Source organism: Numenius arquata, chromosome Z, assembly GCF_964106895.1.
Source record: "Numenius arquata chromosome Z, bNumArq3.hap1.1, whole genome shotgun sequence".
Taxonomy (NCBI): domain Eukaryota; kingdom Metazoa; phylum Chordata; class Aves; order Charadriiformes; family Scolopacidae; genus Numenius; species Numenius arquata.
In genome coordinates this window covers 34385965-34530143 of record NC_133616.1, presented here as the reverse complement: position 1 = coordinate 34530143, position 144179 = coordinate 34385965, and the positions used below count along the sequence as shown (strand labels likewise).

Genomic DNA, 144179 nt, shown 5'->3' with positions numbered 1-144179 from the left:
AATATGTCATTTTCATTCTTGCTTTCAGGAATGCAGGATGTCACTAACGGTAAACACTGCAAAGGGGAGTTTATATCTGCGTGGAGTGCAGCAGTACAGACTCTCCCAGCACTCTGCACACAATACAGAAAAGGAGCACCTACTGGCTTTTTGGTGCTTGCCAGGAGATGCTAGTGCCAACAAGTGACTTTCGGTGTAAAAATGCACTGGAAGGTGTACACAATATATCTATAACACAAATTGCCAGACCCTTTTGATTCAACATCTGCTAACATAAGCATGAGAAAATTAAAAATTTTAATGTGAGGAAAGAAAGGGACAAATAAGCTGACAGATTTTTATACTAAAACCAGATGTTAGGAAGAATCTGTAAATCAAAGGGGACAATTTTTCTCAAGCAGAAAGTAATTCATTGGAAGGCAGCATTGTCTGTGATAAGTTCACACAACTTTGGAAAAGGAAATTTTTTTATTCCTTTAGACTATACAGACCAAGTAAGGACAATGAAGGACTCCATGTGTTTGTGTCATCATCTTAATTTAGAGTGTGTGGTGAAGGGCCATGTTTATGTGTGAAATATACACATGGGACCTGCAAGACTGCCTGCGTGTTAGGGCAGATGCAAGTTTTGAGTGGAAAACATTAATTTTTTCAATACAGCTATTTCTGAAAACGGTCACAATGGCTTAACAATGCTTAAAAATGAGAACGGACTGAGCTTTTACTGCTCTGAGCTGTTTCACTCCCCTGTCTCTCATTCCACTGTATCTTTCCCTCCTGCCTTTTTCACTCACATGGCATATTAGTTCATGAAAGTAAATTATATAGGTTAAAAAAATCTATTGGATACTTATCTGAAAATATTCTTGAGGTGATATATATACATATCTATGTCTATATATCTGTAGATACACAGATAGACAGACAGACAGACCGTGTGCATCAGACAATGCAGCCTGGTTGGCCATTTAAATACAACTTAAAATGTTTATGAGTCAGGGCTAGATCAAAAAATAATTCCATGGAAATGAACACAGAAAATCTAGGTTTCTGCTGGGATGACTCAAATGCAGGAGATTTTCCTGCAGATTATATTGCAACAGCAGTTGCATGTAAATTTGTTTGATCTTAATGAACCTTCTTTTGATTAATTCTGACTTGGTAATTTTATACCAAACCTTAAAAAAAACAGTGAACGTTGGCAATAGGTACTGCAGGAAGATTTACCAGCTCTCATTAGCATAAATGTGACTTGATGAAAAAAAGAACCATTTTTCAGAATAGCTCAGGAAAAAAGACTGTTAAGATATGGGAAAGAAGTGGATATATGGATTGAGCTGAAAAATAACAGTATCTTAAGAACAGTGGTACATGGGCTTGGTGAATAAACGGGATCAAGGTAAACATTTGGTTTGAATTTCTCATTTCATGAACATGAGTTTGTTTGTTTTGTTCTTCTTTTCATTTCATCCCTGTGTTTGAAGTCCACTTTAGACTACATCAAAGTTAGTGCAAAAAGCTGACATACATTCCATAAAATGATCTGATGTCACTCAAACTGAAAACTTTGCTTGTAAACACTCATAAAAAATGCTTCCATGGGAAGTATAGTGCTTAATACTGCCCTTTTATGGCAGGCTTTACTAATTGTGCATCAGGTGATTTGTCACTGGAATGAAGGTTTCAAGGGGATGGAACCAAAATGAACAGCGGAGATCAAAACATGGGAGGGATGTTTAAGCAATATGAATGAAAGGAAAACCAGGTAATTTTAAAAAATTTCTTTTAATGAAGTTAGAATTACTCCATTAAAACCAGATTTTCTACTTAAGGGGAATACTGTCAGGTCCTAATCAATTTGTTGATAGAGTCCATTTAATGTCTGACATTGCCTATAAAAGGAATGCAACAAAGTTGTCTAGGTTAGGCACTGTCAGCAATTTAATCAATTCTATTTCCTTTTCTCTCATACAAAGAAAAATTACAGTGCATCTGACATAAAAAGGAAAGATGTGTTTTGACTTTTGGCTATTTGTATACTCAGAATAGATGGGTTTCTTAGTTTTGAAAAAACTATTTAAAGCCCCGGCTCTGACTTTTCTCTTCAACCGAGCACTGAAGCAAATACTTTAAAACAACAATGGTCTGTTGAATTTACAGGAGTTTAGGACAGCTACTTTTAAGTCTCTACTGAACAGAACTGTCTTTTAATTAGATCAGTGTTGTGGATAGTTTGCATAGTTTGTTTCCATCATAAACATAATGGACACGCTTGGGTCTCCAAGGGACAGAAGCTCTCTAATATCTTTTGACCATGGAGTGTGGCGAGTGATGGTCTGGGGAAGACACATGCATGGGTCAAGTGGGGGTGCAAATGGATGGTTCAAGTGGTTGAAATGCACTACATCTGCCTACAAGTGAAAGAACTGGAAGGCAAATAGGTGGGGCAAGAGCCCCATGAAATGGCAAGCAGACAAATTGCTGTCATGCATTCATTTAGCCCCTGAGCAGCTGTGCTCACCAACAGGGTGCGGGTGGGTGTTTCTTCTTCATGCTATTTGTTCTGCCACCAGATAGATAGCATGCCCCCCTGAGTTGTTTTGTTTTGTTTCCATTTTTCTCTAAAACTGGTGTGAATGCCATTGACCTCACTCATTTTGATGGGACTGTTTTACACCATAACATTCTCTGAACTGAGAGGCCAGAATGCTGGAATTTTTCCCATTTGTTTTTATAGGTCCTTTCTATCACTCTGTAATTTTTTTAAGATACCTGATAGATAAATTATGCTTTTAAAGTTGCCTGGCCTGAATTTTAAAAATATTTGGAAAGGATTACAAGGCAGTAAACAGTCTCCATTACTTCGAACATGCTAAAGATTGGTTTGAAATTTATGAGGTTTTAAATTTTTTAATTTTTTTTCCCCTAGTGCTTTTCTGTATTAGTGTTTTGAAACAGACAGTTCAACGACTGCAATAGCAGGAAGATCTGTTGGTTCACTTTTTTTTAAATAGCAATTGACCATGAAATGTTAGAACAGCAATATTAAAGAGATGAGAAAAAAGAAGAACGAGCAACTTTCAGGTTTTTATTATGTAATTTCAGAACAGTTCACATATACCTACTTCCTCAATACCATTGCATTTTATGTGCATTTTTTGCATATTAATTGCACAGAATATACTGTTGTGTGCATTTTTCTTCTCAAACTCTGATAATAGAAGCAGCTTCTCACATTTTTGAAAAGTTAAATAGCACATGTGAAAGCCTGAAGCATCTTAATTAGGGTCTTTTTTTTGCTGGATGGGAGAACCTTGTTAACATGAGTCCAGAACTTTTTATGCTCACTAAGTCAGAGACAAAGGTTTAACAAGCAAAACCTTCTTGTCCACCATATTCTCACTATCATAAGTTTTCTAGCTTCCTCTAAGTTGTTTTTTTTTTTGAGCCAGGTTGATTTACATACCTTTTTCTTTTTAAATAAAGTTTTCTGTAAATTAATGTCAGGTGTAACTGAAACCTAGTTATTCTTAATAATTTTATAATTACATCTGTGCCAGAGTAAGGCAAGCATGCCAGGATGAATCTTACAAAAGTGCAGAAACAAGCATAAAATAAAAATAAACTCAAATTTAAATAGTTTGCTTGCAGTAAAATGACAACATTTAATTTTGGTGTGACTTTACTGGACAAAAAGTAACAGATCATATGACTAGTTTTAAAAAAACCCCGAACATCTGTGTCAGATACTGACTGCAAATTCTCTGGTGATCAGCCAGGTAGCAAGACATACAAAGCAAATTTGGCTTAAACACTGTCTTCACCATAAGGTGGATCATTTCAAACTAGGAAAAATGAAATCGTTGGTAATTTAATTGTTAAAAAAAAAAAGAAAAAAGAAAAACAGGAAAATTTGATTTCCAGAAATATTTGCATCAGATGAACCATTTTGACTGCAAGACAAGCTACTACAGGACTCCATCTCAGCTTCCTTTGCCTCATTATTGCATGCCAAAATCCAAACTAATTCTTGATTGTGCACAGATTTCATTGCCCTAGCTACCTGCAGCTGTTGATTGTGACTGTAAGGCACTGAGGCTGCTGGCTGCAGCAATTTGTTTGTTGTGCGGCCACTGTGAGCAGTGGCTGCTCAGCCTCCTATCTCACTCAGAGTGCACCAATGATAAGACAGCTGCCAAATAATCTCCTGTGTACTTTGGACAGAAATCTCAGTCTGAAAGTGTTTCTCAGTGCCTCATTTCTGTTTGTCTTGTCACTACGGCAACAGGGAATTGTATTTTTACAGTTCTATTATGTATCATGTCTTTTCCTGCTGATGACCTTGTGTCCTGCTGATGACCTTGAGCTTGTAAATTTTTGGTTGCAGTCAGGCGTAACGGAACACAGACACCTGTTTCACTGAAAATAATAGATTATTTTCTCACATTAAAAAAAATAATTACTTGGCTTAAAAAAAAAAGAAGCTCTATATGGGACAAAAAGAGAATGGAGAAATGAGCTTTGATTTGTATCTCAGGTATGTCATCTTTACCTCTGATACAACGTTCTTAAAGACAGGATTTCTCAGGATTTACAAAATTATCAGGTTTTTAAATATTTTTAAACAGAGCAAATAGCTAGTCTGCAAATGATCCCTTTTCTGAAACATCTGTTAGCAGATTGGGTTCACAGAAATTATATTTTACCATTAATGAGTTAAGAAGTTATTCACTAGCCAGTGTCCCATGGTTCAGGTGAGGGAGTTGTGGTGGTATTACTCTCTCTGATTTATAAAAACCTCTATTACTGCAGATCTGTGGAAAATGAGAACACTGTTATGCTAGGGCTCTGCTCTGTATGAAAGCCCTGATGATAGAAAACCAAGGAAGACTCCAGCTACTCTACTGAACACATTCGTTTACGCATGAAAATACAAACAAGCTTCTGAAATACATTCAAAGAAGAATGGACATTTAAGTGCTAGGCTGTAGACTACAAAATCAAAACAAAAGGAAAATCGGGTAGATGAACTAAATCATAGAATCATAGAATGGTTAGAGTTGGAAGGGACCTTAAAGATCATCTAGTTCCAACCCCGCTGCCATGGGCAGGGACACCTCCCACTAGACCAGGTTGCTCAAAGCCCCATCCAACCTGGCCTTGAACACTTCCAGGGAGGGGGCATCCACAACTTCCCTGGGCAACCTGTTCCAGTGCCTCACCACCCTCACAGTAAAGAATTTCTTCCTAATATCTAATCTAAATCTCCCCTCTTCCAATTTAAAACCATTACCCCTTGTCCTGTCACTACATTTCCTGACAAAGAGTCCCTCTCCAGCTCTCCTGTAGGCTCCCTTCAGATATTGGAAGGCTGCTATGAGGTCTCCCCGGAGCCTTCTCTTCTCCAGGCTGAACAACCCCAGCTCTCTCAGCCTGTCTTCATAGGGGAGGTGCTCCATCCCTCTGATCATCTTCGTGGCCCTATGATGGACCTGTTCCACCAGGTCCATGTCCTTCCTGTGTTGAGGACTCCAGAGCTGGACACAGTACTCCACGTGGGGTCTCACAAGCGCAGAGTAGAGGGGCAGAATCACCTCCCGTGACCTGCTGGCCACACTTGTCTTGATGCAGCCCAGGATGCGGTTGGCTTTCTGGGCTGCCAGTGGACATTGACGGGTCATGTTGAGCTTCTCATCCACCAACGCCCCCAAGTCCTTCTCCTCAGGGCTGCTCTCTAGCCATTCTCTGCCCAACCTGTATTTGTGCCTGGGATTGCCACGTCCCAGGTGCAGGACTCTGCACTTGGCCTGGTTAAACTTCATGCGGTTTGCATGAGCCCACCTCTCAGACCTGTCCAGGTCCCTCTCAATGGCATCCCTTCCCTCCAGCATGTCGACCACGCCACCGAGCTTGGTGTTGTCAGCAAACTTGCTGAGGGTGCACTCTATCACTGTCCATGTCTCCGACAAAGATGTTGAACAGCACTGGTACCAGTACTGACCCCTGAGGAACACCGCTCGTCATTGGCCGCCAACTGGACATTGAACCATTGACCACAACCCTTTGAGTGCGGCCATTCAGCCAGTTCCTATCCACCAAGTGGTCCATCCATCGAAGCCAGGACTTCCCAATTTTGAGACCGGGATGTCATGCGAGACAGTGTTAAACGCTTTGCATATATCTAGGTAGATGATGTCTGTTGTTCTGCCCTTGTCCACCAAGTCTGTGGCAGTATTGTAAAAGGCCACCAAATTTGTCAGGCATGATTTGCCAGGCACGATATTTTAAACTAAATAATCAACTTCAAAGCTTTCTGCAGGTTGCAATTAAAAACTTTGTATGTGAAATAACAAAATCAGTACAAATTTCAGTCTGCAAGGATGAAAATGCTATGGGGGCATCTCATTTCTTCTGGCCTTCCCAGACAATGTCTGCTGTGTGGGTGAAGAGCTACTAGAGAAAAGAGCATGTGCTCCAGCTGGATGTGAGGGGGCTGCACAAATACCAAGGCTGTTTTACTGCTGATATTTCAGTTGCAATATTGTATGAAGTACAATGCTGCTTTGCACAGCAAGACATGCTGACAAGCTCAGAAATTGCCACCGCATTGTCTGAATCAGATCCTCTTCTAATATGTGCACACTGATTTCTGTGAGACAACAATAACCTCTTATTTTCTTCCTTTGTATATGATGCAAATTTTATGGTAAAGGAGATGATACAGTGAGGATATTTAACATTGGGTTTTAATGCATCAGTACAGCAGCATTGAAACATATATGCAATTTCATATGAAAACCATATAAATAGGCAAACTGTAGTCAGTAACCTCTGGCTGTGAAGGTTTGGCCTGTGTATGAGAAACAATTTCACTGCTGTTAAAGGTAGAGTGCATGCTACACATTAGCTAATTTACTTTATTACTTAATTCCTATGACAGAGCTAAACCACTAAAAACATACTGCTGTCCTTGCAAATTAAAAAGAAGGAATTCAGGTGACCAGTATCTGCTGCTGATGCAGTGCTGCTGTGGGAAGACCTGATCTCAATGTTTTAAGTTAATACATCTGTAATTCAAGTTTTGTTAACAGGCTTAGTACAGTGTTATTGCCAATGTGCTATGGTTAAATCTGGAGCTATTGTTAGCTCTACATTTCACACTTCATTGTAGCAGCTATTCCACAAATAATAGATTACTAGGGTAAGACTGAACATGGTGTTCAATCTTGTGACTTTATGGTAATTTTTTACTTGCTCTTGTGAAACTGTTAGGCACAATCCTTTCATAGGCATTTTGGCTTCATGATCTACTTAAAAAAAAAAAAGCTAAAGTTTTAATGTAATTAACAACAGGTCTACCAAGTGAGCTGTAGAGTACAGCTGTCCTTTTCCAGCAAACCTCTTCACACAGATAGAAGAGCAGCACAGCCTGTGCTGAGATTACCTTTGGGTTCAGACTATTAACATGCCATAAGTACCGTACTGTAATATCCACATGGGACTATCTTCCCAGCCTACAGAGGAGTAGAGGACAAAAAGCAGCTCCAAAGTTTGGAGTGGGTTAATGCCATACATGCGAGATAGTCGGTTGCTCTGCAAGGAGACAATGTAGAAAAGCTGTAGTGAAAGAGACTGAACCTGCAGTGGCTGCTGCCTTTCAGGTTAAAGACATTTCTCCAGGGAAAGTTTGCCAAGGTTTAGTTCCCACTGGTGAATACGGGTAATCTGTATGAAAAGGAGTGAAAATCTTCCTATGCACGAGACTCATTTCCATGCCAAATGAAGGCAGAATTATTAGCATGTGGTTAATAACTCTTCTCTTTTTATAAATGCTAATGTTGATTTACTGGGAGAAGCAGAATGGCAGAAGAGCATTTTTTCCTTGTTTTTCCCATAGATTTCCCCTGAGTGAAGTCTGGTATTTAATAAATGTGAAATGTATTTTCCAGGTTGATTAGACTGTGTGGTGAAGTAAAAGCTTTTCAATTTTTTCAAATGTTATTTCTTTATAACCTTTATCTCCCTTTGTGAGTGCATCAGGGACCTCTTCTAAAAAATAATAGAAGAAAAGTTTGAAAATAATGATCCCTCACAGCCATGTGGCGTAACCTTTGAATGAAGAGGCATTTGAGAAGAGTTGGGATTGGTATTCAGTACAGGCTGCAGAAAGAGTAGGAAATTTCAACAGGCCCAAAGGCATGGTTTAAAGCCCCCCTGAATAGTAAAAACATAATGTAATACAGAATTATATCTATTTTCTGCCACTGTCTGTTGGACTCAGGAGCTGGACTTGGGATGAATAGATGGATGATCCTGTTACCTGTGAGTGGACTCCCTGTGTCCTGTTTTCTGTATGATGAGCTACAGAATCGGGGCTTATAAAGTACATTCAGCTTTTTGGCATAATGAGATAGGAACTTAAAGACATTCTTAGTGTTTCAAATTTCCATCTTATTGCTTTGGGCTGACAGCCAATGTAGTGAGGGCATTTATACACTGTGTAGCCTGCTCTGTGAAGTACTGAACTTCACTCTCCCTCTCCTTTTTAAACATATCACAATCTCTAAGCAAGGCACAAATGCATCCATAACATCTCTTGAGCATTGGTCTTTGCCAAAGAAGTAAAATACACAGCACCTCTCTTCAATAACTAAAGAACATTAGGTAAAAGTGAATAATTCCTTCTACACTGAGTACAAGGTAAGATAAACACCTGTACATCGCACATACACAAAACAGCTAGATAGAAAACCCCCTTCTGTGACTTGAGCGGAACTGTTACCAGGAGGACAGCAGCAACAGACTGTGGTGAAATATACTCCGACAATCTTTTCTCTTCCCAGTCTTCCTTCTACATCTAAGTCATGACAAAAGATAGCAAACAAAGTATGTTCTTTGCATCAGTTGCTATTAGAGAAATAACCTTATTTTCCTGATAGTGGTTAGGTCACCTGTTTGACCTGCCAGTATGTTGCAGAGATTTCTAATGGTAGCTGTCTCCCTACTGATGGTGTGGGAAAGATGAGGAATGTTTTCACTAAAAATGGGGAAATTATTTTAAGCAACTGACCATGCTGTGATATTACTAAACACCTGTGTGCTGCAAGTGACAGCACTCATTACTGTCAGCAGCAGTAGGGAGTTGAGGACTGAAGAATCCTGAATTCAGCCCAGGGTATGAAATGTGGGTTCTCATCTGTGATGTTTCTGCCACCAGCATTTTCTGTTTGTCCTCATCCTCTTTGGCTGCTAATGCTGTCCAAAGAGAGCAATTTGTTCAGATGCTTGCCCTCATCTGGCTCTTTTGCTCCTCTGAACTTTGTCAAAGCTGCTGTTTCTTCCTCTTCTTTGATCCTTGTGCGTTAATGGGGGTCACAGTAACAACACAGATAATTTTAACTACTGATTTAATGCAGAGGAGCTGATTAGAGGCTCCACTTTCAGCTGTCAAAGTTGGCCTAGGTATTTACTGCAGTTTCAAGCACTCTGTCCTCTCACCTATAAAGTAGTGATGTTACTCACATTCTAAGCATTACCAGACAAAGACACACGTTTTGCTAACGTATGAGAAAGCATCCATCATATCTGAGGATTTTTCATTTTTGGTTCCTCTAGACATAAGAACATGGCTGACTTGAGTAAAGAAGACATTTTGTTAGCAATAGGGATATTTCTTTCTTTGTTATCAGTGTTGTGTTACTACACCATTGTTTTTGGAGGGCTATTTCCCTTTGGGGTAGGAACTCACTAGCCATCAGAACTACTGCAAAAGGGAAAAGAAAGTTGCAGCTGCTGGCTGTATTTCTAAATTACACAGGAATTTTCATGGGCTGTCAAAATGTGAATTTTGGTCTTGCCAATAACACATGAGTACATATTTTTCAAAGATGGCAAGTTAATGTGTTCCTGGAGAGGGAGAGAGAAAGGCTAGGGGTGGGGGGAAAGGGATGTGGTAGCACACATGGCCACTTCATAAGGTGCTGAGGATTGGCAAAAACCAGTGAGAATTTTGTTTGTTGTGGGGTGGGAAGGGTTTAGGATCTCTCCTGGGACAGGAAAAAGGATGTGTGGTGGGTTGACCCTGGCTTGTTGCCAGGAGATCACCAAAGCTTCTCTATCGCTCACCCTCTTAAGCTGGACAGGTAGAGAAAATATAATGAAAGGCTTGAGGGTTGAGATAAGGGCAGGGAGAGACCACTCACCAATTACTATCATGGACAAAAAAGACTTGACTTGGGAAAATTAGTTTAATTTATTACAAATCAAAAATCAGAGTAGGATAGTAGAAATAAAAACTAAATCTTAAAACACCTTCCACCCACCCTTCCCTTCTTCCCAGGCTCAACTTTGCTCCTGATTTCTCTACCTCCTCCCCTCCAGCAGCACAGGGGGATGGTGAATGAGGATTGCGGTCAGTTCATCATACATTGTATCTGCCCCTCCTTCCTCCTCAGGGGAAGGACTCCTCACACTCTTGCCCTGCTCCAACATGGGGTCCCTCTCATGGGAGATAGTCTTCCATGAACTTCTTCAATGTGAATCCTTCCTTCAGGCTACAATTCTTCACAAACTGCTCCAGCTTATGTCCCTTCCATGGAGCGCAGTCCTTCAGAAACAGACTGCTCCAGCCCTATCTCCTGTCTCCATGGGGCCACAGGTCTTGCCAGGAGCCTACTCCAGCACAGGCTTCCCACGGGGTCACAGCATCCTTCAGGCATCCACCTGCTCCAGTGTGGGGGCATCCACAAGATGCAGGTGGATATCTGCTCTGCCATTTACTCCATGGGCTGCAGAACAACCTGCTTCACCATAGTCTTCTCCACAGGCTGCAAGGGAATTTCTGCTATGATGCCTGGAGCACCTGCTCCCCCTCCTTCTTCACTGACCTTGGCATCTTTGGAGTTATCTCACATGCTCTTACTCTTCTCTTCGGCTGCGGTTTCTGTTGCGCAGCAACATTTTCCACTTCTTAAATATGTTATCACAGTGGCACTACCACTGTCACTTATGAGCTTCACTGTAGCCAGTGGCAGTTTCTTCTTGGAGCTGGCTGGCACTGGCTCTATGGGACCTGGAGGAAGCGTCTAGCAGCTTCTCACAGAAGACAACCCTGTAGCCCCTCCCTACAAAAAACCTTGTCATGTAACCTCAACGAAGGATGATAGCTCCCTCTTCCACCACCTCTAGTAGGTCCTATTAGGCTATCTGTCCCATGAGTGAGGAGAGACAGGGGAGGCTGCTCCTGCTATGGGAGAGTCAGAAAAAGGCCAAGCAGGATCAGTGAGCTGCAGGGGACCCACACCATCCCCTAGACTTGCTGCTTTTGCCAAAGGTAGAGACTTCTGTTGCTGGAAGAGTTCTCTGTCTCCCACCCCACTGCCAACCTCCGTGGCCAGGTCTATGTCAGAGAGGGTCAACCATTTGGGAAGCTGGAATTTCTCAACTGGTGGCTCTCTCTGTGCCCAGTCCCCATTTCTGTTCCAAGACAGGCAACAGCAGGGCCAATGCCACCTCTCTTCTCTCACTAATTTGTCAGCAAGACTATTTATCCAGCTTTTATAAATCACAGCCTTTCCTGAGCAGCTTTCGAGCTTTTCCTTAGTCTAGATGACTACTATACAAAAGTTAAGAATGTGGGGGGATGTTTGACTTCAGATACAGTCCTGTGGCTGAACCTGATGACCAAAGGAGGTCAGTATGCAACATGTTCAGGAGCACTTGCTCTGCTGACAGTGACTTCTTAAGAAGTTACTTAGGTTTGTGTTTGACCTGAAATGTTGGGTCTGCATTTGATGTATGTGGCTTCCATAGCAAGATGAAGAAACTCTGCAAGGAACTGTGATTGTTCACAAGGCTCAGGTATGAGAACTGGATTGCAAGCCACGGGATGAAGGGTGTCTGAATTCAAATGCAGCTACAACCGCAACATGCTGCTCACATCTCTTCACCAGTTTCTGGTTCTGGTTCACTTGAGAAGAGTCTCACTGAAAGAGCAGTGCTGTTGACTTCATAAGACTTCTGATGAAAATGAAGGCTTGTGTTTGATCTCAGCTCACTTTTCCATCAGCCGGTAGTAAATTGGGTTTAATTCATGAAATCAGATGCGCAGTTTAAAAGTTGCCTTCAAGTGATTATCTTCAGATTACCCCTGAGCACACAACTGGGTTTGCAGTTGTCCTAAAGTGGCCCTGAGTTGGGATCTGGGGCTTTGCTTTGCAGATCATCTTTTTGCAAGGAATTATGACTTTGATCACAGTCTTTGAATTCCTGTGCAGTAAACTCTGCCTGTATGTGGTGCCATAGATCCTTGGACAGCAAAGCTGGAACACTGTTAGCACTCAGATAACCCCTGAATGCTGGTGAAGAATGAAAGACCTATAACATGTTTTTCAGAAGTGGGTGGTGTTTTTTTTTTCCCACTGCTGGTACCCTGTGTCCTGCTATTCATGACTCCAGATGAATCCTTTGAGCTCTGAGCATGTTGCCTCCAAGTATAGGGAAAATAACACAGTTTCACTCCATTATTACCTAAACAGCAAATTGGTCATGGCTTTTACCTTATATGACCTGACTTCTGTAAATTTTGACTGTAAAACTTCTCTTCACTAGTAAATATCTACCTGGTTTTGTTTTTGAGATCAAATCGCAGAGAGCATATTTATTTAATAATGATCTATGCAGCAACATATGGGCAGCTCATTAAAAGGGGTTCTCATTATCTAATTATAACTAGTAATCTGTTTGCCTTTCCACACAGTGAATTAATGCTTGGCTCACAGCTCTGCTTCTGAGCTCCTCTGGGAGCTTCAGTTCAAAACTGGGCTAAAACTTAAAACTGACCCAAGGTGATCCATTTCCAGCACATTCTGCCTCTCAGCCGTCAAATGACTGCCTCTTCCCAAGTAGCCTTGAACTTTGGCCAGCTGCCTGAGGAGTGCACGGTGTCTGTTTCCCCTCTGAGGGTCCTCCAGAGCAACCTGCTGGGTGTCTATTTGACCACGGACAAGCCCATTGTCTGCAGAAGCAGGGAGGGAAGGAAAGGAGGACATGGCAGATAGCTGCCCCCAGGAGCATGGAAGGCTACCCCGTCGTGTTGATACACACTATATCGCACTGTACTTGCTTTCTGCAAAATGTTCTGCAAACTGTTTCTTTCTAGTGGTCTTGGTGGCATTGTTCTGGACAAACATCCTTCAGAAACTTATCATTGTGCCACTGCCAAACAGTGTTTTGATTTTATTTTGCACAAATTGTCAGTCTTCCACTAGCAAAGAAAGCAGCTAGAATGACGTGAAAAAGTGGATACAATACAATTTTAAATGTGGACCTAAATTCAATCTACAATTAAACTGTAAAGGATTCAGACCTAAAATTTAAAGCTCTTTCTAACATTCGTGCTTTTTCACTTGCTTCTGGAAAAGCTTGTCTTACGCTTTTCATTTTTCATAACCCTTAATTTATTATGGTTTGTTTGAGTATCTGTCATACAGAACAGCAGTCTTATAATTTAAAACTTGGAAATACTGGTTTAATGTCTGTATCCAACAGAATTGAATAGGACCAAAGCTACAGTAATTAAAGCCTAATCATTGAAGAGAATAAAGTTTACATTACAGAACTACTATACGTTAAACTCCCTTTCATGTCTCAGTCACGGAAAATTTGTGTCAAATTCTCCTTATAGTTGGACTGCAAATCTCATCTAGAAAAATGAGGAATTCTAAAGCTTTAAAATATTTTTCCAGAATATCTTGCTAATGTTACTTAAAGAATTAAGAAAAAAACAAAAACACCCAAGATTTTTTTTCCCTTCAAACACTAAATTAAAATAATGTCATCTGCCATACAAATGATGAATTGATATTCCTCCTGGCTTTTGAAGAAAATATAAAAGGGTGTATAAAATTCTTGGCAATTTCTCACAGTTAAAGTATGTATTTGCTCTTAAGTTTTCAGTGTGGAGGTTCCTTTTTTCAGTGGCATATATAATGCCTATTATTTGTTAAATCTAAAGGCAGTCTTGTCTTTTTTTGAACAATTAAGAAAGATTATTGCAGGATCCTCAGATTTATGTACACTGCCATGAGTGAGCAGTTATTTCACTCCATAAGCACATAACAGACTCATTTATCTCTCAGTGATGGGAGACAGCAACATGCAGTATAGAAAATATGATCATGTAAGTTTATGTGAACACACGTTATACATTAATTTTCAGGTATTCAATTTTGGTATAGTTCTCTCTGTCTGTATTTAAGGAACTACAGAGGAACAAGTGCTTTGAGCTTGGTGCTCATATCCAGGGATGGTACCATAATGGTGTCCCAGGAGGACAATGGCTATGTGGAACAATGATGAGAGCATTCTCCAAAACAGTCGGCATCTGGGAGTTGGTGGCTTCAGTAGCGTACTTTGCTCCTGTTTCTCAGTGCTGTGTACACCTGATAGTTCCCAGGCCTAACCTCTGCCAAAAGGTTTGTTTTAATGTTCTCAGACACAGTTGATTAGTGGTCTGTGTAATTATTATTTTTTTCAGCTCACCAACCACCACTATCTCTCTTTCATCTCACGTTTAAATGAGGTGTGGGGTTTTTTTTGTTTTGCTTACGCTGAAGCCAGTATTGCCCTTCTTTGTCCTAACTGCTACAGGACAGTTGAAATCTGTACGAGGTCTGGCTGGGATGGCATTAACCTTCTTCATAGCAGTATGGTGTTATTTTTTTGATCTGTGACTAAAACAATCTTGATAATACACCAGTGTTTTGGCTGTAGCTGACAAGTGCGTGCGCAACTCTGAGGCTTTCTTTTTCTCCCACTCTGCCACATCAGTGAGTAGGCTGAGGATGAGCAAGATATTGTGAGAGGGCACAGCCAGAAGAGTTGACCCAAATTGACCAAAGGAACATCTCATACCATATAATGCTGTGCTCACCAATAAAAGCTGGTGGAAACAGGAAGAAGGGTGGAACATTCATGGTTATGGCATATTTCTTCCCAAGACATCGTTACACATGATGAAGCCCTGCTTTCCAGGAAGTGGCTAAACACCTGCCTGTCAGTGCAAAATAATGAATTAATTCCTTATTGTGCTTTGCTTGCATGCATAGGTCTTTCTTCATCTATTTAACTGTCTTGATCTTGATTCACAAGTCTTCTTGCCTTCTTTCTGTGAGGTGCTGTGTGTGTACTTGGCCATTGACCAGGGTAAGCCCACAAGAAAATTATAGCTTTATATTTTTCATAGATAAGTGACAGGGGCAAAGATTTTTCAGTATGACTCTGCTTTGTGGCTTACTGCTCCAAAGGAAGAGCATGCTGTTCCTAGTCCTAGTTATTGGTGATTGCCCAGTGATCAGATTTATCACTAGACAAGGAGTAAGGAAAAGACCTACAACATTACCCTGTTCTGCTAAAGTAAAAGTTTGGTAACTTATTTTCCTACCTAAAACCAGAGTTACAAAAGAATAACACGTGGTTTCTAAACAAGGCAGTTTCTGAATAGTTTGTGGATCAGAACTTTCTTCCCATCATGTTGTATTAATGCAGACGATGGGGACAGTTCCTTTCCCCTACAGAGCACCACATTTCTGCAAGGAGGTTCCTAGATGATGATTGATATACTGTCTTTTTTTTTTTTTTTAGTATATAGTCTAAATATGACATAGTTAGGTGAATCAGGGATAGAAAAGCTCAGAATACTTTGCTGTATTCAGCATGTAGTTCAGATGGTGAACTGGTTAGCTTTTGGGATCTCCTGGCCCAGGGGCTGTCAGAAGTCTACCTTCTCTGGTATCTTAATTCAGGCTGATGGACTCCCATAAACTGCTCATGTATTGCTGGCTTCTATTTTATCTCCTTAGTCATACTGAAAAAATGTTGTAAAAGCACTCACTGTCTTCAGAATTACTCTTCTAGGTTACTGTTGCAATTCTTAACTAAACCTGTGTTTCTGAGATTTCATTTCTAGACAGCAATTTTTATTTTATCTTTTTAGATAACACATTCTGGGGTGGATAAGCAAGGCAAAACTCATTGACAAAATCTTTTTCTGACACATTTTGTAATAGTATCATAGCATGCTAAGTTATGCAAATACGTTGTAAAAACACACTAAGGATTCATGCTCAAACTGGCTCAGTAGACATCTGAGTCCTGAAAAGTTGTTCTACAGTCTGAGAACAAGTTGCTTCAGCTTTACTCAAAACACATTGTAACTTGCTCATTACTCTGTTTCAGTTTCTCAAAGCAGTAGCTTCTGCAAGGCTGAATGGCACTGGCGATAAAGATGGACTCATAGAGCAATCAGGGACAACATAAACAGCTTCAGGCTATCTGTGCATGAATGGACTTTCCCAGGTTTGGGCAGAATCCCTTTGCCAATTGACCCAGTCAATCATGAAATGATCTTCTGTTGCTTAAAAGAATCTGGGAGGTGTTCTCCGCTTCCTCTAGAACAGAAGAAATGCTAGGCATGCTCCTAAGACAGGGCAGAGCTGAGACAACCCCAGAGAGTCCACAACAAAACTCCAAAGGGCGGAGGTATAAGAGTTTTGCTCTAAAGAACCGACTTTGGAAACTCAGTGGCTTTCAGTTAGATAAGGGAGGTGCTATGTACGTACCCTGGAGCTATTTAATTTGAATACCTATGTATATCAAAACTGAAACAAATACAACTCATCGGGACACTAATATTTAGCTTGAACTGACTTGAAATAACTTGTATATGTTTTTAATGTGCTTTTTTCATGCCTAGAATGCCAAGCTGTCAGTTGACTTATTAAACTACAAAGCCAGATGTTTCTTCTGGGTTCGTTGTAGGTGGGATAATTAGACTAGGAGATCAAAGAGACAGATATTTAAATATGAACTTTTCATATATTGCCTTGTATCAATGGATGTCTCCACCAAAAGTCCTATGTATTTTTCATTCTGCACACAGCAGAATTAATGTTTTTTGGGGTATAATCAAGCTAACATTATAATTTAGATAGAGTTAAGAGTAAAGGTATGCATATTCCTTTAGCTAGCATGTGATGAAATATAACTACCATATACTGGAGGTAATACAAGAAGGCATTAAATATGCAAGTAGTTCTACTTGTTTCAGTGGGGTTAGTTACATGCCTAAAGACAGAAGATGATATGAATATATTATTGGCCTGGGGTTACTGTTATTACACACCTGAGACTGCAGGAAATGCAGAATGTGTTTTTCTCAGGTTGACAATATTCCTTTTCCAGTGTTTATGATGAAGTGGAACATTTTTGATATAACTGGGATGGGACAAAGGGTATGTACAAAAAGAAAGCTAAGTTTGCCAGAGATTTATATTTGTTCTTTTGTATCTCCATTTTCTCTGTTCATTCTCAAATGTGAACATATTATGGTTCATTTACTCTGATGAGATTGAAAAAGCTTGCACTGAACTACAAACAGTGACTGAAGCAACAAATTGAAAGCATATGGTTTGTTCAAATTTCTTCCAAATCCATTCATCGCCCAACTTTATGGAATAGAGATTCTAATTCTTCCTCTCCTTAAGCACAGGAGATAAATGACATTGAACTAGTCAGCATACAGGTCAATGAAGAAAGCAGTATTATTCAGGATTTTTTACTGTATACATCTAGTCTTTGAAAAAATGGATCAAAAAGGAATATTGTGGAGCACTCCAGCAAGAGGAACAAAATGGGGAAAACAGGGGAAGGAATATTTTGGCATTCTAAGTTTTTCTGTGCTGTTACTTAAGGAGTCCTGTAATGTAGTAACAACCAGGCTAACACTGAATTTAGACTTATGCCACAAAGGTTCCATGCACCAACATTATGACAACGTTCTGATACTGGAAACTTTCTGCTCTAAATCAAATTGTCACTTAAACATGAGTTAGAATCTTATTTGATCTTACTTTTCCTTCCTTTTTTTTTTTACAGATATTAGAAAGCGAGTTTTTACAGTAAATATTGCTGAGAAAATGAAAAGAGCATGAATGAAAAGAACTAGAGGCTTTAGGCATCATGTTTTTACTTATGAAAGATGGAAATTCTCAGTTGTGAAATAGATTTGATTCTGTCACTGGGACATAATAAATAGGCCCTGTGTAAGATGAATTTGTTTTCTTCTTTGTGTGCTTAAGAGTGAAACACTACAGTTTAAAACTAATCTCTGTGTTTGGATTCTGCAAGTTAATTGTGGAAAGTAGGTTAAAGAACCACCTGTAGGAGAGGCAGTAAACTAAGTTCACAAACTATCTCAAGTAAAGAGAGCTGTACAAGGAAGAACTACACTTCTGTTTTCCAAGCTAGCCAGAGCATTCTTTAATTTTAATTCCTGGTTCCTACAGGAAAACAGCTGAACACCAGGTAAACTGTAAGGCTTAACGCCAAATTGGATGATAACCTAAGATATTGGCAGGTATAACCATTTAAGAAGTCATCTCTCATTTATGCTCTTGACAACCTTTAAATGGGATTTTGCCAGTCAGATCACACCTAGTGAAAGATCTGGGGAAACAACCAGATTTCAGAGGCCGAACAAATCTCTTTGGCCAGGTAAACTTCAGGCATTTGTGTGAATTTGTATTAACTGCATCCGTATGGGATTTAGTTTAAATTTACATTGACGTAACCCATAGCAGAAATTGGGTCAAATGCCCAACATGAGTAAACAAAGTCATTGCCTTTTGATGGAGAAGGCGTTGTCCAACATTTACCTTGAGCAATCAGTGAATATTATATTGCCTTACATCGGTTGCTTGTCCCTTTTTTTGGGTGCTTATTGTCAGTGTAGGAGTTACTATAATTATTTAAATACCTGTAACTTCCATGGAACTTCCAGTGACTGTACACCCTACTGCAGAAGGGAATTTGAAATCTGTTGCTGGCTATGAAATCAGAGAAAATCTTAAAGTTTGAGAATGTTCTGAGTTTTCATTAAACATATCTGAGGCCTAGAACAAGAAAAACTTGAGAGTTCTAATTCAATTCCACTCTAGAGGCTTAATTCATGTCATGATGATGCCAGTAATGTATCAGTAATGGTGTAGACCAGTCCTGCTTACAGGCAGAACCACAAGTTTAGCACTTTGGACACTACTTGCCGTTAGGTTTGTGAGCAGATGTCTCGCTGTGGTTTACTTCTCTATAAAACAAACTTGATACATATTTCTTATGAGGAAAATAAAAATGTGTGCAAAGTCTGAAAGGCTGAAATCCATTTCTTGTTAGTGGCCTTACTGATAGGGAATGGCTACTTAGGCTGCAATCCTCAACTGCTCATGACTGTGATCCTCCTCTTATTTTGAGTAGGCTTAACTGAGCTCTGGCTGTTTCAGATTTAATCTTCCATTAGGAGCAGCTGATGACTTTTCTTCCTTCTTTTTAGAGAATTTCAAGCCCAGAAGTCTTCTGTCTCTCTAGATGGTAAGTTGAATTCTTCTTTCCCTCGTCTCTGGCCCAACTTCAGCTTTTTTAAGGGGGTGGTAAGGAAATGACTGTCATCTGCTTAAGCATCAGTAAACAAATGAATTCATGCTAATGCAATCAGAACCTGGTTATACAAGACTCAAAAAGAAAAATAAGAGTTTTACTCACATTGGACCAGCAGTTTATTCCACATGTCCTTCAGACACATCTTCTCACATAAGCTTTCTTTTCTACAGTTACAATGAACTTGAGTAAAAATTATGTGACCAAGCAATTTCTGCCTAGAAAAGCATGAATTCTTCTTCATCCTATGCTCTCCAACAATTCTCCCCTCCTTGCCATACTGGATCTTCAAGAAGTAAATTAATACTGGTTAATAGCCACTCATTACTAAAATAATGGAAGTAGAATAGCATGATAACTCTTTTGTGCAGGACTGAACATACATGTCTTCACTCTATACATAGCCTTTGGAAGGTATGTGTTCAACAAGCTTTCCACAGATTAGCACTCTCTCCTGCCCACCACATAATCAAAATTTGAAAGGGGAAGGGTGAGATATTTCCTCTGTCATTTACTGCTCTATTATTTAAAAAGGTATCTTGTGTAATGATCAGAGAGCGAATGACTAGGATTCATTAAAATTGTTGAGGAGGATGTTCAGAGAACATGTCTCTGTTTCAGAACTGAGGCCCTAAATAGGTGTTTTATGTAAATTCATTATATGTTGATAGATAGACAGCAGATAAACAGATAGACAGACTGAGACAGACAGTCTGCCTGATGTCACCAATGCTGCACATAAGTAAATATATGCATGCATAGATATGTGCCTATCTGTTTATCTGGTTTTGGATATCTAGAGATACAGGTGTAGGTAAAGAGATAGATAGATAGATAGATAGATAGATAGATAGATAGATAGATAGATGGACAGACAGACAGACAAACAGACAAACAGACAGACAGGTGGATAATGACATAAATTTATAGGGCCAAAACATAAATCAGGTCAGCTAGCTCATTTTTCAACACAAACTCTTAGAAGTAGAAGAAACATTTTCACTAATGTAGGTTTTCACACATTCATGCAAAACGTCAGAGAAGCATGTAAAGTTTTAACCTTTCCGTTTGCCAAAATGAACCTATGATGGCAAAGGTGATGCTGCCTTGGAAGTCCAGCATATGCTTTGCCCCTAGATTGGTCTATCCACTCGTAAGTTATAGCCTCAGAACTGGGTACAATTAATGTTAGCAGTCTAGCCACAGATTAGCCTTACAGTGAGACAATTAGGCAAGAGTGTAGCTATATGGCCTGAAAAATACGGACAATGACTCATTTTATGTTGAATGAAAATTGTGTACTCTGCAATGAAGAAGTGCTTTACATAGTTTCAGATCAGAGTATCAATAAACAGTGCAAAGCCTCCTATCTTCTAAAAAGTTGACTTTTTGTGAGCTATGTATATGCACCCTTGCTGGCTTTCAAGGTTTCCTGACACATCCCTGAAAGAAAGGGAGAGCTGTAATTAAGATTTAGTATAAATTTTACTGCAGAGGCATTCAGTCACTTTGAAGGCTTGAAAAAAGGCTTTACATTTCGAAGGTCAGGAGAACTATCAAAATCTATCCTCCCGTGACTTTTCTCTTTTATATAGTGCAATTTGAGAAACAAAATGAAGTATCTTGTTGTCTGTTCTTGTGAGTCTTTCTGTGTGATAACTTCTCTTCAGTGTATGTTCTCTGTTCTCAGTAATACGGTGCCAGCACATTAGGCTTCTGAAGGGGGGGAAGGCAGTCAGCAGGTGGTTCTGGAGGGAAGAGATTGATTACACCCTGATAATGACACAAATGATTCAGAGGTCTGAAGTAATGAGAACTTGAGGGCTGATGCTAAGAAAGCATGTTGGGGAAGTCCTCAAGAAAAGCTTATATTTCACAACTTTCTCACCCACTGATAAAGTAAGCTGAATATCTCTTTTAATCTGGTAGAGAGACTCTCCCACTTTGTCCACCTAGAGTTTCCTGTAGCTCCAAAGAATGTCACAGGGCAGTTTTATTTTTAAAGCCAAAAAAAGGGCAGATATCAATCTAGAGACTGTTAGCTAACTCTTTCAACAAAATTACCTGGGTAGTGACCTAGCCCTCAAGTGACATACCTCAATAAGATACAGGGAAGAAAATCAAAAAGAGCTTGACCATTAATTCTGTGGGGTTTGATAATTCTGTTGCCAGAACTTGTCTTTCATCTCAGTCAATAGGTTACACTAAGAGTTATGAGGAAGACGATTGTTGAAGAAGCCCATCAATTAATTTCTTGCAACCTCTGAAAAGTTACATATTAGGAATTTTCACACCTTGATTCCTAAAAATGTTTTCTGGGTTATCACAGAATCACAGAATCTTCATGGTTGGAAGGGACCTTTGAGATCATCGAGTCCAACCACAAAAAAAATTAATAAAAAAACCAAACCAAAAAAACGCACCCACAACCACACCCCACACCCACCCACAAACAGACACAAACCAACAATCTCGGGCACTAGAGCATGCCCTGAAGTGCCATGTCTACACGTTTCTTAAATACCTCCAGGAATGGAGACTCCACCACCTCCCTGGGCAGGCTGTTCCAGTGCCTGACCACTCTCTCAGTAAAGTAATTCTTCCTAATATCTAATCAAATCCTCCCCTGCCACAACTTTAGACCATGACAGTGAAGATTAAAGAGTTACTGGAATGTCTGTTTGTCTATCTGACAGGAGTGACGGGATGTGTCTTAGTGCCTCCCAAGTGCACGTGGTCAGTTTGGTATCTTCATACTCATTCTAAGCACAAAAGACACCAAGATGAAAGGAACATCATCAGATTGTCTTGAAAAATAATTCAAATTACTGAGGTAGTATTCTATATAACAGTTTATGAGTCACTGAAATCGGTACAGACATCAGTAAATTAGACTATATTCATTGTAGGAAAGTGGTTAATGGGAGGGAATACTTCTTGGATAAATAATTTTATATTCCTCCCCCAACCCCATTAGGCAGGTTTACCTTTTGAAGTAAATCCTTGTAAAATCTAAAAAAAAAACCTATGAGTGACAGCAGATGATGGACCAGTTGTGACAGTGGATCATTCACAAGTGAGTTCGTAGGAAGGAAGTGGGGACATTCCAGCAAGATTACAAATTCATCTGATTACCAGAAAATTCATTTTTATCTGAAATGTCTGTTGTTACCGTTGGCTTGTGGTCTATCCTACAGGTTTTCTTTTCCAATAACTTGTCCTGTACTACATTATCTGTCAGTATCAAGGGAAAAGTCAGCTAAGAGGGTCATTTATGTTACAAGAGTTCTTGCAAGAGCCAATGACCTCCTGTCTGCTGATCTCATAGTCAGCATTTGTTTCCTAAAGCACTTCCAATGACAAAAGAGCTCGACAGTAAATATCAAGAAAGTGCTTACTAAAAGTATGTGTTCCTAGAAAAATCAAAGTACTGTAAAACATGGATGTGTGGTGCCCTGGTCCTGTTAGCATCTTTGTTGTGTGTTCAAGGCTGATGCTGCTGGCCAGGCACCTCAGTGCTCGAGTAACATTATCTGAAGATACAAGGATCATGTCTTCCACCTTGATTATGGTTTTCCAATATTTCTAGTGTATGCCTTTTTAGGGCAGCCATGAAAAGATGCTCATAACTTAGGTAAATTCCAATACTGTTTGTCAAGCACTTGTGTGTAAACTAATATATTCAAGTCTTGATCTATGAGTAACTGTTTTCCTAGTGGTTTTTTCATTAAGGTTTTTCATGTGTTTTGGTGTTAGAAGACATTGACTTAAAAAATCAAACCTTTCCAGAACACAGGGAGTTTCAGCAGTGAAGTTTAGCTGGAAGAACATAGTCAACACTTTGAGAGCACAAGCCCAGATAAATAAACCATTGTCCTTCCTACTGAGTCGATCAAAGGCATCCTCTCTGCATATATTATGACTATCAGCTACTTACAATTTGTATTTCTTTCTATCAATTCTATTTCTTGCTTTGCTTCTTGTGTTCCAAAGTCCGTATGTAAGACTCTAATTGTTGACATGTTTTCCTTGTCTGCAGCTGAAATATCCTCAGGGCATTTTTTTATTTTTTTCCTTCTAATTTTCTGGAAAATATGTTTGCTAATCTAAAAATGTTTTAGCTGGCAATTGTCACTAGTCTTTTAAATAAAACCTTGTAAAAATGGAATAATTTTCAAAACATTTTCCATACATCATGCTGAAAGTGTTTATATTTTTATGTTAATACAGCTCTTCTATATACTGACAGAAAAAGAGGATCTCCCACTCAGTCTGTTCTCTATCTGTCAATATGATTTTATAAATTGACTGGAGCTGTTCTGCCTTATTTTGGGAGTAATATATTAAACCTTTGCTTTTCATTGGATCTTTGCCACTTTATTTTATTTCTTGACACCAAACAATCACTTTTGTTATGGAAATGAGATCATAACTGGGCAGAACTTATTTCACACTCATCCAAAGTTCAGAGGAAAAAAAAATTTGAGCCCCTATGTCTAGGTGTTTTTAACTGTTGAAAAACTGGAAGCTGAATGTTACTTAAGCTATCGTAGGTTACTTTAAGGATAGGTGCATCAGGAGGAGAAACTGTCAGACGCAGACCTTCCGATGGAGCACAACTTCTATGTACTGAGACCTATGTCTCAAAGCTGACCTGTAAAGGGACTTTAGACCTGTGTTTGTTGCTATTTTGGAACATTTCCAGGATGACAAGATACTCTCAGTGATACCAAACCTTGAGATCTTGTTGTTGTTTGGAGATAATCACCAAGTTTAGCACTTCCTGGGACTGATTTATCTCAGGCTGGTATGACCAGGATCCTGAATGTGACATTTGCCAATGACTACACTAGGAATCTATCCAGGTAGTTACCGTCCTTTTAGACAGCTGGAGTTGGGTGGGATCAACTCCACCCCTAGTGCAAAGTGCTGGGTCTAAGAAATCCAACCACAGGTAATTGGGATGTCAATGAGGAGAACTCAATACTAACCCCTGGGGTATGAGTTGTAAGTTATTAGTGTACTTAAGCCCTATATTAATATATGATTATGTTTCCATATAGCCAGGGCTAAGCTAAGGGGAAATAAATGTGTCATTAATGCAGAGAAAAGACAGACTGGGCAGTAAAAAGTAAGTGCTAAAACAGAAAACAACTGGCATCCTCCCTGAATACCTCGGTGCCTGCTGCTTCATTTATCTTTGCTGTTATGTACAAACTGAATCTGGAAGAGAGAGTGACATCAGTGAAGGTACCGTAGATCAACCTGCAGCCTACATTTAGCTTTGTGAAAAATAAACTATTTGCTGTAATTTGACAGAAAACTGGGTTTAAGAGTCCTAAAAGATTGATAAGCATCTTACATGATTCTGGGGCTTTATATGTTGCCAGTTTAAGTTAAAGAAAGACGGGATTTGGTGCTAGAGATGCAGGTCCTGGTATTTGGGTCAACACAGGGGTCTGTTTGACTGTAGATATTCAGATTCAAAATGTTCAGTATTTTCAGTAAAAAATTATAATCTGGTGGTGAGTTCATTGTGGGTATCTAAAGGAAAGCCTCTCCTTCGTACATTCTGCTTGGTAATCATGGAGTTAAAGAAATGACGAGATAATTTTGGACAGTCATTGTGTTTTAGTTGGGAATGCATGTCATAAACAATCCAGTGAGTGTGGCCTTCACTGTCTGATACAAAATTATAGAGCTGCTTTTTATTGGTGCTGGAAGAAACATTTGTGTTCATAAAGGGCGAAGGCGAGTTGTAGTGTTGACTTCAGGGAATCTGTTTGACCCCATATTTTTTCCTTGTAAACGTCATCCGACTCTTGTTACTTTTATGGTTGTTGACATCATTCAGCCTTTGACTTGCTTAGAAAGGTCAGCCTTAACTGGACAGCATCAAGAGGTGTCTCTGCTGCTGCAGTGCTTGCTTGCAGGCACAGATGTGGTGTCAGTCATGCTAGCAGGGACGATGCTGAAAATATTTTCATAGCAGCTGTCCTCCTCTCTGCAAATGGCTGAACACTGTTCCCACACTGCAAAGAGCTATAAGTCAGTCTTGCAGAAAAACAGAGCTGCTTACTTTCACAGGCCAGTCTTAATGAAGTTTGTCATCAAAAAATATCAACCCTTGCCACTAGCTACATGGAGGGTTGCAAATGTCAGAGAGACCTACTTAAAAGGAAAACTGGTAAGCAAGTTACTTGCTTGTACTTTGTGAGCTTCAAGAAACTCCCAGAGAAGCAATTAAGCACAAATTTCCTGGGGAGTTTGAGGATATGTCCAAGAGAGGTATATCCTGATGTCTAAGGGATATATCCATGCAACTGACAGCAATTCTACTCTGCTGCAGCAAGGCTGACATCTCTTAAAGTTAGGAGTTTCTACACTGAACAGCACAGTTCTCAGGAGAAGTACATCAGAAAGATTCAGCATGTTGCTCTGTTTCATCTTGCACATTTCATGATTTAGCTAGAAAAGGAAAAAAAAAAAAAAAGAAGACCCAGGGAACTATAGGCCAGTCAGCCTCATCTCTGTGCCTGGCAAGATCATGGAGCAGATCCTCCTGGAATCTCTGCTAAGGCACATGGAAAATAATGAGGTGATTGGAGACAGCCAACAGGGCTTCACCAAGGGCAAATCGTGCCTGACAAATTTGGTGGCCTTTTACAATACTGCCACAGACTTGGTGGACAAGGGCAGAACAACAGACATCATCTACCTAGATATATGCAAAGCGTTTAACACTGTCTCGCATGACATCCCGGTCTCAAAATTGGGAAGTCCTGGCTTCGATGGATGGACCACTTGGTGGATAGGAACTGGCTGAATGGCCGCACTCAAAGGGTTGTGGTCAATGGTTCAATGTCCAGTTGGCGGCCAATGACGAGCGGTGTTCCTCAGGGGTCGGTACTGGTACCAGTGCTGTTCAACATCTTTGTCGGAGACATGGACAGTGATAGAGTGCACCCTCAGCAAGTTTGCTGACAACACCAAGCTCGGTGGCGTGGTCGACATGCTGGAGGGAAGGGATGCCATTGAGAGGGACCTGGACAGGTCTGAGAGGTGGGCTCATGCAAACCGCATGAAGTTTAACCAGGCCAAGTGCAGAGTCCTGCACCTGGGACGTGGCAATCCCAGGCACAAATACAGGTTGGGCAGAGAATGGCTAGAGAGCAGCCCTGAGGAGAAGGACTTGGGGGCGTTGGTGGATGAGAAGCTCAACATGACCCGTCAATGTCCACTGGCAGCCCAGAAAGCCAACCGCATCCTGGGCTGCATCAAGACAAGTGTGGCCAGCAGGTCACGGGAGGTGATTCTGCCCCTCTACTCTGCGCTTGTGAGACCCCACGTGGAGTACTGTGTCCAGCTCTGGAGTCCTCAACACAGGAAGGACATGGACCTGGTGGAACAGGTCCATCATAGGGCCACGAAGATGATCAGAGGGATGGAGCACCTCCCCTATGAAGACAGGCTGAGAGAGCTGGGGTTGTTCAGCCTGGAGAAGAGAAGGCTCCGGGGAGACCTCATAGCAGCCTTCCAATATCTGAAGGGAGCCTACAGGAGAGCTGGAGAGGGACTCTTTGTCAGGAAATGTAGTGACAGGACAAGGGGTAATGGTTTTAAATTGGAAGAGGGGAGATTTAGATTAGATATTAGGAAGAAATTCTTTACTGTGAGGGTGGTGAGGCACTGGAACAGGTTGCCCAGGGAAGTTGTGGATGCCCCCTCCCTGGAAGTGTTCAAGGCCAGGTTGGATGGGGCTTTGAGCAACCTGGTCTAGTGGGAGGTGTCCCTGCCCATGGCAGCGGGGTTGGAACTAGATGATCTTTAAGGTCCCTTCCAACTCTAACCATTCTATGATTCTATGAAAAGCTGATGGGCTCGTTTGAGCAAAAAGGCTATCCCAACATAGTGGTAAGTGAGAGAGGGAAGAGAAAGTAAGTAACAGCATGTGCTCAGGCTTTAATATGAATGAGAGTGTCTCCTTTACATCTTTAACTCATTATGTGTCATATATATAAATAAAAACAAATAAATAAGGATTTTTTATTGTGTGTATATATACATACATACATATTATAAAAAAGGAAAGGGACTTCAAATGAATCTGCTCCTTCCACCATTCTGGAGAAAATACATTTCCAAACATATAAAGAACTTCTTAGTAGAGTCAATGAGACTCTTTAGAAACATATTGAACCAAGCATATAGATCATCTGAAAAAGCAAGATCTTGACATATTATATATACTCTGCTCATTTAAGGAAATCTGATTTCATTTCACTGTAGGACACTGGCAGAAGGAAAAGTTAATCACAGATAATATAACTCAGCCTTCTTAACTCCCAAATTGTAAACACAAAACATGGTCAAAGTGTACTTATTTCTTCCAAAGCTGAGGAAATCAGCAAGAGCATTAAAGAGGGAGCAAAAGACATGTTGTTTTTGGTGAGCCATCTAAACATATGACTTCAGCCTATGCTAAACAACATTATCAAAACACTGACTACAATTATCCCAGGTCCGGGTAAACTGCTAGATCACCAGCCCATCTCTCCCCCCTGCCAAATCTACAACATTTCCTTATTTACATTTACAAATTTTTTAGTCTTAACAGTATTCAATGGTCATGTTAAGCAAGTCTTCCCTTCACATTTAAACCTGGTTTCTTTAAGTATAAGATTGTTGTAATATCATAAATTAACATTAAATTCTTAAATATCTGGTCAAGTACTATTTTAAATGGTCCCATGAATGATCTTCAATGTTTCATAGATAAAGGACTCAAAAATGTTCAGCCCCAAGCTGAAATGCCTCAACTCTTCAGTAAAGAATCACTTCCGACCTGTGCTGCCATACTGCACAATTATGGGACCATTTTCCTACAAAGCTGGCTTGTAAAGTACTATACATTGAATAGCAGGTGAAGAACACCACAGGCTATTTCATGTGGACAGAACAAATTTAGCGGGAATGGAAAGTAAAGCACTTTAATAATCATTACTTTTAACAACTTGCTAATCATATCTAGAAAGAGTAAATAATTCAGGAGGAAGCCATGTAGGAAATATTCACCCTTGGTCATATTTTACAAAGGAGCAGCTTACCAAGAGGGTAACAGAAAAAGGACTGAAGGTTAGACAACATCACCCATCTCCCAGCCTGATCAGAAGCTCTGACTTATGCTGAACTCAAACCAGGTTAGGCCTCTTGGTGAGCATGAATAGAATAAACAAAGACTTCCTCCACTTCCATGAGAAAATTAATTTGGCTGTCAGTTGCTACTTCAGCTATAATGTTGAAAACCACAGAGATAAGGGAAGTGTAAGGAAGAACAAAAGGAGTGTAATGGGAAGTACAAGTGTTCACGCCTAGGGATGTGGTCCACCGAACCATGAGTCACTGAAAAAATACTTTAAAAGACACCTATTGCTTTAAGGATAAAAGTTCAATTTTCAACTGAACCAACAATTCAAACCTTTAACGAACTGACAGTATCAGTTTTTTGTGTTAAATCCCTTCAAACTTCTTCCAGCACTGGCTTTGGAGGAAATTTAATGTAAGTCTTCACCTCCACACTGTTTCCTACTGCCAGCCTTCCTGAGGAACATAGTGGGCAGCCGAGAGGAAAAGGAACACGAGGATACAGTCCCACTTATACACTGTAAGTGTATAAGCATATAAATAATGATATGTAATGAAAATATAATGTATTATGCACATCTATCTATCTATCTATCTATCTATCTATCTACCTGCCTGTCTGTCTGTCCATCTATCTATAATGTCCTTTAAGGAAAAAAAAAGAGGAATGTGGTTGCTCCAAATAAAATCGGGTCTGAGGGAAGATGTAGCTCATTATCTTCTTTTTGAAGCAGTTCCTTCTATGCTGAGCTCCACATTTTCAAAGCAACAGAGATACTATTAATCAGACTATTCCACAACAGATCACCTTCAGATGTTAAATGAACTGTTGGGAGAAAAAAAGAAAAGAATATAAACTACCATTGTTTAAATGTTTATTGATTATGCACAGACTTTCCACATCACCTAGAAGAGATCTAATAAATAGAGCTCCAAGACAGCTGAAAAACACTGATAAATGCTAACATTAGCTCTCCTATTTCACCAAACTGAAATCTATATAAATGAGACCAAACCAGAAAACAAGGTTGTGTCACTATTGCCAAGGGTTCTGGTATAAATAACACTGCAGAAGATAGAAATACAGAAACATGAGGAATAGAATAACTGTTCTGCATGTACAGAACTCTTACTCCTATATGAACTTCTGCAAAAGTTGCATAATTTGGTACTGAACATGAAACTGTAAGCTAGATAGCATCCGTTACTCTGAGGATCTTAAAACCAGAATTCTGTAAAAAGGGTTAAATGATAAAACTGCAAAACTGCAGTGCAATGTAGACATACACCCACTGCTTTTTCTTACTATACCTAGCAAACAAATACAACTTGCATACACCTGTGTTACGCACTTCTAAAGCTGATTGAAATCAAGGAAAGGATTTTGTTTTTTCTCTTTCTCCAACATGGTCAGCATGGCTATCATGCAGTTAAATGAGGTCATGAATATCTCAATGAACAGAAATGTTAATTTTGGTTCCAGATGCTTCATTGTGAAAGAGATGCTAGCAGACTGAATGGCAACAGTGAAGAGAAACACTGGCAAAAGTCATTTGAAAGCAAAGGTGGACAGTTTCATTTACGTGCATCATACTGAAGTGAAGAATAAAAAGAATGTAAAAGTAGATACAGATTAAAATCTCCAGTTTGGACTACCTTTTCATTGCCAGAAAATGCAGATAACCTTTTTTTTTTCATCCATGGAACCTTTGCTCCTTCCTCTGCACATCTTCCTGGCACAATCAGGTCCTTAGAGACAATTACATTCCATGCTGTTATGACTTAGAGCATGAGGGAAAGGAGAAAAGATTTTAATTTATAGTGTTTTCTTCCCCAAAACTACATAAAAACTCTCTTATATTCAGGAGATTTTCTCTGACTAAATTGCATTTCACATAACTTTTATACTCCTCCCTTATACTCTGTTTGGTTTTGGCTGTCAAGAATAGCTATCAATTACAATTTTACATACATATTGTTAATGCTCTAAGAAATGGTATTAGAAAGGTATTTTTTTTATTTTTGAAAATGAAAAGCCTTCATGTTGAGAGTAATATGATTTTCCTAGCTTTCATGTATTTCAATACTTATTTTTTCTTCTTGGATTAGAAATATTTTCAAGGTCATTATGGAAAGTCTATTAGCAGAACTTCTATTAGTTCTTCTATTAGCAGAACTTCCTCTGCTTTAGCAGGGGATTTGGATTAGATGATCTCTAGAGGTCCCTTCCAACTCTGACAATTCCGTGATTCCGTGATTTTTCAATGAAGTCAAGGTATTGGTAAGAACAGGCAGAAACAATGAAACTGATGATTCTGATGAATATCTGATCACAGAAATTCCATTTCTGCAATGAGAAAGGAATATTATTTCATTAGCCATCTTTGTTAAATGTAAAAACTGAGAAAGCAAAACAAAACCATTTTTAATAGATTCCCTGGGAAAAATTGAACTTTAGTAAGTCTAATAATGATAGCTGTAAATATCAGTATGAAAAGTTAGTAAGAGCAATTATTGAAGTCCACTTAAAGCCCTAAATCTCTTCTAATTATAATACAAAACTGTTGGTGTTCATGTAACAAATATGTTTTGGGCATCCACCAACATGCCCAGCTAGCTTCATTTTTTATCATATTTTTCAGGGGACTGCTAATTGTCCAAAAGTCTGAATGTTTTGTGCCCCATCAGATCCTCCTCCTCCCTCTCCTAACTCCAAATATAGGACACCTATCCACAAATACAAAGGATAGGCTGATCTTACCTTGTTACAATCTTTCCAGTGTGCCAAGAACTAAAATGATTTATGAATCAGAAGCTTGTGGGCAAGTTAATAAGACAGTGTCTAGCTCTCAAAAGTTACTGAAGTTTCTTTAAGCAGAACAAATATTTTTCGCAGATTTGATACTGCCTGCCATTTTCCCCACTGTAACGTAGATACCTTGGGGACTGTGGCAAGCTGAGGAATACTGCAGGCACTTCACAGCTGCACGGCAGCAAAGTATGCTGGTTTTGTGCAATATGGTGTAGTCATCTACTAAAGAAGAAGATCTCTGAGGAAAAAAGGAATGCATTCTGTCGGGCTGAAAGGCTCCCCTGCAATACTGCAATTTGCTTGTTAAAAGGATGGCTGTGTAATAAGACAGTTCTGAAATCTTCATAGTGTGTTAGCATAAGTTTGTCTTTCATCTGTGTAGTGCAGATATGCATGTGCATGTATAGCGTAATATCAGCTCCCCTATTTATGAAACTGAAGCAAAATATTAAGCCAGTCCAATTTGTGTGCCCTCATAGTACCTGACACAAGATACCTTCAAAGAATATCTCCTGTTTTGATTATGTACTCCAGTGATCTGTTTGCTCTGCTGCACATCCTTTCTGCTCTGTTTATAGCTTCAGTGATGCACGTTAACCTGGAAAGCATCAACAGTCAAAATACAGAACACAGAAAAGGTCAAATACATTGTAGAAGGCCATCAGTGTCTGCAGATTCATTGTCATGGAGAACTCTGTAATGAGACAAAATGTTAAGAGTGACTAATCTGTGATGAACTTGCTGGCAAAAAAACCTCTATTTCATAAAAGAAGAACAAGTAGTGACGAATTTAGTTAAATACTCGAAAAAGTTTTTGTGGGTATGTGCAGAAATCAGTGTAGTTGAAGGAACTGAATACAATAGTTTGTTGCAACCCAAAATAAATACAATAAACCAGTATCAATTATCATTTGCTAACTGGGTGGTTCCTGACTTCATAGGTGGTGGTTTTAGCATGTACATACTGTGAAAATATCTCTATATCATAATCTCTTTATGTTCACTCTTAACAATAAAATCAGAGGTATCTTAACAGGATGACCTATTAAGACTGATTTTTTTTTAGTGCTAAAGATCCTTGTATTAGGCCAAGACAGCCCAGAGTGCTGTATTAGTTAGTGCTCTTGGACTTGGTGGTTCTGTGGATGAGAAAGTAGTCCAGATAAATTCAAAATTTCACAGAATTTATTTTTTTTTAAAATCACAGAAATCTCCCTGGTTCACCAGGGTCTACTGCCCTTTATCCAACATTAATGTTTCATTCTACAAGAAGAATGTATAGTAGAAAATGGAGAGAAACATCTATGTTCAGCAGCATTAAAATTAATTGGTTTCGTGAACAAAGAATCAAGATTTCTTTGAGGATGTTTATTGCAGAGAACCTTTAGAGCTTATTTAGACCTTGCCTCTACCCAGACATTTGAGTCTATGTTTGTCCTTCACTACTGACTCACATGGAGGCAAAGCATTTCATCCACATCAGTGCTCTTTCAGCACAGTAATTGCTGCGTCCTAGATTCCGGTTCTGCTACTTTCAATGAATGCCCCACTTTTTCTTTTTTTTTTTTTTTTTAAAGAATGTTAGAAGAAAAGCTCTTTCATAATAGATGCAAAACTTTGTCTTTTGCCTTTAGTTTTCCAGCTGTGACAGTTGAATATTCTAATCACCCCAAAGGGGAAACAGGACTCGGGCATGTTGTCCTCTTTACCCCTTTTAAGTGATTTTTATTCTGACCTCAGTGATTAGTTTTATGCCACAGAACAGTGAATGCTCTGCAGACGAATTGTATATGTAGCTATAATTTTAACTACAATAATTAAAAGTTCACTTAATGGTGTTTGATTCCTTAAGCCCAGAATAGACAACTACATAAGAAAAGTTAGAGAAGACATTTCTGCATATGAATATTAATAAAAGGGTGTTTATTAATGCATATTACTTGTGGAAATTAGAAAGAAACACACAAGATGAAGGCTGTATTTTCAAACTGCTGTACAAAGTATGAGGTCACAATACATGGGTCTTACTCAATATACTTATTAGAGGATTAGATGCTTCCCACATGTCTTCACCTGAGTTCACCCTAAAGGCTTTCACTCACCAGCTGTCAGGCAGAAAAGCATGATTATTGTGCTCTTTGCTGCAGCACAGAAAGCCAGGCCATCCGTGGCAGCTGCCCAACTATGTTGCTAGCGCCTCTCCTGCTTCATGCTCTTCAAATCTGAATAAACCATCCTACACTTTCCCACAACATCATGGTCACTTATCAGGTCTCTGAAGCCATGGCATTTCAGCTTCTTTTTCTTTGTTTCTTAAATCAAAGGGTATTTTATTGTTTTGTGAGCCCCAAACAACTCCTTCAGCTCTGGTTTCAGCTCAGTGCAATAACAAAATACCCTGCTGTGTGCAACCACAGACTAAGCTAATTTTTTTAGACCGACAACCTTGAGTGACAAAAATGAAAGTTTCCTTAGTTTACTCCTTTATTTCCTCCTAATGCTTTCCCCTTTCTCAGACACTGGCGATATTTCTTTCACAGCTTTAGACTACTTTCTGAGCTATCTTGAAAGTTTGCCTCTCTGTTCCAGATTTTCAATAATTAGGGAAACTTGAGATCTCTGGCACATGCTACATTATAAAAAATACTCATAAAATTCAGGCTTCTCTCAAAGTGATGGAGAAACCAACTATGTCACATACACATCACTTGCAGACTGCAAAAATGTCTTTCTATGTGGAAAATTACAGATTTTCCTCTCATGTAAACTGAGGAATTTGAAATTTAATCTGCTCAGGAGACATAGATGTGCCAAAGAACTGGAAAAGAAAAGGGGAAAAAGCGAAAAGTTAGGAACCTTCCATGGTCTAATTTATTTCACATACATCCCTACAGCTTTGACTGCTGTTTTGAGAAGTCTGGCATCAAAATGGTTCTGTTTCCCTTCTATCTGCAAATCTCTTTGACAAACCAGTCAGACAGACACTGTAAAACTCATGATGGATAAGCTTCTTCAGCAGTGGCATTTCTGGTATTTCAGTGTTTATATAGAGAGGAGTTTCAGTCCATGTGATTCAATGGAAAGTGTACCGAGGCCGTGTGCTTTTCAGACTTCCAGTTTCCTGCAGTGAAGTGTGAGTTTTAGGTATCTAAAGGCAAAGTATGAAGACAGAAACAACGCATTTATCCTAATGACACAAGTTTTTTTCCTGTTACATTGTCAAGCCATGAGGCTGGTGCACCTCCAAACAACTAAATACAGCAGTGCTTTGAAAGAGTCTTTAAAAGAGACATTTGGTGAAGATTTACCTTTCTAACACTTGCTCAGTCCTTCTGAATACCATCTGCATTACCACGTTTTGTGGAACGGTGTGCAGCTGTGGGGCTACCATCAGCAAGGGAGAAAAAGAGAAGTAAATTTGCAAAAAGTGCATGTGAGAGCTCCTTGAAGTCACTGTTTTTGAAACACTTCATGGTGCAGCGGTAAGAGGATGGGCTTCATGGGGCTGCAAAGGGAAGTTACTACATGGTTTTGTCTTCAGGGAGGGCTTTTTCATTCATAAATTTAAAAGTAGTTTCAAAACGAAAGGAAACTTTTGATGCTTTACTTTTTTTCAATCCTTACTCAGTAATTAAAGGCCATGCCTACCAGGCACTTAAATACTCAAAGATGTATCTAAGTGGATAGTGACATTTTTTAGAGCATGCAGCCTATCTTCATGAAGGTGTTCAAGATTAACTTGATCTTAATGTGGTCCTTCATTTCACTGGAATCTCTTAGAAATGCATACCAAGATGCTTCTCAAAATCTGACTGGGGACCTGTAAGAATTTGCAAATACCTACATCCATTTTAAACATGTAAATAAGTCTACCTGTCTAAGTATTACCTTCCTTTCTTTCATATTTTTAAAGGTACCAACCATGTGTCAATGAACTAATCTACCAGCAGTAATCCATCTGGATTCCCTGTGCAATGACAACAGCCTTCAACCACAAGAATCCCATAATCTTTGCCACTGTCTTCTGAAATCAGGGTGGCCAAACCTGAAGAAAAACAGAGAAACAGAAAAGATTGAAAAAAATTAATACTAAAAAAATTTCATTAAGTTTAAAGACTCAGTTTGAATCATAATATGGAAACTAAAACCTTGTCATTTTCACATACAGAGCTACATCTACATGTACAATAATGAGTTCTGAAAGAAATAACTTTTTCAATGGGAGATTATCTATTTTTTCCTGATTATATATTTGATTCTGAAGGGAATATTCAGTTATTCTTGTCTAGAGGCTTCCTGGGTGGGCTGATGTGGGGCATTAGCAGTAGCAACTGCAAGAGCCGCCTAGAAGTTCACAAGTTACTGAGGAAACAAATTAAATTCTGGAGTATTTTAAAGCTAGGTGTTTTGCTGGAGTTTACAGATAAAGAGTAGTTTGCGTTCCACAGGTATTGTATTTATTAAAAGAGACAAAACACAATATGCATATATGTTAATAATTCTTGGCAGGACTAGAAAGCAGTAAAACTGTGTCTGAAACTCAGTTAGTGCTTTATAGCATTAGTAGTTAAGACAGTCATCAATTTTCAGTTGCTTTGGTCAATTTGTTTTCTTCTAGCTCTCCTCCAACCCGTTACTTTCAGAATCAAAATTACAAAATCATCCTCATGCATACTATTACCCATTTTAGATGGAGAAAAAATGGAAGTGATGTTTGACAAATACCAAACTTCATGGGTTACAAAAGTGAAAATGAGATAAGAATACAACTTGCTGCTTACAAGTCTGAATTCACAAAACCTGTATCGCTACAAAAAGAAAATAGTCATCTTTTGCATGAAAAAACAGCCCAACGATCTTTCCTTGAGACTGAAATTACATTTACAAGAAGGATCTCTGTCCTAAACCAGGATTTTTTTATCACAGCCGAAACGTAGTCTGTGGTTTCTTTTTTAAAGACACTTGACTCAAATCATGGAATCATGGAATCACGGAATTGTCGGAGTTGGAAGGGACCTCTAGAGATCATCTAGTCCAACTCCCTGCTAAAGCAGGATTGCCTAGAGCACATTACCCAAGACTGCATCCAGGCGGGTCTTGAAGATCTCCAGAGAAGGGGACTCCATAACCTCCCTGGGCAGCGTGTTCCAGTGCTCTGTCACCCTCACCGTAAAGAAGTTCTTCCTCATATTTGAATGGAACTTCCTATGTTCCAGCTTGTGCCTGTTGCTCCTCATCCTGTCACTGGGAACTGCTGAAAAGAGTCTGGCTCCATCCTCCTTCAACCCACTCTTTAGATACTTGTAAACATTAATAAGGTCTCCCCTCAACCTTCTCTTCTCCAGGTTAAAGAGAACCAGCTCTCTCAGCCTTTCCTCATAAGGGAGATTAATCCCTTAATCATCTTTGTTGCCCTACGCTGGACTCTTTCCAGTAGTTCCCTGTCTCTCTTGAACTGGGGAGCCCAGAACCGGACACAGTATTCCAGTTGTGGCTCACTAGTGCAGAGTAGAGGGGGAGAATGACCCCCCTCGACCTACTGGTCACACTCTTCCCTATGTAGCCCAGGATTCCAATGGCCCTCTTGGTGACAAGGGCACATTGCTGGCTCATGGATAGTTTACTATCTACCAGGACCCCCAGATCCTTCTCCTCAGAACTGCTTTCCAGCAGGTCCACCCCTAACCTATATTGGTGTCTGGCATTCTTCCTACCCAGGTGCAGGACCCTACATTTGCCCTTGTTGAACCTCATTAGGTTCTTCTCTGCCCAGCTCTCCAGCCTATCCAGGTCACTCTGGATGGCAGCACAAGGTACATTGTATTGAACTATTGCTGATGTATTGCTAAGGTACATGTTAAGGTATCTTATTCATCCTGTGGCGGAGAATTGTGAGGCCACGTTTTCATACTACCATTGACTCATCTGATTTCTGGGTCTAGTGACCCAGGATTCATGATTTAAGAAACTGCAAATAGCAGAAACTAGTAAGAAAGAAGGTTATATAAAAGCTTGGTAAACAGGAAAACAACTCTGTCTTTCCTTGAGGTGGCTTTCCTACTTTTAAAGCAAAAGTTTTAATTTTCTCTTAAAGAGAGAAAATAGTTACTGGCAGATAATGGAGAAAAAATCTGGGCTCTTCAGGTTATCATGCATGAATTTCAGAAGTGAGGATTAACACGCAGGTGGGCATCCAAGATTTTGTTTCAACCTGTAATAAAGTAACCTCAAAGCATGAGGGTTCACAGTTTCTCTTTTGTCTTGATTTAAACAGCCACAGCAAACCAGTGCAGGGGAGCAAGGTGGGGTGGGAGGCACTGGAGGGAGGAGGAAGGAAGAAAGAGAGGAAAGGAAGGAAGGACACTCACTTAGCAGCATGTTCTGTCTCTGGCATTCTCTCCGTTAAACGTTCCTAAGCATTATTCCTCAGGGTATGAACAGTCCCATTTTTTTTTTCAGGGCTGCTGTAGTTTGCATTGAAGCAGGTAAACACACAGTGACCATTCTGGTGGTATGTTTAATGAATTTTAAAATTATAATGATTTCACATTTTTGGGGTTTCTTGCAGATAAAACCAAACCAAAACAAAAAGTCAGGCAAAAGATCTATCAAGTCTAAATTGCCTTTACTACCTACATCTGTTTAGATGTCATCTGATTGACACAGATCAACAGTAGTCCTTTTAACCAGTTATGCCAATTCACAGTGTAATGCTGTTTACATGAGAAAGTTTTAGTGAATCACAAATACAGTAAGGACAATAGAACAGTAGGGTGCAAGCAAGGAAATAGAACAAAGACTAACTAATAAGGTTAGATACCATTTATTATCTATTTTGATATCCCCAATCCTTCACCAAGAACTAAGATTTATATGACTATTCTCTGCCAATGAAAATCACAATACTTCAGTAGCCCCGTCCTGTTTACAAGTGGCTAGTAACTCTTTAACTGAAGTTAAGTGGAAGAATTTTGGGATGGAGGTTGTAACATTCAGGCCAGTGTGTACATTCTGACAAACACAAATACCATTTCTAAGAAAGTTTCAGAAAAAATTTCTTTATAATTTTATTTAAGTTCCATTAGGGAAAGCTTCTATTTCCTCAAGAAATGAAGAGTTTGTCTTCTAAAATAACTTTAATTTATGGTTCTGTCTTTATTGCAAAGTGCACAGCACTCAGGATTCTTCCAGGGTCATCTTTCTTTTTTTTCTTATTTTGGGATGTGGAGGGATAAGATATGTAGCATAATCTCAGTGTATGGTTGACTTTAAAATCCTCATGTCACCTAGGTGTGTACCACGAGAAACATAAGGTAAGATGAACCACAGATATGAGTGTAATGTTGACCTCGTCCAGAAGTTTACAGTACTTTGGTCTCCAGGGATTCTGATGGTGACAGAGCTAACATGCTCAAAACACTTCAGTGTGGAAAGGGAAGAAAGACCTAAATTCATATTATTATATAATAACAGGATCATTTATTAAGATGAGGCTTTGTTCTTAGTGTTGAGCTAGCAAAAAATGAAACCACTATGCAAATTTGTAAAGATCATCTCTAAAAATGTACCTTTTCCTGCCAGTAGAGCACCGACCACAGAAGAAGCTGTGTATGAGAGTATGGCTGCTTCCTTTCTTCTCTTCTTAAGCTGTTGTTGAAGAAAGCATTGTAATAACTGATAAATAGTACAAGAAATGGAATTTCCCCTGTTCCTTTATTAGATGGATATCAAGGAAAAGCATTTATATCAATAAATGACTTTTGATTCTCCGCTGAGTTAAGATGAATGGCTTCCATAAAATGTCCTCTAAAAAAATTCCTTATCTGATCCTAAGTATGTTGATTAAACTCAGAACAAATTGGCAGCAAAATTTTTGTTGTTACTTGCCAATGTGTTGGCAGGAAACAGAAACATTTGTCAATATGGAAGCCAAAGGAGCTGTTAAAATGAAGAATTATTTCTATATTGTTTATCATCTCACTCTGCATAAGACCTTTTTTTTTTTTTTTTAATGGAGGGAGAGACAAGTAAACATGACATCAAACCAATTAAGAGAAACACAGAGAAAAGATAAACCTTGAAACAAGAAACAGAACTGCATTGAGTACCTTTATGTCCCCTCCCTGATCTAAAGTAACCTTGCTTAAAATCATGACTTTCATAAGATTGAAAAACCTCTGGCTAGGAACCTGGAATGCAATGCACCTGATTTATTTAGCTCCTTCACCAGCCACTAGGATGCCAACTTTTGATAATTATACTTTTTAATTGGAGGAAACGTCTTCCTTATTCTCCCTGATAAACAGCTGTGATAGCAGCTTCATGAGACCACTGTTATCTGTCAGTCCTTCCTTTCTGTTGTCTATGTTCAGGTTTGTAGGTAAAGATCTGGTCTACTGACTTGAGTAATTGTGCCTTCAATTGCACATATCAAAGCAATTTATAAGCAACAGTTCAGTAATAAGGAACAAATGAATAGGGAATTAAGTATTTCAGTTTACTATTTTTCAGTTTACTATTCAGTTTACGTTCTTATTACCAATTTGGAATGTTAAGCCATCACCAAGCACACCTAAAGCCACTGTCAAATAGAAATACAGTGTTCATTCACTATAGATGTTATTCATTCTTTCATTTTCCACCACAAAATTTAAATTATCTACAGACCCAAAACCAACACATTTTAACAGCAATTCAGTAATTATTACTTGTTTGGAACATTTTACTGTCTTCTAGTCCAGACTGTTACAAAGAGTAAATCTTGCAACATAAACATACAAAAAAGGATTAGGAACACAAACTTTCAGATAAAGGAGGAGATATAATTTTTTATATATGCCTTGGCTATAAACTATTGTTTTTCAGAACATTCTTATTTCTCTTTCAATTGAGTAACTTAGAAAGACCATCTGAAAACAGAAACAAAAAAAAAATCTATGAAAAATTGATTTATCAAGATTAGTTGTCTAAATGATCTGTATTTGTACAAAACATCCACAACATCAGTAGCTGAAGGAAGCTATTACAGAGTAGCATCTTAGTCTTCCCAGCACTTGAGATCTTTATGGTCTCTAGGATTTCTACTGATAAACAGAAAATCTCTAACACGTTATATAGAAGCTATTCTTGTAACAACAATGGAGGGTTGTTTAATATCAAAAATGTCTTAATTGTGAAGCAAGGACTTACAATAAATCCTCCTGAAAACCACTCAGGAGCCTAAGGCTGTTCAAAAGGTTAACATATAACAAGAAGATATCTATTGCTGGAGAAATGAATAGCAGTTTGGGATGGACACAAACCCTGGGATACAACACTACTGCTACTACAAAAATCATGTTTGTCAAAGTTCAGAGCAGCTTTTGCACAATTTCACCTCCATTATCTCTGCTTTGGGGAATACAAGATTGAATGATTTGAGAGCTAATTCTTAGGGTTGTTCTCCAGTCCAAGACAGCAAAGCCCATGGAATGTCTTAGTACCTGTAATAATTTCATATAACTTGACCAGTCTCTTCTAAAATTAGGATATGCCTACTAGGTAACATGCAATAAGCAAAGCACTCAGTATCTATGTCATACCTTCAGTTTTAACTTGTAGATGTCACAAACAGCACTGTGCATGGCAAAGATGTGTAGGACTTCTGGCCTGTCACGTTCCGTTTTCTAAGTAATCTCACACCAAAAGTAAAGAAATCTCAGCCACAGGCACTGAACAGCTTGAGCTCTGAAGCACAATCTGAAACTTTCCCAGTCCACATAGGAGAAACTAAGTTCTGAGCAACTGCATAACACCAGTGGTTTTTGCACTTAAAGCATCATTTCTATTTGAATTATAGTGTATCTTTTGAAAACACAGTTTGTATCGATTTAGTAGTTTCAGGTGGCACAAAAACAACAGTTAATACAGTGCTTTATTTTTAGTTTGCATTCATCTCCACCAGTTTCCTTCTCTTGATCTCTTTATGCTTTTTTTTTTTTTCCCTGTTAAAATCCATAAATCTCTCCTATATAGATATTTTGAAAATGAGATCAAGCCATAGGCTAACCTCCTGTTGGATTATTTGAGGGATTAATACCTTAAATCTTCCCGGTAGAAGGGTTTTAAATCTCACCCTATATACTCTATTATTCAGACTTCAGGCCATCTCAGTAGACCTTTTCCAATTTTATATATTACATTTAAATATGTCTGTCAGACACATTAATAACCTCACTGATGCTATAAAGGGTAAGAGCATTTTTCCCCTCCTAATATTTTCTGACTGCTCTGTTCTTGGGCCATATCTGAGATGTGTTTCTCAAGCTTCTTTTTAAACCAAAGGACACCTTTTTTAAAAAAGGTGGAGCTTTTAAGAAAGCATGCCATCCTTGGATGAAAATTTCCCATTTATCTTTTCAACTGAGTTTGTCCATTCAATAGAGGCTATACTGACTGTATGGTATGTTTTTAAAATGAGAACATGTGAACTGAGCCAAAAATGTTCTTGGTCTGACTCCTTCTACAGTGAAGATACCATCCTACTCTGCAGCACTGTTTTAAGTATTAAAAAATAAGTTCTTTAGGCTATAAAGGACCACAGTGTTACTCAGTAGCACTTTCCTATCAAGTGGGCTATAAATATTTACACCTGGAGTACTGTGTTCAGCTCTGGAGTCCTCAGGACAGAAAGGACATGGACCTGTTGGAATGGGTCCAGCAGAGGGCCACAAAGGTGATCAGAGGGCTGGAACACCTCTCCTATGAAGACAGGCCGAGAGAGCTGGGATTGTTCAGCCTGGAGAAGGCTCCTGGGAGACCTTATAGCAGCCTTCCAGTACCTAAAGGGGTCTACAGGACAGATGGGGAGGGACTCTTTATCAGGAAGTAGAGTGATAGGACAAGGGGTAATTGCTTTAAACTGAATGAGGGGACATTTAAATTAGATATTAGGAAGACATCCTTTACAGTGAGGGTGGTGAAGCACTGGAACAGGTTGCCCAGAGGAGTTGTGGATGCCCCGTCCCTGGAGGTGTTCAAGGCCAGGCTGGATGGGGCTTTGAGCAACCTGGTCTAGTGGGAGGTGTCCCTGCCCATGGCAGGGGGATTGGAACTAGATGATCTTTAAGGTTGCTTCCAATCCAAACTATTCTATTTCTGCAACTCCAGACTCATGTGAGCCACAGAAAGGGAGATGCAATAGTGTTCATATTAGAGCTTTACTGAATACATAGGGGTTGCTCCATTGAGGTTAGAAATGAAAACTGTCCAATCAGGCCTCACATTGCTATTCAACCAACCAGGAAAAACAAAACACTGCATGTCAGTAAACATACGTGGTGTACCTGTTCCCTCAAACATCTTTTCTCTCAGTGTGCTAAGAGAAACACAGGAGTTGAAACCACAAAGCACTGGGCCTGAAATTTTGCACACTGCACTATCATAGTTGAGGGTGACAGAGCACTGGAATAGGCTGCCCAGGGAGGTTGCGGGGTCCCCTTCTCTGGAGATCTTCAAGCCTGCCTGGATGCAGTCCTGAGTAATGTGCTCTGGGCAATCCTGCTTTGGCAGGGGAGTTGGACTAGATGATCTCTAGAGGTCCCTTCCAACTCCGACAATTCCGTGATTCCATGATAGTTGAAACACCATGGAAACCAGTTTGCACTTCCCTTTCCTCTGAAAACGAAAGCAGACCAAAACAAACCCCATCATTCATGGGTGGGAAGAGGGAGGGGGGTTAAAAAAATAAGACGTGGTTGTGCTTGCACTATGGTGCTGTATGGGACTGAGTAAGAGCTTGCTCCCTCTGCCTATCAGACCAAAACCTTTCCTTAATGCACTGGTACGTTGCATCCTCCAAGAGGCAGTGCCTCACTGCACACCTAGGACAATACTGAAACAAGTACAGGGTGGTTTTTTTGAGGCCAAGAAGAGAGAAAGCAAAGAGAAAATCTGTACAGAAATAGAACAAAAAGTGCATATTGAATTTTACCTAAGCGCGCTTTAAAGATAAGCAGTCTTATACATGAATCACCACACTGAAGTTCTGGAAATGGAACTACTTGTTCAAGATCTTACAAAAAGTTAAGAACAGAGCTATTTACGCAAGTATTCACACGTTGGGACTTTCCTTTAGGAGATATCAGCAGGACTGTAAATTACTCAGATTTAATTCCTTAGGAAACAGACTTTTGCTATGGGATATTTGAAAAAGCATCTAACACATTTTGAGAAAATAGTCATTACGATTAGATTCTACAGCAAACACTCTAAAGTCTATGACATGCAGTACAGCATGCCAACCATTTCTCAATAACTGTGGGGAACTCAGTAAAATAATTTTGAATTATATAGCTCTGATTTAAAGAAGAATAGGTATGAATCTTTCACAGCAGAATTCCTGAACTGAAGTCTACATGTCTTGAGATTTTCCTGCACAATGATTGAACTTCCCCTGCTCTGATGCATTTTAGAATCAAATGCACAAAAGTATGTTTTAATGTTGTCTATTATTAGGTCTGCTGAAACATTTATCTTCTGTTGGAAAACACTTATTTCTTGAACCTGAAATGTTTTGGTTCTGTGAATTCTTGCTGAGCAAACAACAGGGCTTCATTTACCTGTTTTCTGTACTAGACTTTAAAGTCACCTTGTTCCCAGCTACACACCACAGTTGCAGCCCAGACCACTGGGCTCTTTCAAAGGAACTAAACAAGATGCCAGGGACCTGTTAGGATGTTTTTGTGTCTCCATAAGGTTTTGCAGGATTGGTGGACTTTGAAAAACTCTGCTTCTAGACTGTCGTCAGAATGGAATTCCTGAAGTATCTCTTGAAAAAAGAGAACATGTGAGATGATAGGATGAAATAATATACAGCAGTTTGCTGCCCCGTAAGGGAGAACTCAGACTTTTCCACTAAATATGAAGGCATGGAATACTTTCAACAATGTATGTATGTAGTGTGTATGTACTAATAACATCGTAAAATGTAACTGGCTATGAGTAATGTCTTTCCAGGAAAGAAATCTTCACTTTCCTGAAGTCCTTTTTGACACGTTATAGGTTTTGGGCAATATCCATGGCATCTCAGATCAAATTCCATGTTAGCAGTTAAGGAGACATTTCAGAACTACAGTTTTTAGAGGTATCACTTTTAATTTCCAAGGCTTTATCTTTCTCTTTTTCTTTCCTTAAAATAAATAAATAAAAAAAACCCCAAAACACAAAAAACAAACCCCTGTGTCCAATAAATCTACACTTCAAAAATGTAACTTTAAAAGAGCACCCTTTCCTTTTATTTCCTGATGAGAACCATTTGGTATGTTCTTTGTTGATTAAGTAAGCCTCTAAAACATTTAGGGGCACATTTCTCCATCTTATTTGTAATACAGTGTCAAATAAAATATTATTTCCTCTTCAGAATTTAGACACCCATCTCATCAGTGGTCCTCCATTGACAAGAAAGTGAAATCCAGACCTGTACTTAATAAAACTGACGCCTTCCCACATTTCAAGTATAGCCATATAAACCATCTCTCATTCCTTAAGAAATAACAAGTCTTTCCACGGTTATTATTCATCTAGAAAGTCTCTGCAAGTACTGTTATTAAACTTCTTTAGATGCTTGCTCAGAATAGCTCAGAGTAGTGATTTTGCATTGCTCCTGCCTCCTTTTTCACCAACACAATGATTACAGAGTAAATACTTTGAAACAAGCCTTGGAATTAATGTTCCTATGGGCAAATTAAACCTTTTTGTAACATTACTGTGCATTCTACATATGAACAATTCCCATTGGGAACAATCCTCTGTAATAGAAATTAAAGCTTCATTCTTGCATTTTCCAGGACATGTTTTTCAACTGTTTCGTTATTTTATTTTAACGAAATCATATTACCCATTCACTCCAATGATTTAAATTTCTATAAGAGTTACTTAGGACAAGGACTCCCAGTTCATTAATACAATGCAGTGGTTAGGGTCCAACCATGGCAAACCCAGATTTCCTGTTAGTCATAGCTTCAGCCTTTTGTGCCCTAGTTTTGTATTTGCATTAGGACAGTAATAATGACAAGTTAATTAAATTTGAAGTTCTGAGGTTCTCATATGCAAAAATAATATCTACATATAAATTATCAAGGTAGAGTGCTTTGACACAGTTATGCCTCTAAGTTCCAAAGTCATTTTACTAATCTGAATTCTCTTTTTACCAGCTATCACAGGAAGGAACTTGGACAGAAAAAGATATCTGGCAGTACATACTCAGACTTCGCTAGCAGTTATAGTAAAAATTTTAATATAAAAGTAATGCTTTAAGTGGCAAGATAGTCAGCAACGGGGAGAAGGTGGTGGACACAAAAGAGATCCACCTTAAATTTTGTCTCATTTAACTTGCTCATGGATGAAGCAAAAACAATGAGAAAGGAATGTAAATGAGATTTACATATTATAAGGTTTGGTGTGGTAAAAGAAGAACGCTAAAGCCAGAAGAGGCATGAGAAAGGTTAGACTTGGGCAGGAAATAAGAAAATGAAGTCCAATCTGGAAAATATTCATGCTTTTGCATCTAAGGGAAAAGCAACTGGAGACACAGATATTTATACACAGCAGAGGGATTCAGCTAAAATCCCTCAGGGTGACACCAGACAGAAAATTATAAGGGAGCTTGCAAAGGAATGCAGCAACAAAAATGCCAGTGTAAATTTAGGCTGTACATGTAGAGGCATAATACTGTGGACTAGGGAGAAGATAGCTCCAGTTTGTGTAGTATAAAGGAGACCACACCATAGACACTGCTTATGGTAACAAGCACCTCTGTGCCAAAAAATTTCAGCAAGCTGGAGGGAGTTCAGAGAAACCAATAGAAATAAACATGTGGTTGTAAGGATTAATTTATGAGGAAAGCTCAAATGAAATAAATACCTTGCTTTGGCTAAATAGTTACTAGGAGGGGATACGATTACATTCTTCAAACACTTCAGGACTGTTATCATCAAGGAAGAAGATAAATAGGATGCATAGAAGATCCGGCTCTACATCTACTTTCATAATGTCCATATGCTTGAAAAAAACCTTCTGTGTTGTCTTCCAGATGACCTCTTTCATCTTACTTCAAATCCCTCTCAAAAATGGATGTGTTAGTATAGAGGTCAAATTAAAAAACCAACCAACCAAACAAAAAAGTTTTAGGTCAAATTAAACATTTTATCCAGCTTGAATTATTGTTTTAATTTTACTTCCTTTTGAGCTTGGTTTAGAGAAGAGTGCCCTTAGAAGAAGGTGAGGAGGTCCTCTGTGTGAGTCCTTCAATTTCTCCTGATGATATAGTGCCATTTTGTACAAAATACATATTTATGTATTAACAGCAGGACCAAAATTCAGATGTGTCAGTTTCCCAGGGACTGGTTTAACCTATAAACCATGTCACTCAACAGGAAGTATCTAGAGGCAAAGGAATTTGAATCAGGGGTAGAATGGACCTGAATCAGTATTTTCACATCTGAATGGTAGGCTGAATAATGGTCTTCAAGAAGAAAAAGTCTGTTGGAAGAACTTCCATCTTATTCATTCAGAAGATAGGGTTTTGGTCCCCTTTCTGAGGCTGGCTTGGAAACTTGAAACAGTATGTTCACAAAAAGTGGAAATGAACATTCTTGAGATCTCCACAACAATTGTCCTTTTAGTTCAACCTAAACCATTAACTGAATTAGGGCTAGATTTATAAATAGCTTTAATGTGGCAAAGTTGGCATTTGTCAGCAAAGACAACTATAAAACAAGCCAAAAAACAAAAATAGATCTCTACCATAGAACTCATTTAGGCTGTAAATACTTCCTGAGCAGATCTATTTATCCGAGTCATATCCACAGCTTAACTGATGCTCATAAAGTCCAAGTCAATTTTGAATTTGATGGAGTTAAATCATTAAAGTAGCTGTTCAGTCATGTGCATGATTAATTGATTAATATGAAGTTAATGGGCATACAGAACTTAGCTTCACCACTGGGGACTTAGGGTTGGTAAAATTAATCTTTCTTAATGGAAAGATCTTCAATCTGGGTATGAGTCATGCAACTAGCCAGAGATAAATAAGTAGCCAGAGTCATATTGGTAGGACTCCTAATGAACACAGTTGAGCCAAAATCTTCAAGTTAACTGGGAAGAACAGTAATTTTGGCCTAGAATTCAAGGACTTTACTACATGCACCTCATTTGTGCACTCGCTACACATTTCCAGACACAGGGAACTTAAAATGTTAGTACCTTTCTTCTCCAATGATGGGAATACTATCTGCTAAGTAAAAAGTATAACTGTGATGACCACGTAGTTTCACATTGCTGCTCAGTGCTTTGGGAAGCTGGACCAATTCCTTGCATTCCTAAATGTGGATTTATTTGCTGACAATACAGTTTTAAGCTGTATTTTAGGATAATTTTTTCAAGTCAAAGGTAAACTCTCACTCGATTCGATAAAAATAGTTAAACTGTGTCTCATAATATTGGAAAGAACATCCATATTCATCCATTTCTGTTGACAGAGGAAGTCAATCAACCATATAAGAGATTCACATTGAAAAACAATTGACTGTTATTGCATACTCTTTTGAAAGCACCAGGCTGCATACTTCCTGTAGAGAAAACATAAATATGAACCCCACACAGAGAAATATCTCCAAAAAGCAGTAAAAAAATATCAAGGACATTGCTATGCCAGATTTTTTGAGAAGAGGGTATGATAGTTTTTTTTTCTCTTTTTTTTTTTTTGCCAATCAAATTGTCTTTTGTCCAGTTATGTCGATACTGTTTATGATTTAGTCCTACACTTCTGTAAGATGCCAGCCCAAAATATTCTTGTGTTCTTCCTCAATGATCTGGAAGCTTTTCCTGTGTAATCAGCATGGAATCCCCTGGAGCCATTTTACTTTTCAGAGTGAAGTGAGTCTACATTGACAGTTTTGTTCTAATGTAATTACAGACATTCCCACTCCTGTCAGACTAGATCAGGCCCTTGTAAACATTTAGACAATTCTGAAAGAAATTATGCCACCCTTATTTTTTGCCACAAAGACATTATCATATTTTGACAAGAATAACTGTCCCTGTACTGCTTCTCCCTCTCAGTGAAAGCAACAATCAGATCAGATAATAATTCCAAGGGGTTTTTTACTGTTATTGGCCTCCAGTGCCTAGCAATACTTCAAATGCTCAAACACTTGTATGTGCTTATATGCTTATACCCTGAGGATGCAATCTACTGTAATCATTCTTTTTTCAACAGCCATTGATTCCTTCTGCACTGGTCAATACCTATTTAATTCCACAGCCTATTATAAAGTTTTCTTAGTTCTTGCATTGTATTTGGTATAATCCATTAAATGTCATCCAACTGACCATTTGTCTAAATGTCCTTGAGCTTCACAGTGAATCAAACAAGGATTCCTTAAACAAACTAGCATTTCCATGGAAAACAATATAGATGAAGATCCTGGTAAGTACGAATCACCTTTTTAATTAAAATATAAATTAGGATTAAATATCCTTGCAAGATAGTTTTTCATTTGAAATAAAACAACCAAGGCATAATAGAAATTGTTTTTATCTGTAAAATGAGAGGTTTGGTCTCCTTTCTCTTTTGTAAGAAGGCTGGCAGCTCCAAGTCTACCAACACCTTCTGGATTTACAGTAACTAAGTGATTATACTCTCAGATTAAGGTTTGATTTCCCCTATTAGGTCTATGATTTTTAGAGGGCGTAACACACACATGTGAGGAGAAGATAGCGTAACAGATAGGAAACAACAAATTACACTGATCACACTGTGTGGGACTAAGCTTTGGTATACTGTGTGCTGTTTACAGTCACACACCAGCCATTTTATCAAAGTCCCCAGGTCTATTTGGTTAAATAAATCCAAGACAGTGTGTAGCTTTTGGCAGAAAGAGGGTTAGACCTCAAGCATTTTTGAAGGTTGTACTCATACTAAGACCTTATTGTCATACTTTATTTTAAACGCCAGCTATTTCTATACATTTCTGCTTCCCCATCCCTAGAACTACCAAGTCTACCTATTTTCTGCTTATGGGGTCTGTGAGAAAGCATGAAGGTAGTTAAAACATATTTTACTTTTTCTTCTCATTTTAAGAGAAAAAAGGGATCTCCTTTTGTTAATCCATACCCAGTGCCGGTCACATTGTGTGAATAGTCCAATAACATGTCTGAAATCCTTGATCACAAGACACATATCGACCTCCACAGTGATACTGCTTCTCTTGTATAGCTCTAATTAGAAGGATACCTTCTGCTGCATTTCTCTCCTTTTGTCTGTGATAATCTCACAGATTTAAGTCTTTCTCCTACGGCTTCTTAGAAGACACAAAAAAAAAAAAAAAAGAGAAGAGAAAAGGCTTTTGTTGCTTGTTTTGTGCAACAATGGAACTCCAGCAGTAAAAGAAATATTAGCCAAAAAAACCCCAAAACCAACAAAACCCCCACCATTGTCTACAGTCCAACCTAAGTCACTACCAGTTGACAATTCACAGAATTAATGTATCAGCAAAAGTATAATCGGGACCAAGCAACGATATCCATACAGATACGCATTTAGCCTTCCTTCTGCTCTCACTTTTCTGGATTTTAATAACACATGTAATGTCTTCAGGCACAACCCTACAGTATGTTAGCACACAATTCACAGGAGTACATACTAGCACTGCTCTTTGGTGAAAGAACTGAGAAGTGCAGTTTTACTTAGTATGATGAAACAGTTTCCTTTATTCTTTAAAGAACGAGAAAAAGAAAGCCATTGATGGTTCATTTTTTTCATGGACTAATTTGAAGATATCTGGCAAGCTTACAAAGAAAGTAGAAATTTTAAACATCTTAAGCAGGTGCCATGACATAAAGCAGTACTGATTTAGCTATGGCTGAATGATTAGCATTTTCCCCTACTCCTGGCCTGATGCATATTTTCCATTTTTTTTCAGAAAGACTAACTGAAGAGTTGGCCTACACTTTCACACCCCTTAAAACAGGTACTGGCTCTTAAAAAAGAAAACTAACTCATAGTCTGACTAATAAGCCCCCTACTTTTTGCCTGAACCCTGGCATGGTCACACTTTCAATGACAGTGTTATCAGAGAATACTGCTACATGATGATCTCTGTAAAGATTAAGAAGGAAACAACTGAAAGTTGAACTGTCTTCCAGTAATGTGATTACAGAGGCTTTCAGAGGCAGTGAGAACAATAGACTGTGGATACCAAGTGAAGGCTGTTTGGCAAAGTTTCATTTGGAAAGATTCAGTGCCTGCACAAGAGTTGGCTCTGTGAAAGCTGAAAGGATAACCAAGAAGATTTAGTCCCTGATTCAGCCAGGCATTTGAGGACATGAATAGTCCCATTGAAGTCAATGAGATTACTCACTTACTTGAAGTTAACCACATACTTAAGTATCTTTCTGAAATGGACGCCTACACTTGCAGAACCCTAGTAGGAAACTGGTTTGCCAGGGACTGGCTATGAATCAGCTTTGTAGTGTTTGTTTGGAAAGTTTGTCAGAGCTTTCCCATGAAAAGGTATGTTTCTCCACCCGATTGAACTGTCAGGATAGCTAGGGGCAAGTAGGTAAAACAGACAAAATAGTCCTTTACCTTGTTCTTTAAGAAGATTATGCTGGGGCATAGAGTAAGCTTTTTCCACTTTGCCTTGTGTGTCAAGAGACCCAGTTTTTTTCTGGACTTGATTTTCTCATATTTGAATCTTAATGAGTGTGCTTATTACTGTAGCAAATCCTCCTCCTGGGAAGCACTTCTAAACTGAAATTAAAGAACAAGTGCTGATTGATTTGCAAGATTTGCAAAATGTTATTCATGTTGCTTGTTTTTCAAAAAGTCCAAAATATCCCAACAGAATCATTACAGCAGTTTGGAAGGAAGTTCCCCATCTCCGTCAATGATCAGCATTCTTAGCTGAAAAGAAATTGAAGCTGAAAGGGCAGATGGTACAACTGTTCCTTTTAACTTCAATTAGAGCAACAAAAGAGAGAAACCAATGTCCATGCTTTAGCTTTATGAAAACTAGATGCTCCAAAAAGATAGACAAGTCATTCATTTAAAATAATTTTAAACACCAAAATGACAATGAGCCTGCACACAGAACAAGAACCTGCCTGATTTCCAAAATTAGGTTAACTGTCCAAGAAATGACTATGACTTGTTCATCTGAAAAAAAAAAAGTAATAAGAAAATTCTACACATAAAGGACAAAATACTTGCAAAACATGAAGATTTATACAGTACATCACTTTTTTTCCCTTAGAAGATGAAAGCCATAACCCATGTTAGAGAATGAGATACCTGTAGCAGAGAACAGTGTTTTGTCAATAGGAAAAGGTAGTCTTGATAAAGTTATATGTGGCTTCGGGTACTCTGGGCTTTATTCCAAACTGTACCTTGAACTTTCCTCCGTATCAGGGAAAAGTGACAAACCTTTGTACCTTATTGCTCCATATCAAAACCATAGGTAATTATTTTCTTTTTTTTTTTTCTTCCTTTTTTTAAAATTTCTTCATGGCAAAGCCAAATCTTTCTTACCTGCTCTTGTGATGTTTTGTCACAATAAAACCCTATTTTCTGTACAAGCCGCTGACACATAAACAGAATATAGACTGTCACTGAATTAAGGAATTACCAAACCTATAAGTTTTGTCCCCTCACCACCACTTTTTGGCTAATAAAGCTCTGTTTACTGTACTGGTTAACAGCAGCTGTCAAAACCTGCAGTGCAATTCTGAGAGGGGAAGGTGGGCTGAGTAGTGGCCACTTCTCTCGCTGCTAGGATTCCTTCCCTGACTGTTAAAACTTACAGGTTGGGGTTTCTTCCAGGCTCCCCCCAAGGTGAAAAAGGAAAATGGTTTGGGACAAGAGGTAGCATTTTAAGGCGTTCATGAAATTATCCCCTATATGTGTAGAAATAGCCAGTGAAAAGGAATGATGGCTTGTGATTGCCTTACAAGTACATAGGCATGAGATCTGCAATGGTGGAAAGGAGACTGGACAAACAAGAAGCTTTTGCTGGTTCTTGTCTTTCGTGACTGATCCTGAGGTGTGCTCTTGGTTGTCAACCAATGTCTGGAACCCACACGACACCAGAATCTTTTGTCTTTGGCTGTGTTATAATCCTTTTCCCCTCTCTCTCCTACTCCTAATCTTTCTCCCTAAACAGTTCTCTTCAGTATCATACACATGCCATCAGCCTCTGAAGTTTTGCATCAAGTAATCTGGCACTGAGGGAAAAGCGTGTTTCTTTTCCAGGCCTGTTTGTGAGAAAACGCAGCAAAGCAAGCTGTTGAGTTTATATCTGACAACATGGCTTCCGTCCAATAACATGCCAAGTTTGTCAAAAGTGTCTGACTGAAGCCCTTTATTATCACACACTGGTGAAGTGATTTGCCTGAAGGGGAAACAGAGCATTAATAAATTGAATGAATTGCACATTGTTCATGACAGACTGTAATGGTATAGTCTTCTGTGTACTGTATATTCCAGATACCACCCCAGGTCCTATCTGATTAATATTCATCTGTATAAAAGCATAAGAATCAACTTGGGATTGGTAGCACAAATCAGCCATTCCTAGGATGACTCACTGAAAGCATTTCCCAGGCTAGATCATATGCCACTTAATCTTAAACCATGGCAATATATCATATTTACATTGTCAATGGTTCATCAGCCTGGGGACATGGCAAAACTGGCAATTCAGGCTTTAAATATTCCTGTCATAATATCAAGATTAACATTCACTTAGAAATGTGGAGTAAACTAAATTTGTACTTTCTATTGACCTAATTGCCATAGTAAAGGATCTAAGCACATGGATGTTGCCTTGTAAGTCCTATACAATTTTTGAACTCCTTGAGAAAAAATACAGTAAATTTCTCTGTCTTTCTAAATTATTCTTACATCTTTATGAAATAACAAGAGCTTAACAGTCTTGCTAGAATTTTCTTGGCCCGAATGACAAAAACAAGAAGAAAAAAGCTCTATAATTTCTTGTATTATGGATTTATTATAATTCGGAAAAGAGAGCTACAAAAATCCAAGAATTCACATTGTGCAGAAATGTATGGAAACCTTGGTACAAGAATGACTTCCTCAGTTAACCTGCTTCAAGTTGATTTTCTTCTGAGGAAATTCAAGTATATACTAAATTGGTTCATGTGTGCTTATTTAAAGGCATGGACATGTCAGCATTTTAAGAGAAAATCCAACTCCAGTCATTGTATTACAGATTAGCATTATTCAGTGAATGCCTTATTGGCTTTGATAGCCAAACACTTGAAAACACAGACAGAAAAAAGGAAGGTACTTGATTTCCTAAACCGTAGATTGGTAGCAATGTAAGGTTTTTACCTTACCATTCAGTATGAAAAAAACCCCCAAAAATACCACAACAAAAGAACAAAAAAAGCCCCCTCAACCCTAATCCTCAAACCCACAGCCACCAAACCTTTACCCAGAAGGGAGTCACCACAAATTCCCTGTCCTTTCTAAGGTTCACCTCTGGAAATCCATTCAGATTTTAATTAGCTTCCAAAACCATTGCTAGTGTGTACTTCACTAGGCTCAGTGGCCTACTCTGTTTATTCAAATTATTCTCTCCATATTCACACACTCCCTTATCTGTGTGTTTGAGTTCACCAAGAAAACACACTGCCTGGAGAGCTTATTTTCTCTCTCTTGCTAAAAAAAAAATAAAAAGTAAGTAGTAAGTGTATTGCCCTTCAGAAAATCCATGGTTATATTCTAAATTTTAATTAATTTCAGAGCAAAAAGTATCATGATAGTATTTTCATAACATTTTTGGTCGTATCTTTCTTTTTTACTTATGCTTCTGCATAAAAGGTCACCAATAAATCACAGTTTTCCTGTTACAACTGAAACTCACCCTTCAGCTTTCTTCAGTTGCCAGAGTAATTTAAGCTACAGTATAACAAGTGAAATGATAACACTGATAGGCTTACATTATTTTTTTAAAAATATTATCTAAAATTATTTTTAAAATATTGTCTAAAACCCTTTCTCAACTCTGCCTTTCCTGATGATGGTGTTCTGAAGAAGCAATTTGTTTTATGCTAAATTTAAAGCAAGTTGGTAGCTTCCCATGCAGCACTATGACTCATTTTGGAAATCTCTGCACTGATATGAACATGTTGAATACCAGAAAGAAAGTGACCCAGCAATGACTTTGGGTAGCTTCATGGACCGAAGCAAATATTTACATTACTACAGGCAATGGGGAGGTGGGGTGGCACAATGAAAGCCACATTTGTCCTAAGAATTATGTCACTGTTCCAAACACAGCCTCTCTGTGCAAAAAGCAAGGAGCATTTTAACTACCCTTCTCCTCCCTCATCATCAAAATATTTTTAGGATTACTTGACTGTACAAACTATGTGATAGCCAGTTGTCAGGAAACAAAGGGCATTGTATTCCTGAGGGAAAGAGATGGTTTTCTGAGCAATCAAAATTCTCAGAGATGCACAGACGGTGAATAGGTTCTCCCTAACTTGATCATTTCTGATATCAGCCAGGCAGTTAATAACTTTGTGTGAAGAATTTGATTGCAAAATATATAAATATTGGAAAGTCCTCTCATGTTCACAGGAAAAACCTGCATTTTAGAAAAAATGGTACCAACCAAGAGTAAGATATGGCTCCCAAAAAATGGACAGGGGAAAAGAAATACCAGTTACACCTGTTAAATAGTTTTGTTTTTTTTTTTTTTAATTCATATACTGCTTTAAGAGAACTGTAGCACTTTGTCTTCAAACATTTGAGCAGTCCCCTAGAAATCAGTGTGTCTTAGGGCTAGGACGAGCAATCTAGGAAGCCAGACTACCAAATGCTAGACTTACATTTTTTTCCCCTTGGTTTAATAAACACTTTTTTGTAGAGTTCAGAAAATGATTTGCAATGGAAAATGCAGGGGAGGTATTCAGATTTATTTTCGATGTGTAAAACATTCATGCTGCCTCCTGCAAGCTTGGTCGTAGGGTCAGATCTGTCCTTAACATATTGAGATCCACCATCATTTGGATGCACACAGGACTGGGTGCATTGATAACTACTCTGTTATTGTCTCTCTTCCTTCACTTCCTAGAGAAATGTTTTTGTTTGTTTGTTTGTTGTTTGTTTGTTTGTTTGTTTTTCCTAAAAAGGCAGCACAATCACTTTATTACAAGTACCACTTTATGCTGTATTGGTTAATTCTGGTTTGCCTGATAAGTCATACAGTATTGTTTGGACACTCATCCGGTGTAATGATGGGAACATTTCTGACAGTAAAACTTGAACAAAGATTTAACAAAGTAATTTTCTACAAATAATCTCACATGTAGCATTTGATGTTCTCTTTCTGTAGTGTTGGTCCTTGGAATTTGACTTGGAATGCAAATAAAAATGAAGTTGGGAGTCAAAAATGAGATTTTTTTCTTTAAAATAAAAGTAGTAGCTATAGCCATATTGCCCAACAATAAATAGTTAGTTTTCAGTTAAAATTTCTAAAGTTTTAACACAGTATTTTAGTGCATTCTTTTAAATAAGAGACTACAACTGTTTGCTCTTACAACAACTTTGAACAGTTGTGACAAAACTTCACATAATACCATCTGAAAAAAGTAAACTGCTTTTTATTTTCCAGTGGTGTAAAAAACATTAAAGAGAAACATGTATCCAACATGGAAGAGAAACACAGTTTACTACAAGACAGATGTAACACAAAAGATTTTTAATTTTTCCTTTTAGTTCATAGTTCATAGACCAGAATTTATGCTGTTCTAACAACATTTTCCTTCACCAAATCAAAGCAGTATCCTTTATCCTCGTATTAAAAAGGTTTCAGAGGTCTCACAGGTTTCCAGAAGACGATCGATACAATGACCAGATTAAAGAGTTTGAATGTATTATAATATTATTGCTGTTACTATAAAATTTTGGACCCAGCAATGCTGACAAGTTTGCACTGAGGATAAGTGTGCTGTATGTCCACAGGGAAAAGTTTGATTTCAGACCTTGGGCTCTGCTGCTTTCTCGCTGTATGGATGACAAAAATGGGGTTAAAAAATGGGGTTAATTGTTCAGGAATACCAACATAGTTTCCGCAGCCAGTTTTTTGAAAATAGATAAATAAATAAAAAATTGTGTTACTGACAATTATTTTCAGACATTTGTATGATGTGGTCCCCTAACAGTAACTAAAAGACATATCTTTTCAAACATGTTTCTTTCAGGCCCAAGCCAACAAAACTGAACAAGACTAATGGAAGAGCATACCTTTAAAAAGACTTCATGAAGACTGTTTGCCTTCTTAGCAGTATGCTATAGCATAGAAAATTCCATGTGAGAAAAAAGAAACTGTTTTACTTTCATGCTAGATATACTTACTACAGAAATGTAACCACTGACCAATTGAAAGGTCAAGTGCAGGCAGCATTAATCTCTTTTAAATTTATGTATGGGAAAAGCCTCCATTTGTTTTAGGGCAGGATGCTCTTGTACTGTTTCTATAGTAAATTCATAGCTATTCTGGGAAAGACAAACTTGCTGTAACAGGGCACTTTTAAAGTGAAACAAAGCGTCCTTTGCTGTAAGGTGATGGATGCTTTCTACTGATCTCATGTTTATTGGGTATATGTTAATTCTTCATATCAGAGACACATCTTCTAGGCTTGGTTCAGAAGACGTGTTGGCAACATGAAAAATACTAGCACAGTCTTTTTAGACAGCTTACTAACTGCTTAAGATTACTAAACAAAACCCCTACAGTTTCTCAGTGGATTATATAGGGTTATATGAGATACAGCTACATCGTGTAACCAGACATTTTTTCAGACTGCACTTCACCCACCTTGACTAAACAGTTCTCTATTTCAAAGGAAAATGTGGAAAAAAAATTCTGAAACGTAAAGCTTTTAAACATTTTGACAGTACTTCTAGCATTTTAGCACCCCCTTCAAAAATCAGGGCTCATTTTAACAAGATACACCAGATTTCTACCTTTTTTTATCATCCCGTTTCAATTCTAAGGATAATGGTAGAGTGCCTTCCAAAGGCAGAGGTGCTGTCCTGTCTTCAGTGTCTTAGTAGATTTCTGGTCTAGTGATGGATCTAAGAGCTCCTGCTTGGTTCTTCATCCTCTCGTGGCACTTGCGGAGACACGCACAGTCATGCAATCTTGAGATCAATACTAGAACTGGCAGCTGGCAGAGAGATTTCAAAGAATTTTAATTGTTTTTTTGAAAGCGCAACAAAACTTCACAGCTAGACTGCCTTAGCAGAATCTTTAAAGCACTAGGGTTTTCAGATGTGAAAGTTTGAGCTTCCTCCCCCTCTCCCCCCTGCCTTCAATAGCTTATTTGTGAACCAGAGCACATCCATTTACTAGCTGGTTCCTATTATCAGCCAGAAACAGTTATTTTAAAACAGAAAGCACAATGAAACTTTTTTTGACTGTCCCTTATTGTGTCTCAATTACACAGCTTACATAGTGGAACGTCTTTCAAAGACATTGAGATGCTTGAGCAGGTCCAGAGAAGGGCAATGACGCCGGTGAGGGGTCTGAAGAATAAGTCTTATGAGGACAGGCTGAGGGAGCTGGGGTTGTTCAGCCTAGAGAAAAGGAGGCTGAGGGAGACCTTATCGGTCTCCACAACTACCTGAAAGGATGTTGTAGGGAGGCGGGGGTCTGTCTCTTCTCCCAAGTCACAGGCGATAGGACAAGAGGAAATGGCCTCAAGTTGTGCCAGGGGAAGTTCAGATTGGATATTAGGAAAAATTTTTACACTGAAAGGGTTATTAAGCATTGGAATAGGCTGCCCAGGGAAGTGGTCAAGGCACCATCCCTAGAGGTATTTAAAAGACAGGTAGACATAGTGCTTAGAGACATTGTTTAGTGATGGTTTTTATCAGTTACGTTCATAGTTGGACTAGATGACCTGAAAGGTCCCTTCCAATCTAGACAATTCTATGATTCTATGACAAAACTTCAGCAGTATGGAAATAAGAATTGACTGGGTGTTGCTCATGGTCCATGATTTCACAAATTGTCTTGAAATTGTTTGTCATGCCTGGAAGCAAGTTAAGTGACAGAAGAACCAAGATGATAAAAAATGACAGTGAATAAATGAATTATATTTGCTATTTTTCCACCTTTTTTTTTTATTTATTTAATTCTATTGCTTTTATCCATTTGAAACTGACATAGCTTTGTAAAGTACTTTCAGGTACTCAGCATTATACTACTGAATATTGTTTTTTAGTTCTGTAAATCAGAAAAAAAATTACAAGGAAACTCAAGGGAAAGAAGAACCCAGCTCTGCAAAATGCTAGAAGAGGGCATCCAGATCTCTTTTTACCGGACAAAGATTTTGCAAGACAAGGTCAACCAAGTCAAGAGGAAGCTGGAAGAGATATGTAAACTGTTTAAAAGCAAAATTAATTACTCAAAAGAAATTTTTTTTTAAGGAGCATTGAACATTTTCCATTGTCTAAATAGTGAAGTTGCACTTCAATTGTAAGTTATTGGATTCATTTTAGGAGATAATAAAATTTCACGGTCTGTCTTAAGTGGGAAGTCAGAGTAAATTACTATGTTTTGGCTATGAAGTCCTATTAATGCAATTAAGGAAGCTAAGTCAAACCTAAATCTTTGAAGTTTTTATGTTTCAAAAATAAAAGCCAAGGTGTTTGTGTACCTTGAGATGAGAAAAAAAAAAACACCTGGAAATTCTTGCTTCCCTCTACCAGTCTCCTGGCATCTCTATTTTGTCATTTGTACTCTTTCTCCATTTCCAATCAAGAGACATATAGGAATAGAACCTTCTGATCACACATGATTTTTATTTCACCTCTTCTAGTAGTAGGCTTTTTTTCTGCGAGCTTTGATTTCTATTTAAATGAACTTTTTAATCACAATATGATAGATCTATCACTAATGTAATTATGCTTTACTTACTATTATAGCTGTGAGTGGGTGGATGACAGCTACAGCCTGTATTTTCCTTGAAGCAATTTCAGCATAACTCTAGGGGATATTTGAGAAGGTATGTTAAGAATATTTTTGAATTTCCTTCCTAGTAGAAAAAATTTATGTGCGTGTTGACCTACTGCCCAAAATCTCATTTGGAGAAGAAAAAGCTGTATATATTGCACATTCATTACATTAAGAGTGAGTATACATTCTGATGTTTAACTTCCACACCAAAGGTAGAAAAATTTTCAGGAGAGTCACAGTTTTAGACCATGAAGATAGTTCTATTCACTAGATGCAAATAATTTAAAGTATAAAAACAATTTTGAATTCACAGTTGATGTTCTATTTAACGATACTCTGAGAAATAATTTTTTCCAAGATTCTTTCTTCAAACTATGTCGAGCAGTCATAAACTGGGGAAGGAATTAAAATCTAAAAAAAATCTAAAAAATCTAAAAATGTGAAGTCAGCACAGCATTGTCATTTGAGGGCTTGCCTCTGTTTTCCTTCAAGCTATCTGCAATACCGTGGTTGATCTCAGAAGTTGAACTGAGAAGCCTCATGCTTGGCAATGACACATTTCTTCACTCTCATTCTATTTGAGCAAATCAAGTCCAAAGCAGAATATATGTATCTTGTTTTTTAATTTTGAGGACACAGACATCTATTGTATTGAGAAATAATGGAGCTAACCACAAAACATAGACTACCACTTTCAGTTTCTTGAGTTTTTACTTTTTCTCCACATTTGATGTTGATCAAGGCTGGACAAGACAGATCCACGGGAACATGGCTTGGAAGAGCAGAACCTTATTGGACTATTTATCTCAAAATGAACCAAACCAACATATATTGACTGCTGCATATACTAGTTTTAATCCTTCAGAATGTGTAAAATAAATAGGGAACCTGTACTATACCTGGCAAACATTAGTTTCTTCGGTAAGGGAATTTCATGCTTTACTGGCAGTAGGAACACAGACATGGCAAGATGGGACACTTCTATATGATATGCAAGTATCAATATGTCTTTCACTATCTGTAAACTGGAATTACATGTTCATTAATCTGTTAAAGTGTCCAGTTCAATTCCATTTCTTTTATTCTTATTTGTTCTTTACTGCAGAAGTATAAAATTTTGTTTCTTTATGTTACTGAAGCAATTAAAAGGAAAATCTGTCTCCTAATCTTCTGCACAAAAGCATGGGCCAGGGGACTCGCAAAGCCAGAAGCTTTCCACACAGCAGTTTGGTTTTGTTCTTGTTTTTCTTCTTAGATGCTTCCAATATGAATAACTAGTTGTAGCTCTCAACTGTACCAGTAGGTACAAAAATGTTAAAGCATCCTCTTACTTGTACAACAGGAAACAAAGAGACAGTAGGGAAACACTTTCTCTTAGTAATAATATTTGTAAAACCAAACTAAATGTTAAGGATGAGGTTGTGCATACAAAAGCAAACAAGGCACGCCTTCTAGCATGTTGCTTGCTGTAAAATGTTTCACCAGTGCCCTCTAAATCCCTCAAAATTTCAAGATAAAAACTGTAAAGACTTTAAATTACATTTTTAAAATAATTGCTGCAGAATTCTAATGTCAACTATTAGAATTGGATATTTTTAACGTGGGATGCCTCTTTCGTTTTTTTACAGATGCAGGCTGTGCCTGCCTTTAAAACACCAGGTTCAATGAAAATTAATGGAATGAAGCACAAAAATGAAATACTCTTATGCAGAGCTTCCAGTATTGGAATACATCACTGCAAGACAGCAATGAAGCCTAGAATTTAAAATCATAATTAGACATGAAGGATGAGAACATTCAAGAAGAAAGAAACCTCACACAGAAAAGTTTACAATACTTTATATTCCAAGTGAAGATAGCTTAACAGAATCAAGTATCATTGCTTACAAAGGGAAAATTATTTTGAGGTATTTTCAAGATTCAGATTTAAGGCTCAATAAGAACAGTATCTTTGGAAATGCCAAACCTGGTAGTCAAGAAAATTTACTACAACATATATTTATCAGAAGGAATTTTATTGCCAACAAACCAAAATTGTTGCTCTCGTTCCCTGATATCTTATTATAAAGTTAAAGCTTTTTCTTCACCACTTCTAAAGACCTGTAAATACAGCATTGTAAAAAATTAAAACAACAACAACAAAAAAGAATTGCAACAATAAATTAAAAAAAAAAAAAGAAAACGTAAGGAGGAGGAAAGCCCAACCCACCAAGGAGAAAATGTATTAGAAGCAAAAGAACAGTTACGAAGTGGAAAAAAAGTATCATATTATGTTTTTCTTCCAAGAGAAGTTTGAGAAGTTTCCACATGAAATAAAATAGCAGCAAAGAAAAAGGATAAGTACAAGTGCATTTGTGTCCCATTGGAACTTTTTTTTATTAACCAAAACAGTAGTACTCATCAGAATCAATTTTGGGATGCTTATGCAGAGGCTGCGAGTCCTCCATAATAGAAGAATCACTGAACTGGTCCATATCTGAAGGGGTTTGGTGACCAGGGACATCATCTACTAAGGTGTCCAAGTAACTCCCCACTGATATTCCATCCAGTCCATCACTACAGTCTTGTAAACTGTTGCAGCTGCCGTGGAGGGAGGTCTCCTGACTTTCCAGCAAGCTGCACAGGCTACCACTCAAACTGCTGCCTCTGCTTGCAACGGCCTTCTCTTCAATCATCCACTTGATTGATTCAATACTTTCATTGATGATGAGTAGCTGACGCATAAGCTTCACATCAGTGGCTCGGAGATTAACCTACAAGGCAAAAGTGATTAAAAACATTACTCATTTTCGTCAAAATCAAACTCTAAATAGCAGCTGCAAGCAATGAGTGGCTTAAAAAACCCACACAAAACCCCCACCTTTCACATCTAGGACAAATCTATTTACATAATTAGTAAAAAAAAAAAAAAAAGTATTGTTATACTAATACTTTCACTGAAGTTCAAGTGAGAACCTGATCAGGCTACATAAAGGTCCATTAAAAGGAATGCTAGTCAATGACAACACTTATACACACACTAGTACAACGCTATTTAGATGAGAAACATAGCTGCTATGACAATTCTTGGAGATATCTTTCCATTATTCAGAGAAGCAAGACACAAACCCATTTCCATTTACAATTACTGTAAGCTAGTTAGCAGATCCAGGCAGCTAAGCATTCACCCCAAATTATCCTTATTATGGCTACTTGGGTAACCTAAAATTTTCAGATGTGCACCATTTGGAAAAAGGCTTGTGGACTTACTTTTATTCACACTACTCCTGAATTTTTGTTGCAAGCTGCTGTATGAATGTCTGAGAGTTGAATATTGAACTTTCAAATTATTTAACCCCATATTAGATGAAGATGGGGAGTTCACAGTCAACCACTTATTACAGAATAACACAAAGAATGACAATTTGCAAAAAATAACTAAATAAAAAATACACATTCAGCACAAAGACCTACTTTCCAACTTAATTGTGTAAGTCGGCGCCTACACACAGGAGCGCTAATGGTAAAGCATAGTGGAATATTACGGTGCCACATTTCACAGGTATATTTAAGTTAACTGACTTCATCTTTTTGTTAACAGACAAACTTTATAAGCCACAGTTTTACTCAAAATTTCCACAATGAAATGACACAAAAATGTGAAGCCTAAAGGTTTTATTTGTTGCTTCTTTCTTTTCACCTGAAACATCACAAATGTTGGCAAAAAAAAATTTGTGTGACCTTCTATTCATCACATGAAACAAGTGAAAATTCTGAAAAGGCAGTCTGACAAATGAGTTGACCATAGTATCAAGTGTGGAGAGCCAGAAGCTACTTCTATCCATACTGTGAAAAGATAATGCTAGTTTGTGACCTAATCAACTCTCCAGCCCTTTCAAGCAGCACCTCACCACTACCAATGTTTGACATCACAACAGACACACTTCCAGTCTCATCACTCCCACAGTAAGACCTCTGCCTAGATGAACCTTTGTCATAGTGCCAACATAGGGCATGCATGTTTAAAACCACTGGAAAAAAAAGATGCCAGTCATTTTAGATTAACTCAGAGAAATACCATGTCTAGCATGTAATTTGTGTCACATGTTCTTACATCCTTTAACTGATACTACGTGCAGATATGTCACTGCTTTAATACATACATTCAGAAAATACTTTGTATAAAATTTGAGTGTACTTCTCTACAAAAATATGTGTGCCATAGTGTTTGATATATACACATATATTATGTGCTTTTCTTTCAGGAAGTACTAAAATCTTAACTTTCAGATTATTAATTCAAAAAAGGTAGTACATTATATTGAAAATCTGAATGTCTTCACTCAACTGAGAAATAAGGAAGAAAACTTGTAAGATCTGTTATGCCAGACAAGAGACATTTTATGCTATACTCCAAGTCCACAATTATTATACAGAAATATAGAACCTGTATTGTTTATTCACAATGTTCTGGAATGGTATCACTATTCTCAGGAAGCAAAGACTGTATTGTGTTTTGCCAACAGTACAAATTGTTGAACAACGGTTCTTTCCATACTCAGATGCCATCTTCTCAACATCCTAAATTACACTTGCCTGGTACAGTTGTTCAAAAACTTATTTTAATGTATTTTTATTCTGTCAGATACTACAGAAGATTTTACTGGCTCTGGCTAGGATGCTTCACAGCAGTCAGTATGGTGCTGTGCTCTGTATTTGTGACTAAAACAGTGTTTCAGCTGCTGCTGAACAGTGATTGCACAGCATCAAGGCCTCTTCTGTTTTTCACTCTGCACTCTGAGCGAATAGGCTGGGGTTGGGAAAAATGTCTGGAGAGGACAGAGCTGGGACAGTTGACTAGAACTGACCAAAGGGATATTCCCTGTCATGTTGTGCTCAGCAATAAAAAACGTGGGTTTGCTTTGCTAGTAGCAGACTGTCTACGTAACTCTCATATGTATTCCCAGTCTCTTTCCCCAGTTCTCAGAATGACTTGTGAATTATCTTCAGTCACATATCACAGGATTTAACATAGCTAACCTTGGACTGTGCAAAATAGCTTTACTATTTACACTTTTAACAATACTGCCTATCTATCATTGTTCAGATGTGAGGTTCTGAAAACAGATTGACCATTTTGTAGCCCTCCTGCTCAAGCCAGTTCCTCTACTCCTACCCATAAATCACTATAAACCATTTGCTCAGCAACTAGGCTGTCATGAAAACAGTAAATTACCCACCTTCTGAACTGCAACTACAGACTTCAGCAACTTGCTGAATATAAGCAAGCTTGGAGACAGCAAATTTCCCAAGAGGCTGATTAAGGAAATGTTTCGCAGAGCTAGCACCAATATGCCTCTAATGAAACAGTCCCTTTTAGATAAAGTAGAGATCTCATATATTTTGGATTCAACTCACAGGAAATAATTTTTTTTGCTCTAAATACACCCACAGCTTCAGCATTTCTGTGGAACAGCCTTACTGGGAATAATTCTTTGCATTCCTGTGTACTTGAGTCCTCCTCCAAGCTACCATGTCATCTCAACTCTCCCGTATCAAAATTGGGCTTTTCCTATAGCAAACATTAAAAAGTAGTCCACCAAGTGTCACCTTTCTGTAACATGGTTTACTTCATCATCTGCTTGATAACATAAAAATGTCACTACGGCATTTCTTGCCTCTTACCTGCTTTAGTCCAGACACAACCACATTAGTTTGTACTTGTGTAGGTGTAACCCATGTAACTGTTGGAGTAAAGAAGTCAGTTCTGAGACAGTTCAACTAAAGGGACTAAACACTTTAAGATCTCACCATGTTTGACAGCTCTGTTCCTCATGCACAGTAACCGGTGCATTTCAGATATACTCTAAACAGAGTGTATCATAGCTAATGTAGGTGTATCAGAACAGTTTCTACAGCTGCTCTTGGAGTTAAGGTAGAGCACAGCACCACCATAGCTATCAGTCCTCAGGGAAAACTTGTGGCGTACAGAGGAAAAGAATTGTGACAAGAGAGCAAAAAAGAAATTCTGGTTACAAGATAGCTTTTATAACTTTTTGCATAGTTTGTATAATCACAATAGTGCAGATTGCCAGGAAGGATCAAAAATGTTTAACATTAAAGAGCTAGTCATGGCAACAGAAAATAATGAAATTAAAGTTACAGTATCTTTCAAGTAACACAGTCTCGTAGCATAGGTGGACAGAACAGACTGGCATTCCAACACAACCAGATCTTCAGTCTGAAAGGGATAAATGGCCTAAGAACCTGTCTGTGCTTCCCTCCCTCTCATACTGGTTCTTCTAACATGGTATTTTTTTCCTTACACAACTACCCTTGCTTGTGGTCTTCCACAATAACATGTGCTATATTGTCGTAACTTACTCAAGAGATTGTATATACACACAAACATACCTATGAAGTGGGATATCAAAAAGTAAGGCAGGGTCTTTTTCTTTCCCAATAAAATACCAAAATATCAAGAGGAAATGGCCTCAAGCTGCACCAGAAAAAATTTTTACACTGGAAGTGTTACCAAGCATTGGAACAGGCTGCCCAGGGAAGTTGTTGAATTGCTGTCCCTGGAGGTATTCAAAAGCTGGGCAGACATGGTGCGGAGGGACATGGTTTAGTGGTGTTTTTGGCAGTGCTGGGTTGATGGTTGGACTTCATGATCTGAAAGGTCCTTTCCAACCTAGACAATTCTATGATTCTTTGAACATATATGCATACACAGTTATATCCAAATATGCATGTTATTTTTATATATACTGTGTTTTTAAAAGAAGACTTGACTAGGTCAATGGTTTTAGAATAGAACTCTTAATGATCAGGGCTGTTAACAAAGACAATTTTCGCTTCCTGGCAGTCACCCAAAATAGTGCATTAGCTGTCCCTAGTCTGGTCACTTTGCTTTTGGATCAAAGTTGCACTTGCACTCTGCCTACGGGCAGAATGGACTTGTGTTTTGCTGCTCCATGTTCTGCAGACTTTGCTTCCAGTTGCCTCCAAACACAGTGGATTCCCTTCCTCTCCAAAAATGACAATGCTAAACATTCTGTTCAATATATCATTTTAATCAGTCACAGTTGTATGCAACTCTAGTTTCTTTCTGCTAATCTAAAAGAAAGTAATCTCTTTCTTTTAGATTTCTGGGGCCACATCCTGCTGCTGCTGCTTCTTCTTTAAATTACAGGAAGTCTGCAGGGATATTAATGGTAACCATAAAATGTGGTCTGAGGAAAAGATAATCCTAAGTTTATTTAAACAATATTAGTTTCATTTTTCCTCAACACCTTTATGTTCTGTGCTGTAAAGAGCCCACTAGTAAAAGGGAAGGAAATAAGTGAGCACGAATAACAAGATATTTCCTTCAAGAGAAACCTTTTAGCCAGAGCACAGTGAAATAAGTCACCACAAGATACCAAATCTAAAACTCAAGTTAATGGATTCGGGGAGCTATTTAGGTCACTCAGCTCAAAAGCTCTGCTCTGTACAGGATCTTGAGCAGGACTCAAACACTGTTCTAGGGTTGGCCACTATGGAATCTGTGTTTCTAAACGAGCATCATTTTGGACAGATATTCCACAATAAATAAATGTTGGATGGAAACAGCAGCAAAACACAGGACTTGACTGAAAGCTGCTCAGAGGTTCAGTACGTGAGCAGTCCTGCAGAAGAGAATTAGCACGTGAAGAGGTTATATCAAATGGGCACTGGACTCAACTCCATCTGTTGTTAAACACTGCCATACCCATCTCTATCACCCATTTTAGAAACAGAATTTCAAACCAGTAGAATCTTTCCATGCCAAACAGGTACGTGTGACCACTACAGTTCAGAAGTATTAATGCTACTGCTGTTTTCCTGTTTCTAGGGTGTGTCAGAGACAGCTTTCCACTTTTCATTCAGTTTCTCCTTTCTCCCATGTCATTCAGGATAAATAGCTTTATGGTTACCCGATTATGTCTACCTCTCCTTTCTTTTTTTAAGGCAGATTACATCAGTTTTCTATGGAATAATGAATTCCATGAATTCATTTGGGATTCCACAAACAAACAACAATGACAAAAGTAAAAAATCTAACAATCAATGCCCAAATAATAATTTGGTTTGAATTCCAAAAACTCTCTTTCTTCACAAAAGCTAAGCTTACTCCACCTTCTTCTGGTGTTACTTTTGCTATTACAAACACTGAGTAACATTTTTTAAAGCAACTAAGAAAATTAATTCCCCAGGATAAAGGTGAGTGTGTGAAAACTAAAATAAACATTGGTTGGCAATGTTGAATTATTTGAGTCTTATGAAGATACAAATTTAGTAAGCACATAAAAAAGATATAAAACTCATCAATAAAACCCGATCAACCAATTCTGTGAGACAATATACATAACAAGCTAAAAAGATCATGAGCAACCTCTTCAAAGTCCAAAACTGGAGTCACTGAGCCAAGACATTTATAACAGGGCTGAGTGTGGTTACACACAGGATTTGTTTATTAAGCAACCACCATAAAGCATGAAGCATGCCACTTGAAGGTCAGCAAGCTCAGAAAGATATTACAATAGCTTCTCAACGCCAGTCACGTAAAATAAATGCTTTTTTCCATTTAACATGTCTGAAATAAAACCACAAATGACAGATAAGGGACACATGTCCGCTTCTTAAACACACAGGATGATTAATAGGCTGTGCATGAGCCCTGTCCTACTTTAATTAGTACATATACATGTGCGTGACTTTAAACCTCTTGCCTACTTCAAAACTGTTTCACTGATTCAGGATGTTTGCATTGGTTTCTTCATATAATTAAGCCACTTAGGGCAATGGGATTTCAGAATCAAGATGAAAAATCAGAATGCCTAGAGTGACTTCTGAATTTGAACGTGATCTTCAGCATTATGTCTCAAAAAGCCAGAGAGCTTTTATGTGACAGAGCGTAAGAACACAGGTCTACTATCCTTAGCTGGAAGGGATCATCTACGAACAGGTGGAACCGCAACTGCTTGTGGGAATGCTCCACATCCACTCCACCACACAGTCAACTAGCTTGGAGTAATTCAGGCACTACAATAATTCAAGCTAACCCAATCAACCCGACACTGTATGTGAACGCTCTCATTTCTTCAGTTTCTTTATATGCATAAACAATGGGGGTGGTGACTAAAGCCTGGCACAGATGAGACTGTCAGTGAGTCGAGGTAGGTGCTCCAGTGTTCATCATTATGCCACGAGTGTCTGACTGTGATTTACCACACTGATTTAGGAAAATTAAATTTCAGTCAACAGTGATATATGTAGATCAACAGCTTTTTGCGCATCTGGTTTCTTTCACCATGGACTTGTGTTATAATGTATTACTGAAACACTTTCCCTTTTCTTTACATGTTTTTTAGGCTTGTGGTAATCTTCAGACAGTGAGGGAGCACATACAAAAGCTACATGTACAAAAGCTAAATTTCTGTGACCCCTCTGTTGATTTGTAGTTGCAGTTTGCTGATCTAGTTTATTTCTGCAAATTGAGCAAGTTACACTGCCCCTTCTCAGCAGCACTTCTATAATGAGTCAGAATAAAAGCATTGTGGCAGGATACAGAAGCAGTCTTGATGGCTTACTTTTTGCCTTCTTTTGCAAAAGAGATTATTTATACTCTTGTTTTTCTTGGAGACTCCAAAATTGTTAAAATCCTCATAGCAGATTTTTAGGCAGAATTCATTACAATCTTTGAAGTCCCAGCTCTTCAGTAGTTGAGCAGTCATTAAGTCTTCAGTTTCTGTTTGCGCCCTTGACCTTGCTAGTTTTAAAAGAAGCCCTAGCCTAATTATGCCATTGTTTCAACCTGCTGCAGTTCCAGTGCTTTTGCGCACCAAATGCTTATGATAAATATTTCTACAGGTCCTTCTGTAAAATTTGGCAGCAACATAACATAGCTTTGTGAACTGTGTTTTTTAACTAGGAAGGAGAGAGACAGCGTGATTCAACATCAGCCAGAAAAGGATTCTCCTTCTGTAAGCAGAGCTTACCAAACATCCATTGGCTAAAGCAAGGAAGTGGGCAGGTCAGCTCTGAACCACCACAGGAATAATCAGGAGGCACAGCAACTTCATGAGGGAGCCAGTTAGCTCAGTAAGCAACGAGTGTAAATAACTTAATGAACAGGTTTCAAGGACATTCTTTGCAAATATATGATCAAAATATTATGCTAGTATGGCTATCATCTGGAATAGGAAATTACAGCATTGGTGATTTACATTTCTCTTACAATGCAGTATATTAATATGTTAATTTTATACATACTAATTGATCTCCTTCAGACTTGACAGGAAAATACATACCACCAAGTTGTGCAATTGTTTAATTAAATTATCTCTGTAATAAAAAAGGCGCATATCAAGGCCTTCTTCTACCTCCTTGAAATGTGGATGATCCATTTCTGCAGAGTATCTGTGGGTAGCCTGCCGCTTGGATTAATACCTAGTAAAATCTCAATGATTTGAATTAATCATTCGCTCACGAGGGTACAATTTTTATTGTTTTTTTAACAGTATACTATTTGAGGTATCTTGTATGCTTAAGTGTAATAAAATTCTCAGGGGAAAAATCTTTTTGTTTGGTTGATTGGTTTAGTTTTATGGTCATGTTTTTATTTTACTGTGAAAAAGAAGAAACAATTTAAATACCTACTAGGTAGATATGATGATGATTATCAGAGAGAAACATGCTATACACCAGAGAGCAAGTAGCGGGATAAAAATAAAAGGTTGGTTAGTTAAGTCGCTATTTCATCACCTCCTGCATAAATAAAATAACTGCTAAATCATCTCTTCAAATACAGAAGCACGACAGAATTCAGAGAGAAACATCCAGCCTCAGAAGGACAACTGAATATAAAAGAAAGGTCCTGGTTATTTTAAAACTTAGTTGAATGAACATGAAAGGGACCAGTGAAGAAATTCAGGGGTCTGAGAAGAGTAAAAAGCTTCTAATACTATGGAAAGTTTTTACTGGACATTTCAAAATATCCCATACTGTTCTCATAAAAGCAGCATCTGACCTTAGAAACCTATCTGCTACGACAGAGGTGAAAATGTCCAGAAAAATCCATACTATGGACCCACACATGTTGACAGACAAGATAATGCCACAGCAAACAGTCAGGTCAATACGCAGCAGTAACAATCAGCTGTGTGTGTCAGAAAGTGTTACAGCAGATGGACGATCACAGCATCATTATAATGTGTTCTGGACACCAGCCACCACACAGGCTGGATGTGTCTTCATCACCAACATGAGACAGCACCGGGGCTCAACAGCGTTTCTACGTTTTGTTTTTTTTTTCAATGGATTTGACTCTCTCTCTTATTTATGCTTGTCTTGACCAAAACATACTCTTAAAAAAAAAAAAAAAGAAAACTGGATAAAATATACGTTCATTTCTGAATTAGGTTTGGTTAATAAGCACTCCAAACCTGCTCATCTCTTGAAAATTAATCAGTTTTATTACTGGCACTATGTAAGTATGCTCAAAAGCATAGAACTGACACAGAAGTGAGAGAAGATCATGTGTTTTGCTTACAGGTATGTCCAAAGTTTGAAAATATTGCTTTTACTGAGACAGCAGTGATCCTCACCTCATTATTATTTTTAAAAGAAAAAAAAAAAAAACAACAAAAAAACCTGACTTGTTTCATTAAGTCAGAACTGAGACATGACAATATTACTACTGGAGGCAAATCTGCACTTACTTGAAATTCAAGTCTGCTTTTGCAATACCACTGGAGAGACATATAAGATAAAAAAAAAAAAAAAAACAAATCTTTTTTCTGAATCTTCCCAGAATTCAAAATGGGATTCTATTTGTAATAGTTCTGTGGCACTGGAGATGGGCCAGATGGTCACGTTAAAAGCATATTTTTAATCTAACAACCAAATCTTTACTGATGGCACACTCCCATCCTATTGACTGAAGGTTTATCTGAGTAAGAATAAAAAGGAACTTCAAGACAGTCTTATTATTATAAGTGATCACATGTCCTCTTAGAACCACTTTACTAGAGTTAGAAAGTGATATGCTGATCACTGGGTTTTTTTTTCCTATGAAAAAGTTATGAACATCATGTTTTGTTGCTAAATCTTTTAAAACTTTTTGAATAAAAATGAGTCAATATATTATTAAATAAGGTTTGGGGTTTTTTTCCTTAAACTTAACCTGTGTACTATTTGAAGCTGCATGTCTTTCAGATTCAGCCTTACTTTTAAGTGAAAAACTTCATCCAAGTCTCCCCATTAGTGTAATCATCATACATAGGCTTTGTGCCCATCTGAATGTACTAGCAAATTTGAGATCTTTCAGAAAAAATGGAGCGAAGTTGACTATTTTGAGTCTTTCAATCAAAAGTACCTTTCCAAGCTTCCAGATATCTATAGATAGTTAGCTACTTTCGTTCTTTCTTGCCCACTAAGAAAGTATCAAACAGCTAGCAGCCTACCTGCATCTGGGGTCTCCAGATTTAAAAAGCCAGAAGCAAACAAGAGGCCAGAACCATTTTTAGCAAGCTGAAAGGCTGAATTTGGCCAACACAACTAGCCAAGCAGGCTGCTGCAGGCTATCCTAGCTGTAGCTTTTGAGCCCTTTTGGCTCAAAAAGCCAAGAGCCTCTTTGGCTCCTACAGAACACACTGCAGTAATCCATTCTGGGGGTCACAAGGCACGATTATCCAGGTAATAAAGTGAAAGTATACATTAAAAATTAAATAAACAGAAATCTTATGCTTCTAGCAGTAATCAGTCATGACCTATAAATTTCAGAGCAAAACTGGTCACTGCAGGTACGAGTCTTTCCATCTTATTCGATCCCTCCTTTGACCCAGAACCATCATCCACACCATGTGGTGCAGACATCAGCTTCTCCTACACCACTCTAGCTGATGTCCTATTGCTCTTTTCATATCTAAACCTGCTCTTAGCAAAGATTTCTACATAACAGGCTACCGGAGCAGTGCGGCTTGATCCTAGTTGAGCAAAGAATATTAATCATAACTATTAATGCAGTTATCAGAGAGGGAAGGAATCAAGGCCATTGGTTACATTTGCCATTTCTCCTTCTACTGAGGAAATACTAGCTACTAAGGCAGCTGGGGAGCAGAAATAAGGTGCAAGACTTACAACAGATGTCTAGGAAAAGACAAACATGGCCTTTGCCAATAATCAAGCGTGACTTGGGAAACAGAAGAACCAGACAAGGAAATCTGGGACACAACAGAGTTCATTGAATTTGACATTGAATTTGAAAAGTGCTGGTTAGGTCTCTTTTGAAGTGATTTTGTCATTAAATTTCAACACAGTACAAATTAATAAAAAATAAGAAGAGAAATGACAGAAGCTTAAGTGTCATGTCATTGTTTGGGTTGCACTTCTTTTTCCTCTGAAATGCGAGGAGTCCCAATCTGCACAGGTGAATGCATAACCAGCTAAGTGAATTTGATGGTCACTGTGAGCTCCCTCATCTGCCTATGGGTAAAACAGCAACTGTGCCTCCACTCCATTGCTCCAGCCACAGCAACTACAGCTAGGTGCTAACGAAGGAATAAGTAAATTTCATGGGCATTTCAAGTTGAAGAAAATTACTGTTGCTTTGGCATGCTAGTAGTACTGCCCTTCTCTTGCAAAGAGGCTTTCTCCTCTACTGTTGCAGGATTTACAGTTTTTCCTACAAACCCTGTAACGCTAGGAACCTGCCACAGGCCACTGCTTGAGAACAAACTATTTCAGTGTATGGGCACAATTCTCCCACGACATATGGATAGCCCATTAGAGGTTACAGTGGTTGAAGTGGCCTTATGAAGGCAAAATGCATTTGCATTCATGGATTGGGAAAAGTAATCTAAAAATTACTCCTCTGGCTTCATGTTTGCTCCTCTGATAACTGTACAGTTTTGAGAAGACTAGAACAATAGTCTGAAGTCAGAGTTTACAAAGACTTCCTGAATGACTTAAAATCATAGAATCATGGAATGGTTAGAGCTGGAAGGGACCTAAAAAATCATCTACTTCCAACCCCCCTACCATGGGTAGTGACACCTCCTACTAGACCAGGTTACTCAAAGCCCCATCCAGCTTGGTCTTGAACACTGCCAGGGATGGGGCATCCATGGCAACCTGTTCCAGTGCCTCACCACCCTCACAATAAAGAATTTCTTCCTAGTACCTAATCTAAATCTCTCCTCTTTCAGTTTAAAACTGTTACCCCTTGTCCTATCACTACTGTCCCGGTTTGAAGTAAAACAGAACCAATTTTCTGTTCAGTAATTTTACATCTTGCTCATGGCTTAGATGGGTATACTCTCCACTGGGTTAAAAACTGGCTGGAGGGCCGGGCCCAGAGAGTGGTGGTGAATGGAGTGAAGTCCAATTGGCGACCGGTCACGAGTGGTGTCCCACAGGGCTCGGTACTGGGGCCGGTTCTCTTCAACATCTTTATCAATGATCTGGACGAGGGGATCGAATGCACCCTCAGCAAATTTGCAGATGACACCAAGTTGAGTGGGAGTGTTGATCTGCTGGAGGGTAGAGAGGCTTTGCAGAGGGATCTAGACAGGTTGGCTGGATGGGCTGAGACCAACGGGATGAGGTTCAATAAGGCCAAGTGCCGGGTCCTGCACTTGGCTCACAACAACCCCAGGCAGCGCTACAGGCTTGGGGCAGAGTGGCTGGAGAGCTGCCTGGCAGAAAAGGACCTGAGGGTGTTGGTCGACTGTCAGCTGAACATGAGCCAGCAGTGTGCCCAGGTGGCCAAAAAGGCCAACAGCATCCTGGCCTGTATCAAGAACAGTGTGGTGAGTAGGACCCGAGAGGTGATCGTCCCCCTGTACTCGGCACTGGTGAGATCCCACCTCGAGTACTGTGTCCAGTTTTGGGCCCCCTACCACAGGAAAGACATTGAGGTGCTGGAGCGGGTCCAGAGAAGGGCAACGAAACTGGTGAGGGGTCTGGAGCACAAGTCTTACGAGGAGAGGCTGAGGGAGCTGAGAGAGGGGGGGTTGTTCAGTCTGGGGAAGAGGAGACTGAGGAGAGACCTTATTGCTCTCTACAACTACCTGAAAGGAGGCTGTAGAGAGGCGGGGGTCAGTCTCTTCTCCCAAGTTACAGATGATAGGACAAGGGGTAATGGCCTCAAGTTACGCCAGGGGAAGTTCAGGTTAGATATTAGGAAATATTTCTTTACTGAAAGGGTTATCAGGCATTGGAATGGGCTGCCCAGGGAGGTGGTTGAGGCACCATCCCTGGAGGCATTCAAGAGAGGAGTTGACATGGTGCTTGGGGATATGGATTAGTGTTGGGTGGTGTGGTGGTGTGTGTGTGGGTTGTGTGTGGTGTGTTGTGTGTGTGTGGTGGTGTGGTTTTTTTTTTTTTTGGTTGGACTAGATGATCTTAAAGGGTCCCTTCCAACCTAGGTGATTCTGTGATTCTGTGATTCTGTGATCTTAGCTAGGCCTCTTCTAATTCTCTGAAATTAACGGCATATTGTGGAGAAAACTGCTCATTCTCAGAATAATAAGACCAATGTTTGTGCTACATGCCAAGGAATGGTATGCAGACAGGCCCTTGCTTATACTTATTGCTATAACAACCAACGTCAGCCAATTTCGTTATTTGCCCCATTAGAGGGTCGGAAATGGAAAAATGTAGCGGGGTCACATCTCTGGGGAGGAGTGGACAGGACAGGTGATCCAAAACTGATCAACTGGGGTATTCCATCCCATCTGCCCCATGCTCAGTACAAAAGCTGAGGGATCAAAGGGTCAACTCTCTTTCTTTGATGGTCGACGTCCGAAGAGGACTCTGTCTGTTCATCTGCCTTTGATCCCGATCTGTGTGTTCTTGACTCCAGAGCTGGAACCCAGTTCGCATCTGTCGCTGAGTCCAGCCTGGGACTTCCCCAGTGCCTGCCGGTGACGTGACTGTCATCCTGGGAGCTTGATACGGTTTTGTATATATTGTATCTATTTAATTATTTTCTTCTTTCTTATTTTAATATTAATTCTTCATTAAAGTAGTTTAGTTAATTCTAAACTTCTAAATCTCCTTATCTCTTCCTCTCCTCTCTTTTGGGGGGGCGGGGGGAGGAGAGGGAGGGGGAAGGGCCATCTGTCAGTCTGGTTTCGGTAAATTCTGCCGAAACCTCGACAGATTTATTGGCGCCCAACACTCCCTGATAAAGAGTCCCTCTCCATCTCTCCTGTAGGCCCCCTTTAGGTACTGGAAGGCCGCTATAAGGTATCTCTGGAGCCTTCTCTTCTGCAGGCTAAACAAGCCCAACTCTCTCAGCCTGTCTTCATAGGAGAGGTGCTCCAGCCAGGTCCATGTCCTTCTTATGTTGGAGGGACCAGAGCTGGACACAGTACTCCAGGTGGGGTCTCATGAGAGTGCAGCAAAGGGGTAGAACCACCTCCCTTGACCTGCTGTCCAACTTCTTGAGTTGTCATGTTTTTGCACAGACCCATCCAAAATCTGTTAGTCAGAAAAACCTTCCTACCCAAGGAAAGGATTCTTCAGTATCAAACTACATAGAAACACTACACTGCCACTGTTGATCCTGTACTTTGTTCTAAACACACATAGTTTGGCTTTGCTCAACAGAGAAATGGTCTGTATTGGCAGCCAAACTTAGAGAACTAATTCAGGGTTTTGATGTGGCTGGAACAGGCCTTCTCCAGGCACCCTTCCAAACTTACATGTTAATCTCATCCCAGGAAGGACACTAGATATTCACTAGTTTTCTGAAGAGGTGGCAAACCAATGCAGATCTTATTTCTGCTTACATAGAAATACTTCACAATTTCCTCCTTGCTGTCAGGGCTGTTTTTCCTAATCATTTATAATTACTGGAAGAGTCAAGGTCAGAATCTAAAGCTTGTAAATTAAAATATCTTTTCAGCAAACACTTAATACTAAGAGTTGTGTCCAATGTTTACTATGTTTCATAAGCACTTATCAGAGTTACAGAAAGCAGTGCAACCATTTCAAATAGAACAGTTCTTTTAACCAGTGGAGATTCTGTAGGAAGACAGGAAAAAAAAAAAAAAAAAAACACCTCAGAAAAATGCAAAGCAACAGAGCTGCTCTACTTTTGTTTCTACCTTGGGGTAAAAATGTGGGGGCCTGGAAACACTCAAAACATTTGTTACATTATAATTCTTGGATGTCTGCTTCCTTCTGTATCTAGAGAGAGGTAGGTTGCATGTCCAAAGCAGCAATGCAGCAAAATGACTCTTCTTCTGGAAGCATTTTAGTCATGAACGCAGCTGGTACCTAACAACAGTGAACAAAATTACAAATTAAACCAGTGAAGTGTTTATAGAACCTGAAACTCCCAGTAGTTAAACAGCAATTTAGCATTGCTTTACAGGCACTAAATGCTTTCACTTCACCTGGCACGACACCCAGCAGGGCCATACAGTACTGCAAGTGGTTTATTTTACAGCATGGCAAATGAAACATTCAGATAACTTCTCCTAGCAGCTTAGTTAGTTTGTGTTTCCTCTTAATTAACAAATGTGTCATACCATTCCCTTGACAAAACCTAAGTATTAAGAAATGCCAGGTTGGTGGGGAGGGAGGAGAAGAATTAGATTGCAGAGAGCCAGGGCTGCATAGCTGTGCCAGTATTGCTCTTTGTGTTTATGTAAGATCTGGAGAGTTTGCATATTCTGACAAAACAGAGTAGCTAACTTTAACGCTTGAGATATATATACTCTCTTGTGTCGTCTCCTAATCTCCTCTTATGGAAGGAGGGAAACCTCCCTTGGAGCAACTTCGAGGGGGGGAATCCTCAGACACGTTTTATTCCAACATGCTCATCTGCAAGTATGCAGAAGGACTCACCACTGGAAGACAGCACAGGATATTTCTGAAATAACTGACCATCTGAATATGTTTCTAGATTTGAAAAATCTTGAGCAGTGTTGCTTATACCTTTCAAAGCTATAACACAAGATGGCTTACAGACCCTCTGGATGTATTTTGGCCACTTGCTTTGGTCACTCTCCAGACCAGGGTTCCTTCCATCTGGTTATTATGAACACTGCCCCGACAATCAAGCATTTCTTGAAGCTTGCAAACTGCTCAGGTATGTGGCTGAACAGCTTTTCATAACCCGTTAAAGAGAACACCTCAGGATGTACCTACGGGGCCTACTGGTCACTTTGGACACAACCCAGCTCTCACTAGAGACACAAACAGACGAGGAAAGACATCCATTGACATCTAATTTGTAAAACTGATGACAAAGAGAAAGCATGTTAAAAGCTGCGAAAAAGAAGGAAGATTACTTCAGTAAGTATAGCTAAAATCTTTCTCCAAACCACATCATCCAATACTGGTTACTTTACAAAAAAGAGTCCAGACATGTTACAGGCACAGCCCTTAGCAATGTTTTAATTTGACAGAAGTCACTATGTTGGTGTGATACTGGATTAAGTATCCTAGTCAGACACCTATCTACAGGAAAACAAATAGTAATACCATGTGGATTACAGTGCAACTGTTTCAATGGACTCAAAAAAAAATATTGTCTTTCTCACTATAGGTTTTACTCCTAGCACAGCTATAGCTTGCTGTAGACTGAAAATAAGAGCATACTTGGCTCTAAGGATATGAATACCATTTGTATACTCACATGGCTCTGTGCATCATGGTACGGAGTACGATCAAGTTCAGAAAGCAACTTGCCCTCGGGGCAAGGCTTACTACTTCATAATCAGCATTACTATGGTGAGCACAGGCACAGAAAGTTTCCCAGCTAGATGTGTTTGTAGCCATTCAGCTGATAAAGGAAGAGCCCTCACAGTGATATCCTTAACTGCAAAGTACAGACACGCAGGAATTTTTTTTTTGTGTACATTAAAGAAACATCATTATTTTAATTATTAATGTCCTTCTTGGCTTTTATTGCAGCCATATACTTCAGAAGAAATATTTCAACCTCTTCCTCAAACTCTGAAGCTGTCAGTCCTATCCATTTCTCCCTCCAATCCTTCTCCAGTCCTTGAACAACTTATCCTGTCTGCCACAAAAAAGTTAGCATTTTCCTTAGTTGGCTGAAAAGACCAAGATTCACAGGTATAAAATTCTTAGTACCATGATTCTCTTTTGGAATTAACTGACGTTATCCAATGACAAGGATGATACTTCAAAACTGTGCTTCAAAACAACTACAGTACTTACAAGGCCACAGGACAGCAAGCTAGAACAGCTTAAGTGATCAAAATACATCCAGACTTCCCTAACAAGAAAATTAAATATATGAAAGTCCTACAGAGTTTGGGGTAGGGTTTTTTTGGTTTTTGGTCCCTCCCACGGCCCACGCATTCAGTAAAACAATTGTCCAAAACTGGGCAATCTTGCTTTTCAGAATTGCTGTTGATGGACACCCTCACACTTCAGTACAAATTCAAGCTTCTCCTGCTTCCTTCTTTACTTGCTTTGAACAGCTGCAATTAAAAGTTTCTTCACCATTGTAAATAATGTAATAGCTTTCAGACAAGCCTGCAAAAAGCCATCTTTGTTGCAGTTATTTTAGAGCTATAATTGGTCAAGCTACTTGTGAGTCATCACAGCTTATACAGTCAACATTTTCCTATATATCTCCAGTACACAAGGTTTGCATTCACAAAAACAAAACCTAAAATTTCAAGCACTGCCTGTTACCTGTGTTTTCAAAAGAATTTAAAAATATCTATACAGAAAATTACAGACAGTGTAGGGGACAGATCCTCTGATTTCAGGTGGCCTTCGTGGTTGCTATTTGCTATCCAAATAGTTACAGACTTCTCAAATTAAGAAACTAAATGATACACTGATGCCACCTAAGGCTCCACTAGATACCCATACTGGTGTGGAATGAGAACTGGTAAGTGGGTGGTCGAAGCCACAATTCAACACAGAGAACAACTGGCATGAAGGCAAAAATTAATCCATCACGGCTAAATGCTCTAACTAGCAGCCCCACTTACGAGAGTGAGGGCTGGAAAACAAAAGCTACAAGTCTGCCTCCTTATCAAAAAACGTCCCCTTTCATTACGAGATTGCCCATAATTTTCTGTTCAGAGCTCTTCATCTTTACAAAAAGCAATCTGAGAATCATCTTTTGGAACTGCTTACATGTAAGATTCCCAAATTCCATGGTTATAAATGCAGGTGAAAAACCAAGAGAAAAATTGCACTGAATTTAATTAAATTCCAATTGCTTTTCAAGATCTCAGATCCTCTGCCTTTTTACTCCTGTAACTTCATCCTCATTTGCTCCAGATTCTAGTTTCCAGCCTCTCTTCCAGGACACAGACAGAAATGAAACATGTAGGAAATGAGCCGTGTCCACTGTGGAAAGTTTACGAGGTTTACAGCTCAAAGGCAGAGAACAGACAAAGGATCTTATAACCTTTAAAAAAAAGTAATTGAAAATGTATTCTTTAACAATCTACTGTTAGGAAAAAAAATAGTATTGAAGAGTAGAAATGCAGTTCTTGGCCATCACCTCTGCTCAATATATGTATTTGGTATTATGCATTTCAAGTTTTTCCTGCTCACACACAAAAGGTTTATTTGTCACACACAAAATAATTATTGTTAGCTGTAAGTATAGACAAAAAACAAAGTATCCACACAAAATGTCAATGATCAAAGGGCTGGAGAACCTGCCTTATGAGGAAGGGCTGAAGGAGTCAGGCCTTTTCTCCCTGGATAAGAGAAGTCTCGGGCGTCTATCACAGTATTCCAGTATTTAAAGCGTTGCTGCAAAGAGGACAGAGGCTCTCTCTTCATGAGGAGCCATGTGGAGAAGACGAGGGGCAACAGGTACAAGTTGCACCAGGAGAGGTTTCATCTTGATACAAAAAATACTTTTTTATAGTGAGGGCAATCAGTCACTGGAACAACCTCCCCATGGATGTGGTGGAGTCCCCACCACTTGAGGTTTTCAAGATGCGATTGGATAGAGTGTTCAATAATGTCATCCAGGCTCCATGAAAGGTTGAACCAGATGATCTTTTGATGTCCCTTCCAGCCTAGGCTATGTTATGAAAATCATACTGTTCTCCTGATTTCATCAGAGAGTTTGTAATCTGTTTGCTAAAAGCTATTATAAGTCACTTAAACTGTAGAGCTCTGTGCAGAAGGGGTTTAGTCTTCATGTCTTTCATTACAAATTGTCAGCAATCAGACTTCAAAAAGCAACTTCAAAACCAAAATGTTTCCTCTACTCTTGAAACAAAGCAATCAGGAAAGAAACATAATGAAATGATAATGAAATATGATATGAAAAATGAAATATGATATGAAAAATGATAATGAAATAAAGAATGGCAAAAGTGTCACTATACATGGGCAGTCTAACTGGAAGTCTTGAATGAAGTATTCCTGACACTGCCGTGATGATTCATACATGAGACAGAAGCACTTGTACTGAAGTATTTCACACTGATGCTGCTAGGTAAGGCATCAGCAATGTTTCACAGGCTCTTGGTCAAGCAGTAGCTATGTAAGCAATGTAAGCACATACTCACCTGTACTTCCTGGGGACTTAAACCCTTCAGTGGCTGCTAAATGACAATGGCCACAAGCATTGAGTGCAACATGCAGATGTTTCACAATTCAAATCCTTTGCCAGGCACTAGGTCAGATTTGCTAGTCAACAGATATGTTTAAATATGCTCTAATTTAAAGAACCTTGTTCATCTCATCCTTCCAAAGATTGTCTGAAAAGATGGAAAACTTGGCAAAGTTCTGGTAGTCTAAATAGGTTGCAAATTTTTCTTGCTAGATTTGATTATTTTCCCTAAGGATCAACCTACAAATCCCTTTTAACCCAAATATCCTGATATCACTGCCCAATCCGCACATTACAAACTCCTCTACCACACCATGCAAATCAGAAGGTATGAAGGAGAGAACTCGTTAGCAAGATCCAAGATTACCAGCTTTTTCAATGAACTTCAGGAGTTTTATGGAAATAAGTTCATTTCTATTTCTGTATGCCTTCTACTTCTAAGAAGAGCCTCACTTTAGGAATTCACTGAATAACTGCTCGCTAAGAAACCAAGGTTAATCAAACCCTCCTACACAGGCTTGAGGCTTAGCCACTAGTAATTTTATATTTAAGATTTTATCTTCAATCAAGTTTTTAAGCAAAAATTCCAATTAATCTAATAGAAACCAGCATCTGATACACAGCTTTGCGCTGCTGACTAGACACACTGAACCAGATCTTGGCTTCAATTAAGTCAATTGATGTTATCATACAAAACAGTGAATGTAGCAGCCTGTACCTACAGCATGTGTTAAAGAGATGTTTCAAGTCACAGTTGTTGACTTCTTAAAAAAGGTCCTTTAAAGAAACTAATAAAGGCAGACCCCCCACAACTGCGGATCTAATAAATCTAAGCAAATCTGAAGTTGTTCAAACTCTTTAAGAGCCAGTAGAATACAGTTGCAGCAGCTCTGCCCTCCAACCTGCCACCTTCATTTACATGCTATGTGTATGTTAAAAAAAAAAAACAAAAAAACCCCCCAAAAAAACCAGACGGACTGGCACCATAATGATCATATTTGCCTTAATTCCAATCAGTAAAATGTACTTTAACTCTGCTTAATTTTGTCAGGGCTTCATGTTAATTAGCCTTTTAAAGATAGTTACACTAAAATAGAACTAGGAGAGCAAAAGGGGAGAAAACTCAACTGAGAGAGCACAAGAATATGCCTCTTTCTCAAATAGTTTTAACCTAAATTTGACACAGTCAAGCTTCTTGGCAATAGAATCGTTTCCATTTCTTTATCCCTTCACCCTAAAAACTGCTGCACTCAGAATACTCAGTTTGGCCTTCAGAGTCATTAAAAATATTTGATCCTCAACAGTGTTCACTGGAAGGAATCTCATGTACAAGTCCTAGCACTGACATTTACCCCATTACTTCCAAGACACAGTTTACCTTTTCTGCCTGAGATATTTTTATGCAAAGCATGCCATTTTTTTTATTGCATGTAATGCAGACTATACTCTGTTTAACTTTTTTAGCTTTCAAAGAGGCAACAAAAAGTTGATTTGGGGAACTTTTGAAGCAAATGAAAAAAAACACCGCACACTCTCTTTCTTCAGGTGTTTCGGAAAATCTCGCTTTGAGTAAGCCCAGAACTTGTGAAGGAGAAGTAAGACTTCTGAAGCTGTATAATTTCAGGCTGCAGAATGGACCTCTCTGATTACTTACTGCAGGGTGTGGCTGTCAAAGACACATGTATTGAATGGTGACGTCACGAGCATTATACACCAGAAGCAGGGCTGCAGCTTTAAAGGGTTGTCATTAATACCTCAATGGCAGTTTCCATGTAAAATACCACATGAGGAAAGAGTTTAACATTAACATTGTGACAAATTTCATATTGAATCAAGGGCACATCGGCTAGTAGGAGGTACTCATCACATCCTTGGCTGACCAGAGCACAGCACTTTGACCCACATTGGCAATTATCTTACTTCTCCTGTTACTTGATGGCTTTATGCCTCAAAGGTTTTCAGGATCCAACAGAGTGTCCCTCATGGCCTTGGTGGGGAAAACTGAAGGTAAAGAAGGGGAAGAAGGCCTGGACAACCAGGTCCATATTTCAAGAAAGATACTGCATGGTGCTTTGTGTGTGATTCCAGTGACCACCAGCAAAATCAGGCTTGAGGGGAAAATAAACATACACTAGGAACAGCAAAAGGATCTGAAGAAGCAAGATGCAAGCCTCAAGGCCTTTAGCCAGCAGATGTACAGTTGCCACACACACACAGACCACTGATCTGTCAGGTGCTATAAGTTACAGTCAAAACCAGCATTTCCAAGTCAAATATTGACACAACAATATGTTTATCTCTTAACATTCCCCTGCAGCAGATCACACAGGAGAGGTAATCACTTCCACCATTTCATTTATGCTCTTCCAGCCCAAGCACATGTCAGCTTGATAAGAGTTCTCAAAGCTTCACTTCTCTTCCTCAGAAGTATCCAGTCCAATAGATATCACTGCTTCATTCTGAAGCAAGGTAAGCATTAGCTTCTCAGACACAAGATGGATGGAAAAACAGAAAATCAATTTCTTTGGAAGGACAAAATGTGCACTGACAGGAAAGGAGATGGCCCTCCAGTTTTAAGTGACCAAAAACTTCCACCTACTTCCACTCCTATACGTTTGAATTTACTCTGGTCACTGGAAAGATTACATGCTGCCTGAGCTAAGGCTTGGTGTCTACTCCCAAGCATTACAAATGCTTCAGGTGCTTCCTTGTTCTTTACTGTTAGGGGCCAAACAACAGGATGTTGGGGGAACACAGAGGTATTTTGTAGAAGCTACGAGCTGGAAAGAGAGGAGAAAATGTAAACAGTAAAGTACATCCTCAGCAGTCAAGTACTTTGGGATCACCATGATTTAAACACAATGATAAGTCAAAACATACTAAGTCATTATCTATGAAATTGCTTTGTTTGTCAGATTTAGTTCAGATTTGTCAACACAGGCAAAGTCATTGTGACAAACAATAGCTGTGGGAAAGGACAGAAGTTGAGCTGCATAATTGCACAATTTGTATAAAGCCAAGTTTAAAAAAAAAACCCACAGAAAATAGCCACATCTGTCCAAAATATCTTCATTAACAAAAACAAGAATACAAGAAGATAATGAAAACAGTACTGCTCAGCATCAAAGATCAAGATGTCAGCACAGTAACGAGTATGAAGTTTTTTGTATGTGACCAGAAAAGAGCCTGAATATTGTTGCTTTGTAAACACTCAAAAAAAGTTTGTCTCAAGTCTGAAGCAAGCAAAAAAAGCACAGATGTGTCTACGCAAAGTTCAGTAAGTGGGCTGCAGAAGCTGCTTTCACAGCACTACTAGAAAAAGATAGCTTGATGGATGACACTTGGTTTTCTGAACTTCTACTCTTTTTTATTTTTTGCATCTGTTTACTACTGCAGCAGCTAAAAACTACTTTCTACATCTTTAAGGCCTCTTAGGCCTTGCAGGGAAGCCAAAGAATAATATGTTACAAAGAGGTATGAAATAATAAATGAGATAGAAATTTTGGCTCTGTTTTAGGAACGATGTGCAGAAAAAGAAATATAGAAAGAACCAACATGGTTTTTACTTAATATTGTTCTTACATTAATCAGTGACCTGTACAAGGCCACAAAGAAAACTGCACAGGGGAAAGTGACAGATTAAGAACCTGAAGAAACCTTAAGGACAGGCGAAAATCCTTAAGTCGCTGAAGAGAGTATAAGAAAACCCTGGGAAGATAGTTGACTTTCATATTCTGCATTACAGAAGGCAGCTGAAAGCATTAAAAAGATGCAGACAGAGTACCAATACTTCACCTTTTAAAAATAGTCATTATATTGGTGGTTTAATGGGCATGCCCAGACTAGAAGTCAAACAGGAAGAGGTGTGTAACAGAACTGCCCTTAGTTAGCATGAGCAAAGAGTTCAGATGTGAAAGTCAGTCAGTCATTGAAGTGACAAAGAACAGGAGAGGTCAAGGATGTTGGGACTAAAACACATTCATGCTGAGGGCAGGGAGGAAAAAGAGGGAAACTCGATGGCAGAAGGAAGAAGAGGCAAACTAAAGACTGTGACATGAAACTTGCAGGTGTAAAGTAGGTGAACTGACCAACTTGAAAGAAACAGGTGATGCGGGCAAGTCACCTCCCCCCTTAACCTAACCCAGGCCTAACTGTCATGACGTGTCTAGGAAGTCATGCCAAGAACTCTGGTTACGTTATCTGTTTCCTTTGCAGTCTGACATCCCTAACAGTTTTACATTATAAGCTACCTGCAGGTCACTCTACAACCATTGTGCAAGCTTAAAATTCAAAATTCAACATGACACATGTGACAACGTGGAACTTCACGTTAAAACTGAAATTCACAGTGATCACTAACATACATTGACAATTTGATTTGTAGGGTCTCAAACTGTATGAAGCCATACAATAGCAAGGGCAATTTATAAACTACCTTTCAAGATTAAGGTCATCATCTTGACTGTTAACTCGCAGAATATTCTTGTTTCCCTTTTTCCCCTAGACACCTTTTTCTTTAAAAACTCATACAAACCCACCCACCTTTTGCTTATGTATATGTAAGGTTGCAGAGGGACGGATGGCATGGTGTTATACTTGTTCAAATAGGATGAGACTGCTTTGTTTGCTGTAAACGGCTGAGTTCCAAGATAGTTGCATAAAGTCATCTCAACACGTTGCCAGCAAAATCCTCATCCCAACAAGATCAAATTCCATACTGTTTTCAAATAAGCTTAGCGGCAAGAGCTATGGAAAGAACTGCTACCAAAAAGAGTCTTTTGGGACCTCACATAACAATTACACTCTAATAAAAAATGGAAGCCAACTATGCTTGCACATCTGAAGTACGCTATATCGTCAGGATCGTATCTGCTGAGTGTTCACTAGTTGCTTGCTCATTTGCTTGCAAAGTGTGGGGTTTTTTTTGGTTTACCTTAAAAAGAACAAAGCCAGTTTTACGGCATCATCAGAAAATAAATTTATTGAGATGGTGACATACAAAGTAGGACAAGTATCTGCATTAAGACAGTAAAGAAATCAGAAGTTCTGAACCATAGAGAGCAGAGTCCCATCACAGACCACTGGCAAAAAACCCTCTTGGCCACATTATAGTTGTTTGTTCAAGAGCTACTGTGCATCTTCTGCACAGCCTGTTTGGAACTAAGTAAGTCTCTGAAGACCTGTGTCCAGAAATTGACTACCAGGCCAAATTTTCAGACCCAAACCATCCAGTGTCGCTTTAGGTATTACTCCTCAGCAGGAAACAGGTGCGATGCAGAAGATGCATTTACACCAGAGAAAGATCAGTGCATTATTTTGTTTATTGGTACACCTGCTTTCAGTACTTTTAAGGAGCTGACAGCGGAGCAGTAGCCAGCCGCCAGTCTGGCGACCTGCCACCCGGCTAGAAAAAAAAAAACAAACACAAAAAAACCAAAGAGCCGTCAAGTGGCAGTCCCTCCTGGCCATTGGGCCACCAACCTCCTCCTCCTCCTCCTCACCTGGCCGCTAGCACAGAGGTCGCAGCCCCCCTGCTGCCACGCCAGGGGAGGGAAGCACCACCTCCCCGCGGCCGGGCCGGCTGGCAGGGCGGGCTGAAAGCTGGTCCCCGTGCCCGGCCGACCCTGCAGGGGACCGCTGCCCACGGCGGGCCGGTGCCGCCGGGAGGGAAAGGGCTGCAGAGCCCCCCCCAAGCGCTGCCGCAGGGCCCCTCGGCCGGCGCCCGGCTACTCACCATCTCCTGCCTCAGGAGGTGAAGTTTCGTCTCCAGCCTGGCCAGGGCGGCGGCGCGGCGGCGGCGGGGGCCGGGGGCCGCGGCGGGGCCGCGGGCGGGCGCGGCGTCGGCAGCAGCGGGGCGTCCCGGGGGCTCCTCCCCGCGCAAGGGCCGCGCCAGGCTCTCGGGCACTTTGCGCCCCATTTTCTGCTCGACGTCGCGGAGGTCTGGCGGGGCGCCGGCCTCCATGGCTGGCCCCGCAAGGGCCCGCGCCGGCGGGCACTACCCGCGGCCGCCCGGTCGCTGCAGGGGCGCGGAGGTGCGGTAATCCGCGGCAGCGCCGGGGCCGGCGGCCGAGCCGCGCAGGTCACCCGCCGCAGACATGGGGATCACCCGGGCGAACCAGTCCCCCCTCCCGCCCTTCCCCGGCCCTCCTTTGCCACCGGGTGGAAAGACAAAAGCAGGCGGGCTGGGGCGAGGGAGAAAAACTCTCCCTAAGCCCAGGAAAGGGGGGACGCGGCCCCCGACCCTGCTCCGGCGTGACCGCGATGCGGTCTGGCAGCTGCCGCCTGCCCACACCGAGACCCGAGTCATCGCGCTCTCGGCCGGCCGCAACTTTAAAGGCCGCTGGCAGGTGGAAGAGGCGCGGTGCGGCCCGCCTACCGTAATGCCTAGAAAAGAGGCGCGACACGGCGGCGGCGGCGGCGGCGGCGGCGGCGGGGCGCCCCCGCCCGGCGGGGAGTGTGGTCCCCCCCCCGCCCCGGCAGCAGCCGGTCAGGGCTTGGAAAGCTTGGAAAGCTTTGCCCCGCTTGTTCCTGCGGGGAAAAAGGAGAGGGAGAGGGAGAAGGAGCGGGAGGAGAAAGGGAAGGGGAACGGGAAGGAAAAGGAGAAGGGGAAAAAGAGAGGGGGAAGAGGAAGGGGAAAAAGAGAGAGGGAAGGGGAAGAGGAGCGGGCAAGGGAGAGGAGAGGAGAGGAGAGGAGAGGAGAGGAGAGGAGAGGAAAAAGAGAAAAAGAGAAAAAGAGAAAAAGAAAAAAGAATAAGTGAAAAAAAAAAAAAAAAAAAGAAAAGAATTGTTAAAAAAAGGTACTGTCCAGAGCTCTGTGACCCTAGATCACTTTCTAACAGGGACAGGAGTATACATATAGTGTGAATGTTATTCCCACTCATCAAACAGGTTTTATTACAGGCAGGTTGGTTCTTTCTCTCTTCCCCCCCCCCACCCCACCCCCCACCAATCGCCTCATTATTATTATTTTTGTATTCCCTTCCTCCTGTTGAAAAAGCACAGCTTCCTAGCTGAGCCAGTTGCTCTGATAGCCAGGCACGTGCTGGCCGTGCAGATAGCAGTGCTGGCAGCACACTGTTGCTCCTTGGCCTGAGATGTTGCTGCATACACCTGTCGGGTGCTGGAAAACGTTTTAGGCATGAAACTTGGGGTATGAATAGCCCCATCCATGGAGCTGCAGCTGACACATGTCGCGGGGGGGGAAAGGGGGGAGTTGAGAGAGTGAGGCCAACCACTCTGTTTGGGTGCCAGGTCTTTCATAGTAACTAGAATCACAAAAAGTGGTGTGGTGTGTTTGGGAAACAAAATATTGTTACAGCAAGCTGGATATTCTCTCTGAAATATTTGCATCGGTACTTTAAAATCTAGGAGTTATTGATCAGAGAACTTTGCAACAGTTTAGTACAGTAAAGCAAAAAGCCCACAGATGTGCAGTAATCTTATAGGTGCATTGATTTTAGGCCAGGACCTTTATTGTGTTAATATAACTAGACCATCTGGAAATCCTTTGCTAGAGACATATGCAAAGACATTTATGTCTCTCATCCTTGCTGGGACAGTTTAGTTCAGATGACCAAAAAAAAAATAAAAATCAATATTCTTGTAAATATTTTTTAAAAACAAGATAAGCTTTCTAAAATGGAAATGTAAGAAGAAATAATCCAAAGTTTCATGTTGGTTTAAAAAAAGTGTTGCTATTGATAAAATGTTCACTGAACCCTACTGTAAATAATCTGAAAATAAATAAAATAAGTTCTTTCGGTTCTTCCAGATGAGCAAGATTCAGAAAGTAAACTGTATAAGGTACTTATGCATTTATGAATTTATGCTTTGCTATCTGATGACCTGATTCTCACCTCCCACAGGCTTTGCATCAGTATAACAGCATGCAAGTCAGTGGGTTTACCCTTGAATTACAAAGATAAAAAAAGATATGTCTATGTTAAAACCACCCTCTTAAATATTCCAGGTTATGAGATTTGATAAACTAAGCTGTGTTTCAAGGAAATAGGTTTCTCTTTAAGTAAACAAAAAAATGTACATCAAACAGTACCTAAATTGTATTTTCATCCTGTGGGACAGATCTACATTTTAGAATCACAGAATAACTCAAGTTGGAAGGGACTCATGAGGATCATTGGGTCCAACCTACTGCTCCTCACAGGACTACCTAAAACTAAGCTGGGTGACTAAGACCATCATCCAGATGCTCCTTGAACTCTGACAGGGTCGGTGCTGTGACCACGTCCCTGGGGAGCCTCTTGCAATGATTGACTACCCTCTCGGTGAAGAATGTTTTCCTAATGTCCAATCTGAACTTTCCCTGATGCAGCTTCATTACGTTTCCTTGTGTCCTATCACTAGTCATCAAAGAGAGGAGATCAGCACCTCTCCCTCCTCTGCTCTCCTTGAGGAAGTTGTAGACTGCCATGAGGGCACCCCTCAGCCTTCTCTTCTTCAAGCTGAACAAGCCAACTAACCTCAGCCACTCCTCATAACTCTTGCCCTTGAGACCTTTCACCATCTTGGTCACCCTCCTCTGGACACAGTCTTATAGTCTGATGTCCTTCTTATATTGAGGCTGCACACAAAACTGCACACAGTACTTGAGGTGTGGCCGCAGTGTAGAATGCGAAAATCACCTCCCTCGACCAGTTAGCGATGCTGTGCTTGATGCACCCCACAACATGGTTGGCCCTTCTGGCTGCCAGGGCACACTGGTGACTCATATCAACTTGCCATCAACCCAAACCTTTTTCATCTGTTTCCCTGGTGCTTTTCTCCAGCCTCTCATCCCCCAATTTGTATGTAAAACCAGGATTACCCTGTCCTAGGTGGAGAATCCTGCACTTATTCTTGTTAAATTTCATACAGTTGGGGATTGCCCAGCTCTCTGCTCTATCCAGATCTCTCTGTAAGACCTCTCTACCCTCGAGGGAGTCCACAGCTCCTCCTAGTTTAGTATCATTGGCAAACTTACTTAAAATACATTTGATTCCTGCATCCAGATAATTTATCAAAACATTAAAAAGCACTAGCTCTAAAACTGAGCCCTGGGGAACCCCACCGGTGACTGGCTGCCAGCCTGATGTAACCCTCATTTGCTGTAATTATTTGAGCCCAACCCATCAGTCAATTGCTCAACCACCATATTATGAACTTGTCTAGCTGTGTGCTGAATGTTTTGTCCAGAAGGACACTGTGAGATATAGTATCAAGGGCTTTGCTAAAATCAAAACCCCTCGTATCTACTGCCTTCCCTTGGTCAACTAGATGGGCGACCTTGTCATAAAAGGAAATTAATGTAGTTAAGCAGGACTTTCCCCTCACAAAGCCATGCTGGCTATGACCAATGACTGTGTTGTCTCTCAAGTGTTTTTCAGTAACTCCCAGAATAACCTTCTTCATAATTTTACCAGGCACTGAACTGAGAAGGATAGGCCTGTGACCAGGGTCTTTCTTCTTACCCTTCTTGAAAATTGGGACATTTACCAGCTTCCAGTTGACTGAGACCTCTCCAGACTCCCAAGACTGTTGCAAAATTATGGAGAGAGGTTCTGTGATGGCATCAGCCAGATCTTTCAGTACCCTGGGATGAATTCCATCGAGTCCCACAGATTTATGCACAACCAGCTGGAGCAGTAAATCTCAAACAAGTTCAGAGTTGTCTGGGAGCTTTATCATTTCCCCAGTTATAGTCTTCCAAGACGAGGCTCTGGGAGTCCCAGGGCCCATCATTGGTGTTAAAGACAGGTAAAAAAGTCATTAAACATCTATGCTTTGTCTATGTCTCTATTTGTGAGGTGACAGACCTCATCAAGCAATGGACCAATGTTATCTCTGGTCCTCCTTAACATATTAAAAAAATACTTTTTATTGTCCTTCACAGTGCTGGCCAGCTTGAACTCAAATTGAGCTTTGGCCACCCAATTTTTCTCCCTATGGTGTCAGACAGCATCTCTGTAGTCCTCCTGTATTGCCCTCTTTTCTTCTGCCCTGTGCTGTCCAGTCTTTGAGTGAGATTCAGAACGTTTTGAATGTCTTACTTTTAATGTCTAAATAAGGCCATTTGCAACAGTCTTTGATCGCATTTTTTTTTTATTTCTAAATTCCAGATAGACATATTCTGTGATTTTAACACCTTATTAAGCCTTCCTATCAACCACTTCTTTTTTTTCTGTAGCCGGAAGTCTTGATAGTTCAGTCAAGCAAAGTGTGGCTGCTTGTGTAGACAAGAAATGAGGCTATTCAGCCTCTTGTTGCCTAGGCTGTCTGTTGTCACACCATCTGCATCTCCTACTGTGTGTAAGAGCTAAGGAATATGTTTCTTCACGTGATTGTACTGAGCACTGCCTTAAACTTGCCATAGGTCAAACCATGATTTTACATAAGAAATTGGAGAGTGGATGTTATGCTAAACATTTTGAAAAAAAGGTGGTGATCCTAAAATGATTTCACTGTGTAGTTTTTCTTGACGCTGTAAGCCTATGGAGTCTGGAACATGGTACTATCTTTGTCCAGAAGTGTGAAAATATTGTGAACAAAACCATAGTGCCATTATGCAACACACCTGCATTTTCCAAAGATCATGTTGTCAGCTTGATTTTATGAACTTAGGGCATGTAGTTTAACCAGGTAACTACTTTCCTGTAAGATAGGATCCTTATTTTAATGGTAGTTCTTTCCGGATTTAGCTCTTGAGTGATTGCTGAGGCTAATCACATGGGAGATCAGAGGACAAAAGTCATTAAACATGACAACAATGGGTAGTTTGAGAAGGAAGAGTTTTGTTTTCAATTTATGCTTTCTTTTGCTTTCCATAAAACATGGTGTTTATTGGAGTGCTAGAATTCAAAATGGAAAGGAACAGCAAAACAAAGGCAAATTTGTTTTTAGGGATGTTGTACTTAACAGATGAGACACAGCAGCTCAAGTTATTTATAACATTGATTTTAATAACCAGGTATCATTATAGTACATTTCTTTTCAATTTCTATTAAATGAAGTCTTTAAGATGTCTTAGAGCTCAAAAATAGCTGTAATATGATCCTGCAATGCAGGAATTTTCCTGAAGTGAGATCCAAAGTGGGCACATATAGGCAGGCCCTCCCTCAGGTAGAGTGCAGTCCAAGATGAATTTGACTTAATGATGTTGGAAATATTAGCCCAATCCAGAGATTGCTCACGGTTTCCACTGAACTGCGTAGGCAATCAGTCAGGTCTCTACCTTTGGCCAACATGAAATGCTTAGCCATACTGAGCTGAGTGCTCAGATGTTGTCATCACATCTGATGATTTATAAAAATTATGCTGGAAGAATACCTTGGAAAGTAGCCAGCAGGTACCTAGGTCCATATGAGTTCTCTGTTTCCTTAATCTGTTGACATATTCCCACAGTACAGCAAAAAGTTTGGTTGATATTTAACCTGGAGTTATGTCACATCAAACTGTGGATGAGTAAGTGTTTAAAAAAAAAATTTCCTGAAGGGCAGCCAGTTTTGTGGGGATTATTTTTCATTATGTAATAAGCCAGCCTGTTTTTAATGACGAAAATATTCCCAAGAATAAAGTATACTTCTTCTTAAGTATTGGTCAAAGACAATACAATATATAATGAGGAGAAAATATTCTTTGCATTGCTTATGCCAAGGAACTGGTGTGTTTGTGTGTGTGCATCTGATGAATAAACCATCAGACACGAGGTTTTAGTAGTCTGGGTTCTGAAGGAATCCCACAGTCTCATTGAAGTAAATAAGCCTTGTATAAATAATTGCTGTAAGTGGACCTTCCCACAGAAGTACGGGCTACAGAAGTAGGACATTCGTCTTGTCTTCAAAGGCTGCAGGAGCATTAAAAGAGTTCCAGGTACATGACAACAGAGGGTGTGGTAGAGAGGAGTCCTGCCTTTCCTGCTTTCAGCTAGTTACCTCACTAATGCCAGTGTTCTTTGTCAGAAGCTTCTAGGAAGCAATCATTATTTGTTTATTCAAACCACCACCCAGAGGAGGGTGAGGCGGTTTGAGCTGGATGTTCATTGGCCATGCTCCGGTGCCACATTGCGTGACTCCTACTTGGGCAGGAGAATGCTGAACTTCTTAAGTAAGTTGCTTAGGAGGAATGAAGATATTCTAGAACTGAAGAACTACTGTAGATGAGTAAGGTCAAGTAGACTAACAGAAGCCATTAATAATCATCATCAAGGTGACTATTACTCCATTTGAAAAATAAAGCCTGGCACATGCTTACAGAGCAGGAGAAGTTTGGGTCATACCAACCAAAGTCAGAACTTTCATCTGGAGCAATGCAGTGTGTAGGTAGCTCACCCCAAAACAGGCTTTCCCCAAATTTAATACTGTATCCATCTGTAAGAAAAAGAACTGTGAAAGTCTGAAATGGTTATCAAGGGCACCTTGCACTGACAAACTGTTACCTCAGCAGCAGCCGGAATACTGCTGTGATGCATTGTCCTGTGCCCAAAAGCCCGTGAACAGTGGAACATGAACCACCACAACAGTGGTGGAGAAAGGAGCAGGGCATTTTATTTCTGTCGGTTTTGACACATATTCTCAGTGATGCCTTCTAAAAGTGATTAATTCCCTTTGCTGAGCTCCTTGCCATGGGCTGGGAAAAGACAGCATGAAAGGGAACACAGGAACAGCATTTAGGAACACAGATTAGTATTTTCTTGGCTTTGTTTAAAGGGAGGAGATGAGACTGCTGCACTTGCTGTTTCACAGGCTTGTACAAGAACCCAGATGAATCAGAACTGAATGCTTACAGAGAGGGCCCAGTTTTTCAATGTGTTCACAGCACCTTCTACTAATGCACCCTACTAACTTCAGAGGCATAAATTATTGCATGCAGAGAACATTATTATTCTTTCTGTGCTGCTTTGCCCATGTATGTACATGATGTCATTAGCCATTACCGCCACTGGGCAAAGATTGTAGATACCATTTGTACAACCCAGCCTTTACTTTAAAAAGACTTGGAACAATGAACTGCACTTATGGGTCAACCTTAATATAAAAACCTTAAAGGTTGTGCTAAGCATCTGTTTCAGAGTTACAGTTGTAACTATAATGGTTTATATAACACTGTAAGCAACAGTGGAGACTTCATGGAATTCTGGGCAACACCCAGGAATATGCAGCCATCTCAGCAACATCCAAGTTGAGTGGTTTAACCTTTTTTCCAAATTGCAAGCTTTATCATATTTTCCTGCAGAAAGATACATTGCTGTACAGTAGGTTTAAATCTACTGACAGTAGTTTTTACAGCCTCCTTAGCAAAACAAGCCTAAGAAAGAAACAGTCCACGGATCTTTCAAGCTTTGTGAGCTGCCAATTGAAAAATTACTTCAACAAACTGTGTTCCCATTGCACCAACAGAAGAGTCCTTTAACTGCTGTGAAATTCTTTGTGTGTATCTGTATCAGTTTTACAAATAAAATAAATAAGAGAACTCTAGTCGATGCAACAGTCTAGACTGAAGCCTTTATTCCTAGGACAAAGAACATCCAACCATCCCGTTTCTCCAAGAGTTGTGCCAAAACCCTCACATCAGGCCTAAGGATTGGGTTACATCTACAGCTGAAAGCAAACTAAACTTCTAGAAGCAGTCAGATCTGACACATAAGGAAGCAGTAGAATAACAACATCCTATGAATCATGCTCATCCTTTGCTGTTTTGACATGTAACAGGAAGAAATGTGAGAGTTGCCTAAGGGAATTTCTAAATCCTTCGGTTGTCTTTCCTTCTTAATATCATAGATGCATCATAATGCAAAGCTTGAGAATGGGGATTGCTTTTGCTGTGAAATTGAATGTTGTTATTTTATTGCAACACCATTTCCAGGCATGACACCATCACTTTTCTGGAGCCATTTTCATTTTTACTGGTGACAGAGTTGGACATACACACAAATACCAGTAGTTTTATTCTATGAAATATCCCAGCCTGTGTGGTGAGTTGAGAAAACAGCATCCAGCATCCACAGTGGAAAGACAGGTGAAAGACATCTAACACACTAGCTAGAGAAAATCTGTGGGGACAATTTTTAGTCTGTGCCATACTGGTAGAGAAATCGTAGAATCATATAATAGTTTGGGTTTGAAGGAATCTTTAAAGGTCACCTAGTCCAACCATCCTGCAATGAGCAAAGACATCTTCAACTATCTGAGGTTGCTCAGAGCCCTGTGCAGCCTGGTCTTGAATGTTTCCAGGGATGGGGCCTTTACCACCTCTCTGGCGACTTGTTCCAGTGTTTCACCACCCTCATTGTAAAAAATTTCTTCCTTATACCTAGTCTAGATCTACCTTCTTTTAGTTTAAAACCATTACTCCTTGTCCCATCACTACAGGCCCTGCTAAAATTTCTGTTCCCTTCTTTCTTATAGTCCCCCTTTACGTACTGAAAGATCACAATAAGATCTCCTCAGAGCCTTCTCTTCTCCAGGCTGAGTAACCCCAACTCTCTCAGCCTTTCCTCACAGAAGATGTACTCCATCCCTCTGATCATTTTTGTGGTCCTCCTCTGGACACACACCAACAGGTCCATGTCTTTCCTTACTGAGGACACAGCGAGCTGGACACAGTACTCCAGCCTGGGTCTCACCAGAGTGCAGTAGAGGGGCAAAATCACCTCCCTCAACCTCCTGGCCATGCTACTTTTGATGCAACCCAGGATATAGTTGGCTTTCTGGGCTGCAAGTGCACATTGCTGGGTCATGTCCAGCTTTTCATCCACCAGTACCCCCAGGGCTGCCCTCAATTCCTTCAATCCACAGCCTGTATTGATACTGGGGGTTGCCCTGACCCAAGTGCAGAACCTTGCACTTTGCCTGTTTGAACCTCATGAGGTTCACACAAGCGTACTTCTCAAGATTGTCTAGATCTCTCTGGATGGCATCCCATCCCTCAGGCCTGTCAACTGCACTGCTCAGCTTGGTGTCATCTGCAAACTTGCTGAGGGTGCACTCAATCCCACTATGTCATTGAAGGAGATATTAAACACTATTTGTCCCAGTATGAACCCCTGAGGGACACCACTTATCACTGGTCTCCATCTGGACATTGGGCTACTTTGTGTAACTTGACATCTAGTAAAACAGTAGAACAGAAAAAGCTGGGTGCATCATCATAGTGCCAACAGCCAAATGATGCTGAATTAGAATTCAAGACACCTTAGTTCACCATTCAGGCATTATGAGGCCTTCAGAAATTATTCTATGATTCTGTGATTCTATGATTCTATAAACTTGCCCAAGCTTGCTGCAGGTGGATTGTGCTCAGCAGACCAAAATGGTATGTCAGTGCCATGACCAACTCTCCTTGGTCAGCCCACAAGACCTATCTTATCACTCCTTGCAGCTTGCCTCATCTTTAGTGATGCCAGTATTATTCCAGGTTTCAGCCTTGCTATTGGAAATGGCCAGATATCTGGTGATCTCATTGTTTTAGTAATGTGAAACAGTTTTGATTTTGTAATAGATTTACAGAAATAAAGACCATTCTGTGGCTTTAGGATTCATCTTTTGACTCTGGAAAGAATTACGATTAAAAGTCTGAAGTTATGCCTCCAGGATACAATGGGTTACTGAGAAGATAAACCAGCTAGTTTTCTTAAGAACTAGCCATTTTTACCAAATGTAAGTGTTTGCATGTTAATTTGAAGGTATTTATCCAAGATGGACAGAGGTGAAGAAAGGCTGTATTTTAAGAAAGGACTATCACTACTGCTTGACACAGAATTGTACTGCAGACAATGTGAAACTAGTCAGGGATTCAAGAATTGCTAAAAGGAGCTCATGTGGACAGCAAACTACTCCTGGGAGTACAACCATTGTAATACTGTTGAGAAGTGCCAAAGAAGCTAAATAGTGTTAGGTTCAAGCAGAGGCCAGTTAGGTCCGTCTTACTGGGTAAGCTATAGAAACCACACCCTCCTTTCCACCTGAGAGACATGAATGGAAGCATCTTTTCATTTTATATTGAAATGAAGTCTGTTTACTTGGAAAATGGTAGCAGAACAGTTAAATCCTGCCTGGAGCAAGAGATGAAAAGAGAAAGCATGGGAAGTAAGATCATTAATGCAAAGAAGAGCCAAAATAATAGCACACACAGTTGTGCCAATCTAACCAGTAAACAAAGAGTCATGTAAGATTCTCTTTATTAACTGATTCATAAGGAACACATGACTTTCAAAGCCATTCAAAATTCTTTTTGTTTAGTTTCACTGGACAGAGAAAACTTTGCGGCTTTATAAGTCAATTGTGATGTTTTACTACTCTCTGGCACCATGAAGACATTCAGGATCCTGAAGCTTTTGTATGAAATGAAACTGAGTAATGTGAAGGTGCATATTTTCAGTTTCAGCAAAAGTACAGGGAACAAACTACTCATTCCTATTTTTGTTGTTCCAGCAGCATTGTTGTAATGTATTACACACAGTTGTCATGTTAAGAAATGTAAGATAGATTGTTCTTCTTAATGATATATTTATCACCAGCATTATGATAATTTCTAGACTTCAAAATGAAAACATTCAGGTTAGCTATATTCCTAACAGTATAGTAGAAGCTGGTCACGTATTCAAGAAAAAAATAAAGAAAAAAATATCACAGTTATAAAGGACAAAACTACATCACCAGAGCTTACACAATCTCAACAGGAGCTAAGGTATATTATTCCCAGTCTCCATCAACTCAGTCTCTAGGGAGGGTACTCTTCAGGTTTTTTTTAATATGAACGAACTGTTGAGGTCCAAGCAGTAAAACTCCTAGCACAGAAAAACCATGGGAATGTAACTTGACACTGAGACACCCATTAAAACTGTCTAAATACTTTTAGGATTGTTTCCCATCATGCAAAGACCCGTGTAAAATCTTCTGCACTCCATAATTTAGGTATTATCCCCTTGATTCTTAATACTTCTCCCTATACCCCAGGAAACTGCTGATCATTTGCAACACTACTTCCTTCTGCCACTCAGCCCTTCCTCTGGAGTGCCTCCATGCAGCGTTGTTCAACAGATCTCTACATTAATTGTTTATCTTCAATCCTAGAACTTTTGATTACTCCTACAGAGCCATAGCTCCTAGGTAAGAGCTGAAAAAATTGAGAGATTTTTCTGTTCCATGCTTAATTTCACTAACAAACATTTGTATATTCTTGGCCATCAGCAGGAAATGGTTTTCCTCCTCTGGATTCTGATATTATGTAAGTTTACTTCAGGAATTAAACAGATTGTGTTGGTAAGTAAGCTAAAATAGTTTCTTGGATTTACAGGGTTTAATAGTGTGTATTAACTTGTGCAGCTTGTTGCTAAGCCAAACCTTCATTCCTCAGAAATCTTGAGATGATAGCAGAAGTGTTCTGTCTTCTGAACTGGGAAAGCAGTACTCTTGTTGAGACCGTATTACTCACTCTTCTACCAGTTCTGAGTTTTGCAAACAAATAGAGTCTCCCAGGGAGATGATAGCAACCCAAACCCAGACCTGGCACAAGTCTTGTGGGGTCTCCTAGCAAAGATACCGCACTCATTATTCAAAGCATAAGGCTTCTCATCCTCCCCGGTAAGACAGTGGAAGAGCACAGGAAGTTGGGAAATGCATGCAAAAAAGGTCATGTTTGCTGTCCTAATTTTATCTTGCTGTTGAACGATTCACTTTTGACATTTTATTAAAGACAGTTCTTGTGCAACCTCTCCCCTTTCTTCCTTTGCATGCCACTTGATGTTAGGTAGTCTCTGCTTATTAGATAAAGAGGGCAGATGTTTATTCACTACGGTAGCAGCTACGCAGACAGGCTCAAGACCTGCCACAAACATGGTAAGGTCTGTGTTTAGCCTTGCACTGATAGAAAACATAGTGTCACAAGATAAATGTCAATGAAAGTGGTGCTGAAGGGTGATCCTATTTATTATGGGAAGTGAACAGTGTTATCAAAGCTGCCAGGTGTAGAAGAGTCATTTAGTACAGACAACTTTGATATCTTTGAAAGGAATAAAATGAAGAGAACCCATTCAATTATTGCCAGGAACAACTCCTCACCCTCCCCCAAGACAGTTATTTTAAGTGCTGCAAGGAGAGGAAATAGCTCATTATTTTAAGTGGCTTGAACTGCTTTCCATCTATCTCAGTTCTACTGGGAAAATATTTAACATGGAACAAACACATTGGAATCAATAGTCTTCCTGCTGTCAGCTTTTAACAGTAACTTCACTAATATTTATGGGTAGGGATCAAGGGGTAAAAAAATTCCTAAGCCAATTTATTTCCTGCCTAGAAAGGTAAAGCATGCACCAGAACTCTAGCACGTTCCCAGCCTGGTTACATGCAATTCTCAGCTGAAGATTTTCAGTTTACAACCTTGTTAAGTATAAACAAACTAATGGCAAACACCAGTGTCCGTTAAGGTCAACCAAAATATCCTTCTCTGTCAGTGATATTCTTTGGTTTCATGTGAAGTGGAGATCTATTCCAACTGCAGTAAGCATACAGCACACCTCATTTCAGCCTCAGCACAGTGGCTCTGTGCCACCATCCAACCAGCAAGTTCAGCCACGATAGCATTTGCATCTGTCCCCCCAATCACCCCATCAACCTAATTTTGCCTGTTTGTCTGAAGCTCATTCCTTATTGATCCCTAGCCCCAAGAGTCAGCCTTAAACTACCCTCAGCCATTCTGTTTGCCATTTTGAATGTGGACATAGCAGTGTCATTTGCTCTGAACCCACACATCCAAAATGTAGATGTAGCATATGGGATGTTTTCAGCTGCTAAACCAAATTCTGCTAATCGAAATTCTGGCTGCCAAATGAGCAGATCAGTCTTTGCTGGTTTGAGTCCTAATCTCATAATAAACCAGAGACTGCTGACAGTCCCTATGGCTTTTATAATTTTATTTATTTCTTTTAATATTGGTTTGATTTAATATTTTCTTTTTAGACAGACAACCTTAATCCAGTTTAGCAAACCTGTTTCAGACATTATCTGTACCCTAGCATGCACTTTCCTACAAAGTGTCCCTATGAGGCATCAACTTTAACATATACTTGGCAATCCCAGCCAGGACACAATGACCTATATTTATATGCATCTTGATGACCTTAGCTAATTACCCATCACCTTCAGACCCAGTCTTAAAACTCTTTGCTTCAAAAAAATTATTCTTACAGCTCATCTTCTATGCCAACATGAGTATTAATCCCAATACTAGAATTTCTTTAGCCCATCAGCTTTCTGTAAATTGAGGTAAGACCTGAAGAAAAACTTCCAAACCAGTTATAATGCTGAATTGAATCACTCAAGTCTAAGTAAAGTCTCTAGTTACAGCACTGGCCACAGACTTACAGCTCAGGCAAATAATCCTCATTTCTTGCAGTCCCCTACCAGTGTCCACTCCCATACCCTGAGCAGGCCAGACCCTGATAGATTTAGCATATCAGCAGTAATCTGGAATTACATATACATGCACTGAGATATCATCTCCACTGCTTTACCTTAGCTGCCGATGCTTGCATAGCCTAGACCTAGAATTATGTAGTTAACACAAGCTACTGTGAGTCTTAAACTTATCTGGGCAGCCCCTACAAAGCCTAACTTTCTAACTCCAGCTGATCCCCTCCTACTGGCTTGAATTGGTTAATCCATAGTTTATCTTAGTTAGGCAAGTAAGAAGATTAATAGTTCCTGATGGCAGCAGTTACCCAGCCGGCACTGTAGCCTAAATCACCTTTCCTGGTGTTTTCTGATCCTAGTTAAATTCTGCCTGCCTTGGGAAGAACAGCCAGATTGCAGTCTGACGAGGTGACTAAGCCTAAAGATCAGGTGGTAACATTTAGGTTTGATTTCAGGCTACAGTTAATTGCAGCCAGCTGATTGTTACCACCACAGACATAAATTTTGCCAGGTGGATATGGGTGGGTCTGTGAAGTCTTAAATACAGTCAGACACCTCAAGACTACTTTTCTTGTGTCTATGCAGTTCTTGACTGTGGTTCTTGGTCTCCTGGCACCAACCTTTCCCCTAGCTGATCTACTCTGTCTTATGCTTGTTTCTCTGATAACCTGTATCTAGCAAAGTGATGTCTGAAAGCGCTGATTTTAGATGGAAGAATAATATGCCTAACCATAGTTGAAGAATGTGTCAGCCCAAATTTCAACCCTAGAATAGATTTAAGAATTTAAATTATCTTTCTGCTTTGTGTGGAAGTTACTCTCTGTGCTTTATGAAAAGAGGTCAAGAAGCATGGTCTATGCCAATGAATAGCCTGGGTTAGAGAGATGTGGAGGTTATACAGGCTGACTCTATGTGCTGCTTAGACATACAGAGAGTCTCTTGACTTATATAGTAGTGGCATTTTCCTTATACAGGATAAATTTATTCAAAAACCTGAACCTTTAGAGAGTTATCTCTTCACTTAAAAATACATGATGTTGTCAAGTCAATAGTCACGCAAGCATTTGGCTTTCAAAGCCACAAAGTGTTGTTCTGAAATTCTGTTTTATTTTTAAAACACAGTCTTTGGTCTATGAACCATTTGCACTGAAGTAAGTACAAGTCCAGAACGAAATACTGGTAGACTACCTCATTGACTAGTTTCATAGTGTCACAGATGCCCTTTCAGACCCTCGTTCCTATGGAGGAAGCAAAGCTGTAGTTAGAATGCAGTCACGATCCTGCCCTTTCCCTGGTATCTCAGTTTCATTCCCCAGGTGCCAAAAGAGTCATGTCTACACATACTATCTGTAATCTTTCAGTGACTATCACCAGTGCATTCTGTTGGTAACTTCAAGTGAAAATTCAACATCACCAACACCTGGTGGTAGAATATAAAAATTTCCCTCTTCCAGACTGTGCATACCTGGGACAGTAACACAATTTTATTTGAGAGCTGCTGGACTCCATTCACTTCTCTGGGGTGGAAAAACAACGGAAGCTTATTGAGAAACCAGAAGCTATGCCTGGAAGTACCTGAACACAGAAGCTGAAGTTAATCTGCTTGTTAAAAGCAGGATATAAAATACACCACAGAAAGGGTTGGAGGACTGCACTAGCACCTGCAAAGCTAAGGACACAAGGCACAGGTGGGACGGCCCCTCCCCAGGACCCCTAACCTCAACAACACTCTGAAATGCCGCTGTCTTGGGGTATGACGGCCACAAAGCACCAGCAAAGAGCTCAAGGACCCCCGGCCCCTCCTTGGGACTTGGGAGACTCCCAAGTCCAAACCTGAAGGCAGTCCTGGAAATAAGAGCTGCACTGACTGCTACATCTAGGTCTTAGGGAAGACCTGTGAACATGTGGTACTGTGCTGTTTTCCTCCTGGTAGTTTAGAAGAAGCTGTTGCCTGCAGAAAGGGGTGATTAGAAGAGGCTGTTTCTGTTTGGATTTGGAGCTTTCAAGGAAGTTATTAGGAGGCATAGCATATTATTTTTTGCACAAAACACGTGGATGTCAATAAACAAGATGGTTTTCTATCCTGAATAGGAGGCTATGCTAGAGTAGTATAGTAAGAGCTCCTTGAACAGAAGGACCCATGCAGGAGGGAAACTACAGCTGTTTAAATACAGGCAAATATTTCCACAATGGAATACTCATTACTCCTTTTTTAAATGTCTTCCCAAAACTTGATTAAAGCAAGCAAAGCTCATTTACATTTTAGCTCTCATTTCCCTTTATGGCTTCCCATCCCTCAATCTTTCTTAATTTTCTTTTTTTTTTTCCTTTTTTTTCTTCTTTTTTTTCTGTTTTCCTTTTTTCATTTGTCAGCAAAGAAATCAGTTTTCCTACTTTGGATGGAACTTTCCAAGTCAAAACTTCGGATGAAAATATTTTTCCAGAAAGCAGAGTGTCCCCTCAAATAAGTGAAGTTCATCCATGTGCAGAGGGCCTGCTTTCAGCAAGGCATAATGCCAACGATCACAAGTCCTTTGAAAACTCAGATAATAACAGGCATTATGCAGAAAGGTAACTTTCCCCCTGAATGAACCAGCAATAATTACTATCTTCCTCTGTCCCCTGTTCATGGAGTTCTTGTAACCTGTCCAGCTCTTCAATACTGGCACCACCAGTAACTCTTTTGCAGGTTTTCAACCTGTAGGCTGATGACATCTGAAAAGTAAACTCGCCTTTTTCCTGTGGTCTGACCCATCAGCCTCAGAGCCTCAGAAGCTGTAGGGCTTCATTTCAATAAAGGCAGAGAGAGAGGGCAGAACAAGATGGGTCTTTTCACAGTAGAAGAAGGTGAACCACTGGACATCAACCAGTCAGACCTGGGGACATCCTACAGCCTCACATGACTGGAGCAAATGTCAGAGCTGAGGTGCCTGCCCCACAGGATGTAATATGCAACCCCTGAGGATGATACAGGACATGAACCTGAGTTGTCAAGGTTCACAACATTCATGCCAGATTGCTTTCCATGTCATTATCCTTCATTGTCCCTCATTTTACCTCATCTCACTTCATCTCATCTTCCATAGCTAAGAGGACAGACTCCATTTTTCCTGTCACTTCACTAACATCTGAAGGGAAAGAACTGTAATTAACATTTATGACTATCTGCCTCTAGATCAGAAACAGTTTTGAGGTAATTTTGTGCAGAAACAGCACTTGCTGTCTGTGATGAAGCTGACACGTGAAGTACTCTCCTTTTTGACCCCAGTCGCCACTACTAGAAAAGACATTTTAAAGAGGCCATTTAAAGGTGATTATAACAAGCCTCAAACTGTTGACAGAATATGTGGAAAAGTTAAAAGAGAAAAAGCCTTCAGCGGAATACTGTTCCAGCCTCTTTTCTGTAGTTCATGGCCTAATTTTAGCCTGTTTCTAATTTATTGATTAGTAATTGCCATACATTTTTTCAAGAATGGGTGAACAAATCTCTCATGCGGTGAGACTGCGGTCTCTTTTGCTCACCCTTGCAGAGAATACCACAGGGGAAAGGCACAGTGGCAAGAGCTGCATGGTGGTCCACAGGGAGCCTTAGGAACAGAAGTGCTCCAGAGCATTGGAATTGCTAGGTAAGTTTGTGCTAGCACTATGCCCAAACCAAACTGAGGTAAAAATCTGGGCAAGGGGCTGCCATTGAGTGATGGTTTCCAGCTGAAAAAATTGTATCTGGCCGCTTTCATGCCAGCTTGACTATTATCAGCCTTACCTTTCTGAATTCTTACTCCCTTGAAGAACTGATGCTCTATTTACAGGCCCTGCTGCTGCAGCTGCTGATTTATCTTCCAAGACTGCCAGAAGAAAAACATTAGCAGTGCTAAAAGAACAAATTCAGATCATAAATTTCTAATATCAAATAGTATCAGTGTTTTGTAGGCCCCCATTTTATTTTCACTTCTAGGTGCAGGGATGAAAAAAGAAAATATGATGACCACTTCTCTGCTCCTGTTAAAAAAAAAAAAAAAAGCAAACCTTCCCCAGTGGAGAGCATTTACTTGCTGTTTTGAACCAAGAATTGCAGATATGAGACAGACATGTATTGTTTCTGTTAAGAATTTTTTTTTAAAATAGTGAGCATGCAAGAATTTAAATAGTGTCCCAAAGGAAAAGAAGGTAGACTTCTCTTGGAATAGGAAGTCGAGGGACACAAATTAACTACCTTTTTAGGAAATTGCATTTAGGACTTGAAGTGACTTTTCAGTTAACAAGTTTTCTATTCCGTGTTACACAACTTGAATTGGTTGATGAAATGCCACCTTGTGGCAAGCACAAAGCCCTGCCTGCGGCAGAAGCCTGTTTTGTGCTCCCTGCCAGGATCTGGGCGCCCCACAGGGGAATTGTACTCCGAGCTATCTTGAAGCCATGGTACAAGTAAGAATACGGTTCCTAAGGAAATGTAAAATGGAGATTTCACCTTATTTCAAACATGAGACTTTTGCTTTATGCTCAAATTAAATGCAATTGCTTAGTAGGTATTGGCAAGGGTAACATTTTTTTTGCCTATAAATTAATAAAAAAGTACAGATGATCCCTGTCATCCAACGTGCAGTTGAAACCAGCATCTTCACTTTTGATTCATGCATAACATAATTATTCAATCACTTGATACCATTTAATTTTATTTCATTCTTTAACTATGCTGGTCAGACAGAATCATTCCTATGTATTGATTTGTAGAAGGTGTTGCAAAGAGACAAAATTTCACTTGGAGGCCTTAGGTGCAATGATATTGTTTGGAGCTACTATTTTTTCTGGTATATTATATGGCAGTCTAGAGAGAAATATTGTATTTCCTGCAAACTTCAGTCTTAATAGCTTGAGACCATTTCAGCTACAACACAACTTTCAGCTTCTAAAAAACCAATTTCTTTCCCTCCTCTCTTCTCCCTTGAGATTTTTTCTTTGTAAAAATTTTCTTCAGCACAAGGCCTTTTATCTATATCAGTAGTTTTCTCTCAACCTTTTTGAACTGAAGCAAAATAAAACTCAACACCAGGAGTAAATAGACAGGTTGTGTGGACAGCTTAAGATCCTCTTAGGAAGTCATCCTATCATGAGTTCAGCCTCAAATTAAGGATGTTTAATTCTAGAGCGTTGCTTCTGTCTTCCTTTGCAGCTTTCTTTGCTTCAAGCAAAACACCATGAGTCCCTGTTGTACTGAACAGGGGCACTGATTTCAGCAAGATATTAAGTTACTATTTAGATCTTCTCCTTTGCCCCCAGCATTTGAGGCAGGAAGGGGGAAAAGAGATGCACATAATTGGAATTGGCAGTGGCTTACCTTAGATACCTTTGAGCGTTAGGCATGGGATTGGCAGGATGACAAAAAAGAATGGACACTATGTATTTAAAAATCTACACAGAAGTTAATCCAAGGTTTATTTTAGTTGGAATTGTACTGTTTTAATTCCCTCTGATGAACAGCAAGAAGCAGATATTCTGAATGCCATTTCCCTTTCCCTTTACCATAAAATAGCACCTGAACACAGCATCTGCTAATTCCAGCACTTTCATTGTAAGCTTAAAGGTTAAATGAGATTTCAAGTTGAAATTCATTTTTGAGAGAGGAGATCCATACATTTTGGTCCAAATTAATATTTTGAAAATAAATGTCTCAGTTTTAAGGAAGCTTCCTTGCCAAACTATTCTTTTGGTAGTCAAATGTTCACCTGGGAGGCATTTTTTTGGACAATAAGAAATACTAAGATGGCAAACTGAATATACTTCAGCAATAAATCTCATTTTGGGAGTCATTCCAATTCTATATCAACATAAAGCTATTATTAACCAGTGTTGCTTAGCCCTTCCATACACAGAAGAACTGAAACTTCTGAGGTTAGAAATGTTTCTCTACATTACACAAATAGTTCAGCTTTGTGTCCAAAGCAGATGTTAATGCAAGTTATGATTTTACTACCCACCATTAAAAGGAAGTTACCTGAACAGCCTAATTGCCCACTAGCTTCTATTAAATTCTTCAATCTGCCTTTGAAAATCTTTTCTTTCACGTAGAAATACCAGTTTGTGGGGACATTTTTCCCCAGATGCAGCCAACTTACAGAATCTTTTAAACTTCCATGATATATAGTACATTTATTCATCAACATAAACTACATCATATGACCAACTGCCATTGCTGTTTTCACACTAGTATCACATTGGTGACGTAAGGTTTTCTGTTGTAAGCTGGTTTGCAATGCTTTTTATTCCTTACTGGAAAATTTTGCACATGGGTATAGAAATTTATGTATTGGACTGTAGGGGAAGAGTGATGATATCATTACTGTGTTGTTCCACTTCCTCTCACCTTTCTTCAAATCTTAAAGTTCACAAGGTATTTCTGCAGGTTATCCTTATCCCTCTTTAGATTCTCTTCCAGTACTGGCCTAGGGGTGATGACTATCCACACAATGTGGTTTTGTGCATCAACATCTTTCTTGAAAGAACTAAATAAGGCTGATTCAGTCTTCATAATTCTGCTAGTAAAGAGCTACAGGGACTAGCCCTGTAGTCCTGGTACTTCTTTCAATACTATATTACCATCTCTTCTATAGTTAACTCTTCTCACAGTCTGCAGATCCTATTCCAATTCCTAGCTTTTCAGGCTTAAGCCCATGCCACTTTATTAAAGGCTTCAGCATCAATATTATTCCTAAAGAATATCTTTGAATTATTTTATCAAAGAAAGCTATTAAGCTAGCAAGCATGGTTTAACTTTGATAGATCTGTTCTGTACTTGATGCAACTGTATTTTCATGGTTTGTTTTGGAGACTGTCATGCTATTGAGTCTAAATTAATAAGCTTGTAGTTGCTCAGAACATTTTTATTTTCCTTTCCCCTTAAAATATTGCTGCTCTCAATTGCACAATACTTTGGCTTACCTGATATAATTATTCAAACACCTTACAGATGGACTTACAGTTTTGTCTGTAACTTTGAGGTTCTTGGATGGAAATTGCCTGCTGTCTTGATGCAGATATATTGTTTAGTTTCTGCCTTGTAAAGCAATTTCTGTCTCTCATTCCAAAAGCCTTTAAGTCTTTCTGTACAAGATCAGCATAGTTAATATTACTGAAAATGGAGGTCAGCTATCACTAACAGAAAATCTATCTGGATCGTGCTAATCTTGACTCTGCATTTATTGCATTTTCATTTGTATGGTCAAAGAACTTTTTGAATATTTCCTTTGCAAGGTGGAATGGAGTTTTGGCAGCTTTCTTTTTATTTCTAGAATCCCTGAACTTAGTTCTTTTTCTGTCTTGCATATTCGCAAAACCTCAGTTTGTTTAATATTATATTGTCTGGAGAGAATCTGAATTACTGTTTCCGTATTTGAATTCACTAGTTACTGTCTACTAATTTGCGTTTTATAAGAGAAATAAATTTCAAAAGCCTTCATTAACATCCTCAGTTGAGGGGGACACCTAAGTGGCCTTAAAATTTTTTTTTTCTTTTTTTTTTTTTTCTTTCTTTGTGATACAATCACTGCAATCTTAGTCAAAACAATAAGAATATGATATTTCATTAGGCCATTAAGTATTTGTGGAAAAAGGGTCTATCACCAATTACATCCATAGATTTTAGTTCTTTTAGCATCATTATCAATGTTTATTCAGCAATCTCCAAATTTTAGATAAACTACAGAGTTCTAATTTGTATGAGAGTTTCTGTTTGACAACACTTTAGAGATCTCTACTTATATCTAAATCTGAAGCTCCTTTCAATTTTTCCTTAATGGTGCCAACCCTTTGCTCTCTATGTCACAGTTCCTTTTTGGCATGGCCATCAATTCAACATGAACTTAGCTCTATTTTCTTGTAATTTCCAAATATCCTTTCCAGCTGCCTTATACAACCATTACATGAATAAGCCTTCATGAGAAGAACAGGGAGGAAAAGTCATTGGGAGGAGTGGCATCACACGCTTGATAATTGGTGCATGTAGGACTTCTCAGTTAGTACTTTTTTCCAGCTTTTCTCTTCCTCTCTTCTCCTCATAACTTCTGCTACCTGTTCTCCAAGTGAAAGCCTAAAGTTATCACACACTCAATTTTATGGTGTTTATTTATTTTTCTTAATTTTCTCATATACTGGCCATTTCAGATTTCAAACCTAAGCAGTTTTTCCCCATCAGATTAGCTCAGGAACAAACACCAAGCAGCTTCAATGAATGGCAGGAACGTTTTCTCCACACCCAGGCATAGTTCAGAGTACTGCAAACAGTGACCAAAGAAAGAAGGACTTGTGAGACTCTTATCAAGAATGGGTCACACACACAGTTCTCCACTTTCCTTCCCCCTCTAATTCCTGTGCTTGCTGTTTCTTTTTAAAGTCTGTTATAAAAATCTGCCTTGCTTCCTTCATTTATGTAAGGCAGCTATAACTAGCAGGCAGGTCTCCTCATTCTCTGACCTACAAGACTTACAGCCTGCTCAAAACACGAGTGTATGCTTTTGCTTTAAGGATCTAATAGCTTTAATGGCTAACATCCTTTTCACAAGATCCGATTTTGCCATGCCATTTTCCTTCTGCTATCAAGCTTCAGTTTGCTTCCTTTCATCCACTGGAGTAAAAACACTTTAAAAAGGAAGTTCTGTTATCTTCATTTTATAAATGAGTCAAATCACAGAGGTAAAAATATGCTAGCTAAGAACAGTCAGCAGGTCAGTAACAGAGCTAAGGATAAAATTCAGATCTCTTGACCCCAATCCGAAGTACATTGGATCACCCTGCTTTAATCCATTGAAATAATTAAAGTGGATGACTTGTTAAGTTGCTACTCTGTACAAGCAAGAAGAGCAGAAGCAGACACTTAAGTTGAAATCTGAGCTGCTGCTTATGCACCTGAAATACTGATTATATAGACTGTAATTAAAACCAAAAGTGCAACCCAAAAGACCTTTCTCTAATTTACTTTTGTGCTGCGGGTGCCACATGTGAAAGTTTTCTTCCAAAATATCAGTTACTTGTGTAAATTTTTGTTGTTGTCCATGCTGCATGCTTGGTAAGATGGCTTGCCTAGCCAAGAATATTTGTCTTCCTGTTTATGTCCTTCCTAATGTACAAATTACGTATCTTATTGCAACTGTGTAAGTGTGCTTTGAGCACACCTGGTACTCACTGAAACCACTGAAGTTAACACAATACATAGAAGGCATGACTCTTGTTTTGCCTAATAACTTAATGTCTAGGAGAACTGCCTCAGACTGAAGGAGTTCAATCCAAATTACTTGCCATTTCTGTTGAAGCTGGGGTCAGACAGAAAGAGAGACAAGAGACAGCTTGACTTTATAGTCTGACAATTTGAGGGTTGAGTACATGATGTGGGATTCAGTAGTCTGAACCCAGGAACATTGCTGTATGTGAGCTAACAACTGTAAATTTAGATCTAATAAGCCATCAGAGGAAGAAAATCTATGATTTATTGGTACCCAGTTATGATGACAGAGACGAGATGAGGTTTGAAGCCAAATTCCTCAAGCTCTACCTCAGGCTGTAAAGGCAGGTGTTAGTCTGTTTCTGTCCTACTGGCTCATATTGAATAAATTAAACAGCAGTTGCATGTGGCTATTCTTCCAAGTCTGTCCTACAGCCTGATGCCTGGGGCCTTCTCTCAAAGTACAAGAGAAGCCGGTTTAAATTCCTGGAGGAGAGAAAAGAAGCAAGGTCTTTCATTGCTGGGGAGAATGACCTGCCATGTGGGTAGCGGGAGAGAAAAACTGAGTGAGAGAGTGAAAAATCAAAATAAAAATAAAATGAAGGCTGCTGCCAGCTGCCTCTTCAAATAGATATCCCCTTCAGGCAGCTGCGTTCGAACATACAGCTGAAGTGTCCAAATGCTGGAGTGGCTTCTCGGTGGTGAATCTCTTTTCACAGATCCAACTAAAAGCAGCAATAGGATCAAAACTATGTTCTGTGAATAAAGTTAGATTTCAAACACGCTGTTGACCTCAGAATTCCCCTGTAGCTCCCTGCCTGGGATGCTGGCTATTTTGAAACACACTTCTATTTGCCTAGCCAAGGTGCCTACCTGTATTCTAGATTCTGCTTCTGTCTCATTCTAGACTTGGCCATTTCACAAAAGTACCTCGCAAAAGGATCTAGATGTAAAGGCTAGGTGAAGTCAGATGACATTGGCTGTCAGCAAGTTAACTTAATTTTAGCAGATTTTACAGAAATATACATGAAAAAGTCTTGTAAGTGAGCCCTGAAAAGTTAGTGGAATTCTATCAAAATCTACACAGAATTAGCATTGCAAAGGCGATTTATTGATGCCTAGGTGTGATGAAAGAGGAGGTGAAGGCTGAAGCAAACACATCAAGACAGTTGACAGTTTATGCTCTTTATTTTAAAGCAGATGGATGACCACCATTTATAAAATACAGCAAAATAAACAGTTTCAGTCAGATGCAAAAAAGTGCCATCTTTTCAAACAACAGACTGGCTCGGTGTTGGTATGCCATCATAATCATCTGAGTAGTGCTGATACTGGTCAGTAAGAAGAGGCTGATGCAAATCATCCTTATTTTTCTTAACGCGTACAATACATGCAGCAGCAGCGAAGATAATTGCAACAAGAACCAGTGCAGTCACTATTGCGATAGTTATCATCTCTGTGACACGGAGAGCCCGAGCTACAGGAAGGAAAGCAAAAGAGAAAGTTATTCAAAGTAAATGTCAAGTATATGGACAAATGTCAGAGGGACAGACCAAACCTCAGTATCTGTCATTATTCAATGAGTTGTGAAGGAGAACCAGTTTAAATTTTAGTTGATGTGTTCCAAAATGTGAGAAAATTTCAGTCTCTCTTGTTACACGCAAAACAGTCCTGGACTTTTCTTCTGCTATCTGGTTTGTGATGTATTTGTATTCTCTGTGGTGATTTAAGGAAGGCATATGATATAGGAATAAGGACCTTCTGCAAGGTTTAGTTCCAAATAAGAACTTCGCCAAAAATTGAAGTGAATGGTGGGAGCTTCATGCAGGAACAATCTATAATTAGTAGCTATTTAGTTGTACTAAAGTGAAACATAACTGATTTGGAAATCCAGGCAAGAAAAGAGAAATAGAGCTTTACAAAGGCATCAAATATTGTTTGTGAAATTTGAACAAACTTTGTTACAAAATGCATAAACTTAAAGGGAGAAAGACATGATGACAAAAAAAAGAGGAAACACCTAGGTTGGACAGTTTACCTGGCCACTCGACTTCGTAGCTGTATCCCAGGTTTTCTGGTGCGGTAACAAACATTTCATTATTGGTAACTGGAGGCCAGAAAGGCACCATATTATACTGTCGGTTATGTCCAATAGGGGCGTTCTCCAGTGGATATGTTGAAATATCTAAATTTGAAAGTCAAAACATACTTCTGTAAATAAAATCAAAATAATTTACACTACTTTTATTTTTTTTTTCTTCCCAACAGTGATCCAGGGGTTTGAGTACCTCATTATTTTTGTTCCTAACCTAAATCAATATGAAAAGATTGGTTTTCTAGTATCACAGATCCAGAATGGAGGGCTCTGCTCGGTCCAAAAGCAAGACCACTACTGATATCTCTGTTTTTTAACAGAAACCACCAGTAGATAGTAAAACTGTCTGCCTGTGTTGGTCTTTTCATTTCTTCTTGCATGGAAAAGGAGAAATACGTATATATGGAGGACTTGGAAAACCTTTTTGCTACAATTTTGCTTTCTCTGATTGTAACAGTGACGAAGAGCTCTCTCATGCAGTTTGGGAGGGAAGCTGATAAGAACTCCAGTGGAATTTTTCTGCAATGTTATGGTAAATCAGGAGAAAGTCAGCTGAAGCAAAAAAAAAAAAAAATCCATCTTGGTAAGATGATGCAAAAGCTTGTGATAGGTTATGTAAGTACCACAAGGGGATACAATTGTTCTCTGATAGTTGGTGTGGGAAAAATACATGAGGCAGGTTGTGGAAGCTGCATAAAGAGGTCTCAGTTGTGCAACAGCAGCAGTCTTGTGTAGAAGAAGGAGGAGAGGCCTGGATTGTCCTAAGAGAAATAGAGTCGCTCCTTTGTGCAGACTAATGCACAGACATTGGGGTTACACAGAATTGTCCCCCCAGTTAACTGATGTAAATCTCCTTCCTTCTTTATTTCTTTTTTTTGTCTTCTTTCCTTACAGTTCCTTCCTTCTGTCCTTCCTTCCTCACTCTCATTCACTTCCTCCCTTATTACTTTTCTCCTTTTTGGAGTTAAAGAAGCAAGGGTAATAACAGTAAACATCCTTGGAAAGGATACGGAAATGTTTTTTAGAATGCTGGTAGTAAATCACAAAGGTGGTCAAAATGAATCGTGATGGTATGCATAGCATCTGATTTTGTTTGACAAGAAGAAACATAGAAGAAACGACAACGGAATGTTCATTAAGTATTTGGACCTTCCATGGTTACACTGTCTTTGCTCTATCAAGACAATGTATTTGCACATTTTGTTTTCTTGAGTTGTGCCTTGTATCTCTGGCCAAATCCCTTCATGGAAAGTGATTTGAAAATGGATGTCAGTGGGGTGAGAGAGGGAGCTTACTTGTTTTTACTCTGTGTTTGTTAACTACACTGTTAAAATTCCAGTCCTTATCCTAAGCTTAGGGGCATCTTGCTGTTCCACAAGAAGCAGCTGAGCTCCTGTGACTACAAAGACTGGCATCCACCCATCTCACCTCTGTCCATGAGCACATCTTACCTGCAGAATACCTTCTCAGCCACTCGTCAAAAACAGCATCTGTAAATGTGTGCAGGAGGACAAAAATGGGATCATTTGGTGATAAATGAGTTTGCCCTCCTGTCCCATTCAAAAACAGATGAGCCAAGTTGTGAAGACTTCGAACTGCTGGGTCGTATTTCCCTGATGGATCACTGTACCCTGAATATGCAAACAAAAGAGAACACAAAAAATCCCAGTGAAGATTTTACTTTGGAAGCTTCAGTCCTTTTTTTCTCTGAAAAGCTATCATATTGTTGTGCTGCCTTGCTTAATACAAAGGAGTAGCTAATTGCGTACATACTGGCATTTGAGAAATGTCCCTAGCACACATAATTTTCAGATTAAAGTAGCCTTTACAGAAGAATGCTGAGAATGTGGAGTGAAAGGCAGCTGGGATCTAATGCAAAACCAGGCAAAATAAACCACATCATAGAATGAAAATAAAGGTATATATTTGGGACCTACATATCTTTCAGCATAACTGAAATAGTTGCATGTGTTTTCTGACTGCTGACTTCAGTGTGTATATGTTGCCATCCATCCTAATGAGCCAGCTGTTATGTTTCCACACATCATTTCCATGAGTACTGCAAACACATCTCAGAAAGCTTCACACTCTCTGTTTTTTCAGAGAAGATACCTTGTGTAATTCTGTTAGTGCCCAATACCTTGTAACCTTCATGTCAGGTGTCAGGATCTGAAGCATCATGAAAACTTCTCCTATTTTCAAGCTCTAGGCAAACTTTCTAGAGAGGGGTGCATACAGTTAATTGTCTAAAGCCATGTTTAAATACCTAGATATTGATAGCCCCATTGTCAAATGTGATATTGTCAAATGTGAGCAGATCGTCCATGGTGTAGGAGTTAGGCTCCTTCAAAAAAGCCAGAGGATCTACAGGAGGTCTGGCAGGGATCTGAACTGTTACTTCGTAATTTTTTCTCATGAATCTTAGTCTTTGCTGTTAAAAACTATGTATTATTACAGCACAGAAGCAGTTGGCAGGATAGTGGTTGAACAGCATGAATAAAATCAGGCTGACTTCTGTGTTGAGGGGTGCGTGTTCAGATGCCAGTGACTGAAAATTTCATTTTAAATGTGAAGAGAGAAGAATAGAGTTATATGGGCCAGAGAGGAGGACTAACATGTCTAGCAGTAAATCCTGTACCCAGACCTCAATTACTGCAATATCATTTAATTAAGTACTACCAAGGCTTACAATTCTTTTTTCTTTCTTTTGTTTGTTTTAATTCAGATTCAAGAGTAATTGCTATGAGCACTTATTTGCCTTATTTAAGGATGCAGCTGCATCAATCTGCAGGCCAGGGCTGCCTGTTTTCAGCAATGGCAATCTATTACTAGGTTGCAAGGACCTGATCTCAGCTAGTCTCTACTTAGTATGCCAGTGAAAGACTTTTGAAGCTTTTATACCTTTAAAGAACTGTCATAAGCTATTAAGTAATTTACCCAGAGCTTATTTCCACTCAATAGTAAGCTAATATTTAATGCTAAGAACAATGTGTTCTTAATGTCCAATAGACTGTCTCTAAACTCACACTTCCAACAGGAAAAATGGCAAGTCTGCTCCTTGACTTATTTGGAGTTGCTCCAGATCCTTTTATTTGCCATGTTTACCTTCTACTGTGTTACGGAAACTGTCTGTTGAATTGGAATAGAAAGGAGGAGTGTCAAATACACCAACTTCCAAACACTGAGCAACATCCTCGGGCTCTGGAAGACGCTGTACCATAGGCCGTGCAACATTTCCAGCAGGATTTCTTCGGATGGGACCACCCTCGGTGCCTAGGGGTGGAGAGAAGAGAGAAAACAATACTGATGCAAACAGTAGGCCACCGAATGCATCCTTCTAATGACTGAACTATGGGGAAAACTTAAATTCCTCACAAATGACACTTTGACTGAATGAATGGGCCAGTTCCTCATGTCAGGCAAAGAATCTGAATCTTCATGGCATCCTGTGTGATGGATCCTTTCCATGAGGATTTTAAAAAGAATCTAGAAGCCTCTTGCTGAAATTTGTGTTTCTGTGAGTGCTTTGGGAAAATTTCGGTAGTTTTTCAATGTGATTTCTTGATGACACCTAGGGCAAAATTTTGAGGATGTCCTGACAGAGTGGCTGGGGAAAGGACTATAGTTGATTTTGTAGGTGACTAGCCCAACTTTGTGGTTTTTCCTATTTCTTCTCCCTATTTCCATGAAGATGCTGAAGGCTTGTGGCTTAAAGCTGATGAATATACAAGAATCTTGCTGGAATTCTGGGATTTTTTAGCTCTTGTAGCTGAGGTAGATGTGTTACGATTCAATATTCTTCACATTCAAAACATGATCCACATAATTAACATGAAGATTTGTTAGATGTTCTCCTTTTAGGGGCAGAATGCCATGAAGGTGATAAATGGAGCAGTCAGAAGAAAACTTAAGCTTGAGTTAAGAAATGAGACTGCCAGATTTAATTATTTATGGCACAGGAGATGAATAGATACTGCATAAGAAGGGAAATCAAAGCACTTAGTTCTTCCCCTGCTGCAAGCTCCTGATCAAATTTTGAACTTCTAGGTGCCTCAGTGAAAGACAGATGATAAGTATTCACTATCTCAGGAGACTGTTAAAACTTGGATCAAAAATCACTTTAGGACTTTTTGGCTGGGGAAAAGCTATTGCAGTGTAAGGTATTATATTTTCTCTCCAAACATCTGGCAGCAGTCATACTTACTGTTACAGATGGTTCCCAAAGTTTCATAGTCTTCTATATTTTCACATATCACTCTCCACTGAGAGAAGATTGAGTTCTGGCTGATAAGAGAGACATCAAAATTGCTTCTAGCTCCCATCAAGTCATCCGAGCAGATATCACAGGTGTTTTGTCCTGTTGCAAAGTTCCAGTAGGGAAGTCCAAAAGTGGGGTCCTGCAACATGTTCTAAACCACATGTATATGGTGTTAATACATGTGTGCCCCAGACAGATATAATCTTTACTGCTAGAAGGATGCTAAAAACCAGTTAAATATATCTTAGCAAGAACTGGAGTCCTGCCTCATGGAGGAGATGAAATTTATGGAAAATCTATGAGATCTATGTAAAAGCTTTTGGTGGTTTTTCATCTTGATACCTTTTCTCAACAGAACAGATAGTTGGACTATTGATGTGAGTCATGGATCTCCCTTATTAATAAGAGGGTACCTCTTCCATGAAACCATATCGTGAGTAGTAAGAAACATCACTTAATAGTGATAACTAATTTTCCAAAATTTGTAATGGCTTGTCAACAACAGCAGCATTTGTAGTATACAGAATAACTAAGCCAACTGTGGAATGACTGAGAAAATGGAAAAGTAAGGAGAAGGGATACCAACCCTTCAAATTTTCATTCTTTGGTTCTAGTTTGGCTTGCAGCCAAACAGTTCTGGAGTGTTTCATGGCTTCCAATATTTATATACCAGGATGTGTTGGCCAGACAAATTAGCTTTTCTAATGATCAAGTTAACAAACATAAATAGGAATATATAATAAATCACTAAGAGCTAGAATTCCTCAGGGCTTCTACCTAATGAAATGCCACTGATGTTAAATGTGAGTTTTTGAAGGGAATTTGTGCCTTGGCCTGATGCAAAGCCATTGAAGCTAGTGGAAACACTTGAAGTGATTTCAAAGACTATTTAATCCTGACCTTGAAAACTTAATTTTCTCTGCTTTAAGAAGGATGATGGTCCATAAAATAATATATTCCTTTTATGGGTAGGTCCGCACAAGGAAAGGGACACAAGAGAATCACTGATTCATGGAACAGAGTATAACAAAACACTAATTTCTCTAAACAGTTACAGTAATTATACAAATAAAATGTGATTCTGAATCCCCAAGCCACCCCTAAAATACTTTTCTTTAGAATTTCTGCTGCTTTCATTAGTCTAACTAAGTCAAGGATCAGGGCCTTGATATTAAATATAACACTGGCAATAACTTGTTTTTTTTTTTGTCCAATAAAATACCTTTAGTGGATATATCTAAAATTTGTACCTATTTTTACAGGATATTTTTATGTAACTTTTACGTTTTCCATTCCTCTAGTTGAAATATTATTTTTAACATCTCTATCACAATGACGGCGTAAAACCTAAATACACTCCGTTAACTTTAGTATACCTAATGAATTACTGAAATTGAAACAGTTATTTCAATGCATAGAAAGAGCTGCTACCATTTTGCCTATTGGAATATGGGGATAACTTCTTTAACTGTACAAAACATACCATGAACACATGGCTTAATATAATCATGAACTTTACCTGCATGTCTCTTTCAAGCTGCAGTAGATGGTACCTATGCCATGTGACAAATGCTGGTCCCTCATGAGAGAAATCAATTCCTCCAAAACTCTGCTGCCCGGCACCAAGGAAAGTCTTCCTGACAGAATAATAATGAGACCACACAAAGTAGTTATAAATGGAGATATTCTCGAATTGTGGTGTGTTGCCATCTGGTCCAAATATTTCCTCACGTCTTCGTGTGGCAATAACAATGTCAGGGTGGATTGTCACCTTGGCTTGGTGTAAGGCATTCACAAAACGCCTCCTTTCTTCTGCACTCAGATCCAGAAGATTCCTCCTGACTGTGAGGATACAGAAACAGCAAGTTATGAAAGTATTAAACACTCAAGCCTGATCTCACAGGACTAATTTATTTTGCTCCTAATAATTCCAGGTAAGTCTCTTTTTCTTCAAGCATTCATCATTTTTTTGCTGGGGCAATTCAAAGAGTACTGAGCATAAATAGAAAATGTTATTTATTATCAGAAAGGCTAAGCCCAATAAAAATAAAACCCAAAAACCTTGTGGTTTTAGTGCTTTTAGAAGTATTGCTGTGGATTACCTTTCCATCCTGTCAGAAGAATGACAAAGACAGTTCTTTGTCCCACAAGCCTTTCAGACCTTCCTCCGCTGTACTTAAGGTTGCCTTTGTTAATATTTTACAAGAAAAGAATACTCTATAGCCATTTATAATAATCAGAAGTTCTACTTCTTGACAATTTAATGAAGAAGTATATTCTTTATGTTTGAATCTTTGTAGGAAAAATGGCAGATTCACCAGTGAATTGTGAATTTCTTATGGTACAACATCTCTCCTTAAAGTTGTTACCTGCTATTATTAACAGCAGCCATATATTACTCCTTTTCAGCACTATATCTCAAAGCCACTTAAAAATATCATTGTCCACATATAGACAGTAAAACAAGGAAAAAAGTTGACTTGTTGAAATACCAGTATATCAGCAAGAGGAACAGAGTCCACATCACCTGAGTTCCAGTCCAGCACTTTTTCACCTGGACTGAGAACATTTCAGGCTAAGTTTAGACTAAGACACAGGTAGAAGTTTTCACAGCTATTCTTCAACATGCGCTCATTTTCATTATAAAAAATACTGTAAAATCCATAAGAATATGTTGATATGAGAAGCGAAAGGTCTTCAGCATGAATCAATATGAAGAATAAAAGTTAATTACATTTCACTAAAAAATGTTGATTCAATGGGGGATATTATGGCTTCATTAAAGTTTATAGAAGTACTTTTAGGAGGCATGAATTTCATTCAAGAACTCTGTATACTGAGACATCCTTTTCTGTTTTGTAGAACTGGACAGATATGCTAGCCCTAGTCACTGAAGGGGGTTTTGTTGATTTTGTTGTTGATTTTAAGCAGCGCACTAAAAGTATCCATCTAATTTTGATTTACGTAGACATCTTGCCTTTTCACTTTTCAAAACACGGGCCTGAACCACAATAAGAAATTGGGACAATTATTCAATTTAAGCATGAATTTAGAAGATATGAAAAAAAATAGAAGAAATGCATGAAACTGAATTTTACAGCTATTTTATGTGGATATGCCAACAGTAATCCAATAATTATTTCCAAAGTCTGAGCAGCTGGGGCCAACTCTATGCATGGACAAAAGAGGTGACCTTCATGTGGAAACTTAAAGCATAATAGGAAGCTAATTTCCCCTATTTAAACTCATGTTGTCATGCATGATAAATCTGATTTACTTAGCATTTTACTGAGTAGGAAAGGATTTAATAAGCGAGAAAAATAAAAAGTTCTCTTGTATATTCTAAATCTGCTTTTGCCTATCTGCAGATTTACTTTGCTAAGTTTGTGTCTGATAACATTTATTTCTTGGTTATTTTCCAGACTTATCACTGTTAATGAGAACAGATCAGAGCATCAGAGGGTGCAACCTGGCTTAGCAGATCCAATTCATGAGACATAGCTTCTGCTTTCTAGTTTGCTTCTTGGAGTAAAAAAGATGAATAAAATCCTAAAGTCTTTCCCACAGCCCTCAGTAAGTAATTTTTAAGAAATCTCATAGTTAAGACTTTGAATTGGTAAGTGGTCTTTTGTTAACCCTTGCTGGAACTTGCACTCACGTTCATGGAACGTTTCCTATCTGGTGAAAATAATGGCAGTGCTGATTTTGGTTTCTGCAAAAGGCACAGCACATTTGTGCTAGAAACCTATTGTTTCTCATGTCAACAGAACTCATCAGTCATATGGAGGATTATGGATTTTACAGTATTTCAATAACACCTTTAAGCTTTCACTAATAAAGACTGAAATCTTGTTCATTCAGATGGTTTTGACTTGAGAACAACAATCTGGGTCCCGAAACCTGCTTGTCTTTTTCAATTTACCTGTGATATTCAACATTTTTCCAGACCCACAAGGATTTCATAACCATGTCAAAAATTTTTCATCATCTGTTTACTGATACTCTGCTTTAAACTGAAACTGGAGGACTCTCAGAAAGGCCCACCAGTCCCTGTGCTGATTCATCTGAACAGCTCGTAGTCATGAGTAAAGGCTTTTAAAGACATTGATAGCAACTAGGTAAGTAAAAATTTACAAGGCCAGATACATAGTTTAGAAATGTATTAAGGGATTTTGAATCAAGAGAACTGCTGTCACACTTAAAGTAGTCACAAGGTATTAAACATTGTATTTTTAGATATGTATTATTCCCAGACATACTTGCAAACACACATAATGTCTATATATATTGTTTTACTCCCAAATAATTCCAAAGAATATGTGTTTTTTCTACTTAGATGTTCTGTTCTTTAATGGACTTGGTCCTAATCCTGTACTGACTACAGATTTTCTTTCTTCCTTTGATTGGGTACTAATGTGTTTACTTTTACTGCATCCAGCTCTGGAGCTCTTAGCACAGGAAAGACATGGACCTGTTAGAGTGGTCTGGAGGAGGGTCACAAAATTGATCAGAGGGCTGGAGCACCTCTCCTGTGAGGACAGGTTGAGAGAGTTGGGGTTGTTGAGCCTGGAGAAGACGAGGCTCCAGGGAGACCTTACTGCGGCCTTTAAGTACTTAAAAAAGGACTATAAGAAAGATGGGAACAAACTTTTTAGTAGGACCTGTTGTGATAGCACAAGAGGTAACGGTTTTAAACTAAAAGAGGGTAGATTTAGACTGGGTATAAGAAAGACGTTTTTTACACTGAGCGTGGTGAAACAGTGGAACGGGTTGCCCAGAAAGGTGACAGATGCCCCATCCCTGAAAATGTTCAAGGTCAAGTTGGACGGGGCTCTGAGCAACCTGATCTCGTTGAAGATGTCCCTGCTTATTGCAGGGGGGTTGGACTAGATGACTTTTAAAGGTCCCTTCCAGCCCAAACTATTCTGTGATTCTAAATATAGTTGCTTGGTACACAAGCTGAACGATTTATCTAGTAACTGCCTTAGTAATCCCTATGGCAATGTACATTTGCTTAAATAAATATAAGTGGCATTTTGTATTTTAAAGAAAAGAAATGTGCCAGGTACATTTAAAAGCAAGCACTGCAAACAGGCAATTTTCATGTCATGTTTCTGATGCTCTTACCTATATTGATTTGTCGGCTACAGGTAGGTCCACTCCACCCGGGGCGACATGACCCACAGTTGTAACCAGAGAAGTTACCGTTGCACCGGCAGGTTTGGTTGAAGAAGCGTATGGGCCATTGCTCACGGTCATCTCGCCCATCATGGATGTACTGTGGCCCGTGGGGTCGTGAATCAACAGTCACCTGTACACACCGGCCTCTCCCCGTAGACACACCACACCGGTCAGTACCTGGCCCAAACACAGGGAAATAGTCTGGGCAACACATGCCGCTCCTTAGGGACTCAACAGTAGCACACTGGCGAGGGAACTGAGCTCCAGCTTGGCTGAGCATGCTAAGAAGTGGTGGCAGGGAAAGGAGCAACAGCATGGGGAGCTGCATGACGGCAGATCCAGCAGAGCCGGCTCCTTCTGAGAGCCAGCTGTCCACACGCGCTGACTTCTCCTGTCCTGCGATGGGACACCCAGGTCCCTCTACAGAGAGAGATTGAGAGAGAGAGAGAGAAAATAAATACAAGTGATACAAACCTCCAGACTACCCCTTCCACCCCATAAAGTGCCTCCAAACCCTGCACTTTGATATTCTAACTGGAAAAGCAAACAACTCTGTCTACAGACACTAATGTTCTTCTCTTCTCTCATTATCTGCACCTAGGTTGCTGCATAGGGCTATATTTACTATTTAATTTGTAAGTGCTTCCCAAATGTTCATTCACATCTTACATCTGCTGGCCAGATTTACTTTACTACCACAAAATGTTAAAACCTGTCTGAGGCACCAGTTTTTTGAACATTTTTCCAACCCCACCCCCATGCCATTCATGCCTTTCTTTTCTCCATTTAACTAGTATATCTTGCTCTCTACTCAGCAGTTCCCCTCTGTATTCCCTTGCTGTTTTCTAATGGCAGCTCCATCAGAAAGTGAAGCTACAATACTTCATGCATTGTACCTGTTCTCTCTTTCTGGTACCCCTCCTCTGCTGAGATCCTGTTCTACCTCTGCACGTCCTATGCTGTGTCTAACCTGAAATAAACGCTGCTAATTTCTCTTCTGGTTCAGTCTGCTTACTAATCCTTCTTCTACCAACACAGTATGGCTTGGCCTCACCCTCCTTCTATTAATCCCCTTTCTACTTCAGTGCATTTCCCTGGACTTTAAGTACTTGAACAGCACATGATTTCTTTCATGCTTGTCTCCTTGTGATTTTACAAGTTCTAGCAAAGGTCAGAGACAAATACTTGAATTCAAAACAGAACAACTGTGAAGTTGGGTTTTTTTTTTCGTTGCGTGAAAAGAAAGGCTCACTTGAAAACAGACAAAGAACACTGGGGAAATTCATATTTAACAGACTTTTTTTTTTTAAATAAAATTCTTCAAATGGCATTTCAAGATCAGGCTGAAGTAAATGACAAAGATACATTATTTAGAAAATGAAACACTCCAATATTAAACTTACAGCTTTCAGTTTAACTATTTATTTTGATAATAAAATTAAAAGACAATGATCTTATAGGAGTAACCTGAAATGCTAAATTCTAAGCGGTTGCTATGAAAGGTAATGAAACATAGAAATAGAGAAAAACAATCTCTGACATGAAAAAAATGCTTCTTTGCAGAACAATTTCCACAGAGCAAAACTGGCCTTATCCAAACTCTTACTCTCTTTCTGGTCTATCAATAAAGATGGCTTTCAGTGGGATGAGGATAATTTGTCAAAAAACATATTAACTGGCACCAAGACAAGACATTAACAAGTTTCTTGTGAAAAGGTTCAACCACAGTGTCACTGACAACAAGCAGAAAATGGATTACCTACTCCTTCTTTTGCTTCTCTATATGCAAGTCAAAATGTGAGAGTGAACCCAATTCTGGTAGGCCACAGAAACAGTTTTTTTGTGTGCTTATTCTTGCCAACCTGTTATGGACCACAGCAGTGAATCTTGCCATTTGTGTCTTGTATAACCAAACATGCTATAGCTTGCTTCAGTGCAGGACGAAGACTTTTAGTACACTTGTCCATATCTTTAATTTATTACCCATTTGCAGACAGGAATATTTGATAATCCTTAAATGAAACTCTTCCCTTTTCTGGCTTTCATTTTGTTCTCCATTTGAGCCTATTTTATCTTCTTTACTAGCTTATTCTGTACCCTACTTCTTTCCAAGCTTAAACCTTTGCTCTTTGAACATGTCTATTGGGACACACATGACACAAATTCACTGTTATTACATCTGAAAGTAAACCAGAGCTAGTAAAAAAACTCTCGAGATTTTATCTGAAAAGAACTCCCAGATCAAAGAAGAAGCATACGCGTTTTAGCTATGAATATTTAGCAAATACAGCAAATTCATAATAAGCTTAGAAGGGATAAATCTTGCTGCTTAGACAAAGCCCCAGTAAAAAAGAGCAAACAGATATACTGACTGGGGTATCAAAAAACTTCCCCATATAAAGGTGGACCTGATGTAGACCTTTTGTAAACTTTCTGTTTAGCCGACACTTACAAATTTTGTTCAGCAGACTATTAGAACTGCACAGCTGAAGATCATTTCCCTTCTTTGCCCCCAGATGTTCCCTTGTGTTTGCTGCTGGAAATCTTGCTGAGCAGTTTGGCGGTATGCAATCCCTTTTTATAGTCTTTAGTTTGATATTCTTGCCCTAGAGACTCCTGCTCCCCTACTGTGCCTGGAAAGATTTGACCTTGGAGATTATCCAAATGCACAGCATCTGTGTTTCTGTGGCTCTGCTCAGAAAGGGCTTGCCTACATAAGTAAGGTAATGAGAAAAAAGTCAGTGTGTGAACCCCTAAGTCACTAATAGCCTGGGTGGACTAAAAGCCCTGCAAAGAAATTTAGTTAATATGCTAGACATTTGCATATAGTATGCACAGTTTTCCTTGTGTAAACATTAGTTCCTGATGCTGAAAACAGCTCTCTGTGCAGCCACATGAGGTTTAGCTGTGGCCTATAGCCTAACCTACTGGAGAATGTTATGAAAATACAGCTAGTTCTATTCATGCCCAAGTGGTGATGAGAGCTGATGTGCTGGTTCTGTCTTACCTCATGTCATTAACTACATAGTCAACCATCAGCTCTCTGGGAGCAACCAGGTTGTATTTACTGAGCGGTCAAGATTTAAAAATTCTTTAAACTGTGATGTACTTTGAGAACTACTGTAGTTCATTAAGATTTTTATTTCCCAATCTTAAGACACATAGAACTCTAGAAAAGTTAGATTTTGTCAACTTTATCTAGATTGCATGGGAAATAGTTTAGTGTTACTACTGTTATTTGTGTAGCACCTCTGGAGTGCTGACAACACACCACAAGTGTTTGTGAACTGAGTATTGGAGTGGCCAGGTGGATGAATGTGGCACTGAGCAAATTAGCATATGAAATGGAGGTTCAACTGTGGTAACCATCATCACAGTCTTAACCTTCTGAGAGTTTGGAAACCAACAGCCTCATCTTCAACTGGTGTAAGCTGATCCATGATTTACATCAAGTGTGGATCTTGGCTAGGGCTTAAATGCCCTAGCTTCGTTCGTTTGTTTTTCTTTTCCTTTTTCTTGTAAGCACCATCATTAGTCATTCTTTTCACAAAATAAGCCAGCTCCTCAGGTTACAGCTCCTCCAGGTTTAAATTGTTTTGAATTTCTTTTTCCTACCCAGTAGAAGAAAATAATGCTGCTTTTAGGGAAAAAGCAGAGCTAACTATCACTTATATGATAACTGAAGCCTTTGAAGATTGACTCAGAAGTGACCTTCTGTTTCCTATATCTAAATACCTAAGCACAAACACAAATGTTAAGAAAATTTGCGTTCACACATGAATTCAAATGTTACATGGGATCTTTCTTTGTGAAAAGCAAGTTACCGGGGCACACTTAATCCTCATCTGTGTCTAGATGTGAAAGTGCAAAAATACAGTTTTCCAGAATGAAACAGTATGTATTATATAATAAAATTCAAGGAAAGTTATTTTTAATTCATTATTTTCTAAAAATATTAAAATGACTATGAGAAGCCATTGTCATATATTCATTTAAACTGGGAAAAATAATTTCAGATATTTATATACAAACCTGACATTTCTATTAACTGAATATGATATAGAGTTCTAGTGTTTTATAAAGAGATTGTTATTGTTAACACAGATGGCTCACTTTTGCTGTGCTCTATAGCTACACATAAATAAAATAAGGTTTATTGAAAGTGCAGGCAAGTTGTCAGGAGAAGAGCACTGGAAAAAAGATACATCTGTCAATCATTTCTAAAAGTAAACTTGCATTTTTCATGGAAAGGAATTACCTGAGATGGCAGGTATGCTAGAATTTGCTGCTCAATCATATAGTACTGCAAGACCTTTACCTGATCTTGAAAATGTCAGTATTTCTTCAGATATGTCATAACCTGTGGTGCATATACTGGAAAAAATGAAACAACTTTTTTTTTCTAACTAAATAAGACTTTCACATTCAAAGTTGAAGAAACAAGGTCATTTTAACCATTCCTCCTCCTCTTCCCTCCAAAAGAGAAAAAAGTTCAGTTGAAATTGCAGACCTTCTCCTAAGGCAAAAGTGGAAGACCAGCTACAGTTAAGCTGGCAGAACCTCTGAAATGTTTGTGAGAAACCTGAGTAGGAACTTATGTTCTGTCACCATTCTGGGTACATATCCCTCCATGGACGTCTCAATGACATGAGTTAAGGGGCTCAGAGGCATGTTGTAAGGTCCTTCGTAGGACAAATTGAAAGTCAGGTCCATCACCGATGAGAAGACAGGAGCTTGGGCTGCCCTCCTTCTCTGGGGAGCTGCTTTTCAGAAAACGCTGACCCTGCTGCCCCTGCCTGAGCTGTGCTGTCTGTGCCCAGGCTGGCTGGCATTCACCCTTGGCTCCTGGGTCCTATCTAGTGGGGAACAGCCAGCCCTTGCCCCACACTGACACCTTCACCTTCCAGCCTCGTGTTTCCATCATTGCAAGGGTGTCACTGTGCTCTAAGCCTGAGAGCTGCTCTGTGGTACCCCGGGGGAGAATCTGGGACTCTGCGTTGTGCTTGCTCTTGAGCTGTGCTTGGGCATCCCTCAGAAGTGAAGTTTACCCATTTATATATGTCATCACAGTGTAATGTTTCATGGTTAGACAACTGAAATAGATAAAGATTATGTAGGATCACGTGAAACTAATTGGTTAAATTTGTGAATTAAAACAATTTGGTCTTTAACGATACCCAAATGGATGTTCACGTCTGCAGGAAAAGTATTGTATTTTTAGCCATAGATTATATTAAATGTCTTAATTATGGTAACAGTGTAAAAACTAGCCCAGCAGTGTCTTTTACAGGATACAGCATGACTGCAACCACTTGGATCATTAATTTTAATAGGATTTCTGGTAATACATTTCTTTGAAAAACATTTTTCTGCAAAAGCAAAGAATTACATAAATTTCAGTATTGGGAAGAAAGGAAAGAAATTTCACAAATAAACACATTTGAAGAGATTTTACAATTTTAACTATGAGATCATTTGCTTTTCTTCAATAAGCTAAAGAATTCCATAATTTTATGTGAAATGAACCAGGCACACTTTGGAACCAGTTGATAATATCTCACATCTTAAAAAATAACAAGTTTAATGACAAAAATGTTTTAGAAACAATAAAAAAATATTAGTAAAAAACCCAACTTTTGAATTTCCAAAGGAGCAGGGCTTTTTGATAAGTGCACAGAGATTGATGGCACATATAGGTGGTAACAGCACTAACAGCACGTTTTCAAATTACTCGAGTGCATTTTTGTGTAAATGTCAAGGCCCTGAGTTTGACAGCCCAAATATTTTAAAGCTTATTTCCTTTTTTTTTTTTTTTTTAACCTCGGCTTCCACTTTTTCATTTGATACTTTTGAAGAAGTACCTCTTGATATGTGTGAGACAAGATGGAAAAATGAAGTCTGGCTGTTCACAGTGCAAGCCAAGTTTTCCCACACTTTATGTTAGTTACTGTCCATTGATGAATATGTGCCAGCCCAAAATGAAGGACTCCCTTGTCACATGCATGCACATCATTAGGAAGAAGCTGTCAGCATAGAGTAGTGGTATTGGGTCCTATGATTATGGTTTTTTGGATCAGAGGAACTCTTTTTTTTTCTTTTTCTTTCTGTCTTAATGCCAGCCTACTCACTTTAAAAATATTTTTTTCCAGTCTTCTAGATCTGCTCTTTTTCTTTCATTCTTTCTAGTATACCACCCTTCATTTTCTATTTTGATAGCTCCATTTTTATGCTCTGTAGTTTTTTGTTTTTGTCATAAGCATCTATCTTGGAACCTTGGGTTGTTTCTTACTGCTTGTCCTTACAGGGATCCTGAATGATGTCTTTCCTCTTTCAGTTTATGACACTTCTAGGCTTTTCTGGCCACTTTTTCATGCCCCGGCTCAGTCCTGCAGACCTAGTTCTGAACAGGGTATGACTCACCTCAGGACAATGCCTGTGTAATATCACATGTGGGTGCAGCACTTGGCTAGCCACATGCACTCAGCGCACTGCTTCTGTATCACCTACAATCTCAGTCGATTTTGTTAATGGTTTATAAAGCACAGTATCAAGCATGATTAAAATCAGGCCTTTACCTCTTCTTCTGTTGTACTTTTCTGATTAAATTGTCTATTCTTCAGCTCTTTTCCTCATCTGTATTTCTTACAAACCCTTACTTGGTTATTCTTGCTCTTCTAATATCCTGTAAGATTTTTAGTGACACTCATTTATACAGAAACATTATAGGGGGTCAAGAAGATGTTTCAATACATAAAATTTAACTCCTGCCCCCCTGACTTTAGTATTATCAGTGATTTGTACTGTTTTTAAGAAGAATTATAAAAGAAGCAGAAGTAGCTTTCTAGAGCTTAGGTGGCAAGGTCCAAGGGAGTAAAATCACAGAATGAGAGGATCACTCTGGCTGGAAGGGTCCTAGTCTCATTATTCCAACCTCCTGCTCAAAACAGGGTTCACAATGAATTCAGAACAGATCATTCAGGTCTGTATCTAGCTGGATCTTAGGAAATCTGTCTGTGCTGCAGTTCCACTGCTGGGCTGTCCTTGAGGTGGCTTTTTTTTCTTCCTCATTCTAGGCCAGAACCTGTCTTGTGTTTTTGGAAGCCAACAATGGCAGGCTGCTGTTGAGTGTCCTCAAAACTATCTTTTCTTCTGGCTGAAACAGCTGCGGTTCCCCAGCACCTCTCTGTGGAGCAAGGGCTCCAGCCTTTGGTGGCCACCTCTGAACTTACTCTAATACAAGGATCTGACAAGCATGGGGCAGAAAGGATAGTCTATGGTAATCTCCCAGAGCTACTCACTGGCCCTGTTGGCACCAGTCTGCACCTTTGCAAGGCTTTGCTTTCCCCAGACAGGGCTTATCCTCATCCTTGCTGAATTTCATGAGGTCCTGTCATCCCCTTCCTCCCCCTATCCAGGTCCCACTGGACTGCAGCCTAGCTCTCAAGTGTGGTGACTGCCCTCTCTATGGTGTCAGCTGTAAATTTTATATACTTGCCCTCTTGTCCCCTCCTCTGGGTCTCTGATAGAAATGTCAAGCAGTACAAGTTCCAGGATAGGCCCTGTGGTACCCCGTTTATTACACACCAGAGCATGAACACATTTTCCTTTTTCAGCCTTTTACTGTTAGTGTGAGAGTAGAAGCTCTTCCTTTTGCCCCTGATGTCACTTGCAAGGTTTTAACTTTCCTGAGCTTTGGTTTTCCTAACACCACCCTGGCATGCCTAAACAGTGCTGCTTCTATATTCCTCTTTTGCTGCTAGTCCCTGTTTTTACCTCCCATACACATTCTTTTTCCATCACAACAGTTGTGAGTTTCCTGTTTTGCCATATTAGTGTCTTGCTGTACCTATTCCTTTTTCCATCAAGAGGGATGGCTCTTGTGACTGAAGGATGCTGTCCTCAAGACCTGCCAGGTTTTCTTTGTCCTTCAGTGCTGCCTTCAACTGGACTTGCTGTACCAGTTCTATGAATAATTCAAAGTCTACTTTCCTCAAATCCAGGGTCTGTACTCTGCGACCCTCATTCCTCTTTTTCCTCGGGACCTTGAACTTCACTGTTTCGTGGTTACTACAACCATTGGTATCACATCCACAACCAGTTCTTTCTTATTTGTGAATAACAGATCCAATTGTGTGCCAGCCCTGATTGGCCATTCATATGCTTGATAATCTCTTGATATCCAGAAATTTTATACAGAAATTTTCTTGACCATGCTGCCTTGCCAGCAGATGTCAGGGAGGTTAAAGTCCCCCATGGTAACCAGGAGGTTTGACTCACAGATTTCCTCTAGTGGTTTGAAGAAGGCTTTGCCCACTTCTTCACCCTGTTTGTGTGTATATACACTCCCACCATGTTGTCATTGTTATCGGCCTGGGCCTGAGTCACAAGCTCCCACATAGCCTGTAATCCATCCTCTTAAAAAGCATACATTTGAACTCTTCCTTCACATACAGGGCAACCCCCTCCTCCTTGTCATCCCTGCCTGTATCCCACCGTCAGAGACCTCCATGACTGTGGGGTGTCTCAGTCATTTTAGTGGTGGCATAGCTCTGTGACAATATGTGGAGCTCTAACTCCGCTTGCTTGTTTCCAAGGTTGTGTTCATTTGTGTGCAGGCACTTGATGTGAGTCTCGTTACAACCTGTTTTATCCTTTTCAAAAACTGCCTTTCTCCCATCCTCTGCATATATCACCTATGATTCTGCTTCTTGAATTAACTGCAAGCAGCTATAATCAGCCTCCCTGGTACCTAGTTTAAAATCTGTCTTTCCAGGCTGGCATGCCTGTTGACAAAGATGCTCTTACTCGACTTTGTCAAGCAGATTCCACCTGTTGATAGCGGTCTTAATTCCTCAGAGAGTGACTCATGGCCATAAAAATCAAAGTACTGCCTGTAACACCAGCTCCTCAGCTAGTTGCTATTTTAAAAGTTGTGCCCTTTTCTGCTCAAACCTTTCCTTTTCTTCTGTAGGATGTAGGTGAACGCTAATCAGGCTTCCCTCAGGCTTCCACCTGTAGCTATCAAGTATCTCCTCTGGAAGTCATGTTTGCCTCCAGAATTTTTTAGTACATTTTCATTTAGTGTTGCCCATGTGAATGACCAAGTCTGAGATCCAGACAAACCTTGGCAGTACCTCTCCAATATCCTAGTTCTGAGCACCTGGAAGCCAACAAATGACCTGTGATGACATGCCAGGTCAGCAGACAGGTGTCCCATTCCCTGCAGGAGGGAACCTCCAGCCACTGCCACCTCCCATTTCTTCTTCCTGTACTCAGTGCTTAGACGCAGTGGGCTCTGAAAACACCTATGCCAGAGTTTGCTCCCATTTCCCGACTGTTTGGATACTACACCAGTTGTGAAAATTAAGTTTTCAAGGCAGACAAGAAATTTTTCTGCTATCACATACCATAAGCTTTCAGCTTTTCCCTTCTTGGGAGTCTCCAGTCATCACTTGCTCAAGTGCAGCCCAGACTTTACAGCAAGTAATTTGTAACTCTCCTCTCCAGTTGTTTAGGTTCATAGATTTTACTGTAAAATGTAAATAGACTTCTGAAGAGTCTACTGTTGTTTGCATTCAAATACTTTCATTTTGGATCAGCTCAGTATCTCTTGTCATAAATCTCTGAGACCAACAAACTAGGAAGCACTGAAAGACACCACTCAAAATCACACATGGCCAGTTAACCAAGGTCACTTTCTCTTTGAAATAAGGCTAGATCTGGAATAGAAGATACTGCTCAGATGAAATGCTCATCTTTCCTACAGCAGACTACTGATAAAGGCTTTTCAGTACATTTTCAAAGTGGGCAGAAAGTCTGGAGACGGAATACACACATCTGTTTGTTTAGAGTACAAGAACACAGTATTCATTCATAAAGTCCATTCCTGAACACATGAAAAGACATATGATTGTAATGATATTGCTTCATGTATTTTTATTCCTGCGAAACAGTACCTTAAAGAAACATTAAAGGTCAGTGCCAGGAAACAGACCCTTATCAACCAAACTCATAGAGCATATATACAGGAACAAAGTTATCTATTCAGGTAAACCATATCTTTGCACTTCTTCAGTTGCCATGGGCTTGTTCAGTTCTGCACACTTGAATAAGCACATTACATTTTGACATGTAGGCTATTTCTTTTAATTTGAGCAGTGCATCCTAACAGTATAAAGCAAAGCTAATGTAAAGGCGACCAAAATTCACCTAATATTTTTTTTCCTGAAAAGCAGTGGGGAGAAAAAAAGAACAGGCTATCACATTATTGTTTTTCTAGCAGTCAAAACTACTGACTCAAGTCATCAGTAGACAGCTGCAGAAATTACACCAATTATCCAGACTTCAGGAAATGGTGCTGGAGTTTCATTAACAGAACATGTGGATGCAGAAAAGTATGACTTTATAAACAAATTATGAAATGACGGGGCAACAGACAACACTCATGTTAAGTCATGTAAAGCAGATAAATTTTTGTTTATAATTGGAAGCACAACCAATAGGAAGCTTATTGCTGGAAATCTTTGACTCAGCACATATAGTGAAACTGATCCAGGTAGTCTTATTAATATTTATCATCCAAATTATAAAATGACATAATCATAAGGAGCACATAAAGTCTCATTTCTCCTAGCTGCACAGGCTTCAGGTTTTAGCAAATTACTTGCAACTAGAGTTGGTGAGTGCAACTATAAACATTTAAATCTTAGTGGTCTGCTAAATACAAAATTTGCTGTAGTGGTAAAGACAGTGTGCCAGTCTCAGATAATGCAAATCAACATAGATCCATTAGTTTTAATGACAAATAGAATAACAGCGAGCCTGAGGGAACTTGGCAATTTATAATCAAGACTTGGCTCATTTGCATAGGTTAACATTTAGTAAGCTTAATTGCTGACTAGAACACCACAGAAGTGAACCTTACTGTTACAAGAAACTGCAGTGATTCCCAGATAGTTCTATTATGTATTGTCCGGGTCTATGTTCTCTCCTTTTTTGTTAGAGAATTGGATGTCAAACCAGTGGTCAATATGAAAATAAACTTAGTGCAACCTTACAGAATTGGAAATACCATTCTGAAATAATAGAAACAAAAATTCTTTTTGTCATAGAATCATAGAATGGTTTGGATTATGCATGAGGTTTCTACACACTCCTTAAATTGTGTAGTCTCCTCCTCATGACTTCCCTTTGTTGTGTTAGATTTTGAAAGCCTTATACTTAGAATCATAGAAGAATCACAGAATTGTTTAGGATGGAAAAGACCTTTAAGGTCATTGAGTCCAGCCGTTAACCTAACACTGCCAAGTCCACCACTAAACCATGTCCCTAAGTGCCACATCTATGTCTTTTAAATACCTCCAGGGATAGAGACTCTACCACTTCCCTGGGCAGCCTATTTCAATGCTTGATAGGCCTTTCGGTGATGAAATTTTTCCTAATATACAATCAAAACCTCCCCTGGCACAACTTGAGGCCATTTCCTCTTGTCCTGTCACTTGCTAATTGGGAGAAGAGACCAACAACTGCATTGCTACAGCCTCCTTTCAGGTAGTTTTAGAGAAACTTACTAAAATATATCTCATATGAAGAGGATATATTATTTATTTTTCTAGGAAGCCAGGTAGATACTGTGCTGTATTCTATTTAAGATTGTAATTTGGATTAATGATAATTAAAATAACATTAACCAGTCATATGTCTTTTCAGATATCTGTCTTTTCAGGACAGTAATTTTCTAATCTTCATTCAGCAGACTGAATGATATTTTTCTCACATTACTACTAACCATATTTTTTTTTCTAAAAAGACTAATGTTATTTTCATTGGGAGAAAATACATATTAGTTTTCTTGAAAGCCAGATCAACTATAAATTCATATATGGGAAAAATAAATAAGGTAAAGGACAAGATTTTTCTTTGAAATTTTGGATATCTTGATCTTAAAAAAAAAAATTATTAAATCAAGTCAGATTATCTTAAACTAATTGATATTGCTTTTCTTAAAGTACCAGACTTTCAAAATTAGTCTCACATAGGCTATAAGCAGTTTGAAGCAGAGTAAGTAATTTCAGTCACATATACTTCATAAAATGTGCTAAATACTGTTCCATTTAACTGAACAAAAGATTTTGTTACTGTACTTAAATGCTTGTCATAATAATGCTAATAAATTTTTAACATGTTCTCTATATTCTCTCGTATTTTTATGCTGGGATGATATCAATGAGTGTAAGTATGGCTGAAAGATGAAATTGCCCTACAGTGTCTTCTGCAAAGCAAAGTGGAGAAAATTTAGTCTATGTCTGTAGTTCAAGAGTTCACCTTCAGCAGGGAAACTTATATAAGTGATTGGAGTCTTTATTACTTTTGCCAAACACAGTCTAGTGCCTAGAGAGAGATCTGCAGTTTCAAAAAGAGCAATAGAGGTGACAAATGACTGCCTACAAAGAAATGAGTGAGAGCTGGAAGACTGTTGCACATAGGCATAAAATGAAAATAAGTAGCACTTGTCTAAGAGTTTGAAATAGCTCCAAAATAACACACATCACCATTGCCTCTTGAAGATATATGTAAAATTTGAGTGCAACATTTCACAGAAACAGTTGACTGACAAAAGCACCAGATTGGATGGAGGTTCCAGAAAGCAGAAAATATGAGGGTTTTTTGTATTCCTGAATTTGCGGAGGGATACATATAATGAGCCTGGAGTCACGAATTCTTCTTGTAAGTTATGTTGATGAAATCTGACTTTTTTAGTAGCCTAAGATGAACTAAGGTATGTTATAGACCTAGGGATAAAATTGATATTAAAGCTGGCTTTGTGTTGTGAGCATATACAGTGAAGATACTGGTTTGATTGGCACACTTCAATGGCAGCTGGGCAACGTAAAACTCTGAGTTTTAATACAGGAAATTGTCTAACATACTTTCATATGGTCATTGAACCCAGAATGGCTGTTCATGAGTCCTGGGGGAGAGGGATATTTGCACACAGAGACTGAGTTTGTAGAAATGAAGGTGTCCATCACCAGCAGCTCACTGCACCTGCACCCTACCCTTCCCCCTCCACCTGCCAACAGTGTTCAGTAAATTCCTTCTCCTCTGCCCTTTGAGGAGCTCCTTTTCAAGAGGGCTGGTATTATATACTTTGTTTTTATTGTAGATATCTTTTGGACAAGATCCCAAGGTACTGAAGTAAATAGGAGTTTTGCTACAGATTTAAAAGTCAACAACGGAAAAGCCGTAATCCAAACTAACCTCAAGTAAAATAAACCCAAAACAAGCTAGTTGATTCTCTTGATTTATATTATCCTCTTTCCTGCCCTTCCAGATCAAATCATCTTCAAGGACAAAGATAGTGTTTGTCTAACATATTTTATCTGTTATAAAGCAACATGAAATTGAAGGCACAAGAGGCCAGAGCATCGTTCAGAGTAAACTGTCTTAGCTCCAACAAATGATACTGTTCAGGATGTGGTCATTAACGTCCAAGAATCTACAGTGATTTATATTAAGTGAGAATCGAGTCCTCTGTGCTTCAAGAAACTGAATCTGTATTTTCCTCTTTGCAGAAATGTTTCTTGGTGTTTGCTTGAAAAACAGCTTCCAATGTTATCCAGACCTGCTGGATTATACTTACTGTCATGTGGCATTTTGTTCCAGTCCTTGAAAATGCAAAGAATACTGGCAGAAGATTCATTTTTCTCCTTAAATTTATGTTATATATAATGTATATATGTATGGCTATATATGTGTATCTGTATACATATAGCCATATATGCCATATATGTATATACACATATAGCCATATATATAATGTATATATGTATGGCTATATATAATGTAGCTATATATAATGTATATATAATGGCTATATGTGTAAAACATAGCCACATAGTCTCTGGTCTGAAGCAAATAATTAGTGCACTGGATAATAATGACCAATATCTTAAGTTTTGCCTTTCAAAATACTTTGTAGAGAATTATTATTCCAAGCTAATATATTATTTCTTTGTAAATTGTCTTTAAAGAGTAATCACTAATGTATTTGCAAAGTAGAGGGAAAACAGAAGTTCGGTGCAAGGAAAGCCATTTAGCTATTTATAGGGAAGACACAACTAACTAATAGCTATTAATAGCTCCAGGTTCAATGCTTTTTTCAGAGCTCACTGAAAATAATAGCAGTCTTTCTTTTGACTTTGTAGGACTGTAGACCAGGTCCATTGCGATTGACAGAAATTCCTAATATGCAACCACAAATGGCTTGGAATAAGAAACAGAATGCTAAACCCCCTCTGCCAAGCTTTATGAGTTACCTTAATAGCTTTGGTGAAAATCACTTAACTTTTATGGGTTAAATGGGTGAAGATCTTCTGGTGTTAAGTAAACTTTGTGATATTTTTTGTCATGCCAATAGCTTTGGAAACATTTAAAGTTGCTGAGTTAGAAGTTGATGTTTGTGCATTGGAAATCGTGGCCAAAAGATACGATTGAAATGCTTCCTGATTAGAGGAAAAAGAGGTGCTTTTTATTATTTTTGAACACCATATATCTCCATAAAAAGCATTATTTTGCATTTTTACAGCTACCTTAGATCAGGTGTCACAACTTAGTCAAAATGTATGAGGAAAAGCAAGGGAGGCTGCTGTAAGTGATATTAATGACACTACACTGGCAGTCTGTCCTTTAAGGCTATCCTTTGCCACTGCACAGTGCTAACTTTTTCCTTACTGGAAGAAATATCTGCAGATTCATTTTGAAACTGAAGTTCATATTTGTTGTTTATGAATATCAAAGTTCCAATGACACTTTTTTGCAACAAAATGATGGAGTCCTTTATCAACACTAGTCTGAACAACTGCATTATACCCAGTTAATGTGTTCAATATTTTCAGTCAAATAGGATAGTTCCCTTCATTTCAAGATGCAGACTTTTATGGTGCTGTTACTTAGCCATTTGTTCTGAAAATGGGGCAGTGTTTCATTCCAGTTGTGACTGAAGTTGATACATGCTAAGAACTGATCTTAAGGAGAACAAAGTCCCATAACTCCAACTAAAGCCCTTGAGAATTTCATTACTAAGCAGTCACAGAATCACAGAATCTTCATGGTTGGAAGGGACCCTGAAAGATATCACTAATACTTGATAGCATCAAGGTCACAGACCAGATCTAATCCCTTGATATACCTGATAATTTGTAGAAGATATTCATATTATCTCCTACTGTATATTATGAACTATCTTATTAGCCTGAAAAAACTTGTTTCTTTTATAAAAACATATTAGCCACTGCAACATAGTAGAAATGCTATACATTAAAATCTAACAAACTAGGAATACAGCTTTAAATTCTCTACACACTTAATTTCTTAGCATTGTATAGGTAGTTTTAGGGTTCTATTTTGGTTGTATTCCAAAAGAAAATCTCCCTGAGCAAACTAGACAGAAATGTTGACTCATCTTTCATTCTGTCAGCAGTTAGACAACATGATGAAATATTTTTGGTGGTGAAACTGTCACCAGTTTCTTAGAAACTCTTAATTGAATGAAGATTTAAAAATCATAGAATCATAGAATTGGAAGGGACCCTTAAGATCATCAAGTCCAACCATCAAATGAGACAGGACACATTAAAGCTAAACCCTAGGGGGTCTCACTTTGCAGAAAAAATCAACCATGAAATCTAATTCCACTACTAATGGTCAAAACTGTATATGTGCATTTTGAGCAAGGATTACAGACTATTTCTGAAGACTGTGAGTACTAATGGCTCCAATATGCAGAAATATTTACTGGTATGTCACAGATATCTTTTAAAACTTCATAATAGTATCTAGTGACTAGAAGGCTCTGTGATAACTTGTGAAGAAAATCATTGAGGAAAGAACTCAAGAAGATCAAAAAAACATGTAGGGCAAACATATCTAATGAGGGAAGATTTATTTAATTTTAGACAATGTTGAGCTATTTGCTGAACAAAATACTCCTAAGAAGGGTGATTATTGTAAATGCATTTTCAGTTTTTCAAAGTTGATCTTTTAAGTAATAATCTCTTTGCCATTGATTTTATGTCAGACATAAGTGAGAGGACATTTAGCCATAGTTTTTGCTTTTATCTCTATTTTTTAAATGAACTTGTCGATATGCTTGTGATAGATTTTGGAAGAAGAAATAATACTCTTTTAAAGATTATTATATTTATGCAGACTTCCAATAATTCTATTCTACCTTCTTTTAACCAGATACTTTATTGATTTTTCCATATTTTTTTTCCTGGGATTGATGCGAGGTTGACCAGCCTAGTCTTCCCATTTTTCATTTTGCATGCTATTTCACCATCAGCACACTCCCAGCCTGCTGGAATATCAAGCAGAAATGATCCCTCATAGAATTTTCAGTCTTGTTTTTAATAGCAATACCTATTTGTTGTTGAAGCTTGCAAAGTTCTTAGCACCATCATCATCCTGTTTCAATGAATTGAGCTATTTGCATGCATTTTGCATAACTTTTCTACGTATGTAAAGAGCCTTTCCTGTTCATCTAGGGATAGACTTGAATGCAGGGAAAACAATGACCTCATCTCTACACAAAATAATGTCAAATGCAAGAAATGTAAGGCAGCCTCCCAAAAAAACTTCATCTAGTAAACAAAGAGATTTCTACTAGTAAAAGATAAGAATAAATTTTATTTCTAATGTTGCAGTTTCTTTACACTTTCTAGGGCTTTTTGAATGCTTTGCAGCATTTTGGAGGTACTATGTCTTTCATTTTCCAGATGAAAGTTCCTTTCTTTGTTCATTGTTTAATCTACGTTCCTTCATCCCATAAGACTGTGAGTGTATCAGCCACGTTTCATATCACGTTTTTAAGGCAGGGTGTAAGTGGCACCAGGCTTACTGATAAAGTGATAAATTAATTTTTATTATTATTGCATTTAGAAGTCTTGCCTAGAAACCAATGGTGTCAAATACTGTAAAAAAACACAGAACAAAATGAGACCTGACATTACATAAGAAACTGTAGGTGTACAGAAACAGAAAAAAACACAGTGGGCACTACTTGTCAGGTTAAAAGGATGCAGCTTCAGTAGAATAGCAGACTAGCTATTGCTTGTCTTTTTAGTGGACATTGCAGCCACAAAAATATGAAGAAAATAAATGTAAAAGTATTATGTGTGAGTATAGGTGATCCGTCCAAGTCTGAATGACAGCCTAAGGAAAAGCAGAATGCATTCAAAAAAAGGAAAATTATGCCTGACCCTCTGGGCAGACAAAAATAGGTGACATGGTCATTCCCAGTAGTGAATGAAACGTGGTCAGTAGGGGGGCTCTTTCAAGGGAAGAAAATTAGCTTTTGTTTGACAGGTTAGAGAAATCAATGCAAAAGATGAAAATATGTTGACATGAAATTAGCAAAGACCATGTAGTGTCTGAATATCACTCCAATCTGAAAACTTCTCATGTTCATATTAAAGATCTCCATAATTGTCACCTTGTGAAATGGTTAATTGTAGGTGTCTCAAACAATATAGAATGTATCCACATGCAATATAAGAGGGTTTGGTACTCATCATACATTAAGTATTGTTCTCTGTTGTCCCCAGAATAAGTAGTAGTAACTACTGAGCTAATTTAGACAAATATATTTAATTATGCCCTACTAATAGAGAGACACAGTATTTATAATGGATTGAACCACTGGGAATAACATTATGTCAATTAGAGAAAAAGTAATATTCAGTTACCTGAATATTTGAATTTGAATTTGAAAATTTGAATATTTACCTGAATACCTGAAATACCTGAATGTTTGAGAACGTTTCAGATTTAGTGATGTGATTCCAGTATTTGGAAAGCTGTTCAGAATTGTAAAAACTGAATTAGAGTTTAAGCAAGACTTAAGTCTATCATGACCATCTAGAGCACATATATTTAATCTATAATGAATTTGCAAGGAAAACAAAACTGTTCGTTGAGTTCTAGGAAAATTAAATTTTTGTCTTCTACAGAACAAAGTGCTCCCATGGTCCAGTATAAAGCCATACATGGACATTGCATTTAAACACGGCTTGTCATTTCTCTAAAGAGAAATAAAACATATTACTTAAAAAAAACCTAATAATTCTTGCCTCATCTCTGTGTATGCCTCACATTTCCGAGAATAGGTATACTCATTAGGAAAGACAGACTTGACAAAGAGGTTGTAAGTTAACCTTGATGTCAAAATTTTAAACAAATCCATTTCTTTTAAGACTAAATATAGCACTTTTAATGTTGTATATATTTGCAATTAATATTTGTTATGGCAAGACATGACACTCAGAGGAAAAAATAGGCACAACTTTTAAGAAAAAAAAACTGACATGCTTTGGAGTTGTGCTCACTGGGACATTTCCAAAGGAGTGGGTTATCTTGGACTTCGGTGGCCTGAGGGTGCTCTGAATGCAGTGATGTCATTTTAGCAGCAACAGTCCATAAAATAGACTGCTTATGTGCAGGAATAATGTAATGAATTTAGATTTTTAGCTCAATAAGAGCATCCAAGACTGGATGATTGGATAGACTTTAGACTTTAGATTTTTTTAGCTCAATAAGCATCCAAGACTGGATGATTGGATAGACTTTGGTAAGGCTTTTTCACAATATTCAACGAAACATAGTATTTTTACATGTGCCTTTATAAATAAAAATGGTCAGAAAAAGTGAAATGAAATAAATATATTTTTTTTACTGTTACTGGAGAGAGAAAAAGAGGATTGATAACCATATTTTTTATAATCCTTCAGAAAATATGCTTATTGAAAGAACATGAATTATAGAGAAGCTATCAGAAACATTTTATTTAATGTGACAGAGAATAGGACCTGTTACTCACCTGTCCAAAAACATGTCATTGAGTATCAAGGGAGTGGATGGGGGGGAGAGGGAAAGAAGTCAGATATATCAATAGCTTTCTCCTCCATATCTCACCTGAAGATGTTTTCAGTGAGATGTCCTGGAAATAGGATTGCTGAAGTGGTAAAGGTTTCATTCAGAGTACCTCTGCCTCATTGCCTGATCCGTTCAAATTGCAATGAACTCTCGTAGCTGTATTTCAGCATTTTTCTGGAAGCTCAGGTGGTACTAAAAGTCAATTGTAGCTGTGTATCAGTGATCAGCAATTTCTGCAAGAAGGCTCTGACAATTGAGAGCTACCAGCATGCTTGAATTTTGGAGTCTCTGTACTATAGGTCAGAAAGAAAGGCAATTTTCTATCTGAAAGCATCCAAGTCTTGATTTTGTGAGTTTTGCTAAGATTATCTTTTTCTTTAGACTGTTTTTGATTTTAAGGCTTGAACTGAAAGAGAATGATACACTGTAGATAAGAGAACAGAAATACCTGCTATGGCTCAACATGATGGCCAATATAGATCAGGCACTAGGATTTCTAATGTCTAGCTGTGGATGTCAACATCTGAACTAGTCACTGTAGGCTCATTTTACAGTCAACAGAAAGAATCAGGCACTTTCAGAATGCAATGTATCTCATGCTAAAATAAATGCATAAAACAGATCAGATGAATCATGTTCTAACAACACTATCTACCACCATTTCCTGCAATGAGAGCCACACACCACTAATTTGTGCGTAGAAGGCCAAAGTCAGCTGACATTTATTGAACCTTGAGCTCCTGTGTAACAGTTTTATTCAACAAATCCTATTGACATTTATTTACACTGTACGTTTGAGATTCTTTTGCATGTGTAAAAATTTTTTAATTTCAATTAGACCCTACAATGATCATACAAAGTGACTCATTAAGACATTTAAAATGTTTTATTTTTTTCTATTAAATGAGGTCTTTAACATTATTTATAATAAGTTGCTCTGCAATAAAAGTAATTATTCGTGAAGATCAATTAGTACCTTAGTTTTAGTAAAACCATGCTGCAGTTACCATATGTTTTGGGAGGCTTCAAACCTAGATATAGATTTAGTATTTTTGCAAAAGGTAAAATATCTGGTTCCTTTATTAACAGGCAGTATGTAAGATTTACAGCCTAACTGCAGTTTGGGATATAATTCGCTAATCATTGATTAAATGATTAAATTGGCTAATCAATGATTAATGAGTAAATATGAAAACCCAACTGGAAAGCACCTTGGCAGAAAAGGACCTGGGGGCCTGGTCGACACCAAGTTGAACATGAGCCAACAATTTGTCCTTGCCACAAACAAGGTTAATGGGATCCTAAAATGCATTAGACAAAGCATTGCCAGCAGGTCAAGAGAGGTGATCCTTCCCCTTTTTTCATCACTGATGAGGCCACACCTGGAGTACTGTGTCCAGCTCTGGGCTCCTTAATATAAGGTAGACATAGACATACTGGAGAAATTCCAATGAGGGGCCATGAATATCTTGAGGGGACTGGAGCATTTCTCCTATAAGGAAAGGCTGAGAGAGCTGGGACTGTTCAGCCTGGATACAAGAAGGTTCAGGGGGATCTTATCAATGCTCCTACATAGCTTGAGAAGGGAAGAAAGGTTATAAAGAAGGTAGAGCCAGGCTGTTTACAGTGGTGCAAGAGGCAATAGGCACAAACTGAAATACAGGAGGTTCCCTCTGCACATTACTTTGTTACAGTGAGGGTGACTGAGCACTAGACCCAGTTGCCCAGGGACGTTGTGGGCTCTTCATCTTTGGAGGTATTCAAAAGCTGCCTGGATATGGTCCTGGGCCATTGGCTCCAGGTGACCGTGCTTGAGCAGAGTGTACCAGAAGACTGCAGAGGTCCCTTCCAACCTCAGTCATTCTAAGATTCTGTGAAGTATGCTTTCAAGGTCCTGAAATAGTATTCCTTGAAGAATACAGTGATGGTTAATAGCCATAGATGACAATCTTTTTTTTTTTCTCTACTAAGTCATCTATTTCTATGATAATGACTGAAAATACCCACAATTTAAACTTAAGAAGACATACTTTAAAACATTAAATACATGGAAGGAAATGTTCATAAGTAATATATAAGCTTGCAGTTTGTACCGCCATATTTTAGATATAGGGAACAGTTTAAAGCCAGAAAGCACATTGGTATTTCAATTAATTAATTCCAAACTAGCTTAGTCATTTTAGAGGATTTTCCAAGCTTTCCCAAGTATTACTAAATAGCATACACTGGCCGCAATTTTTGATGGGCCTGAACTGTGAATTGTAAGGCCCAGAAAGGCTCTCTATCTTGAATGCTGGAGAATGACAACCACTTACTCATGGACAAAGTGATACAAGAGTTTTCAAAGAGCAGGCAGGTATCAGGCTTGTAGGATGAGTCTTCAGTGTTATCGTTGTTCACTTAGTACACTAGGGGCTACTCACTTCTGTCTGGAGTCTCTCTACAGGGAATGTACCAAGTCTTTACCTGGGAATGGGCCAACTGCAAGAGGTTTCCTTGTTGGGGAGGGGACTGTTTTCTATAAAGAATTCCTGTATTGAGTTAGAAATCTTAATAAAGCTAGTGCTGCTTTACTAAAAATGAGATAAGAAAATATACATACTTCTAGTTGTGAAGAAATTCCTTTGAACATTTCTCAGTTTTATTCAAAGTCATGTGAAACATATTAAAAATTAGGAATGCTTGAGTTAAAAGAAAAAAAGTGACTACTTTAGTCTTTTTCCCACACTTTTGACACAAGCAACACTTTTATCAGCTTTTTCTCATAATATAAAAATAATGCTTAGGAAAAAAGCAGTGTCATTCATTGGACTTACATCACTAAAGTATTCCTCAGACTGTTCTTTTCAGCATGCCTATGGTCCTCAAGGAAAGTTTTTTCTGTTTTATACAAGATAAAGTAAGATTTGATTTGTATATCCCTGATCAAATTAATCACATATTGACAGTAATTCCAGAAAGGATTGTCTTTATCAATGTAATTCATTATCATTGTGCAAAATCCACTTAATTTTCAGTGATTATGACTATGTACCTTAAAGAAACGAAAAATGCATCATTTGACTTTCACCTAAACCACATCGTAATAGTGGAAACACTAAAATGAATAACTAGAAGATAAAATCAAATAGTAGGTTGAATATTTATATCCTTTAAAAACAGGGACAGTGATTGTTGTCAACAATATGTGCAAATGAAAAAAAAATGCTGTCAGGGTAGCAAACTCTTACAAGAACATTTAAAATAAGTATGAAGAGTGTAGTGGGGTAAGAGGTACTTTTTTAAAGCATCACGATAAAGTCAACATTGAGAGGTTAATGGTGGTGCGGTCTGAGACCCCTGAGGCAAATCTAATTTGAATGAGAGACCAAACCGGTCCTCTGCAGGTCTTAGCACGAGCAAGAAGAGAAAAATAACTATTTCCATTCAGTCCCCCATATAATGTCCTGCTTTGTGTTCCTCAGCAAGCATCTTGCTCAAGGCCTGTGTAACTGGGAAACAAATATCAGTAAGAAATTAATGTATGTAAACCCTCTTCCACAAGCAGTTTTTGATGTAAATGCTCAGGAAACTGAGCAAGCAGACAACTAAGCCATAGCTATTTTCAAATCCAAGTGTAAGCAAAAACTCAGGTGTGTTGGATATTACAAGAGTGTCAGTTTAGCATGTCAGCCACACAGGCTTCCCAGCATTCCGTTTTTCCATCCACTATCCATGTGATATCTTCTCTTAAACACTCCCATCTCTCAGAGATGAGACCTGAAAAAGAGGGAAGATATTCAGAGAAACCACTGGAATTTTTAAACATTGAAATATGTTACTACCAAACTGCAGAGGATAAGAAGACAAAGGATAAAATAAGTTATGTGATTATTTCCACCCAACAGGAAAAGAATAAAGTTTGAGACTAAGTAAGACTTTTCCCTGATCTAAACTAAGACAAGAAAAAGGCTGTTTTTTTTTTCCTTAACATGTATAGATTCTGTATAAATTCTGTATAAATCAATTCAACAGCGGCAGAATCCAATGCAAGCTAAAAT

At 39.0% G+C, this 144179-nt stretch overlaps 2 protein-coding genes across 2 annotated transcripts; both read right to left on the bottom strand.

The window, feature by feature from the left end:
- Nucleotides 1-61853: 61853 nt before the first annotated feature.
- On the bottom strand, nucleotides 61854-87365 carry LURAP1L (leucine rich adaptor protein 1 like). The gene is given in 4 exon segments (XM_074166770.1): nucleotides 61854-62228; nucleotides 86793-87050; nucleotides 87052-87353; nucleotides 87356-87365. Coding segments are annotated over 4 exon segments (945 nt in total).
- A 23578-nt stretch (nucleotides 87366-110943) lies between these two features.
- On the bottom strand, nucleotides 110944-121534 carry TYRP1 (tyrosinase related protein 1). The gene is made up of 7 exons (XM_074166073.1): nucleotides 121153-121534; nucleotides 117545-117867; nucleotides 115972-116176; nucleotides 114873-115040; nucleotides 113219-113398; nucleotides 111711-111857; nucleotides 110944-111149 (listed from the first exon to the last, which is right to left on the bottom strand). The coding sequence occupies exons 1-7, from the start codon at nucleotides 121532-121534 to the stop codon at nucleotides 110944-110946; spliced, it is 1611 nt and encodes a 536-aa protein (XP_074022174.1).
- Between the last annotated feature and the right edge of the window lie 22645 nt (nucleotides 121535-144179).

What these genes read in the sequence shown, in the direction of transcription:
- TYRP1 (XM_074166073.1), bottom strand. Translation starts at nt 121,534, where the DNA reads ATGCAGCTCCCCATGCTGTTGCTCCTTTCCCTGCCACCACTTCTTAGC. An exon ending in TTTGGGAACCATCTGTAACA is followed by an intron (nt 115,041 to 115,971) that starts GTAAGTATGACT and finishes CTCCACCCCTAG; the next exon opens with GCACCGAGGGTGGTCCCATC. An exon ending in CTACGAAGTCGAGTGGCCAG is followed by an intron (nt 111,150 to 111,710) that starts GTAAACTGTCCA and finishes TCCTTCCTGTAG; the next exon opens with CTCGGGCTCTCCGTGTCACA.